General features: G+C 51.6%; 48 protein-coding genes across 48 annotated transcripts in view; 25 read left to right on the forward strand and 23 right to left on the reverse strand.

Annotated features, from left to right (window-relative positions):
* Positions 1-838: 838 nt before the first annotated feature.
* On the reverse strand, positions 839-1,180 carry GT037_011210 (uncharacterized protein; the record flags this gene model as incomplete). The annotated part of the gene is made up of 1 exon (XM_038936257.1): positions 839-1,180. A coding segment is annotated over one exon (342 nt), but the record flags the coding sequence as incomplete, so codon positions are not given.
* An 846-nt stretch (positions 1,181-2,026) lies between these two features.
* Positions 2,027-2,707, forward strand: GT037_011211 (uncharacterized protein; the record flags this gene model as incomplete). Its single annotated transcript, XM_038936258.1, has 1 exon — positions 2,027-2,707. The coding sequence occupies one exon, from the start codon at positions 2,027-2,029 to the stop codon at positions 2,705-2,707; it is 681 nt and encodes a 226-aa protein (XP_038781027.1).
* Positions 2,708-3,673: 966 nt separating this feature from the next.
* Positions 3,674-5,863, forward strand: GT037_011212 (plastidic glucose transporter 4; the record flags this gene model as incomplete). The annotated part of the gene is made up of 5 exons (XM_038936259.1): positions 3,674-4,120; positions 4,176-4,380; positions 4,434-4,731; positions 4,787-5,018; positions 5,078-5,863. The coding sequence occupies 5 exons, from the start codon at positions 3,674-3,676 to the stop codon at positions 5,861-5,863; spliced, it is 1,968 nt and encodes a 655-aa protein (XP_038781028.1).
* A 758-nt stretch (positions 5,864-6,621) lies between these two features.
* GT037_011213 (mfs general substrate transporter) lies at positions 6,622-8,474 on the reverse strand (the record flags this gene model as incomplete). The annotated part of the gene is made up of 2 exons (XM_038936260.1): positions 6,622-8,258; positions 8,315-8,474. 2 exons carry the CDS (start codon positions 8,472-8,474, stop codon positions 6,622-6,624), a joined length of 1,797 nt encoding a protein of 598 aa, XP_038781029.1.
* A 730-nt stretch (positions 8,475-9,204) lies between these two features.
* Positions 9,205-9,975, reverse strand: GT037_011214 (u3 small nucleolar ribonucleoprotein imp3; the record flags this gene model as incomplete). The annotated part of the gene is made up of 3 exons (XM_038936261.1): positions 9,205-9,360; positions 9,414-9,782; positions 9,931-9,975. The coding sequence occupies 3 exons, from the start codon at positions 9,973-9,975 to the stop codon at positions 9,205-9,207; spliced, it is 570 nt and encodes a 189-aa protein (XP_038781030.1).
* Positions 9,976-10,201: 226 nt separating this feature from the next.
* GT037_011215 (imidazole glycerol phosphate synthase) lies at positions 10,202-11,982 on the forward strand (the record flags this gene model as incomplete). Its single annotated transcript, XM_038936262.1, has 3 exons — positions 10,202-10,324; positions 10,391-11,830; positions 11,893-11,982. The coding sequence occupies 3 exons, from the start codon at positions 10,202-10,204 to the stop codon at positions 11,980-11,982; spliced, it is 1,653 nt and encodes a 550-aa protein (XP_038781031.1).
* A 304-nt stretch (positions 11,983-12,286) lies between these two features.
* Positions 12,287-13,511, reverse strand: GT037_011216 (decaprenyl-diphosphate synthase subunit 1; the record flags this gene model as incomplete). Its single annotated transcript, XM_038936263.1, has 2 exons — positions 12,287-12,448; positions 12,516-13,511. 2 exons carry the CDS (start codon positions 13,509-13,511, stop codon positions 12,287-12,289), a joined length of 1,158 nt encoding a protein of 385 aa, XP_038781032.1.
* A 451-nt stretch (positions 13,512-13,962) lies between these two features.
* Positions 13,963-14,781, forward strand: GT037_011217 (uncharacterized protein; the record flags this gene model as incomplete). The annotated part of the gene is made up of 1 exon (XM_038936264.1): positions 13,963-14,781. The coding sequence occupies one exon, from the start codon at positions 13,963-13,965 to the stop codon at positions 14,779-14,781; it is 819 nt and encodes a 272-aa protein (XP_038781033.1).
* A 131-nt stretch (positions 14,782-14,912) lies between these two features.
* GT037_011218 (arm repeat-containing protein) lies at positions 14,913-18,018 on the reverse strand (the record flags this gene model as incomplete). Its single annotated transcript, XM_038936265.1, has 5 exons — positions 14,913-15,574; positions 15,629-15,708; positions 15,759-16,261; positions 16,309-17,553; positions 17,620-18,018. 5 exons carry the CDS (start codon positions 18,016-18,018, stop codon positions 14,913-14,915), a joined length of 2,889 nt encoding a protein of 962 aa, XP_038781034.1.
* A 444-nt stretch (positions 18,019-18,462) lies between these two features.
* GT037_011219 (uncharacterized protein) lies at positions 18,463-20,191 on the forward strand (the record flags this gene model as incomplete). The annotated part of the gene is made up of 4 exons (XM_038936266.1): positions 18,463-18,593; positions 18,643-18,672; positions 18,723-18,797; positions 18,847-20,191. The coding sequence occupies 4 exons, from the start codon at positions 18,463-18,465 to the stop codon at positions 20,189-20,191; spliced, it is 1,581 nt and encodes a 526-aa protein (XP_038781035.1).
* Positions 20,192-20,697: 506 nt separating this feature from the next.
* Positions 20,698-22,884, forward strand: GT037_011220 (uncharacterized protein; the record flags this gene model as incomplete). The annotated part of the gene is made up of 1 exon (XM_038936267.1): positions 20,698-22,884. The coding sequence occupies one exon, from the start codon at positions 20,698-20,700 to the stop codon at positions 22,882-22,884; it is 2,187 nt and encodes a 728-aa protein (XP_038781036.1).
* A 378-nt stretch (positions 22,885-23,262) lies between these two features.
* Positions 23,263-26,503, reverse strand: GT037_011221 (uncharacterized protein; the record flags this gene model as incomplete). Its single annotated transcript, XM_038936268.1, has 4 exons — positions 23,263-23,943; positions 24,002-24,580; positions 24,630-25,141; positions 25,192-26,503. 4 exons carry the CDS (start codon positions 26,501-26,503, stop codon positions 23,263-23,265), a joined length of 3,084 nt encoding a protein of 1,027 aa, XP_038781037.1.
* A 350-nt stretch (positions 26,504-26,853) lies between these two features.
* On the forward strand, positions 26,854-27,777 carry GT037_011222 (uncharacterized protein; the record flags this gene model as incomplete). The annotated part of the gene is made up of 1 exon (XM_038936269.1): positions 26,854-27,777. One exon carries the CDS (start codon positions 26,854-26,856, stop codon positions 27,775-27,777), a length of 924 nt encoding a protein of 307 aa, XP_038781038.1.
* Positions 27,778-28,884: 1,107 nt separating this feature from the next.
* GT037_011223 (uncharacterized protein) lies at positions 28,885-34,554 on the forward strand (the record flags this gene model as incomplete). The annotated part of the gene is made up of 7 exons (XM_038936270.1): positions 28,885-29,126; positions 29,187-29,415; positions 29,595-29,678; positions 29,718-29,945; positions 30,007-30,151; positions 30,215-34,263; positions 34,315-34,554. 7 exons carry the CDS (start codon positions 28,885-28,887, stop codon positions 34,552-34,554), a joined length of 5,217 nt encoding a protein of 1,738 aa, XP_038781039.1.
* Positions 34,555-35,171: 617 nt separating this feature from the next.
* GT037_011224 (dihydroorotase) lies at positions 35,172-36,582 on the forward strand (the record flags this gene model as incomplete). Its single annotated transcript, XM_038936271.1, has 3 exons — positions 35,172-35,306; positions 35,499-35,690; positions 35,791-36,582. The coding sequence occupies 3 exons, from the start codon at positions 35,172-35,174 to the stop codon at positions 36,580-36,582; spliced, it is 1,119 nt and encodes a 372-aa protein (XP_038781040.1).
* A 143-nt stretch (positions 36,583-36,725) lies between these two features.
* Positions 36,726-40,613, reverse strand: GT037_011225 (uncharacterized protein; the record flags this gene model as incomplete). The annotated part of the gene is made up of 1 exon (XM_038936272.1): positions 36,726-40,613. One exon carries the CDS (start codon positions 40,611-40,613, stop codon positions 36,726-36,728), a length of 3,888 nt encoding a protein of 1,295 aa, XP_038781041.1.
* A 993-nt stretch (positions 40,614-41,606) lies between these two features.
* Positions 41,607-44,943, reverse strand: GT037_011226 (mfs general substrate transporter; the record flags this gene model as incomplete). Its single annotated transcript, XM_038936273.1, has 5 exons — positions 41,607-42,455; positions 42,508-43,009; positions 43,310-44,005; positions 44,056-44,580; positions 44,630-44,943. The coding sequence occupies 5 exons, from the start codon at positions 44,941-44,943 to the stop codon at positions 41,607-41,609; spliced, it is 2,886 nt and encodes a 961-aa protein (XP_038781042.1).
* Positions 44,944-45,647: 704 nt separating this feature from the next.
* Positions 45,648-50,353, forward strand: GT037_011227 (glycosyltransferase family 24 protein; the record flags this gene model as incomplete). Its single annotated transcript, XM_038936274.1, has 5 exons — positions 45,648-45,790; positions 45,840-46,193; positions 46,242-47,073; positions 47,123-47,383; positions 47,438-50,353. 5 exons carry the CDS (start codon positions 45,648-45,650, stop codon positions 50,351-50,353), a joined length of 4,506 nt encoding a protein of 1,501 aa, XP_038781043.1.
* A 688-nt stretch (positions 50,354-51,041) lies between these two features.
* Positions 51,042-51,334, forward strand: GT037_011228 (uncharacterized protein; the record flags this gene model as incomplete). The annotated part of the gene is made up of 2 exons (XM_038936275.1): positions 51,042-51,174; positions 51,240-51,334. 2 exons carry the CDS (start codon positions 51,042-51,044, stop codon positions 51,332-51,334), a joined length of 228 nt encoding a protein of 75 aa, XP_038781044.1.
* A 408-nt stretch (positions 51,335-51,742) lies between these two features.
* GT037_011229 (thioredoxin-like protein) lies at positions 51,743-55,588 on the forward strand (the record flags this gene model as incomplete). Its single annotated transcript, XM_038936276.1, has 3 exons — positions 51,743-52,068; positions 52,563-53,822; positions 54,607-55,588. The coding sequence occupies 3 exons, from the start codon at positions 51,743-51,745 to the stop codon at positions 55,586-55,588; spliced, it is 2,568 nt and encodes an 855-aa protein (XP_038781045.1).
* Positions 55,589-56,253: 665 nt separating this feature from the next.
* Positions 56,254-57,624, reverse strand: GT037_011230 (uncharacterized protein; the record flags this gene model as incomplete). Its single annotated transcript, XM_038936277.1, has 3 exons — positions 56,254-57,064; positions 57,128-57,531; positions 57,595-57,624. 3 exons carry the CDS (start codon positions 57,622-57,624, stop codon positions 56,254-56,256), a joined length of 1,245 nt encoding a protein of 414 aa, XP_038781046.1.
* Positions 57,625-58,526: 902 nt separating this feature from the next.
* On the reverse strand, positions 58,527-59,370 carry GT037_011231 (uncharacterized protein; the record flags this gene model as incomplete). Its single annotated transcript, XM_038936278.1, has 3 exons — positions 58,527-58,752; positions 58,810-59,187; positions 59,246-59,370. The coding sequence occupies 3 exons, from the start codon at positions 59,368-59,370 to the stop codon at positions 58,527-58,529; spliced, it is 729 nt and encodes a 242-aa protein (XP_038781047.1).
* Positions 59,371-60,065: 695 nt separating this feature from the next.
* Positions 60,066-61,946, reverse strand: GT037_011232 (decarboxylating 6-phosphogluconate dehydrogenase; the record flags this gene model as incomplete). The annotated part of the gene is made up of 7 exons (XM_038936279.1): positions 60,066-60,935; positions 60,985-61,119; positions 61,167-61,495; positions 61,543-61,574; positions 61,625-61,663; positions 61,717-61,745; positions 61,902-61,946. The coding sequence occupies 7 exons, from the start codon at positions 61,944-61,946 to the stop codon at positions 60,066-60,068; spliced, it is 1,479 nt and encodes a 492-aa protein (XP_038781048.1).
* Positions 61,947-63,339: 1,393 nt separating this feature from the next.
* On the forward strand, positions 63,340-64,332 carry GT037_011233 (rna-binding domain-containing protein; the record flags this gene model as incomplete). The annotated part of the gene is made up of 1 exon (XM_038936280.1): positions 63,340-64,332. The coding sequence occupies one exon, from the start codon at positions 63,340-63,342 to the stop codon at positions 64,330-64,332; it is 993 nt and encodes a 330-aa protein (XP_038781049.1).
* Positions 64,333-66,802: 2,470 nt separating this feature from the next.
* On the forward strand, positions 66,803-69,953 carry GT037_011234 (inositol monophosphatase 1 (inositol-1(or 4)-monophosphatase 1); the record flags this gene model as incomplete). Its single annotated transcript, XM_038936281.1, has 3 exons — positions 66,803-67,815; positions 69,296-69,501; positions 69,691-69,953. The coding sequence occupies 3 exons, from the start codon at positions 66,803-66,805 to the stop codon at positions 69,951-69,953; spliced, it is 1,482 nt and encodes a 493-aa protein (XP_038781050.1).
* Positions 69,954-69,982: 29 nt separating this feature from the next.
* On the forward strand, positions 69,983-70,408 carry GT037_011235 (uncharacterized protein; the record flags this gene model as incomplete). Its single annotated transcript, XM_038936282.1, has 1 exon — positions 69,983-70,408. One exon carries the CDS (start codon positions 69,983-69,985, stop codon positions 70,406-70,408), a length of 426 nt encoding a protein of 141 aa, XP_038781051.1.
* Positions 70,409-71,317: 909 nt separating this feature from the next.
* GT037_011236 (uncharacterized protein) lies at positions 71,318-73,253 on the forward strand (the record flags this gene model as incomplete). Its single annotated transcript, XM_038936283.1, has 3 exons — positions 71,318-72,511; positions 72,561-72,787; positions 72,836-73,253. 3 exons carry the CDS (start codon positions 71,318-71,320, stop codon positions 73,251-73,253), a joined length of 1,839 nt encoding a protein of 612 aa, XP_038781052.1.
* A 426-nt stretch (positions 73,254-73,679) lies between these two features.
* On the forward strand, positions 73,680-76,198 carry GT037_011237 (uncharacterized protein; the record flags this gene model as incomplete). The annotated part of the gene is made up of 3 exons (XM_038936284.1): positions 73,680-74,270; positions 74,340-75,851; positions 75,926-76,198. The coding sequence occupies 3 exons, from the start codon at positions 73,680-73,682 to the stop codon at positions 76,196-76,198; spliced, it is 2,376 nt and encodes a 791-aa protein (XP_038781053.1).
* A 740-nt stretch (positions 76,199-76,938) lies between these two features.
* Positions 76,939-81,006, reverse strand: GT037_011238 (sec23 sec24 family protein; the record flags this gene model as incomplete). Its single annotated transcript, XM_038936285.1, has 6 exons — positions 76,939-77,317; positions 77,384-77,415; positions 77,468-77,508; positions 77,854-77,911; positions 77,965-79,145; positions 79,194-81,006. 6 exons carry the CDS (start codon positions 81,004-81,006, stop codon positions 76,939-76,941), a joined length of 3,504 nt encoding a protein of 1,167 aa, XP_038781054.1.
* A 612-nt stretch (positions 81,007-81,618) lies between these two features.
* On the reverse strand, positions 81,619-82,950 carry GT037_011239 (ap-2 complex subunit sigma; the record flags this gene model as incomplete). The annotated part of the gene is made up of 5 exons (XM_038936286.1): positions 81,619-81,951; positions 82,076-82,105; positions 82,160-82,199; positions 82,256-82,386; positions 82,732-82,950. The coding sequence occupies 5 exons, from the start codon at positions 82,948-82,950 to the stop codon at positions 81,619-81,621; spliced, it is 753 nt and encodes a 250-aa protein (XP_038781055.1).
* Positions 82,951-85,252: 2,302 nt separating this feature from the next.
* GT037_011240 (ammonium transporter) lies at positions 85,253-87,003 on the reverse strand (the record flags this gene model as incomplete). Its single annotated transcript, XM_038936287.1, has 4 exons — positions 85,253-85,821; positions 85,875-86,466; positions 86,517-86,845; positions 86,934-87,003. 4 exons carry the CDS (start codon positions 87,001-87,003, stop codon positions 85,253-85,255), a joined length of 1,560 nt encoding a protein of 519 aa, XP_038781056.1.
* A 2,388-nt stretch (positions 87,004-89,391) lies between these two features.
* GT037_011241 (nad-binding protein) lies at positions 89,392-91,772 on the reverse strand (the record flags this gene model as incomplete). Its single annotated transcript, XM_038936288.1, has 5 exons — positions 89,392-90,060; positions 90,136-90,190; positions 90,460-90,834; positions 90,892-91,601; positions 91,656-91,772. The coding sequence occupies 5 exons, from the start codon at positions 91,770-91,772 to the stop codon at positions 89,392-89,394; spliced, it is 1,926 nt and encodes a 641-aa protein (XP_038781057.1).
* Positions 91,773-92,825: 1,053 nt separating this feature from the next.
* On the forward strand, positions 92,826-94,076 carry GT037_011242 (uncharacterized protein; the record flags this gene model as incomplete). Its single annotated transcript, XM_038936289.1, has 1 exon — positions 92,826-94,076. The coding sequence occupies one exon, from the start codon at positions 92,826-92,828 to the stop codon at positions 94,074-94,076; it is 1,251 nt and encodes a 416-aa protein (XP_038781058.1).
* Positions 94,077-94,686: 610 nt separating this feature from the next.
* GT037_011243 (uncharacterized protein) lies at positions 94,687-96,044 on the forward strand (the record flags this gene model as incomplete). The annotated part of the gene is made up of 2 exons (XM_038936290.1): positions 94,687-94,793; positions 94,847-96,044. 2 exons carry the CDS (start codon positions 94,687-94,689, stop codon positions 96,042-96,044), a joined length of 1,305 nt encoding a protein of 434 aa, XP_038781059.1.
* Positions 96,045-96,553: 509 nt separating this feature from the next.
* On the reverse strand, positions 96,554-96,859 carry GT037_011244 (uncharacterized protein; the record flags this gene model as incomplete). The annotated part of the gene is made up of 2 exons (XM_038936291.1): positions 96,554-96,714; positions 96,766-96,859. The coding sequence occupies 2 exons, from the start codon at positions 96,857-96,859 to the stop codon at positions 96,554-96,556; spliced, it is 255 nt and encodes an 84-aa protein (XP_038781060.1).
* A 1,502-nt stretch (positions 96,860-98,361) lies between these two features.
* Positions 98,362-98,664, reverse strand: GT037_011245 (uncharacterized protein; the record flags this gene model as incomplete). The annotated part of the gene is made up of 2 exons (XM_038936292.1): positions 98,362-98,525; positions 98,574-98,664. 2 exons carry the CDS (start codon positions 98,662-98,664, stop codon positions 98,362-98,364), a joined length of 255 nt encoding a protein of 84 aa, XP_038781061.1.
* Positions 98,665-100,913: 2,249 nt separating this feature from the next.
* Positions 100,914-102,985, reverse strand: GT037_011246 (sh3 domain-containing protein; the record flags this gene model as incomplete). The annotated part of the gene is made up of 2 exons (XM_038936293.1): positions 100,914-101,489; positions 101,540-102,985. The coding sequence occupies 2 exons, from the start codon at positions 102,983-102,985 to the stop codon at positions 100,914-100,916; spliced, it is 2,022 nt and encodes a 673-aa protein (XP_038781062.1).
* Positions 102,986-105,740: 2,755 nt separating this feature from the next.
* Positions 105,741-107,318, forward strand: GT037_011247 (c6 transcription factor-like protein; the record flags this gene model as incomplete). The annotated part of the gene is made up of 1 exon (XM_038936294.1): positions 105,741-107,318. One exon carries the CDS (start codon positions 105,741-105,743, stop codon positions 107,316-107,318), a length of 1,578 nt encoding a protein of 525 aa, XP_038781063.1.
* Positions 107,319-107,990: 672 nt separating this feature from the next.
* Positions 107,991-110,055, forward strand: GT037_011248 (uncharacterized protein; the record flags this gene model as incomplete). Its single annotated transcript, XM_038936295.1, has 3 exons — positions 107,991-108,401; positions 108,463-108,574; positions 108,635-110,055. Coding segments are annotated over 3 exons (1,944 nt in total), but the record flags the coding sequence as incomplete, so codon positions are not given.
* A 373-nt stretch (positions 110,056-110,428) lies between these two features.
* GT037_011249 (uncharacterized protein) lies at positions 110,429-110,704 on the reverse strand (the record flags this gene model as incomplete). Its single annotated transcript, XM_038936296.1, has 2 exons — positions 110,429-110,435; positions 110,490-110,704. The coding sequence occupies 2 exons, from the start codon at positions 110,702-110,704 to the stop codon at positions 110,429-110,431; spliced, it is 222 nt and encodes a 73-aa protein (XP_038781065.1).
* Positions 110,705-111,884: 1,180 nt separating this feature from the next.
* Positions 111,885-114,974, reverse strand: GT037_011250 (uncharacterized protein; the record flags this gene model as incomplete). The annotated part of the gene is made up of 1 exon (XM_038936297.1): positions 111,885-114,974. One exon carries the CDS (start codon positions 114,972-114,974, stop codon positions 111,885-111,887), a length of 3,090 nt encoding a protein of 1,029 aa, XP_038781066.1.
* A 903-nt stretch (positions 114,975-115,877) lies between these two features.
* Positions 115,878-117,371, reverse strand: GT037_011251 (uncharacterized protein; the record flags this gene model as incomplete). Its single annotated transcript, XM_038936298.1, has 1 exon — positions 115,878-117,371. One exon carries the CDS (start codon positions 117,369-117,371, stop codon positions 115,878-115,880), a length of 1,494 nt encoding a protein of 497 aa, XP_038781067.1.
* A 581-nt stretch (positions 117,372-117,952) lies between these two features.
* On the forward strand, positions 117,953-118,324 carry GT037_011252 (acylphosphatase family protein; the record flags this gene model as incomplete). Its single annotated transcript, XM_038936299.1, has 3 exons — positions 117,953-117,967; positions 118,016-118,129; positions 118,178-118,324. 3 exons carry the CDS (start codon positions 117,953-117,955, stop codon positions 118,322-118,324), a joined length of 276 nt encoding a protein of 91 aa, XP_038781068.1.
* Positions 118,325-119,616: 1,292 nt separating this feature from the next.
* On the forward strand, positions 119,617-120,850 carry GT037_011253 (alternative oxidase; the record flags this gene model as incomplete). The annotated part of the gene is made up of 4 exons (XM_038936300.1): positions 119,617-119,866; positions 119,919-120,231; positions 120,287-120,624; positions 120,678-120,850. 4 exons carry the CDS (start codon positions 119,617-119,619, stop codon positions 120,848-120,850), a joined length of 1,074 nt encoding a protein of 357 aa, XP_038781069.1.
* Positions 120,851-122,298: 1,448 nt separating this feature from the next.
* Positions 122,299-122,599, forward strand: GT037_011254 (uncharacterized protein; the record flags this gene model as incomplete). Its single annotated transcript, XM_038936301.1, has 2 exons — positions 122,299-122,441; positions 122,566-122,599. 2 exons carry the CDS (start codon positions 122,299-122,301, stop codon positions 122,597-122,599), a joined length of 177 nt encoding a protein of 58 aa, XP_038781070.1.
* Positions 122,600-122,912: 313 nt separating this feature from the next.
* GT037_011255 (gmc oxidoreductase) lies at positions 122,913-126,747 on the forward strand (the record flags this gene model as incomplete). The annotated part of the gene is made up of 5 exons (XM_038936302.1): positions 122,913-123,209; positions 123,261-124,653; positions 124,704-125,007; positions 125,318-126,088; positions 126,141-126,747. 5 exons carry the CDS (start codon positions 122,913-122,915, stop codon positions 126,745-126,747), a joined length of 3,372 nt encoding a protein of 1,123 aa, XP_038781071.1.
* Positions 126,748-127,260: 513 nt separating this feature from the next.
* GT037_011256 (ariadne ring) lies at positions 127,261-132,486 on the reverse strand (the record flags this gene model as incomplete). Its single annotated transcript, XM_038936303.1, has 6 exons — positions 127,261-127,833; positions 128,417-128,926; positions 128,981-129,052; positions 129,932-130,311; positions 130,556-131,341; positions 131,922-132,486. Coding segments are annotated over 6 exons (2,886 nt in total), but the record flags the coding sequence as incomplete, so codon positions are not given.
* A 527-nt stretch (positions 132,487-133,013) lies between these two features.
* GT037_011257 (uncharacterized protein) overlaps positions 133,014-134,483 on the reverse strand; it is a gene marked incomplete at both ends in the record, with an annotated part of 4,667 nt that continues 3,197 nt past the window's right edge. Inside the window, 5 exons of the mRNA XM_038936304.1 lie at positions 133,014-133,593; positions 133,765-133,874; positions 133,955-134,009; positions 134,059-134,243; positions 134,301-134,441. Of these exons, the coding sequence (XP_038781073.1) occupies positions 133,014-133,593; positions 133,765-133,874; positions 133,955-134,009; positions 134,059-134,243; positions 134,301-134,441 (1,071 nt within the window). The remainder of the gene's footprint in view (positions 133,594-133,764; positions 133,875-133,954; positions 134,010-134,058; positions 134,244-134,300; positions 134,442-134,483) is intronic.

Here is a 134,483-nt window from a genome sequence, read left to right on the forward strand (position 1 = left end):
CAGATTTGCGTCCTTTACGTGAAGGACGGGGAAGCCTTTAAAAGCTTCTTATATTGGCGATCCTGCTGCATCTTGGTCGAACGTAAAGCCGGAGCTAGGCACTTCCCAAGAGGTAATACCTTTCTTGGACTTTGACCCACCAGAGAATAACGATCCCCGCGCGCCGACAAGGGATACATCAAGCGGTATGAGCATAGTGAAGAGGTGATTTACGTCGTTGTACTAAATGTACAGAGCGTACGCTGCTGGCATGTATCGATAAAATTCGCCGAAGTTCGCAGCGGGGCGGAAGCCGTGAGCTGATGATATTAAGCCTGTTCTATTAAGCGTTATAGGCATACACCGCTTTATCTTAGAGAACAGAATACGTTAGCTCTTGATCTATAGTAGCACTACGCCAAAGAGAGAAACTAAATATCTCGCCTAAGCAGAGTACTCCTTCCTACTACAACAAAGCGCATTAGAGCGATAAAGACATACATAGAGAATCTAGAAGCCTACAATACTATAAAATTCTATGATCTCTCTTGTTAGGAGCTATTGTAGGCTACAAAGTAGAGCTTACTATCTCTACCTGTTTGGTTTTTCTCTTGTATAGGGTGGAAGGAAAGCTCTGCGCAGTTGGACACATACATCTGGGTGGCAATGCATTATTGAACGTGCGACCAGGGCAGCAGCAGACTTCCTCGCATCTTCATAGCTCGCTACATCAAGCCTGAACTCTGCATCGTCTCTGCAGGGGGGCGTTGGCGTTGCTGTGCTCTTAAGGAGACGGGATAGGGTTCTTGCGAGCTCAACAACCTTGACCTCGATAGCTTCCGAAGTAACGCGGACGTACGATTCTTCGCTGCAATATCGTGGCATGATAGGGAAAAACGGTATCAATCTTTAGTCGGTAACCTAAGAAGGGGTTGTAATCTTCTTTGTCGCTTAGATATCTTGAATCAATGGGCGCATCGTTAAGTCGTCTTCGTGTCTCGATGTACTTGATGATTCCCCAGCTGTCTGATGTATTCTTGTCTGCTTGTGTCGAGTCTCGCCCATCTAGAACATCAGACTGCTCTGCCTCAACGTCATGATCCATCTCTTGCGCGACTGCGTCCCACGTCAAGTCATCGCCTCCGTAATCAGTGTCTTGGTCGCCTTGGGTGTTGTTGAAGCTGTCGTCTGAGTTTGCCATATTGTGACTAGTTGCGAACGTCGCGCAGCCTTTGAAGAGAATGTCAAAAAACCTCTAGTTGGTGTGTGGATACTAGTGATTTGAGATCCGACAGTAGATGAGAGGCAAACAGAGTAGATGAAGTAAAGAAGAGTGGGTGAAGTAATGAAGAGTGTAAGACGGGCGAGCCACAGGTATACAGAACACGGTGAGGTGAAGGTACAAAAAAAGTGGGCACCAAATCGAGTAGGTGTCATTAGTCCACGTGCTTTGTGTAGTTCTCATGCGCTCACTCTTCTCCTCTCGTTTGCACGTCGGCAGTGTTGCTATAAGGTCAATTCGCTCAACCTAGTCGACATCGCACTCACCGCCCAACGCCGCACTCACCTCTCAACACCGCACCTCTACCTCAACTTGCTCTGCCACCGTCACCGCTATAACCTGCGCTGTACGCGCAGCTTTCGCCGCGAACATCCACCAGTTTAAGCCGCTCCACGCCAGCGTCCTTGCCGTCGACCCACAGAAGCCACGCCAACTCGCAGACCTTACTCCAGTACAGGATCTAGCTGAATGCATGTTCTCTTACTGCTGACATCGTATTCAGGACATGAGCGCCACCAAGGCTCTCGCCGCTGACGACAGACATAACCCCTCCTACTGGGAACCGCGGGCTGGCTACCCTCCACCTTCGACGCTTTTCTACACAGGCGGACCAGTCGGAAATCGAAAGAAACCACACTACACGAAAGGAATATATGTTCAAGGCCTGAATATAACCTGCGGCAAGTACCTTCGCCAGCGGGAGCTTACGGTTAAGGCGATCTGGACATCCTTAACATCACCGACAAAATTGGATTCAAGCACGCAATGGAAAGGCTATACCAATGGCACTACAACCGACTATTTGGCCCCAAGGCCAGTGGTGATCGCAAGAGCGTTCCAGAGTTCTGGCGCGATACCATTCTCCGAGCCTTTGCGGCTAGGCAGCTGCGCTGGACGAGGAAACACCGTCTCCAACTCAACGAGGATGGTACTATCGAGAATCTACCGTTGAAGGCTTCCTGGCGCTGGGGTCCACACCGCGAGGGTCCTGAGTTCAACGGACTTTTTCAACCCCAACATCTTACTTTATCTGTGGTCGTCCCTAGGGACGAAGTGCACATTACAGTACAAAGCATTATCGACAACAATCGCGACAACAGTCCCTACATTCCTACCCCTAAGGATGTCAACCCCGCCCAAATCAGCTACGCGAAACTACAACAAATAATAGCAGCTACCGACAATTCTCCTTACTCTCCATCAACACATGAGCTATCATACCTGCATCCAGATCTAGCAACACACTTCGTGGAGATAACAAACAATGAAACCCTAGTAGACGCATTGCGTCATTGCCAGGAGTACATGAACGAGATGGTCGCAGTCTTTATGATACCTAGAGGGACAGAGAGCAAGACTAAGACGTTTACTACGAGTACTGAGAACATCGCTGTTTTACCAGAGCCTCAGAAGATAGAGAAAAAAAAAAGAGACGATGCTAAATAACGTTCAAAGCTAGTACAGAATTTGTGCAGACTGTGCGGTAAATAGGAAACTGCTTTATGTATCGTGGGATAGCAATACAAGGCTTTCACAACGCGATCAATGATCTGCCGACTACCTAGGTACTCTTTCACCGGTACTTCTCTCTTGCTGCGACTCGTCTGATGGTTACACAAAAAGCGCCGATAGACTCAGGTTGAGTCACCTACACGTGTGCACAGTGCGATCCGTGGATCACTAAACGCAACGCGCTGACAGCCTTCAGTGGAGTTAAGGATGTTGCTTTCGTTGGACACTATTTGCAAAACGCTGACAGCCTCAAGGTCGAGATCGGAACCTGGTGCCGACCGTCGATAAGTCGGGATGCCCATTATGGTAAAGATGCACCCTGCCAAGTGCGGTTTCCGCTTGACGCCAAGGTCTTCTCACGGCGTCGTAATCGTTCATCGCAACGGTGTTTCCTTGACAGTTTGCCGACGAAGTTCCAATTGGTCGGAGTACTCCACAGCCTTTAGGCGAGCAACGACGAGACTTCACGTGCTTTCTTGGCCGCCCCGAAGCCCTTGTTGCGCTCCATTGCCAAGTATGATTCTAGCTTCCGCCGAGAAGCCAATGCCTGCCTGTGCCCACAATGACATAGTCCCAGAGATGTCTTGTTGGGTAAACACACAACTCCATGTCTTGGTACGGCCGCCCCGTGCCTGATCTCGATGTACAGTTACATGCGCCAAACGCGCAGGATGGTGTGGAGAATCCATGGGGATTGTCACCCCAGAGCAAAACCTGACCCGCTCTTTGATGGAGAGAAAAGTGGGTGTGAGCTGTGCCCCCGGGATCCTATATAACGAGACCCTCTTGGTTCGCAGGTGTATGATCGCGTGTCTCTCAACTCATCCACTTTGCGATCGGGTATCTCCACTTGATCCAGGAGTTCCAACCTAGATTCGATTTCTGGTTCTAGCCATCACCATGTCTGGTCGCAAACCCGACATCGAAGCTACAGAGCCTGCCTTCTCATCGTCAGGTAGCAGCAAGTCCGACCTTGGTACTACACAGCACCACGAACATACCGGACCTGGTCAGCACCGACAAGCTTCCGTTGCCGCAAAGCTTCGAAATCCATTGGCAGGTCTTAGCGAAGAACAGGTTATAGCCGATGTAGACGCGTGGTGTGTTGAAAAGGGCCTGCAAGCGGACCAGGACGCGTTTCGCAAGGGCGCGCTCATCGCTCGAGTAGGGCAAAGAGACGATGGCTTCGAATATGTCGATCAACTGTCGACAGAAGAGAAAGATTTACTACGGCATGAGATCAATCATCGATGGTCTCAGCCTAAAATGCTGTACTTCTTGGTTGTACTCTGTGCTGGCTCTGCCATCGTACAGGGTATGGACCAAACAGCCGTCAACGGCGCTCAGGTTCGTCGCGTTATTGCTTCCATGTCATATTCTTATAGTACTGACGATTAATCAGGGATTCTACTTTGAGGAATTCAACATCGGACCGGACCAAGTCTGGCTTCGAGGTCTGCTTAATGGAGCCCCGTATCTCTGCTCTTGTCTCATCGGTTGCTGGTCCAATGCGCCTCTTAACAAGTATTTCGGACGTCGTGGTACCATCTTCATCTCCTGTATCATTTCCTTCATCACCGGTATCTGGATGGCAGCTGCCGATAGCTGTGAGTAACGTTTTCCTAGCTACACCAGAACCCAAGATTGACTTTTGACCTAGGGCCAAATCTCCTCGTGGCGCGCTTCATGCTCGGTTTCGCGGTTGGCGCAAAGTCATCGACAACTCCTGTCTACGCAGCCGAATCTGCGCCCAAGACCATCCGTGGAGCACTTACCATGATGTGGCAGATGTGGACGGCATTCGGAATCATGCTGGGTTTCATCGTTTCCGTTGCATTCCAGAACGTGACGATTATTGGCGGACCAACTTCTCCATGGAGGTGGATGTTAGCCTCCACCAGTATTCCTCCAATGATTGTCTGCATCCAAGTATACTTTTGCCCAGAATCACCGCGCTGGTAAGTCACGGGCCTGTATTCAAACAGCTCGATTGTGAGCTAACGAGAGTCGAAGGTACATGGAGAAGGGCAAGTTCGACAAAGCTTTCCACGCACTTTGCCGACTGCGTAAGCACAAGATACAGGCTGCACGCGATATGTACTACGCGTACAAGCTTCTCGAGATCGAGACCGCTGAGCGGGAAGGTAGGAATGCGTTCAAAGAGTTCTTCACTGTCCGTCGCAATCGTCGCGCCGCACAGAGTGCTTTCTTTGTTATGTTCATGCAACAGTTCTGCGGAGTCAACGTACGTACTATGTGCTGTTTCATTCGATTCTATTCATCATTCGCTGACAGTATTGACAGGTCATCGCCTATTATAGTACCGCGATCTTCGAAGAAGCTGGCTTCACGACATCCGAGGCTTTGCTTACGTCTATGGGTACTGGCATAACGAATTTCCTTTTCGCGATCCCAGCAATCTATACGATTGATACCTTTGGACGAAGGAATCTACTACTCACCACATTCCCACTTATGGGTCTTTGTCTTCTCTGGTGCGGATTATCCTTCTACCTACCGGAGAACCCCGATGGCACACCAACTCAGCAACGTCTTGGTTCAATCGCCGCTGCTATCTACACATTCATGGCTGTCTACTCGCCTGGCGAAGGCCCAGTGCCCTTCACATACTCGGCCGAAGCGTTCCCGCTTCATCTACGCGACGTTGGAATGTCTTTCGCCACTGCAACATGTTGGGGATTCAACTTCATATTGTCCCTCACCTGGCCTGCCCTTAGCGCCGCTTTCACGCCGACTGGTGCGTTCTGTTGGTATGCAGCTTGGAACTTCTTTGGTTTCTTCTACGCCTACTTCTTCCTACCAGAGACCAAGGCTCTTACTCTGGAAGAACTCGATACTGTTTTCGACGTGGGTAACCGCCAGTTCTCGGCCTACTATAGTAAGAAGTTGCCATGGTACTTGAAGAAACACGTTCTACGTCAGGATGTTGCGCCAATGGAGCCGCTTTTTGAGTTCCACGAGACAGGCTCCCGTGCTGACTACGTTAATGAACCTATTGGTGGTGGCGGTGGAGCTGGTGCGGTGGAAGACAAGAACATCGTAGAGAAGGACGAGGTGACCAAGATGTGAACGTCTTCTCGATGCAAGCCTCGAAAACCGACATGCAACCCCTTTGAACATCTTCACAGCTCGATGTAATGGTGTGGTCTGTCGATGTAATCTGATGAGTGATTCTCTCCTCATACTTAGCAAGTTCGTTATACCCTGATCGTTCATGATATCAATCGAAAAATGAAACATCCTTGAATACTCTCCCTGTGCAAACACCCTACTCCCGAGATTCGGCCAAAGGTGTCAACGTAGACATACGCTGGGCGCTTAGATACTATGGGTTCCAGGGTCTTTAGGCACATCATCAAATTTCTGCTTCCTCTTCTTATTCGTGGAGCAACTTCCCGTCGGTCAAACAGCAGCTTCGTTAGCTTCCGGAACCACGATCAGTGCGAGGCATTGAGGTCGGAGTTGTGCGTCAGTGGGCTGGTGAAGTTCGATTGCATTTGTTGCTAAGGTGGCTGTTGGGTGTACCACTGAGCTTTTGGTTGTGCGCGGACATATCCGGGATATCATGTGAATCCTTCCCTTACTATGGTGCCGTAGACGAAGGAAATTTGGTGAGCCTGGAGAAGAAGAAAAATAACGCCATCGATACCCATTAGGGCAGTGGTGCTAAAAGGTGAGTGATTAAACACGACAAACACGTAATAAGCTTTGACCTTTGATACATCAACATATTAGGTAAAGATAACCTGAATGAGACAAAATGTATTGGTGACAATGCATATACAACGTGAGTTTGTGATAGCAAGAACATCGAGAAGCGATTAAACTCATGGACCTCCAGTTTCTGCAATCTTCTTCTCCTGCAAAACCCTTTTATCTTGTTTCTGCACCGCAACAGTCTTGTTGGTGTATTTCCTCTTATCCACGGACGGAATGAAGAACGCGGCCACCACACCCAGTAGTCCAAACGCCAGTGCTACCAGATACGACAAGTGTGCACCCTCAAGATACGCTTGCTTGTTTCCTAAGCTCGCGGCAGCACGAATAGCAGGGGTGATACCAGGAATAGTCGCGTACCCAGCCGCAGTGTTCGCCTTCGCAGCGACAATCAATTTGGTGATGACGTCCGCCGGAAGATCAAACGAAGCGAGATTAGCACGAACGCGTTCAGGTAGAGCATCCGCATATTTGTTATTCGTGACATTCCCGAAGATGGCAGTGGCCACCGCGCCAGCGAGGAGACGAGAAGTTCCTGCCAGACCTGCAGCAGTGCCGATGTCTTCTTGATACACAATACCGAAACCTACCAGGACCATGCCGTTGAGAAGATTGACAGAGGTACATGTCGAAATGATGACTGTCAGGACGATTGACTTGGCGGGATTGTCCATTGTGGAGGTGGACATGGCGCCTACACAGGCTGTTTGTAAAGCGACGGCGAACATGATGACCCAACGCTGATGACCGATAATCTTGCTGAAAGCTACAATGATGCCGCCGATGATGGTTCCTAAAGGTAGGACCTCAGCGTACAGGCCTTTGGAGATTTCGTCGCTAGCGTAGATGAGCTGGGAAAGGCGAGGCCAGAGCGTTGCGTTGGAGTAGTATTGCATTCCGCCTATGGCCATGACGAGCATTGGAACAGTAAAGTGACGGAGGGCTCTGAATAGACGTGGCGGAAACAAGGGCGCGGCTTGGGTATGGTAGGCTTCATAGAATCCCAATCCGATCAACGTCACCAGTCCAATGATGATGGGTGCGAGAACCGTCGCAGAAACCCACGGAGCCATTGTTCCCCCCCAGCTAACGCCAACGATAAATAAGGTACAGCCAGCCAGGAACAGAAACAATCCCAACCAGTCAAACTCTCGCAAAAGCTGTCCAGCCGACTTTCCGTGTTCAGCCCTCTTCTCTTTCCATGACGGCGGATGGTAGAAGAAAACGAGTAGGGCAAGATTGATGGTCTGGAAACCTATCATGACGTAGTAGCAGATGCGCCAATTACCCGTCTGCTTGATGATGACCCAGCTGACTAACGGCATGATTTGTGATATGATCGAAGCAGCGTCGAATAACCCGATGGTAACATGTCGATATTTGCTCGGTACAATCTCTTGGACCGCACCAAATGCCATCTCCAGGAATCCGGAACCGCAGCCGAACAAAGCACCACCGGCGATCATTTGGTTGATGCTTTGTCCCGTTGCCGAAACAATGCTGCCAATGATAAGAATCACAGCTCCCGCAATGAAAAACCATCGTCGACCGAATATATCGGAGAGTCTTCCACCGACGGTGACGAACATGGCGCCGCCGAGGTTCCATGATATCGTAATCCATGTATATCTGGGATCTGGACCAAGTTCGGCATTGATGTACGTAAGGATGGCTGGCGGGATGAGGAGAGTGAATAAATAGGCGTTGTAGCACATAGCCATTGATACAGCGGCCATCAATGTGCGAACTACTCTGTGTTAGATATGATAGGTGGAGAAGGCGTCTGCCAGTCAGGATACGCACAAGTCAAGCCCACATCTTCGCCGGTGGTCTGTAAATGACGGACGATTTGCTCGTTGGCGTCATTGCTGGAGAAGCGGTCGTCTTGATCAGATGTGTTCGTGCTGTCGTCGAGCGCTTCGATATATGCCGCCGAGGACTCGTTCTCCCCCTTTGTGGCCATGGTGAAGTAAGGCAAAGGAAGATCTGGACGATGTTATCTGAAAATCTCTAACGCTGAGCTTGAAGGATCGGCGGCATCCTATATACCACCCTCACCATCCGGTACGTCCGTTGGTTGCTATGGCCCGCTCGCTACCCCAGGATTAACCCCAAATCGCCCCACTGACGCATGGAGATAGCGACATGCCACTTATGCACCAGTAAACGATTCACATTGGGGTATAATTTGGTCCTCTACTACAGAATAAGCGAGAGCACCGTCATTGCCGGTCACGGTAAAGAACAGCATGGTGTGTGGCGTAATCTGGAAGATCTCATTGGTTAGCGCTTCTCCAGTCGGAAAAAGATAGCCAATGCCTGTTTCCAGTCCACTCGAGGATGGCTATCGTTGTCCTGCTATGCAACCATCAAAAAGAGATCGCTCGGGGGCTTTGATGGCTGCCGTTGTTGTAGTGTAATTGATGTCACCGCGCGGTTTTCCCAACATTCCATCTGTGGTGCGAGAGTTTCGCGGTCCATCAGCTTTGCGATGGAATGCTTGGAGCAATTCATCCGCCCTTGTAAAGTGAGTCGTGCATTAGTCTGACTCGATAGTATAAGAGGAACCCGAAAGAACGAACTCGATAGTGAGAAAATAATCAATTTGTGTCATGACCGGATATCGCGAGTATTTCGTAACGCCTTCAAATGCTGCTTTTATTAACGCCACCCAATGAAAGAGATGTCGGAGCTTATAGCGCCTCGAGTTCGAAATCGTCCAGCTTGTCGCGGTACTTCATAATGTTGCGCTTGATCTTGGAGGAATCGACCCAGGTAACAAAATCTTCCATGTTCCTTGTGACAAGGTAGGCTGGATCCGTGACGACGTCCGTACCGACTCTGACGTGCTGTGAATGTGTTAGTACTCGAGTTTGTGATTGAGAGCTGACTGGGATCTTACTCCTTGTTCAACGAGTGTGACAGCAGACTGTACGTGATCTGCCATGCGTAGCCGAGTCATGACAACTGGTAACCTCCTCCGTGCAAATGCCGACACGGTAAGCTTGTGTTCGACGTCTGAGAGTTTTCCACGGCCGCCACCACCGGTACCGAGCAGACCCATGGAGAACAACTTCTCCAAGATCAAGTCCTCCTGCTTGTGACGGAAGGGGTCGGACGGATCGAGAGCGGCTACGCGGTGGGCAAGTTGTCGCAGGGATCCCGCGAGCTGGTTGTATTTTCGGTAATCGTCGCGTCCTTGGATTGCATAGCGGCGCATGACGGCTGCTTCCCGGTGATCATTGTCGCTCTTGTACGTGTTGAAGTCGACCTAAAAGAACATGTCAGTGTCATGGAACTACTATCAAGCATCTTTTCAAGCGTCTGATGCGCTCGACATGTCGCCATTGACAGTGAAGAGAATGGCGTATCCAGACGGCGATGCGCTACAGCCGCGGCGGGTAACGGGCGGTCCGTACCTTCTTCAGGAGCTTCTGCTCATGATGCTTTAGCTTTCGCACCATGTTGGCGTTGCGGGTACAGGGTTTCGGTACGTGATAGAGGTGGTGGTTGTTTCTTCGCGCATCTGTCGCGAGACGATGAAGCCAAAGAATTATTTGACAGGGGTCCGCGGGCACTAGCGGCTAGCGCCATGACTGCCCCTCCAATGACGGCGGGGTGCATCCAAATTTCCTGTGACTGTTCGAGTCCAACACTCTTACACTCATTCCTCTACTCACCTGTCCAGCCATGCCGACTGTTCACCTACTCGACTACGTCGCGGGCAACGTCCGCTCTCTCGTCAATGCCATCGAGAAGGTTGGCTACACCGTCGAATGGGTCAAGACGCCCGCCGACGTCCCCTCCGCCGAGGTACTACAACCTTGCCACGAAGAAACGCGCATCAATTGACAAATGCTGATACAGCATCGCCCGTAGAAACTTATCATTCCCGGCGTCGGCCACTTCGGACACTGTCTCTCCCAGCTGGAGAAAGCTGGCTACGCCGACCCGATTCGCGAACACATCAAGTCAGGGAAACCGTTCATGGGAATATGTGTGGGCATACAGGCCTTGTTTGAGAGCTCAGAGGAAGATTCTCAGGTCAAAGGTCTAGGTGTTATTCCTGGGCGACTACGCAAGTTCAAAGACACAGACAAGAGCGTACCCCACATCGGATGGAACAGCGCAAACACATCGCGCACCGCCCGAGTCACGGATGACTCATTATACGGCCTGCGACCGACTTCCAAGTACTACTATGTTCACACATACGCTGTGCCATACGAGGAGGGCAAGTTGGAGAAGGAAGGCTGGACCGTCGCAACCGCACGATACGGTGACGAGGAATTCGTTGGCGCAGTAGCCAAGGGGAACGTCTTCGCCACGCAGTTTCACCCTGAGAAAAGTGGTGCTGCCGGCCTACGCGTACTGAAGGCCTTCTTAGAAGGAAATATGTGGCAGAAACTCCCAGAGAAGCCGTCGGCGGCTGAGACGAAAGAAGGACTGACAAGACGCGTCATCGCGTGTCTTGACGTACGGACAAACGACCAGGGCGATCTCGTAGTGACAAAAGGTGACCAATACGACGTCCGCGAGAAGGAGGGAGCCGGGAATGCAGTGCGCAACCTGGGTAAACCTGTCGAAATGGCCAAGAAATACTACGAACAAGGCGCCGACGAAGTCACCTTCCTGAACATCACATCCTTCCGCAACTGCCCCGTAGCCGACACGCCTATGCTCGAGATCCTGCGCCGAACCAGTGAGACCGTCTTCGTTCCCCTGACAATTGGCGGAGGCATACGCGATACAGTAGACACAGACGGGACCAAGATCTCCGCCTTGGACATTGCGACCATGTACTTCAAGTCTGGCGCCGACAAAGTAAGCATAGGCTCTGATGCTGTGACCGCAGCCGAGGAATACTACGCACGAGGTAGCAAGCTAGCAGGCACCACTGCCATAGAAGCCATCTCCTCTGCATACGGCAACCAAGCTGTCGTCATCAGCGTGGATCCAAAACGCGTATACGTCTCCTCACCAGACGCCACACCCCACCACACTATCAAGACCTCGACTCCTGGACCTAATGGTGAGGAGTACTGCTGGTACCAATGCACCATCAAGGGCGGACGCGAGGGCCGCGACTTTGACGTCCGACAACTCGTCACTGCAGTAGAAGCCATGGGCGCTGGAGAGATTCTGCTGAACTGCATAGACAAAGATGGAAGTAATAGTGGGTTTGACACTGAGCTCATCAACGATGTCAAGAACGCGATCAAGATTCCGGTCATCGCAAGCAGTGGCGCGGGACACCCAGGCCATTTCGAAGACGTCTTTGCAAAGACAAAGACTGATGCTGCGTTGGGTGCTGGAATGGTGAGTACACCGAAAGAAAAAACACAGCATAGATGTTACCAAGATACTGACGACTTTTCTAGTTCCACCGAGGCGAATACACAGTCAAGCAAGTCAAGGACCACCTCCAAGAAAAGGGACAGGTCGTGCGGCCGTTTGAGAATGACATCTAAACGCTTCCGACGAACTGGGTCGTACTTGTCTAGTATTTCGTAAACATGTATATATACAGAAGTAGAGTTTCTCCGCCAGACATAGCATGGACCAGTGGACATACAAGTACTCATCGTACTGCCGTATCGACACACGAACATGACTTCCTACATGTAGATCCCAAAACCACGCTCCCCGCGTTGTAAATGGTCGTGCCGTACACACCAAATGATATTCGTACAGGTTCTCTGCGAAGATCTAAAAGCGTTGAAATCACTTTTGTGGCCTCATTCCCAATGTGTTGTTTTCGCATCAAAGATTCGCTCATTTCCTCCTCTTCATGACCTTGGTGCACATTTCGATGAGACCGGTTTTCGCCTCGCTCTCGGGGAAGAAGGATATAGCGTCGATGGCTTTGTCGACATAGTCTTGTGCTAGAGCGCGGGTTTGTTCTAACCCTGTGCTTTGGGAAACGATTTCGCGAGCCTGGGTCACGTAAATGTCAGCCTGAACCTACTCTCCCAACATCTCAATTACGATTCTTTTTACTCACCCGTTGAACATCGCCCTGCTGCGAGAACTTCCTTCCAACCAACTTGCCCAAACTCTGGTCATCCTTCCATGCAAACAGCAACGGCGCCGTCGCAAGTCCGAGTTCCAAATCTGCGCCGGCCGGCTTACCCAACTCAGCCTCACTGACAGTGTAATCCAGCATATCGTCCACAAGTTGAAACGCCAGGCCAAGGTTCTTGCCGTACAGATACGCCGCCTCGACGACCTCAGGGGACGAACCTCCCAGGATAGCGGCAGCGCGACAACTCTTGGAAATGAGCGACGCAGATTTGAGGTAGGTCTTTTGCAGGTAGTAAGTGACCGTGTCTTCGGTCCACGAAGGGTTCTTCTCATCCCGCGCCGTGTTCTTGAGCTGCATGAATTCGCCTTCGACCAGGTTTGCGATGACGGTAGCCAAAAGTTCCGTGACCTCTGGATCGCGGAGTCGGGCCAGCGCAACGGACGCTCTTCCGAGCAGGAAGTCGCCTGCTAGAACGGCCATTTTGTTGCCAAACTCAATGTTGGCCGAGGGCGCGGAGCGGCGGGAGACGGAGTGGTCGATGACATCGTCGTGGAGGAGACTGGCTGTGTGGATGAGTTCGGTGATTTCTGCTAAGCGGCGTTGGGACGGGAGGATGTCGCTGTCTTCAGCGGTATACGCCGAGTCGTGTCGTATACTGCTAATGGGACTCTGATCTGGGTTCTCGTCTGCCAGGATCCGGGGGTTGGTTATCGAAATATCGGCGCTCTGGGCCCCGATGCCCATGCCTCCTCTTGAACCCCGCGGCGTAAGTGCCGTGGCTCTGCTCATGAGCAATACCAACATGGGCCGTACATATTTCCCCTCACTTTGTGTGTAGTACTTGGCGACTGTGTCGAGGGTCGGGTGGCCCGAGCCGAGTAATTGTCGAATGTTTCCAGTGAGAAACTTCATTTCGCGAGCAACGGTTTGGAATGGGTCCATCTTGATGGGCGCATCTGGTGGCGGCGAAGACATGACATTTTGCGCTACGTTGACGGCGGCAGCCCATGAGGACTGGTTCCGCCGCCGCGAAGGGTGGTGGAGCGTCGGTGTCGTCGCATTATGGGTGTGTATTGAGCGGTTGGGACATGCGGAGCGGCGCGATAGAGAGAAGGAAGTTTGCTGTCGCGCGACAGAGGTCGCAAGCCGGGGTGTTCGGCTCGTCATCGAAGGGTCCAGCTCAAAATTGTCTCGGCAAAAAGAAAGAGAGGATACAATTGAGGGGCTGTATCAGCGTCTTTGGGGCGGGCAAAGAGGGTGGTGGTGGATATTCGCCCGCAGCTATCGGCTAGATTTGACCAAGTCAAAATATCCATGACGTTCGGAGCGCTAGCTTCCCTGGGTTCCGCATATCCCTGTCGCGTCTGCTCACCCGCGTGCCTGGTGACAAGGTGACAGCGTTTCTTACAACACACGATAATCCAAAATGGTCCTGCTTACGATGACTCCCGGCATCGTCCGGGCAGTCGCAAAAGCCAAACACCTATCTGCCGACGGATACGCAAAACTCCAGCACGCCGACTCGCCTGCGCTGGCAGAACCCAACGTTGGGAATCCCATCTCCCACAGCCAGTTGATCGACCTATCCAAGCTGCTCAAGAGCCATTTCTCCAAGGATGTTCAACACGCGGAAGACGACCAAGAAACCACACCCCTAACTCTCGCCGCCCTCCTCGCCAATACAACAGTCTACATCCCGCCCCCTCCCCCCAAACCCACCCAGACACCCGAATACCTCGCCCTAATGGCCCGTCTCCGCGCCGAGCAAGAAGCCCTCTCTTATGAGCGCATGCTGCATCCCCCGCCAACACGCGAGTCCTTCTCCCAGCGTTTCCCTCGTGCCCCAGAACCCTTTTCACTCGGGGCAACGCAAACCACTAGTGAAGAAGACGACCTCTCCTACGAAGAAGTGCACCGCCAGATCATTTTGATCATAAACATCCTTATCTCGATAGTCTGTGTGGCAGTCTTCATCTGGGTTGCAGCGCGACACTGGAGTGTGGGAAGTAGACTGGGACTGAGCATGGGAGGGTCGTTGGCTATCGCAGTTGCCGAAGTGGCTGTCTACAGTGGTTACGTGAGAAAGGTGCGCGAGGCAAAGAGGGTGGAGAAGAAGAAGCCCGAGATCAAGGAGATTGTCAAAACTTGGGTCTTGGGCGACGAAGACAGGAAAGAGGGTGACACAACGGCATGGAAGGAGAAAGACGGGGATGGGATTAGGTTCAGGAAGGGTAAGCATCGCTGAAGATGGATCAGATTACGCCAGTCATGCTTGGAAAAATGCCCATCATTACTGCTCCAAGACAACGCCCACAATGCAGTTGTGTCCACTTACGCCAACGCATAAATCACAAAGCTAGAAACGACTATCGAGTCTTACTTCTTGTCCTTTCGTCTTCCGGCTACACCCCCAGCAAATCGCCCCAGGTTACTTAGACTGGACCTGGGCTTATGCCCCTGCGCTGGACCTGGCGGCACAGGCGCGGGAGGTGGCCTCATGGCGCCCGCCGGACTACCAGGCCTTAGTCCTGCAGGTTTGGGCGGTATAGCTGGCGTAGGGGCAGTTGGTCCCATCTTCTCCTGCACCTCTTCCTCTTCGCCCATGCTGGCCATCCGCTGACTACGCCTGGCTTTTTCCTGCGTCTGCTTGAATCTCTCCAGCAACTCTGTCCACTTCACGCTGCCACCCGCTTCCGGTCCACCCAGACCGTCTCTGGGTTTCAACCGGCCTGGGCGTTCGAATGTCGAAACACTGGGTCCCCCAGACGACGGAATACCGCTGCTACTACTGCTGTTCGAGCCAACTTCTGAGCTTTTTTGCCGCAAGTGGTTTAAAGTAGGAGAGGAGGAGGAAGGGTGGACATACGTCGAGCTGCTGCGTTGCGGCGCAATGTGCAGGTAGCCGATGGCCGAGACGCTATTGAGGCGGTTCTTAAGCGCTGCAAAAGCCGATGATTGAGGCAATAGCATGAGCAGACCGTACATGCACTTGTAAAGATGCGGGTACCGTTCCGGCTCCAGGAGCTGCATTCGAAGGTCTAGCCCAGTACTGTTAGCGGGAATACTTGGGATTGAAGAGTCGAAGATCTTACATGTGAAGACGGGAGATTCCAAGAGCTGAACGAGCTTGTCGATTTGTATGAGCATGTTGACTGTCATCTCAAGATCCGCACTGGCAGGATTAGCAGACTGTTCCATACGAAATCAAAGAACCAAACATACAAAACCTGAAGCAAATGGTATGCTTGCTCATAAGCTTGGGCAAGAAGACACAGTGAGAAGGTGGCCACAGCGTTGTTGCACCACGCTTTGAACAAAATGACGAAGAAAGATTGTCCGTCCTTATTGTCTAGATTCCTGAGTCGTCTTCGTAAATCGGCGAGCTCTGGTGCAGTGATCAGATTGTTGTTGAGATTCTGGACCATGATGCTAGCAAATTCGACATCCTCATCCTTCGCAAGACAATCAGCCATGGTGCGATATATGCGCTCTGCGCTCAGTGTTATGCAGAGCTGCCTGATGATGAGATTGCCGCGGGTCTCAAGAAGTCGGCGGTCCGTACAGAACAGCTTCAGAAGATTGACCATGAAGGAAGTAAAGTACGTATCGTCGCTGTGCAGGGATATTTGTGACAAAAGCAGTAGGTCACGCGTGACCACAGCATCCGAAGGATCAGAAAGGGTCTTGAGCAGAGCAGGAAAGGTACCGTCGTCCACTGTCAATATCTGCAGAGTGTCAGTAATGACTTTGTTTCCGAAAAGCCTGTACTTACTCTGCCAGGTGCCATCCTGTGCAGCATTATCAGCCAAGCTATGGCCGCAACGCGAGTGGCCTCGTGTTCATTTAGGAACTGCAGGGTTAGAGCACTAACAGCAGCTTGGTAGTCCAGCTCTGGTATCGGACGCGGCGATGTGCCTCTTTCTTCTGCTGGTGTGGGGGAGCGTGTGCCCTTGCCATCGGGCGATTCAGCCTTGTTGGCTTGATCTCGAATGACTGCCTTGAGCAATCGGCCAGATAGATTAGAATCTCGCCGCTGTGTTCCAGTGAGCTCTTTGCCTAGCTCAGATAGGGAAGGAGGTAGCTGAATTTGTCCACCTGCAGCACCGTCGCGGGGGCGGTTGTCATCAGACAATGACAGGATATAGTCCATCAACGAAGCATTAACCTTGACTGCAGCCTTGCGAACGGTGTCGACCTCATGCGACATCCGTGGCAGGACGTGGGACAAGAGACTCGGGACAAACGGCATGATGTCTTCTGGACATATGTCGAAGAAGTTGTCGATCCAGCGGAGTGCTGTCAGCAGTATCTCGGTCTGCTCTTCTTCCGTGTCTGGTGGGGGAACCAAAAAATCAACCAGAATCTCAAGAATCTTGGGATGGTCGACGTGGACATCCTGGCCAGGTATCCAGTTTCCGTCTCCGTTGACAGACCTCCCACTGTCGCCGGACACAGAAGCACTCTCTCCACTTGCATCGCCCTTGTCGTCGATGGAGTTGTCGAGCTCGAGGGGCGTGCTGTCTGTCGCTTCGCTTCCACTATGGATGCTACCCGTAGAGTGCCTGCGTTCTAGTTTCTCGTTGCCTCCTTTGCTGTCGGCTATACCCTTCTTGATGCGTGCAATCTTCTTGATCTCAGCAAGGAATCGGTCTAGCGCCTGCTGGGTCATGGTGTATACATCTTGGTTGCTGTCGCTCAGAAACTTGAAGAGGCCGCCGAGGAAGCGCGGTAGGTGGGCGATGAGCTCGAGGTCGGGTATGGAGTCGAGCAGGGTGATCCATGCCACAAGGAAAGAACGCGTGAAGGGGTTCAGGACGTTGATGCGCTCTTCGAGGAGGGGCAGGAAGCGTTCGAGGTTGAAGGCGAAGGGGTGGGGTTCGTCTTCGGGGTCGTCCTGATCGGGTGTGTCGTGTAGCACAGAGACGTAGCTGGCGGCCGACTCTGAGACGATGTCTTTGATCAGGCGATCCAATAGTTCTGCCCCGTTCTTGACAGAGAGCTCGGAATCTGCAGCCATCTGGACGGTCCGGGCCGTGTTAGCCTGGTCTCACGAGGGGAGCTGGTGCGGTAGCCATGTCCTCACCTTGCAGAGCGCGTCAAAGACGTGGTTGAAGTAGACGAGTATCTCGCCCTTGGCCACCTTTGCGATGTTGTACATGCTCTCGCATGCATAGTACCGGACACGCGCATCTTGGTCGCCGAAGCAGGCCAGGACGGGGGGCACAATCTCCTCGAGATAGCGGGCGACTTCTGGGCCCAGGGCTATCGAGGCAGCCGCGAGTCCGATGAGTCCGCCGTTGCGGGCGTGGGGCTGGTGGACCGCATAGGCGTACTCGTGGCAGAGCTGGTGCACGATGCGGGCTATCCTGTCGTGGTCCTGGGCGGCGAGAGCGTCCCGGATGAGGCCCTCGAGCTCGAGCGCGCCGCTCTTGCGCTTGTCGTAGAGCTTGTCATTGAGGGCTTTGGTGATGTTGACGTCCATGGTGGGGGACAACTCTACATGGTGCAGCAGGCAGCTTGTCGCATCTTGCGCTCTATGCTTTGCTGCGGGGTCAGTCGGTGGTCGCGTATGATGGTGTTTGCTCGCTCACGATACAGCCAGCAGCAGCCGAGCGAACCATGCAGGCGAGCCGGGCCCGCACGTCATCGTACACCTACACACAAGCGCCCCCATCCCTGCCCACTAGAACCCGCCGATAGACGAGACATGTCCCAAAACAAACTCCCCACGCCTATCCCAACATGTCTCGACGACTACCATCTGCCCTTCCTCACGACCACAGCTGTCATGAAGATTGGCAGCTCCCCTTGCCGCTAGGCGCTTAGTCTTATAAGTCACTCGCTCGCTCTGGCCAACGCCCTTGCCCGTCGCCGCCTCACCTCACTCGCAGTTCACCTGCACCTGTCAGGTGCCACAAGCTGGTCCATGGACAGGCTTAAGAATAAGTTCTTGAAGCCTCACCGTCGCTCCCAGCGAGAGGAAGACATGGAAAAACTAAGGGAACCCAAAGTCTCGCCCATCGCGACTGGCGGCTTCAAGCACTGGGCTGTGGCTTTGTAAGTCCTGCATGTCTCTGCCCTGAGTGGCAAGTGCTTACGGCAGCAGTATCGTCTGCAACTTCAATGTCGATATCGGGTAGGTAATTGCTAGTGCCATATCTATGAGAAATGTATTGAGTTTGGTAGTCCAGAAATCGAGATACTGTACCCACCAGATGTGCCCTTTACGACGGCCGACTTGAGTGCTATATGCTTCAACAGGTACCTGAATCAGCCAGTCCTGTTTCGTGCCAATCTAAGACGCGTCTAGCTTTCCTGAGCAACAGAACACAGAGACAGCCGAGGATCTCTCTTACGACTTCGCCATTACCAACAATTCGCCTGACATCAAACTAAGTTCGCCAAATGCCCCTCATGGCAGCGCTGACACCTTTTACGGCTCGTGTATCTTCCGCCAAGAGTTCGACGATACCATGAAGAGAAGCTTCAACCAAAGGACTCTCGTCTTGATCTCGCACCACAACTTCACTTCCTTCCATCATCGCATCTTGCAAAAGATGACAGAGTCGGGACATCTCAGCGATCCGACAACTCTGGAATCTGCACACTCACAGATGAACACATGGGAGCCTCCAGCTCTGGGACGTCACCATCTCCCATTCATGGGCACTACACTGACTTTGGACATTGCACCACATCGTGCCTTCCCCCTGCAAGGACTCCCAGGGCCCACGCCGCTGATCTCAGATATACCCTTGTCCATCTACGCCTATGAACCTATTGGCTCCTGGGACAACATCATGCACTATATGCCCTGCATCACCGACCTTTACGTACTGTTCGAGAAGCTCATACTCTGTGAAAGTGTCATCGTTATCGCAAAGTCACCGCAACTGGCAAGCGAAGCTGTCTCTTCGCTGGTCGATCTCATTTGCCCCGTGCCGTACGCAGGTGTGGTCAAACCCTACATGACCATGCAAGCCAACTTCAAAAGCATCGGCATCGACGGCGGAACCCCAACCTCATTTGTGATCGGCATCACCAACCCTTTTCTGTTGAAACGCATCGTCGCAGCAGCAGAAGCCAGCCACAAAGCCCGACCACACATCCTCTATCTCCAGAACTTTGACGGCCCAGTTCCAACACGTCGCCATCACTCGCTTCACCACAAATCAAGTCGCAACGCACTTCTAGACCTCCCCGGCGGCGGTATCGAAGTCCACACTCCCTCTAAACGCTTCCTCAAATCAGACCCGACTGTCGTATCACAGATCGAAGCTCTGCTCAAACTCGGCGATCAAACCCGCGAACTCGGTCCTATCATCCGTCGTCATTTCGCAGACCTTACTGCACAGTTCATTTCGCCCATCAACCGATACCTCGCAACGTCCAACATAGTGACGCCAGGCGGCAACAACAGATATGCCAGCTTCCATGTACCAGATCTCATGAGCAGCGTAAGCAAACACGGTACGAGTGTCAAGTTCCGCGGCTCAGGGCCTCTTCAACGCCATCGCGCCAGAGATGGGCTGTACGAGACGTTTTGCAAGAGTCCGAACTTTTACTCTTGGCTGGAGATGAAGATCAGTCTGGAGAACGAGGCGAGTGCAGGCTTGTTAAATGCGCCTGTTGCGACGAGTGCTGCTGTTACTTGACTTGAGCTGAGTTATAGAAATGGGTTGGATTTGGTTGTTATGCATGGAGACAGCGAGTTGGAAGCAGCAATGACGTGTAATTTGCAATGAGATACCACCACCACGACATAGAGAGTGTGCTAGCGCAAATCGGTTCCATAATATGAGTCGTACTTTTCAAGATTGAAATTGCACTCAGAAGTTGACCGGCTCATGTCAATCGATAGAGGATGCTATTGGCACCTTGCTGCCGAATCGCAAGCGGTTGTACTTCAACGGCTATTGGTGGGTGGCTGTGCATATTCCGGTCAGCACCTCGACAGCAACTGGGAACCTTTCGTCCAATGTCCACTGCTGTGCATCAGCTGTGCCGCTATGGTCGCTGCATTGGCCAATATAGTATGCAGGCAGTGCAGCGCTTCCCCTCTGTATAATGATGCTCCACCTCACACACCAGTATCCATTCCCCAGTCCGACGTCGAAGCCACAAACACATCGAAAGCCAGGATCATCAGGAATCCTTCAAGATGGACCATTACATTGGAAACCACAAGTATCTACCTTTGAGAAGAGGTATGCGATGCTTATACAGGAGCGATGGATCGCTCCCTCCAAAAGATGCACCTGACCATGTTCTATTCCTCACCGATAAAACTGCGAACTCTTACATGGCAACGACTGGCGATATTCGAATCCTCGAACTTCTCCCTGGGTCATTCGCCGATCCTCTACAATGCCGATTGCGTGTTGCGGCAATCGAAAACAACCCAGCGTACGATGCACTTTCGTACATGTGGGGTGATCCATCATTACCCAAGACTAGTATTTACCTCGACGATGAAATTTTCCCTGTGACTCAATCACTCGAAAACGCTTTGAGGCACATGCGCCTGCAGGACAGCATACGCTATCTTTGGGCAGATGCTGTGTGCATCAACCAACGAGACAAAAAGGAGCGCGGGAATCAGGTTTATCTGATGAAATATATCTACTCTGGAGCCGATACTGTGAGAGTCTGGATTGATGTAGAGCTTTCTCCTAAGGATGCCGTTGTTCAAAAGCTCTTCACTCTTGAAGTGCAGGGACCCGTCAATCAGTTGGGCGATGATCCCGAGTTCTGGAAAACGCTTCTCCCGCTTCTTCAGAATGAGTACTGGGACAGGCTCTGGATACAACAGGAACTTGTCTTCGCACCGAAATTGGTGTTCTACTGCCGAGGGGTGGCTATCCCCGGGGACTGCTTGATGGCATTTCAACATCAGATCTCCCGAAAATTGACTGGTAGGGGACCATTTGATACCGATAATTCATGGAGCTTTTTCAGACCGTTGGAATCGACCGTCAAGGCTCCTTCGCGGAATCTAGCCTATTGGCGAGCGATGATGGATAGCAAGGTGCCGGTTGATCCACTCACTCTCGAACCGAATCTTACTCTTTCCATGCCAAAGACGGTATGGCAACTTGATCCCAAAAAATGGGGCTCGCACCTCAGTACGAGCCCGATTTACTTATTCGGTATGTTGCGGCAGTCACAGGCCTTGAAGTTAACGGATCCAAGAGACCGGGTGAGAGCCGTCCTAAACCTAGTCATCGACTATCAAGACGCTGGTGAAGAAGTGGGTTACGAAGAAGATCTTGCCAAAGCCTACCTTCGCCCTACTCGACTACTGCCATGGAAATGTAACGGCCTTCAATTTTTGGCCATGGCGAAAACTTGTACCAGTCCTGATGCTGAAATCAAAGGCTTACCTTCGTGGGCCCCGAACTGGAATTCGCCGGGAAAGGCGGAATATTTCTTGAGTTCTTTCCATGCCGCGGGAGACTTGCCCACATACAATATGCCCTTTCTTCCGCACAAAAGGTATGATGATATTCTACACGTCAGGGGATTTCAGTATGCTAAGGTTGACCAAACGCTTTCAACTACCGAGAACGCCTCAATTCCCTTCTTGGTATTGTCAAACCTATTCATTGCAGTTGTAAACTCCCCCGTATGCCACTATGGCGATATCAAAAAGCTTGCATTCACTCTCACTGGTCCAGCTATGGCTGAGCTCCGCATAGCCCGCGACTACTTTAGCGAAAGCGAAGCTGTTCTCTACACGGGCGTCTTGCTTGATTACTCTTTCGTCACTCCCGGACTTCGCATTGTCGATCTGCTTCCGTATGCAACAAATTTATACGAAGATCCACAGAGGGAATTGAGATACGCACTACTAGCTTTGCGAAAGTTTCGTCCTCTTCGTCCCTCATGTCTTCATTGGCTCGACCTTGAAAAGGAATCCGCTGCAGTTGAGAAGATCGTAGACCAAACTGAGCACTTCGGGCATTTCATTCAGCTGGTGCATAAGACTTTATCCTCAGGATGCTTGGCATCTTTATCTCCTATCGCTACTCCTAAAATCACGCCTACCATCACTCTTGCTATCACGGAAGGAAAGGCCTTGGTGAAACCTGGTGATGAGATATGGATACTGTTCGGCTGTCCAACGCCTATGGTGCTTCGACGAGCCAAGCCATACTTTCTTGTTGCCTCCCCCGCCTACGTCTTTGATATCATGAATGGAGAAACGATGGATGGGGTGAAAACTCCCGATGACAAATTCGGGGACTGGCCTATGACGCGGAAAGCAAGAGAGATGAAGCCCGCTTCTAGAATGCCATACGTTTCAGGAAAATACAACTGGAAGGTGGAAGTAATTTGCCTGCGATGAATGCTTGTCAGCAAAGACATCACGATGAGAAGTCGAAAGACTGGCGGTTGGTGAGGTAATCCCTGATGTAAGAAAGGAACTTAAGGTACACACTAAGTGAATAAACTTTTCAGAAGTTGTCCGTGACGTCTCCTATGGTTATGTTGTTTGCCATTTCAACCTATTGCGATACGAAATTGTGATCGTTGTATGAATGGTGATACGTTTGTTGTGCATCAGCTGTGCCACTATGGTCGCTACATTGGCCAATATAGTAGGCAGGCAGTGCAGCGCTTCGCACTATTGCTGTTTCAGCTATCTCTTGTGCTTCGTGATCTTAATAAGATCCGGATTTTTCTTACATAAATACATCTTTGAAGACTAAAGATAGAGTAGCTTTTAAGACCTGAAAACTAATTTCCTTCTAGTAATCAGTTTGTTCGCCACGGTCACGATAATCTCACGTTTAGTATCCTTGTCCTTACCCTCCCCTTCTCTTGGTGCTGTTTCGAAAGTATTCCAAACCTCAATATACTTATGATCGCTGTCCGCGGTGGTATAGATTGCATGGAACGCTTCTGCCATGCGATCACGCGTTTTCATAGCTTGGAAATCTTCCATCGTAACGCCCTTGCCTTGCTGGTTCGTCGCATTGCGATGATAGACCGAGAACTGTACGCAATATAGTACCAAAGAAGCCAAACCTGCCGCCAATGCTGTCGCGACGCTCGAGCCGCTGACTAGGCTGCACTTCTCGAATGGCACATTGCCAGGCCGGTCTTTGATGACCCGGTCGCCAGGGAAGATGAAGTCGACATGAGAGGCCCGAGTCCAGCGCCAGGCGGTGCCCCATGCTGTCGCGGCACCGATCTTGAAGCGTGTTGGGTTGGCGGCTGGATGGCTCCCACTGGCGTCGGTAGCCTGGTCGTTGGCAGAGCAGAAGAGAAGGATGTTCTTCTTAGCCGCTTCGTCCAGAGAAATTTCGAGCTTCCTGATGTCGGCTTCGTTGTCAACCGTCTTCTCGATTGTCCACGACATAGAGATGATGTCTACACCTCGGTCGATAGCTGCGCGCACGGCCTTTGACCGGGGTTAGTCAATCGGTGCAATGCAATATGCTCACGGGCGTTGAACGTACCTTTTCGGCGCTCTTAGCCGTAATTTGCCGTTTCCCTTGCTCTTTGCCACTATACTCATCGAGCCGAAGAACGTAAAGCTGGACCATGGGACAAACCCTACAGATCAGGCTCGCCATGACGGTGCCATGAAAGCCACTAGTTGCCCAGTATGGCGCGTTAAGATTGTTTTGGTTGCGGAAGCTGCGGCCTCCAATCACTTTGTCGACTACAGATTGTTCGTTGATGTCTAATCCATCGTCGATGAGAGCTACCACGATTGGCCTCGGCTCAACCCCATTCAAGCGCGAAGTATCCAGATCGACGTTCTGAATGAAGGTTGCGAACTCATCCATGCACGTTAGCCACTTATGTTGATCCTTTTGTTGCTCTTGTGCGGCCGTTAGTCCCTCCCCGAGTTCCGTCTTCTTCAAAGGAGATGCATCTCGCTGGACTTTGATTGTTGGTGGGAGTTGTTCTTGATTCTTGCAATCGTTGGATTGCTTGCTTTCGATGCTTTCGATGAGCAGGCTTCTGTTGTACTTCAGTCTTGCGCAAAATGCATCCAAGTTTCGTTTCTCTCTCGCTCGTGTCTCCAAACCCTGTATCCTAGTCAGTGTTTGAACCTTTCTAGACTCGGAACTTGCGCACCTGAGTCGCATACAGCACGACTGTGTCGAGCTTTTTCAGTTGGTTGAGGCCCTCTGACTCACTCCAGCTGCGCAGGACAGCATTGTTTCCACCCCAGTAGAGGTTGACTTGACTGACATTCGGGGCAGCTTTTGCTATGACCTCGGAGCTGAGATCCGTTCTCTGCCAATCCCAAACCTTGAGCACCTCAATTCCCTGGAGAGCTTTTTCAATGGTCTCATCACTGTGGGACGGCTGTTCACTATCGTCGATGTATAAATTGAAGATTCGCTTTACGCCCTTGTTACGAAGCCACTCAAAAATAACCGTGTAGTCATCTCGACCTTTGCCTGTATCCTTTGCAGTAGACCTTGAGAGAAATTTGGAAACCGCAGCTGGAGGTTTGTCTATCCGGATGTTGGGAAGCAACACGTATTTGAGAGTGTCTTCGAAGTTGACGTAACTCATCTTCTGCAGCCTCTGCAATGAAATGTTGGGAGGCCCATCGGCCAAGGACCAGTACAACTCCTTTTCTGTCGCGCCTTTAGTCTCACTCAATGCTCTCTGCTGTTGATCGACTTACCTTGAACTGGCCCGTAGAGAAACGAAACAATACTTTCGTGATCTTCTTGGGTTCCCATGTAATACAGCTTCAAGAAGTCTCGAATTGCATTTGCCGTCGTCTCTGTGACCACTTCTTTATGTTTCGATGTCTTGTTAGTACCCGAGGCTGGTGCCTTGGACACGGCAGGCGACATCGCCACAGATAATTTCCCACCTGGCTTAGATTCATCCACATGGGCAATTATGGCAGCGGTCGTATCGAGCCGTGAAGGCTGGCGCTGAATCCCTTTCATTGGAAGATCCTGCTGCTCCGCCGCTGAATCCTTGTGTCTGCTCTGTGGCTGTTCCTTGGAGCGATTGAGCTGATGCGTTGGGACTGGACGGGCCTGATCTGGGGCTTTTGGCACCTGTTGTCCTCCTGGTACACTTTTAGAACCTTCCTTTGCGTTTCGGCTGCTGGGCACTGTCTTGTCGCTCGATCTGTTACCGCTGCGCTCTTCTCTTGTGTCTTTAGCCCCAGCTTCAGCCTTCTTCGCTGCTTGTCTCGTCTTCTCGTGGTATCGATACACTGATAGCCGACACGGCTCGATGTCGGTGCCTACATTAACGTTCAGAGCAGCGTCGCAAGCCTTTACTAGTGCGCGCACGACGTCCATTTGCGATTCTGTGCAGCGCTCCCACTCGACGGCAATGTGAAGCGGGGTTTTGAATTCGTTATTCTGGGCTTCCAGCGTCTTGGTATTGCGTACTCGTTTGATGAGCTTGAGGGCGATTCTGCGCGCATATTTGTGCTTGCTGAGCATGGCTTTGTGAAGGCAGTTGTTATTCTTTGAGTCCACAAGCGCCAGAACGACATCAATATTCCCCTTGGCATTATAGGCATCGCACATATACTCCACAAGTTTAGTGATGCCGCCTATGATGGCCGCCTGCAGCGGTGTGGTACCAGCACTGTCCGTTTCTTTCATGAGGTGACAATGCTGCTTGATTACATGTTCCACGAGCGGCTTCAGCGCACTCGCGCTGTCCTTTCCTGCCTCTACAATCATGTGCAGAAGATTCCTCGGATTATGGTCGTTTGTCCTTTGGTCAAGGTAGTTATATTCGTCCTGGTTGCTGGCGATGGTTTTGATGTGCAGCTTGCCCTCCCTGAAGCCGGCGATGATGTGCTCGAATTGGACTTTGATGTCTTGTTCGTGCTCCTCTTCATCCTCACTTCCCGACTCACTGGAGTCCCCCTCCTTGTCGGTCTCACTTTCGGCAGCCTTATCAGTATCATGTCCATTCGCTGTCTCCAAATCATCAGATTCTTGTAGGCGTGTGCTTTCCATGACGGGCAGGATACAGTCTGGTATGAACGAAGTTTTGTTGTCCTACCGGAAAGCAGATAGATGAGCTGGAAAATCAGCGCATGCACACATTTGATGGCGCACTGCAGAGCTTGGCCCGATGCAGGCAGCAGGCAAAGCGGCTGCCATAATTGTGTTTACGCTTTAGCGGCGGGGCAATCCTTGAAATGGGGGATGATTGGTGTGGTAGTGCTCGTGACTAAGAAATGGCCCCCACACAGCACAGCTTCCTTTCCAAGTATAGTTTTATTGTAATTCATGGGTGCGCCTGAGAAACGATATGTATTCCTTCCCAAGGCAGCCTTAGTCTCCATAAGCATCTTGACGCGACTATGGCAGAAGTTTCCAACAACGACCTCGTGCAAACAGAAGAGGAGTACGAGAATGACGACGACGACGATGACGTTTTTGATATTATGCTGAATCCTGGCGGCGACGAAGGCAGCTCATTTCGCACCAGAAACGATCCGTCGGCGCCTTACCAACGTACCAATGTTACCGAGCGTAAAGGGGCACTGGACATCCGTTGCACCTGTCTGGACGTGATTCACGGCCTCGTGAGCCCCGAAGCCGAAGAGTTTGCGACAATTATTGTTCTCAACTTCAGGTTCGACAGCCGCAAGACAGCAAGGCGCATTTTGGCGGTAAACATCACCCTCCAGTTTGCACCTGAGCAACCCGGTGGCCCCGAGCCCGAAGTGTTTCAGATCGCACCCTACGATAGTATGGTCATGGTTCAGACGACACAGATGGAAGAGAAGACAACCATCGCGGGCGTCAGTTTGGGGGCACCTCCGCTTGCTGGTGTAGAGTTGGGGGCAGAATTGGGCTGGGAACGCAGCGTCAACCGAGAAACTACCGATGCGACAAAAGTGGTTGGTTCGATTGATCTTTTAGGAAGGACTTATGGGAACGCGGATAGCGCATCGTGGTCACTTATTGAGAATAGTACCACCAAGACTGGCGTACCATCAACGATGCGTACGGCAATCTTGTTGAAAAGGCAAGACGAGGAGCCGTTTCGCTGCAATTTTAAGATAGAAGCCAAGGTTGATCCTAAAAGTTCTATGGAGAAGAGCTTTCAAAGGCTGTTTGGGGGACGACCCAAAGATGATCCTCTGCTCTTTGACCCACAGCTGCCTCCTACCAACAAATTGCAGACGTACGATCTCACCGCACTTGGATCTGTGGACCTGGGCAGCCTCTCGGGTGTGACTTTCCAAACCGTGCTTGACTCTGCAGTAAAGCATATCTAAGATAGTTTGACTCGCAGATTCAATGTGAATACTAAATATGACTTCACCAAAGTTTGAAGGTTGCAAAGATATGTTGGCCGTATCAAATGATTCTTTCTCAATCCTGTGCATACATGAGTGGCATCGTTTGGGTTTCTTACCTCTAATATTATCGCGCACAACTGGATTGTAGCTTGGGTTATGATTCGGGTTATGATTTGGGTAATGAGCATATCTGACATAATCCTTACCTTTTTTCTTTCTCATCTTTGATAGCACTGGGATAGCTACATACAACACTTGCAGCCGCGGCGGTTCCCATGTACCACTCATGTGATTTAGCGGTGACCGTGGAGATTCGGAGATGAACATTCAAGCTCTGAGCAATTGAAAGCAGGCCAGCAATCCTGAATCGGTGTATAGAGCATATATCGTACTGAAAGTGGGGATGTTGCCAGCAGCCACAGCTTGGGGCGTCAGCAGTAACCAGGCTGAGATGTGCCCGCAGGTGCAGAATTCTTTGTGTCACCCACTAAATGATAACTCCATGCCCCCTTTACGCGTTTAAAGTGGGGGCGGATGCTGAGTTACATATTAATCGCTTACGCGACCACTTTCTCGCACGATTTCGAATCCAAGGTCACTGCCTACACTATACATTCTCGCAGCACAATTACAAGGGTACGAACAGGTATTTCAGCCGTCGACCGAATTTGAAGGACCTGAGGGTGCTGTAGGTCCAGCTAGATTCGGCATAGGCATCACATGTCACATGACTAGCCTTGGCAGGCCAAGCCTACAAATGGCGTGCCCCGGTCATCATGCACGTCAGCATCTAGCATAGATTGCGATACACACGACACACCTACCGAAACGCTCACATCACACGCTGACGAGTTTCCGCCCCCAACGGCCCCCGCTTAGGTATGACTAGACATAGACAGGGTTCCGCTGGTGTGAATGCCGTTGTGCTGCCCGCTGCACGCATGACTGCTACCATGTGATGAAAGTTGAGCTTGAAGGCGCACATCAGCCCCTCGCTTCGCGCTTTGCTGTTGCGATTTCCAGCACGACCACGCCTGTTGGATCGACTCCCATTCTGCGCGCGGGATTTGGATCGGGGAGAAAATGTCCAGCATCGCATCAGACCATGATGACCATTCTTCGGCTACATCATCATCATCGACAAGCGACGAGCACGACACGTCTCCTGCTGAAGATGTTGACCCCGCGCCAGGCACCAATGCCAGCGGGTGGTGGCCCAGAGTTGCAGTTGTGATTGATCCGGTTGTCGCAGAGGAGGAGGAAGGAAGCAGCGGCGACTATGGGCTTCAGGGCAAGGAAAATTATCCGTTTGCGAACGAATTCGAGTAGGTCAATCTGGCGAGACTTGTGCATCATTGGTGCATATCCATGTTCTGACCAAGCAGCGTTGTCACCATCCACGGTCTTCACGGCCACCGTGAGACAACTTGGCAAGCGCGGGATGAATCCAAACGAGAGACAGTCCGCGGACTGAAGGAATACGAGTACGACCTGGACTTCCGTTTGATGAATTATGGTTACGATGCTTTCAAGACGCTCTCGAAAGAGGGCATCAATAAGGAGGCATCAAAGTTACTGCGTACGGTTGCAGAGGCAAGGAATGCAAAAGACAAGGTATATACCTTTTGTGGGAAGGGAAGTGTGAGAGACGCAGGCGCGCACTTATTGATCATCTCCTTGTAGGATTGGTTCCGCCCGATTGTCTTCGTTTGCCATGATATCGGAGGCACGATTGTCAAACAAGTAACAAATGCCCTTCACATGGAAAGTGTCAGCCAAATGACTGCTTCTAGGCTTTGTATCAATCCGTCATGAATCCAGGATATGCCGACATCGCCGAGTCCACCAAATGGATTGTATTCAATCCCTTGAGGTCAGTCAGTCTTATGGTACTTGGCTAACGAACCGCGACTTAGATATTCATCGGCTATCCACACAGATGGCATAGCGTCTTCGATATGGAAGAGAAGATTGCACGGCTTCTCTTCTCGGGTCCAAAATTACCCAAGGGAAATTCGCTGCTTCAGATCAAAAGCCTCGCAAGGGCCGTCATCGATTGCAATCTCGCTTTCGTGGAGTCCAAGATTCTTCTAAAGACGGAGATCCTCAGTGTCCGATCTACCCTCACAGACCTAAATCAATGCGTAAGATGCAGTACACATGGCATGTCTGAACAATGTTGAGTTAACTCTTTGCATTTTCCAGATTTTCAATGAATTTGACACGACGCTTGCGACTGGATTTGTATATGGATACGAATTTCCTCAGCCTCATGCGGCTTTGGCCAGCGCAGAGCAGATTTCGGAGTTGAAATCGATGTTTGAAGAATTCAGAGATCAGCTCAAGCTAGGTAGGGTGAATCAAAGCTGTTGAGGGAGAAGATGATAGCAATGATTGAACTAACATTAATTAGATCAGGGAGCGGTGAAATTAGCAGAGGTATCATCATATATGAACGCACTCGTGGCACAGGCGCCTCCGGTCCGACCAATCCTATCCAAGCGATATCAGAGAAACCCTCTGGTTAACAACCAACAATACATCAACTGGCGGGAGAGCACTGATTCCAATGTCTTGATTATCCATAGGCAAAGCCCGAAGCCTTGGCTTTCTGGATTCGTCTTCGAAGATATAGTGAAGAATTCCTCAGGTGATGGAATTCGGAGCTACTTCTCATTTGATGGGGGCGATGACCGCTACAAGGATACACGTGCATTCCTTTCAACCATGGCCGCACAGTGGGTAAGGACGAAAAAGGTTCTCAAATCCGGCTTTGACTTTGAAAACGACATGTCTCGCTTTCTAGCACAGCGCACTCTTACTGAGGACGACTTGCTTCTGTTATTGAGCAGAGTTCGACACTTCTACAGTAAGGGAGAGATGGTGTTTGTGCTTGACAACCTGGATGAATGCTCGGACAAGCTCTCTTCGTTCTGGCGTTTGGCAGCCGAAATGTCAGAAACACGGGAGAAGCAATGGCAATTCCTGATCATGACCAAGTCGATAGACTCGCTCGATGAGTGGCTGAAGGGCTCGCCGACAATTGTACTCGAGGATGAATTCTCACTGGAAGATGTCGATCCCTGCGTCAGGGATGAGATTGACTACGCGTTGCATCAGCTTGATGCCAGATACGTATCAACACTATCAATCGGTAGATACCGAGACGATCTGTTGAGGAAATGCGGTAATGATGTTGGCCTGGCCCGGCTCCTCGTTCAAGATATCCAGAACAGCCCCTCTTTAGATGCTCTCACAAATGCCCTGGAAATGCTTCCAGAAGTGAATTTGGAAGTTTTCTTCCGGAACACTATGCGCGCCGTGCCGGAAGCCAAGCGCACTCTCGTGGCCAGGGCCATTACCTGGCTCGTATTTGCCTTTCGGCCCCTTAGTATTGGCGAACTGCGCTCGGTACTTGGCATATCTGAATCGACCCAAGATGCAGATGGTATGGGGGCAGTGAATGCGCTGACTGGCATCCCAATCTTTGATTTCTCCAACCCGCATGAGGTGCGCTTCCAACATGCAGAGCTAAAGAGTCTGATTCTTCATTGTGACAAGGAGGAGTGGTATCATGTCCAGGCGACTGCCCACGAAATGATGGCAGAAGCCTGCCTTGCATTCTTGGGCACCACTAGTGCCCATGATGCTTTGAACACGGTGTGCGAGGTTCGGCATGGTGTTCTGTCAACACCATGTGTCCGGCGCCGGGTAGATGTACCCACTTATGCTGTGTGCTACTGGGATCAGCACTATCGACTTGCGTCCAACAAGAGTCGTTTGACAACGCAAGTAGTGGAGTTTTTCAAGAGCAAGGCAGCGTTCCGGGGTTGGCAGATGGCACATTGGTTCGTGTCGAATCCGTTCTCTCGGGTGGATCGTACCTACGTTTGTCCGCTACCGCTCGTGGCTTCCATGGGCCTGGACGATGTATATGAGCGATGGATACAAGACAACGGCATGTCCGAAACCGAGCAAAAGCTGTGGCTTCCGTATGCTGTGGCCGAGGCGGCAAGAAACAGACATGGCAGTTTGGTGCTTCACTTGTTACGGTCAGTGGAGCTGGACAGGGCAACGGCCGAGTATGTGCTCGAAGCAGCTTGCTCGGGGGGAGACGAGGACGTGCTTGTGGATGTCATGTCGCACATTCGCAAGACGGCAGTGCCACCATTCAAATGGCCGGCCTTTGTCGTCCGCCGGGCGGCATGGAATGGCCATGCCAAGGTTGTGCAGGCGCTGATGGACGAGGGTGCCGACATCAGTGGCAGCGAGGGAGCGCAGTTTGGGCAATGCTCTCTGTATGTAGCAGCACGCAACGGCCACATCGAAGTGGTCAAGCTGGTGGCCATGCACGATGAAAGCCTTGTGACGGCGCGCGACGAGTATAACAATTCGGTGCTGGATGCGGCGGCCCTGTGGGGAAATGCCAACATGGTCAGACTGCTACTCGAGAAGGGCGCTCCCCCCAACGCAGACGACGGCGGAGCCATTAGCAGTGCATGTAGCGTAGGCGCGCATGCCGCCTTACGCGTGTTCCTCGAACACGGGGTGCAGACAGAAACGAAGGGCGATGGCGACACGTGGCCGCCGCTGCACACGGCTATCCAAAAAGGCGCGTGGCAGTGTGTTCAAGAGCTGCTTCGGTTTAAGAGCGACGCGAACCATGAATGCCCAGGCGGCACGCCGCTGGTATTTGCCGTCGAAGCAAAGCGGCTTGACATGGTGCAGCTGCTGGTGGAGCATGGGGCGGATGTGAACAAGCGGCATGACGAGCACATGGCGACGGCTCTGCAGACGGCTGTAAGCCAGGAGGGCGGGCTGGCCATGATGGAGTGGCTGGTGAACAAGGGTGCCGACGTCAACCTTCGCACGCCCGAGAGCTCTCCGCTGTTTGACGCGTGCCTGAAAGGTGACGTCGACATGGTACGGCTACTGCTCGACAAAGGCGCCAAGGTGAACGACGTGTGCAGCCAGTGGACGCCGCTGCATGGCGCATACAGGAGCGCCGACGTGACACGACTGTTGCTCGAGGCCGGCGCATCCGTTGATGAAGTCGTGGCCGGAAGCGAGCGCTCGCCGCTGTTCCTCGCGGCCGAATGGGGCCAGACGGACGTGGTGACGGTGTTGGTTGAGCACCATGCCGACGTCAACCTGCCCTATCGCCCTGCCGACGTAGATACGCTGTCCGGCTTCACGCCGCTGCTCGCTGCCCTCAAGGCCGGTCATGGCGACACGGCGCGCGTGCTGCTCGAGGCCGGCGCCGATACCAGCATCAAGCCAGCAAGCGGCATCCATCCCGTCTTGTACATGGGCACGACGGACCTGCTGCGCATGGTGCTTGAGTTCCAGCCTGACCTTGGCCTGGCCGACCGCGACGGCGACACGGCCCTCAACGCTGCCCTGGAACGCGACACCGTTCAGCTGGCCGACATGAAGCTGCTCGTCCATGCCGGCAGCAACGTCGACACCACCAACACGGCCGGCTCGACGCCACTGCACAAGGCCATTGACAAGGACAAGCTGGACATTGCGCGCTTCTTGCTCAATCGCGGCGCCAATGCCAATGCCCTCGCCCTCAACACCGGCGCCCCGTTGCACCTGGCCTGCTCCAAAGCCTCTCCAGCTGCCGTCCGCCTCTTGGTTGACGCCGGCGCCAATGTTAACCTCATCGCCTCCTACCATGGCTCACCAGCCCAGGCCGTCTGCGGCCGCTCGTTGGCTGTCGGTGTGGATGAGGAGAACGACGACGTAGAGCGCACGATACTTGAGGTCCTGCAATGCCTTGATTCCGACACCGCCACAATGAACGTCAACGCCACCGGCGGGCTCTACGGGTCGGCCCTAGCCGCCTGTAGCTACCGCGCCACGGCTCCAGTCCTGCAATTCCTACTCCGTCTCGGCGCGACGACGGACACGTGTGACCAGGCCGGCCGCTACCCCATTCACCTCGCCACCGTTAGACCTACCACGGCCAACTTTGCCGTCCTGCGTGACGCGAACGCCAATCTCTACGTACGTGACAACGCCGGTCGCACGCTGGTGCATTTCGCCATTGTGAGTGGGAATCTGGATCTGCTCCGTTGTGTGCTGCAGGCCACCAATGGCCTACTCCATGCACCCGATGCCGACGGCTGGACTCCGCTGCACTACGCCGCCAGAGGCACCTACTACCGCCACTCTGACCTAGTTGATCAGGACATGCGTGAACAGCGTAAGCATGAATTTGTCGTCTTCCTCATTGACCAGGGCGCCGATATCTGCGCTCTCACCGTTGGGCCTGATGGCAAGCAGTCATCGCCGCTCAAGCTGGCCAATTACCATGGTGCCAAGCAAAAGACTTTACACCTGTTGACGCCCCATAACAATGTCAACAACGACGCCATGGTATGGGATCAAATCTCTCACCAATCAAAAAAGGCCTTTGATGCATGGCCGACTATTTACTGCGATGGTTGTCTCTACGTAAGTCCAATCCTTTTTTTCTTTGTTTCTAACAAAGATACTCATGCCTAGTCACAGAAAGTCAGCGGCTTCCGCTACAAGTGCAGAGATTGCTGGGATTTCGATTTTTGCTACAAGTGCTATGCCAACAGACTTCTGCTGCACCCACATCACGAATGGAATACCATGGGCCAGGAGTTTGAAGACGAGCCAGATGCTCAATCCGAAGCCGCTAACCAAGACTCCGACAGCGATGACGACGACACAGACTCGGATAGTGATGATAGCTCTAGTAAGAAGTCCTCTACATAGAGAAAACAAAGAATGAATAAATGTCCTAGAACAACAAGTAGCATATCAAGATCACCAGTGGCTGCGATGAGGACGAATGCATAGCAAGAGTGGTCGTAGGCGAGATTTGTCAAGTTGCAGGAGATCTTTCAGCGGCCCAGGTAGCACTTCATGGATATAACGAAGTGCTTGGTGCCTATCATAGGCAAACTCTCAAAACGAGCTAGGAGCTCGGACGGTTATATCTGGCCTAAGGAAAGATTACTCAGGCTGAATGTGCATGCGCCTGAGCCGATCATAGTTTCGACGAGACAAAGAAAGATAGATGCCTGTCAGCAGAGATATCTCAGTTTAGAGTGATAAAACTAGTAGGTTAAAAAACAGCTTCCTGATGCAAACGATAGATTAGATTCATGTGTTGTATAGAAGTAACGTTTAGAACTTATTTCTTATTAGTATTATAAGTGTGTCGTTTGCGATTTGCATCTTCTATGGTACGATACTGTGATCGTTGTGCAGACGGTAGTGCATCCCGCTTCCGGACTAGTGCGGCTCCGCGCCCCGATCTCGCCAAAAAGCGGGCAATTTTCTAGCAGTAGTAACAACAACCCCACAAGCAGAGTTCCCTAAAGCCAAACATGGACTTCACCAAGTTGACCGAGATTGAGCTGCCAGCGGCTTTTGATGCCCACGTGCATCTCCGCGATGGCGAGATGTCGCAGCTCGTCACACCTACGATTCGCAAGGGTGGTGTGAATCAGGTGTATGTCATGGTAAGCTAGCGTCTTTTGCACAAACAATCTTTATACTCAAGTCAAGTCTCGATTCACGTCTTGGCCTACCTGTCTTGATCTATCTACTGCTTACCTCCTTGCGACATCTATTCTTGTTCTTATCTCTGGATTTCTCTTTCTTCACGAAATGCTTGTAGTGCTTCTCCAACTTTCACATGCTTACTACTATAGCCTAACCTCGTCCCACCCATCACGTCCGTGCAGCAATGTCTTGAGTACCGCGACCGTCTCCGGGCAATTGAACCGAATGTGGATTATCTGATGTCCTTGTATCTCCACGAAGACATTACACCTGAGGTGATTCGTGAAGCGAAGAAAGCGGGGATCACAGGTGTAAAGTCCTACCCAGCAGGTGTTACAACCGTACGTGCAACTCCCATCATCTATTTCCGACCAACGTAGCTATCAAATGCAAAACGATAGACACTGCACATGCGTGCATCGACCTAACCCATCGCCACAGAACTCTTCCTCCGGCGTCCTCGACTACGAGACCTTCTACCCTGTCTTCGAGGAAATGGAAAAACAAAACATGGTCCTCAACCTCCACGGCGAAGTCCCATCCACACCAGCCGGCACCCACGTCTCATCAACCAAAGACACAAAGACAGGCGCCATTACTATCCTCAACGCCGAACCCGCCTTCCTACCTACTTTCATCTCCCTGCACAAGCGCTTCCCCAAACTCCGCATCATCCTCGAGCACTGCAGCACCGCCGCCGCTCTAGATGCAGTCCGTTCCTGTGGCCCCTCGGTGTCTGGTACTATTACCGCGCACCACCTTAGTCTCATCATTGATGATTGGGCGGGCGACCCATTCTGTTTCTGCAAGCCTGTTGCTAAGACGCCCGAGGATCGTGACGCGTTACTCCGCGCTGTTGTGCAGAGCAATGGGAAATTTTACCTAGGGACGGATTCGGCGCCGCATCCACGGGGCAAGAAGAGGGGTGAGGATAAGGTTGCTGCGGGTGTGTTCACCCAACCGTATGCGCTGGGATACGTATTGGATGCGCTTCAGACGGGGATTGAGAGGGGAGTCATCAAGGAGAGTGAAGTGACCAAGGAGGTTCTTGAGGGTTTCTTTGGGGTGTGGGGAAGGAAGTTTTACCAGGTTGAGGAAAAGAGGGGAGAGAAGGTCGTTTTGAGGAAGGGTGGGGAGAAGGTCTTGGACGTGTTGAAGAAGGAGGGTGGCGGAGATGTAGAGGTTGTGCCTTTCAGGAAGGGTGAAATGACCTGGAGTGTTGAGTGGAAGTGAGCGTCTGCCCCAACATCGACATCTCGAAAATTCATATCTACAGAGGTCTATGTCAAGCCTGTAATTTAGTTCTCGAATACAAGACGTGGTAACGAAGCGTATCGCCTGGCTGAGCCATAACTAACAAAAGTCCCTCACGTGTGTCAGACTCTTCCATCCCCCCTCTTATGTGTCTCTGACTCTGGTTTCTTGTTCCACTTGTTTGGGACAAATTCCACGGACAATCCTGAATGACGAGTTTGACGAGTTTTTGATGAGCTAGTCGAACTTCCTCTGCTATGCCGATGTGAGAATACATGATTTCTACTACTATTCTCTGCCTCACTAGCAGTGGAATTGTCCAACGATGGCGTTTCCCTGACACGCAGCTGTTTCCGGGGTCGCTCCTCGCACAGATGGCTCTCGCTTTCCGTGGTGCTGTCTTCTATGCCATCTTCTCGATTGCGCTTGATTGACGTTGGTATCATAGCCGGTCCAGAAGATGCCATGGTTGACAACGATAGTCTACCGATGCTGGAAGTCAGACTTTTGGAAAGACGGGAAAAGAAGCCAGTACTCTGTTGATCGCAGCTACTAGGCTGTGAGACCGTATGGGCTTGTATAAACTCATGTGCGGGTCCATCTGATAGATTTGCGTCCTCCTCGGACGGTGTCAAACTGCTCTTATTATCTTGCATGGTCTCGACGATTTGCGGTTTTCTAGGCATCATGACTACCCGTTTAGTACTCTCGTTGCGCTGTTCCTTCGGAAGTGGTGGTCCTTTGGGTACGATGGGTTGGGAATCGGCCTTGAAACTGATACCCTGATCTGGCTTGACCGCGGTATCGCTGGGAAAATCGATCATCTCCTTAGAGGTTTGTGTTGTCCCGTTCGCCGTGAATCCTGAGTCGTTCTTCTGAACAGCTCGAAGTAAAGCTAATCCAATTGCGAAAGCAACCTTACGGTCTACTCCATTCCCAATGATCTTATATTGCTCGATAAGACTGCCGATGATCGGCTCTTGATCCATATAACCTTGCGTACGACGAGCTTCTAACACAGTAATTGATCGATGTTGGTCCCAATGTAATAATGCGCCGGCGCGAGAATTATTAACAGCAAGACCCGTCGTGAGACATGGTACCAGACCCTTCGCTTTGATCCTCCTGTAGGCCCTTCCGGCCTCGGTCCGTAGATCCTTTAATAGCGTCGGAATGAGGCCGCTTTGATCGGCTTCTCTGTAACCACAGCCCGGTGGTTGTGTCGGAATGCATTTAACAAGTGCTCGTTGTTTGCGTGTGGGGATTCTCGGCACTCTATGGTCTGGAAACGGAATGCAGGTCTGAATGACGCCGGTTCCAATATTAGGCAACTCATCACTCACAGTCGATGCAGGTACATATGTAAAGGGTGTAGGGTAGTACTCTCGTTCACCAAATCGCTCCCCATTGGGTAGACGACCAAGGCTTTTCCCAGCAGTTTCCTCTAATGGTCGAGCATGAGTGTGCCACGGCTGCGCTATCGGTTCGAGGCCTGGTGCTGCTATAGTAAGGATCAACCGTGAGCGTTGTTGCGCACTACCATAGCTCCATGCATCCATAATGTACTGGTTGCACTGGTAGCCCATTGAAACAAGACAAGCAACCACCTGTGATAACACATTCTGATCTTCGTATCCAACACGCGTTGATGCCATATTGACCACGTTCTCGAGGACACCGTACAACGGCCGATATAGATCGACGTACGAACAAAACGTAGTGATGTGCGATGCGTTACGCAGTGACTGCTCACCGAAAGGATCCCGCTGAAGAAGTGAGAACCCAGGACATGGGGATCCGGCCGCGATGAAGTCGACTTCTCCAATTTGAGGTACGACTTTCGGTTTATTACCCTTCAGAGCTGCATTGAAGTGATCGTCGACGTAACCACAAAACAAATACATCGCCTCTGGGTTTTTCGAGTTCGCTCGTTGAGTATGGATGGCATATTTGCTGAGGTCAACAGCAGAGTTGAAGACGACTGCACCACCTTCTTCAAGACCTCGATCGAGAGAGCCTCCTCCACTGAATATGCTCATACCTCGCAAGGGTTGAGAGCAAGTCATATCGGGGCCTTCGTGGAAACTGCTTGGCAGACTGCGCAGGAAGACGAGGCTCTTCCCCTGCCCCTTAGCGATTATTCCCATAGCTAGAAACCAAAGATCACCTGCACCACTACGATTGTATGTGAATGGCAGGAAACCATTTACAACGTCGGACTTGGAAACAAACTTGATGTGGCAGCGCCTCTGGATACGAGATATGGCCACCACCTCATATTCGTCGGTAAGCACGAGCTCATTTGGGGTGAGATCGACTCGCCCAGCCTTTATTGCCAGCTCTTCGCAGTCACGCTTTAGTCTTAGTAGTTTGCGTATCGTGATCATTTTGTTCGCGTGGTTGATATGCTGAACGACGACGGGATCCAGGATTTCAGTGTTGTGCAATGACCTTGCCATGTATACCGTGTCGCCGCGGTGGAGGGTCTCTTCAGGCGTAGGTCTTAGACATGCACAAGTCATATGTGCAGAGTGAAGGGTTACAAAGGCGCTGTCCTGAGTAACGTACGTCTGGCGGATGAAGAAGTGGTTGGTGTCAATCGTAGTTGGCGACCAGTCTACGTCGTACCTTCCCTTAATGTCAGTAGACAATAATTCTCCCTCGGTACAGTTGCAGTTGTCGGATAAGAAGACCTCGTTCTCATAAGGATACCTGGCTATGGAGATGTTGGTCTCCTGACATCGATAGATCCATAGCACGAATAACTTCTGAACTCCGTTTTTTAGAAGCTCCGTTGCCTGGACGTAGGCAAGCCAGTCCCAGTTTGTATTACGCCAGACCCTAGAGTCTGTCTCATCCGGAGTTAGTGCAACAACGTCGCCTACCCTTACTGGTGAGTTGCCGTACGGTTCACAGACGTTTGGCCGTGTTGTAGTCGTCTGTTGTACTGATCTACGTTTGGCGAAACTAAGTTTGCGCTTCCTATGCTCCTGTTCGATGGCGATATTCTCTCTCGGCCGATGCTTTCGTAGTTGCCTACCGAAATACATATCTTTGAAGCAACTAAACACTTCAGGCGTAGCGATGGTATGCTTGATAACCTCCTCTTGGGGTTCGATAGCTGTCAAATCTTTTGCTATACATTCGCTCCATAGTGGATGCGCTAGCAGCTGTTTCGAGTTTGGGAGGTTAAAAGCCTGATTGTAAAAGTACTCGATATATGCGTTGACGCCAACGCGAAAGTCAGTCTGGTGTCTGAAGGCACGGTGCCATCGTTCGAAGTCTGAGCATTGTGCGAATCGTTGCGTCATCATCCACTTATGGAAATCCTCGCGAAAGTGGTGGAGTCCCACACTGCCCGCCGACTCCAGGTAGTCTATCACATGCTTTCCCAATTGCGCAACCCAAAGGAATGATTTATGGAATTCCCTGTAACCTAGGGCGGCTTTGTTGAGTCTGTACCAGATGTCATACACCGTATCTTTTGCTGCGAGAGTTGATTGTATGTAAGTTGTGACGCTGGCAGTCTCTGAGTCTCCGTAACCCTCAATAGAAGTGTCCTCAATGGGCACAGCGTGCACAAAATGCTTAGTGGTGCCTAAGCATATGAAGCCGTCAAAACAAAGCTTCTTAGTGAGAGGAATCTCGAGGTAGTGGAGGCTGATCAATTCATATGCCCTCTTATCACTGTCTGGTGTTCGGTATATCTCGAAATCTTGTAGATCCACGATAAGAAGCTTCTTCACTGGATCGCGCTCATCTTGGACAGGCTGTCGGGAGTGTCGGTTCCACTCAGTCTTCAGTTCTCGTAGGGCCTCAGCCTCAAGCGTTACGGGTACTGGTGGTGACCAATTGGCCACATGCGATCGTGCGAAGTCGCTAGTCGTCGTCGACGGGCGGATAGTTGGATGGCTTCGACGTGTTTTGTTCTCGCTCTGTGCGCCTTGCCGCCGCATTGAAGAGTCTGGTGTCGATATAATGATGCTGTCTTTGGTAAGGGCAGGTGGCATTATCTTTGCGGACTTGGTGTGTAGGCAATCCAGGCGCGCTCTACAGCGGTGAAGGATGGCTGAACGCTGGAAAGGACGTGTTGAGCTCCGAATTAGGCCGCAGCCATATTTTTTCAGTCAAGGTGAAAGCGCGGGTGACGGTTGAACGGTGAAATCCAGCTCTTGCAACGATTGAGTGTGCAACCAACAAAGGACTCAGGACGCCTCACAGTCAAACTGTAGACAAAGACGATATAACACCAGATCAAACTCACGGTGTGAGACGAAATTCAAGCATTTTCTCAGTGGATCAGAACAAGTGGCGAGTGTCGTATTCAGGATGTGGTAGCGACATCTGGAGGTAGCAGGCAGCGGTGCCTCACCAAGGCAAGCGCACCAGCCACCTGCTCACGAAGAGGCAGGAGGGACGTGATCATCGCATTAGGGAATTTATCATCGATCGGTGATTACGGTCGTTCTCGAATAGCTTGCACCGAGATTCCGAGATACACGGTTTCTTGCGATGGAGATGGGTTGATGGATATAGGTGAGCTGGAGCAATGGTTACCCTAGCACGTGCACGTCCACAGGTGATTGCAGCCTGCAGCGTCCCCCAAAAGCCGACGAACAGTGGGGGCTTTACCTTTACTATGTGTATGTAAATAGCACATGTCAACGACTAGAGGAATATCACAGGTAAAGCTATTGTTCTTACTAGCGACTATCACATGATGAGCGTGATGCTCGTTCACAAGTACAACGATGGCTTTTACCTGCTATTTCAGATCAATATACGACAAACAATCGCATGACAAGCGTGCTAGATCTATCCGAAAGAACAACACGATGCTAAACATTGTGAAGATAGAGATTCTAATGCTAGTATTTCATGCCCGGCACAAGCTCCCCAGGTTCATACATACGCCCCACTCGAAACGCCTCTCCATGAACGCCTTTACCACCATGTATTGTAGAACTGTGATATCAGAAATTTTCCCTCCAACGATAATCAGGCTAATCATGTTTTGGCGCATAATCCCAAATATGACTCGAATCCCAAGATTCCGTCTCCTCTTTCCTCGCCTTGGGATCTTCACCCCTCTTCTTCGCGTCCTCTCTCAGGGTATCCAATTCGCGGTCCTGCGCCGAGACCTCAGTCCTAAGCGCAGTAATCTTCGCAATCTCCTCTTGGGTAAACGCGGGATCCTCGCCATTCTTCTTCGCCTCTTCCTCCCTTTTGTTGAACTTGTCCAGTTCTGTAAACTTTTCATTTCGCGCGTCCTGTTTCTTGAAGTAATCGTTGAATTTGTCCTGGCCGCCGAAACAGATGCCGTAGCCGTCGCAGTAACACGTGTTCATGGCCGGACAATGCACTTCATGGCCTGTGAAGATGTAATGCCATATATACTCGAAGATGCGGCCGGAAAACTGGTCGTCCATGCCCGTTGTGAGGAGCCACTTGCGGTAGTGAATAAAGCGCTCAATGGGCACTTCCTGTATGCGCTGCCGCGACACGGCGAATTGCGCGCAGCAGATGCCGGAAATGGAAGGCGGGATGGGAGCACCAGGGTGGATCTCCTCCCAGATGTTGCGCCGCCAGTAGATCTCCTCGGGCTTGTGGAAGAAGTCAAAGTCGCCGCCGGGGCGGTCCATGTGGATCCAGTCCGGGCAGCCCGGGTCGTGGTGGCAGCGGACGTTCATGTAGCCCATGCGTGCAACGCGCTCGTGGTTGAGGCGCTTGATCATCTGCGCGGCGTCGAGGCCCAAGAGCATGTTGTTGTGCCAGGCGTGGCGGTGGGCGTGCATGAAGATGGAGGTATCGGGGAGGTCGTCATAGTGGTCGATGATGTAGGAGAGGTAGACCTGGTGGGTGGGTTAGAATGTGGCCGTCTATGTGCCAGAGATGCAAACGTACCATGGCCTCGCGGCCCTTGTTCTTGGGGATCTTGTGCTCGGCATTGGGGTTGTCGACTTCGTAGACGACAAGCGGTGCATCGGGTATCTCAGCGGCCATCCAGCTAATGTCCTCCTTCTGTGTCTTGGGCACGACAATCTTGAATGTGTAGTTGCTGCCGGGCGGCTTCTTCTCGCCGTCGCTGAAGCGCAGCGGCAGGCCAAAGTCGAGTGGGTCGCCGCGCAATGAGGGCCGGTGTTGGTTTGTGGAGGCGCCAGATTTCCATGTTGGAATCGACGAGCCTGCGCCGGGCACCGTGTGGAGATACCACCAGACGAGGCAGACGGCGACGAAGAGGGAGACGAGTGGAATGATCCTCGGTGGTCCGCTGAGCATCTTGACGGGTACACGGCAGCCTTTCACCGCATTGATGGTTGTGGAGAGGTGTTCGAGACCGTGGTGAGGATCATTGCGCGGGAAGCAAGCGGCGCCGGGGTCGTCAACGTCGTCAGCTCTGCCTCGACTTACGGTGGAGCATCCCGTACTCAGTTGCGCGTCACTGGCGAGCCCGAAACCCGCATCCTTGCATTAAACTCTCACTAGCCCTGGACCACAGCCTGGAACCAAGCCTTTTCACCACCACCGTCCCGTGCAGTGCAACACTTGGCAGGGGAACTCCAACTTCAATTACTACAACTCAGCTACCATTTCCCTACTCTGTCCTCTGCATCATGTTTACTCCCTCTTCATCCCCACCCGCCCAATTCCCCTCAGCCCCCATCCCAACAGCAGCCCCGTGGCACAGCTCAATGCAAACAGATACCAGAACGCCGCCCGGAACCCCTCCATGAGCGCTGCAGGGCTCTCTTTCTCAACGTAGACCGAGTGCTCGGTAACACTAGACGCAATGACAGCACTGGTCGCTAGGCCTACGCTTTTCCCAATCTGCGCTACTGTGTTGAAAACTCCGCCCGCAAGGCCCTGCGTCCGGGCCGGAAACACTGATGTAATGACGAGGTTAGAAACTGTGAATAGAGCGTCCGCGCCGATGGGGTTGAAGAAGACAGAAAGGAAGGCACAGCTCCAGTAAGACCACTCCGGCTGTATGATGCACATAAGCAGTCCGCCAAGAGTAGTACAGAACAGCCCCACGGCTACCGCCCAGTCAGCGCGCACCCGGTGCGCGATCAGGCCCATTGCGACATTGGCGAGAGCTCCAGCTACAGGTCCGGGCAGGAACCGGATCGACGTCTGGATCGCGGATAGCTTTTGGACGTTCTGGAAGAAGAGAGTGTGATATGATTCCACAGCATTGAAAGTCCCCCACGTGATGAAAACACCGATACAGATGATGCTGAAGATTCGGTTGCGCCAAAGCGAATTGGGGATGATGGCGGGCCGGCCCAGTCGCTCCTGCCGGCCGACCCAGAAGATGAAAGCAGGAATGAGAGTGATTGCAGTGATCAGCAGACCAAGCGTGGTAGGCTCTTGAATCTTGGCAGTCTCTTCGGAGATCAGACTGGATATGTTAGTTTCCAGTTTCAGTTTCAGAGGCAAGACACCACTTACGCGAAGCAATATGAGAGCAGCGCCAATGACGCACTTCCGAACAGAATGCCTACCCAGTCTATGTCGCTCTTCAGGCGGGACCAGACATGCGGCAGCTTGTTGTCGACTTTTGGCAAGCCAAACAAGCCAAGGACGAAGACAATGGTGTTGGCGATGGCACTGATGTGGAAACCCCATCGCCATCCGATGGTATCAGCGAAGATACCTCCAAGTACAAGTCCAAAAGAAAAACCTATGGGTTGACCACCGCCCATGGACGCAAATGCAATGTTTCTGCTCTTGCCTTCAGGAAAAGTACTGGTGATGATACTGACTGCTGAGGGAAGGCAGAAGGAAATCGCGATGCCTGCAAAGGCGCGAAAGACAATGAGCTGTGTCCCTGTCTGTGCCAATCCACATGCCAGTGTAAACGCAGACTGCAAGAGACAACCTGTCAGGTACATGGGCCGTGAACCAACGACATCGGCAACCGATCCGAGAAGGAGAAGAGTACAACCACATGTCAAGGCGTAGATAGAGATCGGCCTGGTGTGCGTCAGCATGTGCGTACGGGACAGCACGTAATCGTAGGTACCATAAGAGCACACTGGGTGCCAGCTCCAGCTCACGTGCAACTGTGGGTAGAGTAACAGTCATAACACCAGAAAGCATGGAGCTGACGAGTGTAACACACACGACCGTTACCAATACGATGGCTGTTGTTCCTTTGCCTGGACCATCCCGCTGTTCGGCAGCGAAGGTTTCAGGAGATTCATGGATAGGTCGTAGATCATCAGCGATGGACGGCGTGTCTTTGATCTTTGTGGCGCCAAGTGGTTTGGCTGCGAGGGCTGGGGTGGTTGTCTCATGGTAGTCCACAAGTTCAATTGACGTTGCTGTTTGCGACATGTTGAAAAGGGTAGGTGCAATACTCAGACAGAGACGTTTAGAGCACCGCGAACATCTATACTATTTATCTTACTGGCGAGTCCCTACTAGTCGGAGATACTAGTTAACATAGAGCATGACGCTGTTGACATGGGCTACGCCCTACGCCCACGTATTACCCTTTGCCGGGTGTGAGATGACTGATTGGTCCAAGAAGTCACTAGTTCAACAAAGTCTACTACGTTTCTAGAAAACGGCAAAGGTCCGGTGGCATCCATGCTGTAAAAAGGTCCTTGGCTTGTAAACCGACCTGATGACTGTTCTTCCGTTGGCGTAGGATCGCGCTTGGACGCGGAAGCTTTCCGTCGCAAAGAGGTTAGGTGGAAAGATAAGATAGCCGCACCTTATCGGGCAAGCGCCATCCATTGCTGCAGGGATCTGGTACCTGACACTTGGAGATGTCGAAGAGCACCAGGTAGAGGAGCAATCGTTCTGCTGCCTGTACGGGACATTCTCTTGTACATTCACTGTGGACATCTGATGCGCTGAGTTGGTCATATCATACAATTGGCCGCAGGCTTTATTCCCTTACCAACACCGTCTGGGCGTTATGCTACACGTTGCAACTTCTTGAGATCGGAAGTTGAACTTTCGAAACACCATCATCTTTCGTTACAGCTACGCGTAACCACCAAGTCTCCAGAGCTTGGAGCTTACACCACATGATGCGAGCTTCGGCCTCTATACTGAGTGCGAAAGCTCTCTTAGTGCTCAGCGCGTTCAGGCACAGTGGCGCACATGCGGGCCCAAGTGTCAATGTCGCTCTTCGAGCTTCCTTCAACCCTGCGCCGTATCTAGTAGAGTTACTGTAAGCTTCAAGTATGCACAGATGGAGAGTTACATCTAACAACCACCAGTGAAACCGCTGCAGAGGAAAACGCGACAGCATACTACCCCATACTCGACCGCATTTCCGAAGGCTACTTCGACGAAAAGGACACACAGCAGGAGCTGTACACGGCCTTTCGAGACCTGCTCCAGAGCGATGGACACATCACCGACCCCACAGCTCTTGCCTCTTTCGAATTTGCCCTGTCAATCCAGTCGGCTGCGCCACGGATAGAAGCACATTACCAATTCTACAAGACTTCGGTGGAGCCATCGCTGGAAGCCACACAGACCAAGGCTTGCGACATCTGGACATCGTTCCATGGAAAGCAATACTGCGATGTACATCTGGAGGAATCCTTCGGGGGCATCGAGAGCGAACGGTACGTACTGGGGATGTACTCGATTGGCAGGTGCTAAGTACTGGACAGGACATATCAACTACCTTTCGACCGCATACTTGGCAACAGCTCGGCTCTGCCTGCCATCCTTTACGCCGATATAACTGCTCCTCGATTCAAGAAGTGGCACAAGACATTGAGCAAGACGGCCAAGGAAGGAAAGACGTCGTACCGTGTCCGGCATAAGCCTTCATCCAACGCGCCGACAGTACCATTGATAGTCAACGGATACGGTGTCGAGTTGCAGTTGAAGCGGACAGACTACATCGTCATAGATGACAGGCAGGCTGAGCAGGGACAGAAGAGTGATGCTCAGAAGCCGATAGGCACTGGCTTGGACGACGATGAAGATGTTGCGGACCTTAAGCCCTTGTCCAAGGACGAGGTATCCGAACTAGCATTGAAAGCTGCCGACTTTGTGACTCAAAGCGAACAGCCAATGGACACCCTCATGAAGCTTGTGCAGGACTTTCCAAAGTACTCATCCATTATTGCAGCTCATAACGCGTCGGATGAGTTTGTTGAGGAACACTTGGCGAATCGCAACCAACTTCTTCCTGCTGGTTACAACGTCATATGGATCAACGGCGTACAGATCCCGGCTCGCGATGTGAATCCGTACTCGCTGTTGGCGCATTTGCGACGCGAGCGGAAATTGATCAATGGAATACGCAGTCAGGGTTTGACCGGTTCCGAGGTTGTATCTTTGCTATCACATGCTTCCATTGCGGAGAGCCAGACGGAGGACGAGCCTCAACGTTATGACTTTAGGGATACTACTGAAGGGGGCAACATCATCTTATGGCTTAACGACATCGAAAACGACCCTATGTACGAGGGATGGCCAAGTGAGCTCAGAGCTGTCAGTACAACTATCAACTACATTGATTTCGGACTAATTGTGATTGCAGCTGCTGCAAAGAACTTACCCTGGCCAGCTCCCGTCTTGTCGAAGGGACATTCACAACGCCATCGTCTCCGTTGACTTTACCTCTACTGAAGATGTTTCGCTCGCTCTGGATACTATAATGAGTCTGATCAGACGTGGCATACCCCTACGCTGGGGTCTCGTTCCTCAGACTGCCACATCGGAGGCTATAGACCAGACTAAGCTAGTCTATCATCTGCAGGATGCATACGGATTACCTGCTGTGATAGAATACCTACAAGTTGTGAGTGTTGGTCTGTCTGGGTATGCACGTATTTTGCGCTGACATCACGAGTAGTCTGCGGCGAAACCCGACAAAGCTGTCTTTGACACAACGGTCAAAAGAACTACACTTATCGAAGGGAAGGAAGCGTTGGTATTCGATGATGTACTCAAGTCCGAAGCCCTGAATCAACGTATCTCAGGTGCCAAACAGTACCTGAAGCGTCTGGCAGCAGAGGGCCCGAAAGCTCCCATCTTTGTCAACGGTGTTCCCATTCCAGCGACCGATGAATGGCTCCAAACACTCAGCCAAAGGATCGGCATGGATCTGCGTCAGATCCAAAAGGGTGTCTTCAACGGCGTCTTCAATGACGATAGTTGGGTTCCGCAATACTTCTTGTTCCAGGCCGCTGCTAAACGCAACCCTTTGATCATCCCAGAGAATGAGAAAAACATCACGCTCATAAACATGGCGGAATTTGAAGAAGTACATGGCGAAGCCTACAGTAAGATGCCGCGACTTCATGCGTCAGAGTCTGCTAGCAAGAGTGACTGGATTCATATCACGCTGGTAGCGGACTTTGACTCTGAGGCTGGGTTTGCGCTTCTCAAAGCTCTAGCAGATTTTCGCGAGGCCAACCCGAATGTCGAGGCCGTCCTTATACATAATCCGAAAGCAGGTGCGGAGCAATCCAACGCCTCCGAAGACCTATTGGAAACATACATCAAATCCGGTCGCAAGCTCACCAGCGAAGCCCTGTCTGAACTCCTGGGCAAAGAGGCCAATTATGGACCCACTCCCGCCAATTCAACCTTGTTCTGGAAGGTTTCTGAGCCGATATACGACGCTGTCGGTCTGAAGCCAGGACAAAATGGCTTACTTGTCAATGGCCGCTATGTTGGTCCTATCCCAGAGGACTACACGTTTTCACAAGATGACATGGAGACTTTTGTCACCTATGAGACTACCAAGCGCATTGAGCCTTTGAACAAGGCGCTTGCTGATCTTCAACTCATGGACAAGGTCGCGTCTCCTCTAGACGTTGCAAAGATACAATCGCTTGTTGCGCTGTCCACTGTGTCAGATGTTCCAGAAGGCATATTCGAAACTGCATCCACTTTGAGGATGAGCACATACAACGACTGGAAGTCCAAGTACACCGCTATCGTCAGGGGCGACGAAGATAAAGCTGTTTTCCAGATTGTGGCTTCCATCGATCCGGCTACTGAACAGGCACAAAAGTGGGTACCTATCCTCAAGGTACTTAGTGACATGGATGGCGTACACCTTAAACTTTTCTTGAACCCCAAGGGGATGCTGCAGGAACTTCCTGTCAAGCGTTTCTATAGATACGTTCTCGAAGCCCGTCCACAGTTCACTCATGATGGATCTGTTGGCCGTCTGGGAGCTCACTTTGGTGGCATCCCCAAGGAAGCCCTGCTGAACCTCGGCATGGATGTGCCACCATCATGGCTCGTCGCTCCTGAAGAGTCTATCCATGACCTCGACAATATCAAGCTTAGCACGACCCCTGCTGGTACCAACATCGACGCTATATATGGATTGGAGAGCATTCTTATCGAGGGTCACTCCCGCGACACTACAAATGGTGGGCAGCCGCCACGTGGTGCTGAGGTTGTTCTTGCCACTGAGCGTGACCCTCACTTTGCCGATACCATCATCATGGCCAACCTGGGCTACTTCCAGTTCAAAGCCAACCCTGGATTCTACAACATCAAGCTCAAAAGTGGCCGCTCTCAAGAAGTCTTCAACCTTGACAGTGCAGGTCCGATCAGCTGGGCCCCTCAGCCTGGTGACGAAACCACCGAGATCGCACTTATGAGCTTCCAGGGCGCAACAATCTTTCCCCGACTTTCACGCAAACCGGGCCAGGAAGACACCGATGTACTCGCTCCTGAGGAATCGCTCGCCTCTGAGCTGGTCGGCAAGAGCGCACAGAAGGTCAACAAGTTTCTCGGCAAGATGGGACTCAACTTCGACTCTGAAAAAGTCTTGCAAAAGGGCGCCGACTTGTTCTCTGGAGGCAAGATAGCGAAGAAGGGTACTCAAGCAGACATTAACATCTTCTCCGTCGCTTCAGGCCACTTGTACGAGCGCATGCTCAATATCATGATGGTGTCTGTTATGAAGCATACAAACCACACTGTCAAATTCTGGTTCATTGAGCAGTTCCTGTCCCCCAGCTTCAAGTCCTTCCTCCCGCACATTGCTGCTGAGTACGGATTCGAATACGAGATGGTCACATACAAGTGGCCTCACTGGCTCCGTGGTCAAACCGAGAAGCAACGCGAAATTTGGGGTTACAAGATCCTCTTTCTGGATGTCTTGTTCCCCCTAGATCTTGAAAAGGTCATTTTCGTTGATGCCGATCAGATCGTAAGGACCGACATGTTCGAACTAGTACAGCACGACCTCGAAGGCGCACCTTACGGCTTCACACCCATGGGCGACTCACGTACTGAGATGGAAGGCTTCCGCTTCTGGAAGACGGGCTACTGGGCGAACTTCTTGCGTGGTCGGCCATATCACATCTCCGCACTTTATGTTGTAGATCTCAACCGCTTCCGCCAGCTGGCCGCCGGTGACAGACTGCGTCAGCAATACCACTCCCTCTCCGCCGACCCCAACTCGCTTTCCAACTTAGACCAGGACTTGCCAAATAATATGCAGTTCAATCTGCCCATCCACAGTTTGCCTCAAGAGTGGCTGTGGTGCGAGACATGGTGCAGCGACGAAGATCTTGCCAAAGCAAAGACTATTGATCTATGCAACAACCCACAGACCAAGGAGCCCAAATTGGATCGGGCAAGACGGCAGGTTCCAGAGTGGAACGTGTATGATGAGGAGATTGCAGCATTGGCAAGGAGGGTTAAAGGGGAGGAGATGAAAGAGGTTGTGGATGTGCAAGAGGAAGAGCAGAGGAGGGAGAAGAAGGAGAAGGATGCTGAGATTGAGCACAGTGAGTTGTAACATAGATGATATACGTAGTGCATGGAAGCGCAGCTTGATATCAGTAGTGAAGGGTTGTCACAATATTGAAAGCGTCGCAATTTCGCAGAAGCACGCCTATCTTGCTCTTGGCTTGTCTTGACAGCGGTACAAAACTCGTCTTTCAAATCATTTCGACGTTGGTGTTTCGCTGACCAGTCTAGTTGTCATTCGTCAGACCCTCGATATCAAAAGGGCCGATCGAGCCGTCTTTCCCGACCACCACTACGATGATCGACCACACCACATGCGGTCATAACGTTCAGGAGGCTTGCACGCGGAGCGAACAATCCACAACCGGTTTCTGCAAATTCCTGAATCTACGCGTGCCCTGATGCGATGAGACAATAAACCACACACGCTCGGGTCTCGGCTCCTCTAGCGCGTACTGGTCCCCGTGCCGGTGCCGACTGTACCTGGGACTCGGTGGAGCAGGTAGCTTCATGCCAAGACAAGTATGACATCGGTGCTCAAGCGTCATAGTCGCAAAAGACGTAATGTGGAGGTGCCATGAGGCACTGGGCTGGATGTGTAGGACGTAGGTATATAAAGCTGGCATTGACTTGTATTGTACAACATCACCATACACTCATCAAGCGAATCTATACCATTAATCTCAACTTCTTCACCACCCCAAACAAACCAAAGTACACATCACTTCCGCATCAACATGTCTGGACAAGGAGTCTCTCACCAGGGCATCACCGCCCCCGGTCTCAGCGAGGCGGATCAGAACATCAACAACACCACCGAGGACATTAGCAACAAGGCTTCGGGACACAAGGCCAACTTGAGCAACCCCAGTATGTTTCTTCTTGGTTATATATGATGGCATCACTATAGAAAAAGAAAACTAACGTGTGGCTAGACACTAGTGAGGAGTCCAAGAAGAAGTCTGCGGAGGCGCTCAAGGCGCTCGGTGGTGAGGATGCTTTCTACGGAAAGCAGGGTAAGGGCGAGTAAGGGGTGAAGATGCTCAAACAAGGAGGAATGCATTTATGATACCATATGAGATGAATATAATGTCTTTCAACACTTATTTACTGCCTCTGGGCAAATGCTCTACAAGTGCCGTGTCAGTGGAATCAGTATAGCCACGTCGTTCCGTTCGTATGTGACTTCCCATGAAGACTCTACTGAGATTTCGTTGAGATGCAAGAAGACCTTAAGCAATGATCGCGTTGACGATGCATCTGGCATGGTGTTCTTGTGGCTCCAAGCGATGACGTCATCAACCCTGTTGTTTCGTTCCCCACACCTCCACCCCAGCCATCCAATCTCCCCCGACTTCGAAGTACGATTACAAAGAGAAGCAACCACGATCTCGTCGCCCATCGATATCCTGCAAAGCCACACATCATCACTATCACCATGTCCTCAGATCACCCAGAGATACCCACCCTCCACTCCAAAGCCGAGTATCTCCGCGCCGTAATGTACGAAGGCGTCACAATCCTCGAAGGCACAGCAACTTGGTGCAAAAACTGCCACATCATTGCGCCTGAAGTCGCTAAGATGGTGACTGAGTACCCAAATGTCAAGTTCTACACGTATGATGTTGAAGAGTGTGAGGATATTGCGCAGGAGTTGGGGGTGAGGTCTATGCCGACGTTTAGTGTGTTCAAGGATGGGGATATCATGCAGGGGGTTACGGGCGCGAAGCCGAAGGAGATTAGGAAGGCGATTGAAGGGTGTTTGTAGGTGTGGAGGAGGATTTGGAGAAGAGGGAGACTTGGTGAGAGTAAGAGCAGCAATAATTTGAGAGTAGCTAACGAACCTACTCGTTTTGTTGTTGGACTCATGGCGGCAGCAGCTTAAGTTACGAGAGCTTTTGATTTGTTGATAGCTGCTCTCTTCGTTATTGAGTTGTGTGCGTCAAAAAGCGGTGGAGTTGCGGCCACCTCTCGCGGAGGTGAAAGCGACTTAGAGAAGCGAGGAGAGCGTTTGCACGTAGATTCTCGCACACTGAGCGGCCATCTCTAGATTATTTTTACTTGAGCTTTTTACGCCAATGCCCTCCCGGAGTCTCGCTTACCATCGTATTTCATCGTTTCCACGTACGCCGATAGATCGTCGCGGTTACTTGGAAACAAAAACTCACATCATAATATCCCTGCACAAAGATCGTTGGCATTCACAGCAGTATGGCGGGACCTGGAAGGAACGGACCGCTCATAGATATAAGATCCAGAATCAAGAGGCAGATGACCAAACTTGCGGTATACGAACAGATAATCGCGCGACCAAGCAACACGATCGAAAATAAGTGTACGTCAATCATCAAAGCCAAACAGCAGATCTTGCAGGCAACGCTCAAGGCCAATCAAAAACGATACACGAACATGGTGGTGATGTCTCCCATGAAACATCTACCCATATACTATCACGTACCGGCAATCTCAATCTCAGAACTATCACGATTCACGTCCACTGAAGTAAAAGCCTTTGAGAATGTTACCACTATCCATCTCTCACTCTTCCAACTCACTGTCAATCGCGCTGTCTTAGAGCAAGAGATTCGAAACATCAGATCGAAGGAACGAAGGCAAACCGAGCCTGTCAAGTTCATAGATGCTGTGAAAGATGCCGAAGAGATACAGGACATCAAGAGCATCATCAAGGAGTGTGGAGACACAATGCGGGAGCATGAGTCCTGGATCATGTCCCTTCATTTGAAAGTGTGGGCAGCGACAAACGCGGCGAACCGTGCGGCTAAGAGTGACGTCGAGATGCCTAGGATCAGTACACGGTCTCTTTCACCTGCAGCCACAGCCATCGCTGCTACCCCTTTGTCTGCACCCACTCCAGCCACTACTGCGTGTGGCATAGCTACCGTCGAGCCCATCAAAATCGCCTCTGTTCAGGTTGCGGTCGCAGATAGACCGCCTGAAGTTAAAGCCGCCGCGAAGGATATCAAAGCCCGTAAGGCTTCAAATGTCGTAGCAACTGTCCCAAAAAGCACGACTGCTATCACCAAAGGGGACAAAACGCTCTCGAGTATTACGCTGTGCGCGACAAGAAAGCAATTCGCCAACGTGAAGAACGTAGAGCGAACAAAATTTGTTGTTGGCGACATCGGCTGGTTTCCCATTCTACGCCCCTCTGTATCTAAATCTTCATTCGACATCTATACCGAGTTCGGCTACATCTGCGCTAAATCATACCCACTCATCATCGTGGAAACGTTGGAGGATTGCATGCTAGGTCTTGTCATCTCCACATCAAACGGAAATGGCTTGCGCCTGAAGTGCGATGCTGTGAAAAGCCGAAGTGCTCTCCTCGTCAATGAAACATCACGGAACCCTACCTTTTCTGACTGGGGCCAAGAATTATTTCCTAGAAAGATGCTTCGGGTCAAGGGTTCCAGCGAATATAGCCCGGCCGCGGGCGCTTACGTTGACATGCTGAATGTAATCATGATACCCTATGACACAAGGTTCCAGAAGAAAGGGTATCTGATTATGGAAGACGTTCTTTTTCTTCAAAGGATGAGACTCTCAGCGATGCTCGCAGCATCCGGAGCTGGAAAACTGGGAAGTATACCCAACTTTTGGCAGTGGCTAGGACGATGGTATCAAAAATGGTGCAAGGCAGCCTAGATGGTGGCGTAAGCATGAGAAGAACCATACAAACTAGAGCAAATGTACATGAAGACATCAGGTAATGGATGATATGAATCAATCTGAGTGGACACGTACGAACTTCACACGTTGCATCGAGACCAACGGGGTGCCTCTCAGTATGCGATTCGCAAATGTCAGTGTACGCTGTACCTGAGCATCGACGTTTCCAGTACTGTCTACCTAGTGTGATTAAGTCTGATGATGTCCCCCCAAGTGGGCCTCGTGTTCAAATGTCAGTCAGTCATTCAATAGCCTTCACGCTCACTCCAATCTCACGTGAGACTGTCGGAGCAAGCATGCAAGAGATACTTAACAAGGCTCACCTGGGTAATCAAGTATCATTAATACACGTTCATTGTCTTGTTTTTGTATATAACGCACGTTCTATGTTCGTGAAGCGGTCAAGGTGCGGCTCACATCGTTCACCACTCATCGCCCAGGCAACGCTGCGTTTGCACTCTGCGCGACTGAAAATCTATTTTATACCATTTTCCAGACTTTCTAATGACAGTCACAACAGCAAAACTCTCCCGTTACTTGTCGCTGAAAAGTGTCTCTGCCTTATACATCGTTTTCTCGTTTCACCTTTACTACACCAACCCACATAGTCAGCATGGACTTCCTCGGCGACACCTCGCATCATGATTACAAGCCTATATCGCCAATATGGCCTGCTGTAGTCTCCGAAAATATGAAACACCTTCGGGGCATGATTGCGAACGAGGCTCTCGCGATCGAGCTCGAGCAAGAACGGATGAGGTCACTGTTCCCACAGTACAGCAAGATGAGGTGGGATGGAGCGACGTCCAAAGATCTAGCAGATAAAGAGGCGGAGCTGGAGGGAATCTCGGCAAAGCTCAAGAGATGCGTTCAGAATTTCGAAACATATGTGGTAGAATGGAACAAAGCGATAGAGCATGCCGAGGTAGGAGTGAAGAGGAAGAGGACTGCTCAGGAGGGAGTGGATAATGAGGGATCGCCACCGCCCGCCAGCAAGGCGAAGACCTCGGAGACGGATACCGCATCTGATCTGCCTCGATTCGAAGAATCGCCTTCTACCATTCCACGTCCTATCGTACAGAATCGGTATAAGTCTGTTCGCAACGTCGACCCCAAGACCATCAGTGTCGGCGATATCGGCTGGGCGCCGCTACCACGCATGGCCCTAAGCAATTCGATCAACAAGACCATACCATCCGAGTATGGCAAGGTGAGCATCAAGGTCTATCCGTTTATCATTGTCAAGAAGCTGGATGACTGCATGCTCGGGCTCGTCATCTCAACTGCCAGAGGCCATGGTCTCAAGAACAAGGAAGCCTCCGTACGCCAGCGAAGCTGCTACGTCACTGGACCCAATTTCAAGGGCTTCGACGATCCACCTTTCGGTTGGGCCATGAGCCCTCGATGTCAGAACTTAGTGGTTGCGGGAACAGGCTATGAACCTGCAACAGGCGCTTTTGTTGATATGCTGGACAGTCACAAGATCTACTACAATTCCAGGTTTGAGAAGAGTGGGTGCCTTACAATTCAGAGTAGGGTTGATCTGGGACGAATGAGGCTGTCGGCACTACTTTGGGGTGCGAGTGAGGGCTGATACTTGGTGACAGTAATGGTCTATGATGAGGTCTGTGACGAGATCTGTGACGTAGTTTAGTGTACATTCAGTTATCACGATGTGCTAGATGGCAATTACTCCCAACCACGTAGGCATTTCCATTTTTCTTTCCTACATCTTTACGCATGTCTGAGTTCACTTATAGGACTAACAATAACTCATAATGCCAGCAAATGTCCACCAGAATCGACTATTGGAGTGAAGGATTACATGACTACACATATCTCACGTATGTTGTCCAAGTACTACTTTAGCTCAACTCAATCATCTTTTCATACAGAGTACTCGTCTCGGTCCATAATTATTTAGGGATTCCAGTGCCTCCTACGCTGTTCCTAACTTGGCGTACCCAACTTTTCTCAACAACCGTGCGCATACTTGTAGTTCCTTAAACGTCCTGCAATCTGCCAGAATGCTCCAGGGAACTTCTGGATATTCTTCCCGAATGATCTCTTCTATGCGTCGTTGTCGTTGTGTCGATGATAACCCAACAAGACGAAGATCAGAACAAGCCGAGAAGTCTAGGATAGCATCTACATGCTTGCCTGTGATATTATCTAGTTCAACGGCATCAACCATGATCAGCCCATCCTTGGTCAGGCTGAACTTTCGTGATCTTAATGAGCTCGGTGTTGCCAACCAAGCTACACTATGAAGTATGGTCTGCCATTGTCAGAACTGTTGCAATGATGTAGATTCCTGGCGCTTGCCTTGATCTCTAGTGCATCCCCTTTAAGATAGTAAGAGTAATGTTCCTGATCACTATCACATCCGGAGTTCCTGCTGGCTTTGATCTGCAGGGGTACGTTTAAGCGGTACCGCATTTCGACTCTTCTACGATCGACTGTGCCAGTTCTTTGTACGTTAGTTTTATAGTTATCACCCAAATATCGCCACTCATCCAATTTCCGTAATACGACGACATCATCTCTACGTTTGAGGCTCAGCTCCTCGGGGCTTTGAGCAGTGTAGTCTTCCAAGCTGCAAGCTACGGCTTTCCCAACACGGAGATAGCGGATCGCGCTTGTGAACGAACCACGCAAAGGAGCAAATCTAGGGGTCCCGGCTATCAGAGCAAAATTTGGATCTTCCTTAGTAATTGGCGAGTCTATAGTACAATCTGAATCATCGTTGTACATAGTCATGCCATCGTCAGCGACGGTGTTCATATCGTCGGGTTCGATACTTGCTGTCTGTTCCATAGTGTTGTTCAGTGCCTTCGAATACACCTTCGATCTTAGGACCTCGGATTCGAAAAGACTTCCGGAATGATGGTCACTGATATCAGTACGGATCGGGAGCTTGCTGAAGATACTGCTCGAGTCATCGGTACCCAATATGGATTCCGCCGCTTCTATCGAATGAGCTTCTCGCATGCGTTGAGTGTCATTCGCAATTCTTTGAAGCATTTTGCCATGCTTTTGGATAAGCTTCTTCATCTCGGTCAATGAATCCCTACGACGATTAGCCACCCGTTCGTGATCTTTTACGCTGTATTGCAACATGGTCTTCACTCACATTTGTAGTAGCCCAATCAGTGCGCTGATGGCAGTATGCTGTTCATGCAGCTGCCTTTGGAGCTCTTTGACTTCATCATCATTCCAAAGGGTCTTGAACTTTGCTTTCCAATTTAGCCTGGATGTATCAAGGACACCTTTTGTGATCTTCAGCATGTACTTCTCAAGCCATGTTGAAAGCACTAGACAGCTTGTCAGAGTCGTGTCCAACGTCTCGATCAATGTCGGCTTCTCCTGCAGGACATCTGTGTCACTCAGAAGTAGCGACTGGATCTGCGACAGCGAGGCACCCGTGAGTTTAAGCTGCGAACAGAGTGAGGACACAGTAACGGGCGCACGTTTCCACGCGGTACGAATTTCGTTGAGCTCTTTGGCAGCTACAACGCAGGTCGTCGTGATCCGAAGCTAAGGGTCTCGTCAGCTAGGCACTGCTGCTTTGATGGAGACCTTCCACTTCGCAACACTTACCACAGCTGTCGTGATATTCAAGGGATCCATATGAAAGCCGGTAAAGCACAAAGGCTGGTCTGGTATGCACAGGCGAGCTTGGCTTCGCAGCCCGTCAATGACCGGGAGTAACTAGTCTTCCCTACTGCAATCTACAACAGTACATTCTAGAATAATACTAGATATTCTAAGTCAATATAGCCTTTAGACCTCAACTTCTACACAAATAATAATTACATTAGTGCTGTTTTAGGCTGTAGAGCAGTAGAAAGCTTTAGCGTACTTCTTCAATTTCTCCCTTGTATGCGGTGGGGTGATTGATGAGCTATCTTCTGTGATTCATAGGGCAAATACACAACAAGACAAGTTCCCATTCGTGAGGTGTAAGGAAGACTATCCCAAGCGCCATGAGGATGTGGCCCTTCAGGCTGATAAAGAGGCGTTGAGATACAGCCTCCTATTCGTGCACCGCCCCGATCCACAACGTGACGCGCGGGGTAAGCCTCATCGCATACACAGCCTCAACTTGAGGCTTCTCAGCGCAACTCGCGCGACGAATGGTGAGACGTAACAAACATATTGATGGAACTAAGAAGTGAACGGGCATTCGAAGAGTCGGGCCGGTAGCACGCTTAGAGTGCCCCTTCTATAACTCGTCCCAGATTACGTCACACGGCACAACATCAGCCATGGCTTTTGGACGTTTCGTGAAATTGTGATATGCCTACTACATGGTTACGCTGCTGAGCTTGCTGCATGAAATACAATGCTGTATAGTATGCCCATGGTTAAGCGTGTCCCGTAAAGTGCATGACTGCGACCATCATTGCATACGTCTCTCGTGAGCGACATGTCTATGCCCAACAAGACCAAGGTCCCAACCAGTGACATGGCCTCTGCATGTGAGGTCTACACTAATCCGCTCCTAACGCAAGACCTGAGTTGACTGAGGTTTAACCTCCCTTTCTAGGGGCGTTAGGCACAGCAACTGGCGCGCGAGCCGCTCCTCCCGATGCCGCACCCTTCTTACGCTGGTAGAAGCGTTCGACAACCTTACGGACGTGGTTTTCCGCCTGCTGCTTATCGCTGGGTGCCTTGATGTTGTCGAGCGTGTACGGGGCTTGAATAAGAACGGAGTCGCTAACGACGATCTGTGTGTCTGCCCATCGGGTCGGTAGACTGTTTTACGCGCGTCAGTTCAGATGCCTTGTGCCTGTATGTTCTGCTACGACTCACGTTCTTGATATAGCATCGAACAGCTCCTGTGCTTCGGGACTAACTCCCTTGCCCTTCTGCATGTCCTTCTTCTTCATCTCGCGGATAGTCTGGTCTTCGCGGGCTTGTAGCGCGGCTAGATCTACCTTGGAGATGCTGGGGAGCGCTCCATCAAAACCCGGTGCGGACTCAGATGCCCGCTCTCCTGTGCCAATGATCTCGAAAGATTCAATGTGTGCGAATGGGATGATGTGGTAGTCGCCAGGCTGGCTGAAGATGGAGGCGGAGGGGTTCGGCGGGGCAGGGGCGGTGTTGATGGCTATGGCGTGGGTGAGGTTGCAAGCTGTGAAGAGAGTGCCCTCGAGGACGTTCTTGCCAGGGGCACATGTTACTTTGATGCTGGGGTGCGTCAGCTGATGCTCCAATACCAAGATATCTCAAAGTGAGCAAAACGTACCGTGACCCAACAGCCTTGTATAGGTCGGAGTCTGCGCCAATGACATCTTTGCCCGAGCTCGTGCCGGCTTTGAGGTTCGGCGTCGCGACCTTACCCGCAACGCTGTTGCGCTTGTTGTCCGCCATGGTAATCCTGCTCTTGTATCTCCCGTCTCTCGTCTAGGCGACTGTATATTACGGGCAGCGGAGGCTGGCTCGTTGCTCCGCTACAGATGTTTCGTCAGCACCCAAATATTGCCCAGATGTACTCTCGAGGACCTAACGCCAGAGACTCATACAAGCAGTGAATATACAATCCAAAGGAATGAAAGAAATGAAAACGCGACAACACACGCGCAACCGGGTGGGAGGGCAGCGCGAGTGTGGCGGAGCTATCGTAGCTCGGGGCGGATGGGTTGATGTTGTCGTGATGCGCTGCAACTTTCCGTGGTCGCGATGCCAAGCCTTGACGCAGGGCGCTTGCTGTTGGACCAATTATACTGTGTATGCCTCTGGACACGCTTTCCGTCCCGACTGTTTTCTAATCGCTGGAAAGCCGATGCGCGTGCGACCTCGTAACAATGTTCACTTCATAGTGGGGTGGATACTCAAGGGTCTACCCAGAGTTACCCGATGATCAATACCGGAATAGGCTAGCCGACTCGAGTAACAACACAGCGGTCAAGCCAAGCTTCAAACATTCACCAGATGTCTGCAAACATTGGACATGCGAATCATTATATTCATTCTAGATTTGAGGTATCACACTCCTCATGCTCAATATCAAACATGAACACGGGGCGACCTTCTGTTCCCCTCCAACAAACAATGGATATCCCTTTTTAAGCATTGTAGGTAGAAGCGGAGATGTTTCCACCCCTTCCGGTCCAGTTGACGTGGATGTCCTGGCCCTCCTTGTAGGTCTCGTTGGCGAACTCGGGCTTGATCCTGAAGGTGTGGGCACCGAAGTAGTCACGCTGCGCCTGCAACAGGTTGGCGGGGAGGTCCTTGGCGCGGTATCCGTCGTAGAAGCTCAGAGCGGTGCTGAAAGCAGGGGTGGGAATACCCCAGAGGGCACCCTTGGAGACGGTGTCTCTCCATCCGGCCTGAGCCTTGTGAATAGCCTTGCTGAAGAAGTCGTCGAATAGCAAGTTCTCGAGCTCGGGGTTCTGGCGGTAAGCCTTGGTGATCTCCTTCAAGAAAACGGAGCGGATAATGCATCCACCGCGCCACATGAGGGCAATCTCTGGCTTGTTCAGCTTCCACTTGTACTCCTTGGCGGCGTTCTGGATCAGCATGAAACCCTGAGCGTAGGAGATGATCTTGGATGCGTAAAGAGCCTGCTCCAGGTTGTCGATGAAGGCCTTGCGGTCACCAGAGAAGCTGGGGGTAGGGCCGTCCAAAAGACCGGAAGCACGGCCACGCTCCTGCTTGAGCGAACTCAGGCAACGGGCGAAGACAGCCTCTCCGATCAGGGTAACGGGCATACCAAGGTCGAGCGCGTTGATGGCGGTCCACTTTCCGGTACCCTTTTGACCAGCAGAGTCCATGATCTTCTCAACAATGGCAACACCATCGTCGTCGTTCTTGTACATGATGTCGCGGGTAATCTCGATCAGGAATGAGTCGAGAACGCCCTTGTTCCACTCTGTGAAAACGTCGCCGATCTCCTTGTTGCTCATACCGAGACCGCGCTTCATGATGTCGTAGGCCTGATTTTGTCAGTCGTGTTCCTTTCTCGGTACAACCAGCTCGTCTCACCTCGCAGATCAACTGCATGTCACCGTACTCAATACCGTTGTGAACCATCTTGACGTAGTGACCGGCACCCTCGTCACCGACCCATTGGCAGCAGGCCTCGCCGTCGGACTTTGCGGAGATGGACTGGAGGACGTCCTGAAGAATTGTCAGATATGCCCTATACGCGTTTCGTGGATTCGTACCTTGATGTATGGCCAGGCCTCCTCGTTACCACCGGGCATGATGGAGGGACCGTAACGGGCACCCTCCTCTCCTCCAGAGACACCAGTTCCGACGAATCGGATACCCTTGGACTTGAGGTAGTTTGTGCGGCGGTTGGTGTCGGGGTAGTGGGAGTTACCACCGTCGATGATGATGTCGCCCTCCTCGGCGCCTCCCTCGAGGAGGAGCTCGATGAAGTCGTCGACGGGCTTACCAGCCATGACGAGCATCATCATGCGGCGGGGCTTCTTGAGCTTGGAGACGAACTCCTTGATGGAGTGGGCGCCAACGATGGACTTGCCCTTGGCCTCTGTTATTTGTTAGAGATGTCCGTAGCGATTCACGGATGAGCCTTACCATCGTTCAAGAAACGGTCGACCTTGGCAACGCTATCTGCCTGTCAGTGTATGTTCCTGGCGCGGTGTATCGAAGCGCTTACGTTCGGTTGAAGGCGACAACGGTGAAGCCGTGATCAGCACTGCCTTTTGTTAGTACTAGTCTGATGTGATTTTGATGTGGGTCGTGACTTACGCGTTGAGGATCAAGTTCTGGCCCATGACCTACGTACATGGTCAGCATGGCTTCTTTCTCAATGAGTTGGAGGTGAATGTCTCCGGATAATTTGGGCCATTCCTCCAATGGCCGACAAGAAGACGTGAAGACATGCACTTGATACCGCATCGTTCGTGAACGCGACCGGATTAGGGATTACTTACGGCCAAGCCGATGAGGCCGAAATCTCCGACAGGCTCAGAAGACATGATTGCTGTTCTCGTGTGGGTATAGGTGTTTGGATGAGAAAGTTGTGGCGGGGTAGAGTTGCAGCGACCGGGCGTGCAACACGAGAGGGCAATTGAGGCTTATAAAGCTGGTGATGGTCAAGAGAAGAGAGAAGAAGACTGGTGGGGGTCTTGTCGAGATAATGTAGTCGCCGGCAGACTTTGGAAACAAGCGGGGCACACTACTATTGCATCAGTTGGCTGCACGTCCCACACATCCCAGCATCACTCAGTTGACGGAGAATAGCTTCGGCCGCGGCGGTAAGGCTATTGTGACACAAGCCACTGTTGCCAATTCCGTCTTGTAAAACGTTTGCTGTGCTCCGGACATGATTGCTGAACATTGCATGATTAGAAAGCCGCCTTGTTAGGCGCGGCCTGGACACGGGTGGGTTTGCGCATGTGGTAGGCAATGCCAATGGCTGCAAACACGACTGCAGTTACCACAGCCCGAGAAACGTGGCTCACGGCTTGCGGACTAGGGATGCACGCAAAACCTCCAACGGTGTCGCGGTCAAATGCGGCTGCTTGTGAAGCTCCCGAATTCTCAAGTGCACCAGCCCCTCCATCCTCAGCCTTAACACAGCATTACGGATGGAGGGGCAGCGTGCAGGGATCATCGGACTAGGGCCGGGATGTGGTGGCCGGAGAAGTCTGGCGATGCTTACCTGATAGTCGTGATTAGTGAGGCGACGTCAAAGGCACGTCCGGCGATGAGTTTTTCTGATATTGCTGAAGCTTCATGGTTGTAGACAAGGTCGTGCCTTGCGTGGACTCATGTTGTGCAGCGGCTGCCGAGATGCCGGCAACACGTGATTCGGGGCCGGAGGAGCCAAGCGGCTCACTTTCTGCGACATGATTCAACAAATAACACCAACGTCAACGCCCCATCTGACGCATCCCCACGGTAATTCAATTTGCACACCGGCCCGCCATCCCACTCTGCCCCTTTCAAACGCCGATCCGGTCGTCGCCCTCCTGCATCATCGCTTGCTAGACACTTCGGGAAAGTCTCGCCTGTGTTCCTTGACGTGTAGTCAGCATCAGTCTCAGTGAATCACCTGCGCAATACTGCCTGGGCGGTATTATTCCCTCACACGAACGCGTTCCTCCAAGAGGCATTTTCCACACAGCCAAAAGGAAACACTGCGCCTCACTCACCGGTATCACCGCCACCTTCCGCGCCCGCGCTCCCGATATTCACCCTTTCGAAATCTGCGAGCCCTAGATTGCGACGCAACCTTAGTCATCCGACCGTCCTATCACCAGTCTATCCAGTCCAGCTCGCGATAGTAGAGCGCATCCCAACCAGTAGCTGGTTAAGTCATCACCTCGCTAAGGTTAACCTGGACTGACGCGCAGTTCCTACTTCACCATGCAGCCCCATCACTCTCTTCCGGCGCGACCGCCGCCTAGCACATATTCGGCACCGCCTTCGAGATCAAACAATGCTGGCGCGCGCCCCCAAGGCAACTCGCCTATGTCTGCTGGTTTTACACCGCGCTCTGTGGCAGCTCATGCTCCTCCACAGGCGTTTGCTGCGCCAGCAAACTATGCGCAAGCCCCAGTGAGCGCCCCCTACCAAGCACCCGCTTACCCGACCAGCAATGCTTACAACAACTACTCGTACCCAGCCTATGCAACGGGTGCTCCTACTACGACCTCATATACAGCTGCGCCGACCGTGAACCGTGGGTTTGCTGGCACCTATGATCCCGAAGAAGAGGCTCGGATCGCCGAATGGAACAGCGCATACAATGCCGGCGATGCGAACGCGAAGAAGAGCGGCAGCGCAACTGTAGGCGCTCGACCGGAAGGATCAGCCCCTCAGGATGCCGAAGCAACGGGACCGACAGCTGATGGCAAGCGCAAGACCGTCGTCCGCGAGGGAGGTGGAAAGCAGTGGGAGGACGAGACTCTACTTGAGTGGAATCCGCTGCATCCACGACTGTTCATCGGTAACCTCGCGGGTGAAGTCACCGATGACTCGCTCCTCAAAGCATTTGCAAAGTACCCCTCCTTATCCAAAGCCCGCGTCGTGCGAGACAAGAAGTCCACCAAGAGTCGCAGTTACGGCTTCGTCAGCTTCTCAGATACCGATGATTACTTCCGCGCTGCCAAGGAGATGAACGGCAAGTACATTGGCAGCCACCCAGTCCTCATCAAGCGCGCCACATCGGAGGTCAAGGCTGTCACAAAGAAGGACGACAGACACAAGCAAGGAAAGAACAAGAACAACAAGGATAACAAGAACAAGTCTGGCAACGGCAACAACAGTACTCCCGCGGTAGTAGCATCTCCCGCCATGTTCATTCCCCGCGGCGTCCAGAAGAAGGGCAAATCGAACGGTCCAAGGGTGTTGGGTTGAAACCTAGTGTGGTTAGTGACGACATCAACACGGCAACTCGATGGATTATCCAGATATGTGCAATGGCCCTCCGCCACAGAGTACTTCGAACGCGTTCAAGGTTAGTCTTGCGATCAGTCTTTATCGTTTTATGTTTCAAGAATACATTCCCATCTTTTAGAGTTTGAGCCTCTGTTGTTTATTGTCTAGCGTTAAATGTAGTTCAGCAATGCCAAGCACGAGCAATATGAGGATGGCTTCCGTCGTTGAGGCAGAACGCAGATTTGCGCATTGATACGTATATGAGCAGTTGATAGCGTGAGGAAGAAGACATTTAATGTACTTGTACGTCCAACTCGAAGGGGGGAAATCGTGGCAGAAGAAGATGAACCAGACAGAAAGCAATAGATCATATGAACCCACGAAGATTGCAAGTCTCCGGCGAGATGCCAATCACATTTCCCAATGTCCTTCGTGCCAATGTACTAAATTCCCACTTGACTACTCACACAACGTCTTCACCTTCTCGACCACCCCGTCCCTATCGCCCTCAACACCCAAACAATCCAAAAAATCATAACTCATATACTCTCTCCTCGGCACCCTCGCCCTCCAACACAGCCTCGTAGTATGATATCTCATCTTCTCCTTCCAGACCGCATCTTCACTCGTCCCCCACCTCGCCTGCCCACTCCCCATCCACGTATACTTCAGGCCATATCTATCATCAATCTCTAAAATTGACCCGTCCTCCTTCTGTAACCCCAACGCCCTACATGCCTCAATTTGATCCTCTAACCCAGGCCAATCGGGCAATAAATCCTCCCTCGTTTCAAACTCAAGATTGACCTCCTGGCAACTACTCGGCAGAACCAAGCTCGCCATGGTCTCTGCGAGTCGTTGTCGTTCCTTCAGTTCGGCGAGTAAAGGCGGAAGGAGGTAGGCGCATATCGTCCAAGTAATCCTCCTCCAGCGTAGATGGCCTAAGAGGAACTTATTGAAGTTGGACGCTTTTAGCGCAACGAGGTTATCGTGGAGATGGTACAGTTCTGCGCCTCGCTGCTTAGTTATGTGGTGGAGCCAGATGTCTCCGTTGTACAACCATGATGTACTGCCTAAGTACCGGAAATGGTGCGTGGAACTGCGCAGGGGGATTTGGTGGGCTTCGACATAGATGAGGCGGCATGTTAGGAGCAGAGCTGAGTCAATTTTGGTGCGGTGAGTGTGTCGAGGGCGGTATAGTGGTGAGATGGAATGGGTGTCGATAGGGCGGGTGGGATCATGTTGTTGAGACAGCACGTGTTGGTAGATTGTGAAACGGATTTCTGCTGGCAGTACGGCGAAGAATAGAGATTGGAGCTGAAGGTGAGACGTTGATGGTGTCAGGGCGGCAAGGTCTCGACGGGTTGCTCGCGCGGCGCGTTGCCGGACGTAGCGGTCTTTGGGTAGAGATTTTGGCTGTGGCATCTTTTGGTCGTTGTTGTCTTGGTGTACGTTGATGTACGTTATTGGCTATGACGTCGTCCGGTAGGCCAATGATGGTTACACGTGACAGAACTTATCTTTACCATGTGAATCTTATGTAAGCGCCCTTGTCATGCCAAAATCTATCTCTTTCTATGTTTATGGCCAACGTCTTGGCGCGTTAGAAGCAAGATTGCTGCGTATCTGTCTGGCCGCAGATCTCCCGGTGCAGATGAGGTTCCGCTGAGGGACGTGCGCCAGCTATCGAGCTTCTCTCAAACTTGACTTTCACTACCCCACTCCATCGTTCACCGCATACGTAGTGGTCTACGACGATTCCACCCAAAGGACAGAGAAAGGTACCCGCACTTCACTTACAGCAATGGCTTCGGAGTCGAGCCTTACCAGAGCTCTGAGCACAACGGAACAAATCGGCTGAGACACGGGCCTCGGGTGTCTATAAGACTATCTAATCTTAGCGGGCATTGTGAACTGTCTCTGCTCGGACCTACTCGGAGACATGATAAAAAGACGTAGGCCCACTAGGCTAAGTCTAGGGAAACAGTCATATGTACAGAAACTGTTACCTACAAACGTCTACCCCATGACTTTCTTACCGGAAACAAATGGCTTGTGGCCATCGACGCCAGCTTGCTTTGTGAAATAATGACTTGTTCACAGTGTACAACTTCGCCAAAGGTTTGACTCGATGTCGCCTATAACACTATCGCGGCAGGCAACAATCTCGAAACCTTTCACCTTGCGAACTATTTTCACACAAGGTCGCTGGCAGTTCGGACTGGGTATATACAAAAAGAAATTACAGGTAAAGTCACAACACAGAGTGACTCGTGGATCGGTATCAAGGCAACACAACGCAAATGCTGGTCTGCCTATAACTACAGGCCTTATAAGTTCTTCCGGACTAAACAACGACTCTCGACTCAACTCCCACCCACTACTTGCAAACTCTTCGAGCAAGTCCATCAGTAGATTCCGCACTCAAAATCTTACTCGAACTACCACAATGGCTCCTCAGAACAAACGACCAGTGCTGACAAGCACACTATCTGCCTTGTTATCAACGGCTACACGCTCTCGTGCTACCTCAAGGCCGGCTCTACCCACTGATTTCAACGCCGTCCTAGTCAAGTACGGCCTCACCCACCAGGACCTCAAGGAGATCGAAAGTGTGCTCATCGACGTTGCCACGGAAGCAGGTAACATCATGGTGGCTGCGGAGTACTCCCTCATCATGACACCCCAAACCAAAAACAACACGTCTGACCTCGTCACCGTGTTCGACAAGCAGATTGAGGATATGGCCGAGAAGCGCCTTCAAGAGGCCTACCCCTCCTTCTTCTTCCTCGGAGAAGAGACATTCAAGGCTGGGACCAAGCTGGCCGACGCACCAACATTTGTGGTCGACCCGATCGACGGCACCCTGAACTTCACACAGGGTGTTCCCAACTGCGCAATCTCTCTGGCATTAACGCTCGACAAGAAGCCTGTCGTCGGTGTCGTGTTCAATCCCTTTCGTGGGGATATGTACCACGCAGTCAAAGGACAGGGCGCATTCTTGACAAGGCCTACCACAGGAAACACGATTAAGCTTCCTGTCCAGCAGAACCCGAAGCCAATGCCGTCACTCAACTCCTGCTTGGTGGCTGTCGAGTGGGGTAACCAGCGCAAGGGCCCTAACTGGGCACTACGCACTTCCATTCATAACGCCCTTCTGACGTCCAAAGATGAAGGCGGCGCGATGTGCAAGTCGGTACGATCTAATGGCTCCGCAGCATTAGACTTCTGCTATGTTGCACACGGAATGCTCGATGCATTCTGGGAAGGTGGAGTTTGGTCTTGGGACGTGGCCGCTGGGTGGTGTATCCTAGAAGAGGCTGGCGGAATCGTCGCGAGTGCTAACCCTGGTGATTGGGATCCAACGCTCGAGGGTCGTCTGTACTTCGCTGTGCGCAATGCTAAGCCCGAGGAGCAGAAGGCTGTGGTGGAGGAGCTTTGGGGATTAATGGGTGATCGCAGGTTTGTTTTTTGAATGTAGTTCTTAGAGTCTTCACAGTAGATCAGGTTTTTCATACTGGAAATTATACTCAGAAATCTTGTACAAAACGCTGTTCAATGTCAAAGTGTATAAGTGTCAAACCATACAATGAACGACGATATCCTCCAGGGTAAAGCAACGGAAATCTTAAAAACTTGTCCTCTGCTTTATGCCCCTAATCCAAGAGCAATATAGTGTGGACTTTCCGGAATTCACAATGAACTCTCTCCAGTGAAGCCTTCGGCCATCGCTGCTTTTAGTTGGCGGCGTAGTGGTTTGGCTGTTCGGACATTTGTGTACCTGTTTATCGCACCTTCTGCGTCAGTACAACGCTCATTCTATATGGCCTGGAAACCGCCAGTACCCATGTCCTAATACGTACAATTAGAGCCTACAAGCGTAACTGCGCACCTCAGTCGTAAGGTAGCTACGACAGGCACTTCCTTTCTTGTTCAGCCTGAGACTAAAACTAACATCCCCATCACATTCCCATCACAACATACCTTTACACACAATCACCAAGCCTCAACGAAGCATCATTTGGTATCACAGCGTTACTCCGTAACATATTCTCATTGCCGCTGCGGGACACTACTCATTGGAACCACACACACCACCTCAACTGCACCGCCCTAGAATTCGACATCAGTGCATTTGTACGGTGTGCAGCCTCTGCAGACAACCCTCACCACACATCACCTTTATCATTTCGTACCCTACAACTACATCACCACCCTTTTAGACCATAACTACGATCTATGCATCACTGCACTGATTGGGTACATGCCATTTGACGTTCGACCTTACAACAACCCAACTCGACCCAGGCGCCGCACTCACTCATACCGGCCAAGTGTCATCCACAAACGCCGCACCATCTTCGACCAAGGCCACAACCCCAGAACACACTCGTACTCTGGCAGGCCACTCACTTCGCACGAAAGACTGCACGTTGCTCGTCAGCGGCTCCGCAAGTTCGAGAAGACACATTCTCGAAAGGCGCAAAGGAAGACTTGGGCCCGTAACGGAATCTCATCTTCTCCAAGCACGTTAGACAAACTTCACCTCAAGGTGAAGAGAATCTTGAGCGGCAGATTCTGAGAATCGACACGCCTAGATCAGAAGACTAGAGTGTGTTTATGAGCACGACTGCTACTTCTGTAACAAGTGCTGTGCCTTGTGCTGCACTCCCAGCTCCAACCCAAGGACAGGGCCGAACACTCTCGAGCTACCGACCGGCACTTGTCAACCCACTTGAACCCCGCGAAAGACGAAGAATCATCGAAGAGCGAAGACAACGCAAGCTCAGGCGCCTTGAAATCAAGGCTGAGAAGAAAGCAAGCCGGAAGTTGAAGAAAGGGCTACGCGCTAAGTTAGCCGGTCTTTTGAGCATCCTCCGTCTGTGGTAGACAACACCACTTTTTCCATGTCCTGTTCCGCATCCACAACCTGTGGGGCTAGTTCTTGTGCGACATCTGCGCCTGTACTATCTGGTTTCGGACAGAACCATCCAGCTCCCAAGCTCACTGAAGAGCAAAAAGAGGCGCTGAAAAAGAAGCAAGAGGCGCGCGAAGAAAAGAAGCGACAGGAAAGGGAAACCCGATACAAGGCTTGGGCCGACACCAAGGCCAAACTCTCCGACGCGACTAGCAAGAAGGCCAAACTTCGTCTATACGCAACCTTGCTGAAGCTAAGACTTCACCTCTAGGCCTGAAGTTAGTTCATGGCAGACTTTGGTAGCTATAGCGCCGGCGATTGTGGCGGCAGCAGCTCATTTGGAGACTCAGGTACTTCTCATTGTTACGCCTCTCATCACGCAGGAGACGGAGGCACATCGCATACTTCCCACCACGCAGGAGACAGCGGCAGCTACTACGTAACAGGAGACTCGGGGACAGCCACCATCCCGCAATCTTCTGTCAACAATCACAATTTGACTCCTGAGGAGATAGCGGAACGTGAGCGCAAGGAGAAAGAACGACAGGAGAAGAAACAACAGCGAAGAGAAGCCCGAGCCGAGATCGCTAAAACAGTCAAAGCAAAACGTAACGAAGCCACCAAGAAGAGGGAGAAGATCCGGTTGGCCGTGACGTGGCTCACGCTCAAGCTTCATCTTTGAGCTCCGCTACTGTATCTTCCAGGCTCTGAATGGATTCTTTCTCGGTATCCGCAGATTGTGGAACGACATCTTCAGGCGATTGCGGCACGACATCGACGGCAGACTGTGGGACTTCATCAGGAGGGGATCACAGAACGACATCTGGAGACTGTCGAACTGACTCGGGAGGCGAAACTGGAGGCGACTGTGGTGCCAATTCGGGGCAGGATCACTCAACAGAACGTGACTTTACGTATACTGACTTTGCCGCCGGACCCCAAGCGGCCGCTGCAGGTTCTTCAAGTCCTTCAGGTCCTCAAGCACAGCCAAATACTCGCACACCAGAAGAGATCCAGGCGCAAGAGCAGCAAGCAGAAGCTAGAGCGCAGAAGAAGAGAGAGAGGAAAGAAAAAGCAAGGAGAGTCTTCAACAGCGTCAAAGCCGTGTCAGAAAACATTGTCAAGGGCAAGTTCTGAGGCACCAGCCGATCTCTTGTGCTGCGTCCTGATTCGCATACCCACCAGCAGGTTTAACCTAAGATCTCCTGAAGGTTGCACGTATGGGGGCAAGTGCTCGCAGTAGTCGTAGCGTGCGGTTCTCTCACGATACAAGCCATCACTCTGAGGCCGACTTCAGCCTTTGGCCGGGAGTGTATGTCCATCCTGGGCAATTCAGGCACGCCTCCGATAAGGCTAGCGAAGAGGAGGCGTGGCAAAGGTGTCGCACTCGTCTGAAGAGATTGAAGGCTCGTTTGCGCAAGAAGACAGATAGACAAAGCCAGTCGCATGGCAAACGTCGATAGTTCCGACGTTCCTCGCCCTAACGAGGCTGAGCACACCTTCTTTCAGAATGTGACCTGCTACGTCCACATATACGCGCCAACGACTTTACATGCAAGCACCGGAAGTGCAGCGACGGAGACGCGTGCCGCTGTTAGAAATTCATATCAGTCGGATTCTCCCCAATCGGTGAATGAGAATCCATTCACAGTCGCATCTAACCTCTACCTTATCAATCTTGAGAGAGCTAAGCGAAGAAGGCCGGGGAAGAGGCAAGCTCTTCTTGAGTGGTCAATTAGAAAGCTCCAGAAGTTACTTGACAAAGTAATCTAGAGCTAGCATCAATCGGTCGTCGTAAATGCGGTGCCGCAGAGGCCATAATGGCAGACCTCGTCGACCTCGACGGCCTTTCGGTCGGCGTCGAAATATTCTCGACTGGAACAAACGGCGCGAGAGATTCTGGCGCTGGAGGAGAATTCATGTCCTGGCGTTGAAGTACTGGGTTGATGATGTCGCTCGTCGCTGACCCACGGCCACTCGGAAGTGAGCACAGACCGTCCGCAACAGTGCAGGGCATCGGAACTGCTGCTCGCCATACTCCACGCCATGTTCGCCCGCACTACCCGCAATACCCTTGCGACAGCCTCGAAACAGCCGTACATATGTCACTCATGTCTGCGCCGAGTCAGGCAGTCTCAATTGGGTGCTCTACACCTGCCAACGCGTCACACGACACGATCTCTCCAGACTGAGACGCAGCCACCACCGCCTCAAGATGGCACCGCCTTTCGCAAGCTGCTGAAAGACGCCGCAAAGCAACAAAAGAAAGACAAAAGCGCCTCTGCTGGCTCATCGAAGTCTTCGAAAAAGGGCAAAGATGCACGGCTAGAGAAGTGGGAGCTGACGGTCGGAATTGAAGTCCATGCCGAACTCAACACCGCGAGGAAGCTTTTCTCCAGTGCTGCGACCTCGATTAGCGAATTACCAAACACTCATGTCTCTCTATTTGATGTCGCATTTCCTGGTACACAGCCTCACTTCCAGAAGGAAACCCTCCTCCCCGCCCTGCGCGCCGCTATAGCCTTCGATTGCGAGATTCAGCACAAGAGCAGTTTCGACCGCAAGCACTACTTCTACCAAGATCAGCCCGCTGGATACCAGATCACACAGTACTACGAGCCTTTCGCGAAGAATGGAAAAATCACCCTCTACCCCCATGACTTTCCGCCTGGTGCTGCCCCGCAGCCAGAGCCCTTCGACATCGGCATCAAGCAGATCCAGATGGAGCAAGATACCGCAAAGACTGTGCAGCAGCCTCCTTCGACCCACCTACTCGACTTCAACCGTGTCTCGCATCCTCTGATCGAAATCATTACCCTCCCTCAGATCCACGATCCCACAGTTGCAGCCGTCGTCGTTCGCAAGATACAAAACACGCTCAAGGCTGTCAATGCCTGTACAACAGGCATGGAGTTGGGTGGGCTGCGTGCCGACGTCAACGTATCCATCCGTCAACGTGGAGGGGAGTCTTCCGAAGCTAGCCACTCATACTCTGGTGTCACTGGGTTGGGCCAGCGGACGGAGATCAAGAACTTGTCAAGCACGAAGGCTGTCGAAGATGCCATCATTGCTGAACGTGATCGACAGATTGACCTGCTTGAGAGTGGCGGTGTTGTTGAGGGCGAAACACGTGGATGGACTCTTGGAAGCAAAACTACCAAACGTCTTCGAGGCAAAGAAGGCGAGATTGACTACCGCTACATGCCGGATCCTGATATTGCTCCTGTCTTTATCGGACAAGTAAGTTTTGCCTGCAACATGAATGTGAATGTTCTGTTAATCATTCCAGGACCTTGTTGAACACCTCCGAAACACCCTACCAAAGCTCCCCGATGTGACTGTTGATCTGCTCGCAAACACCTACGGGCTCACCACGAAAGACGCCATCACATTCCTCTCTCTCGACGACGGTGAACGCTTGGAATATTTCGCGGACGTTGTTCGCTGCCAAGTAGAAAGTGAGCAGATCGAGAAGGATGTTTCGTTGGCATCATTGGGAAAAATCACCGGGAACTGGTAAGTTCGTCAACTGTGATGTCATAATTCACGCTGACTTCTCTCAAGGGTGCTGATGGAGCTTGGCTCTCTCTTTCAAGATGAACCTTGGGATCCCGATCGAGTTCCAGCCGACTATCTTGCTAGTGTCATTTCACACGTACGTCGTAGAGAAGTCACATCGCCGTCCGCAAAACGTCTGCTTGCCATCAAGTTTGAGGGCGACCCACGCAGTGCGACAGAAGTCGTACATCAAGAGAACCTTCTACTGCAACCACTAAGCCAAGAAGAGTACTCGAAGTTAGCGCAGACGCTGCTAGAAGGAAAACCAGACATGGTGAGAGACATCACCGAGAAGGGTCAGGTGAAGAAGGTAGGATGGTTCGTAGGACAGATGGTGATTAGAGCTCCGGACGGCAGTGTTGAACCAGACAAGGCAAAAGAGGTACTATTAAACTTGCTAGGTCTGGGAGAAAAGCCAGAGTAGTGTTGTGGATATCCTAATGAAACACATCCTCATGATCGGTGCGCACCGCATATGTGGCTTATGTGACTGATGGCTGTAAGGGTCTAATGTGCGGGTAAGAATTTTAGAGCCCACTGATGCTTTGTGTTTCGAGGAAACTAACCAGCCAACTAGCACACGAGCAGTAGGATGCCCTCTCTCGGTTCCGAACTACAGAGGCCACAGTGTACAGTAGTAGCCGAATAATCAGACAATCGGACCCACTCCTGGAGCAGGAGTCGCAAACGCGACACATTTCTTGCTGATCTACGACCTGAGTAGACAAGAAGACGTCGTGCCATCATCTCAGATTCAACGTCCGCAGTTCTGCACATTTGAAAGGTCGATGGAGAAGGCGTTCGAGCGACGGCCTCCGCAGTCCTTTTCACAGGCCCCTCTTCTCCCACGATGTCTCCTCAGCCAACAGCTCTCTACCTCGCCCGCATCCGTGACCGCATCGTCGCTATCCGCGAGAACACAAACACAAACGCGACCTCCCTCAAGGCCATAATCACCAATACCGCGCGCCGGGACAATCTAGGTCGCCGTGGGGAAGCCGCTCGCCAGACACTTGCTGCATCCTTAGGTGAGTACTATGACGGATCACAGGAGCCAGAAGACGACCTGAGGGATCTGAGTCCAGTGGAGGGACAGTGGAATGGCTGGGACGAAGAAGAAGGAGAGCAAGACTGGGACGTGAGGTCCGATAGTATGGAGCCCCTGAGAGATAGAGAGGAAGAAGAAAACGAAGACGGCGATGACGAATACGAAGAAGAAAGAGAAGACTGGGAACTTGATATGGACAGAGAGCATGAACGGTATATGGAGCTTGACCGCAGTTTGAGCTTCGAGAGCCTTATCGCAGAAGAGAGGTTCACGAATGGAGAGGTGGAGAGCGAAATGTATGTCGCCTATCATAGTATGAATAGTAGGGCGATGAGGAAGATGAGGTTGCATGAGGTGGAGAGGATGTATCAGAGTGGGGAGACGTATTCTACGGTACGTTATTAATTCGTGAACATGTCAGAGGGTGGTGGTACAGCGACTGGTACTAACTGGGATATGTAGGTCAATAAGACGAAAAGAAGCGAGATACAAGACATGCTCCAAAAGTACAGCGAGGAAGTGCCGAATTCCAGAAAACAAAATGACGAGGACGACGTTGTTTCAACCCCCTACCCGGAAGATGACGACCTCATACCACTTACCTACCAACCGAACCACGGATCACTTCCAACCCCCAACGACACGAACACATTAAATATAAACTCCTCATCCGAACTATCGATATTGACAAACCTTTACCCCGAAGACGCTCCAACCAGCCAACCCCAACCCCCTCCACCCACACAATCCCCACACTCCATCAATCGCGACACCACGCCTTCTACGAACCGGACATATTTCCCTATATACCCTTCAGACCGTACAATATCGCCCATCACACCGTTCGTCGCATCGCGCCACATCCCATTCCCCGTCTCCTCCTCATCAACAAGAAGTCACGTACAGTTCCCCATTGAATCGAGCGCCTACGCACACAACGATATAGAAGCGAGAAGATATGCTCCATCTCATCCTTACTACGATATGAACCAACAAGAGGTCCAGGAATACTGGCATGACCTGCGAGGTTATAACACGGAGAGTGAGCGGCATCTGAGGCGAGGGGAAGCATCTACGAACCGCAGACGACGCTCTGCATCCTCGCCCGTTCAACACCGTGATGAGCGTACTATTGGATTCGTAGGAGGGAAATATGAACACCATGTAGGAGATGAACTGGAGGGCGAGCAAGGGGGACAGTCTGGCGAGAAAAAGGTGAATATAGTAGGACGATTGTTAAGCACTCTAACATGTCGGCCTGGCGCCGTTTCGCCTGATGATGCTGCTGTCCCTGTCAAACATGACCAAACTGTCGGAATGGTGTCTATTGTACCAAGAAAGTATGCAATGGCCTTTCTGTCCAGGAAGACAGGTCAGACGCAAAGGAAAGAAGAACAAGAAGCGAGACTTGGGGAAAGACTTCTCGGGTTGCAAATACCTCCGCCTGACGAAAATACGAAGCGGAATACTGGAAATACGAGTATTGTTAGAGAAGAGACTCAACGGATTTCAAAAACCAAGAGAGTAAATGAGGACAAAGGGTCAAGACCGAAAATTCGAGTCGTCAATGTGGGAAGTCAAACGCAGGGTGTTATTGGTCCGCCCGTTGACCTCTCGAAGATGATACAGCGTGCACCCGAGAGCATCAGAACGCCATCACCGCTGCCCGGATCAGATGCCGGGCCTTCGGAAATGAGGAGCAACATCGAGCGTGTACCTAGACAAGCACGTTCGGACTCAAGCTCAAGTCTAAGTGACCGTTTACGGAAGACGAAGCTTGAAGATTTACCTCTCCGCTTTGGAGCAGCCGAGGAGATACGCAATCTGATGCTTACTCTCGAAAGTGATCAGAAGGGGCCAACTAACACCCCGGTTCAACGTGAGGATACATTGTCAGATGGTTTTGATACAAACACAACACCACCCACTGGACAGGCAAACGAACTACCCGGTGGTTTCTCACGCCCACAAAACGTAAGTCAGAATCTCACACAACCCATCCTTTTGTTCCTCGTCATTTCCTTTCCTAAACTAACAACGCCCATTAGTCAACCATACGCCACAAATCCAGCTTCTCACCTTCCCCTCGAGAAACCCTACAACGACACTTTAATACACAGCGCCAAGCCAACAAGCAATATGCTCAGCGTGTCCGAGCAGCCAAATCACATTTGAGCAATCTCACGTTACCACCAAATTTCCGCGCACCGGAGATGCATGCTAGTTCACTGTCTAGTGCTGAAGATATGGGTGGCAGGAATTTGGTGGAGGAAGACGATGATATTGAAGACGACGTTGGCATGGATGATAGTGCTGAGTAGCACTCCGATGATAACGAGGATAGTTATCCGATATAAGACGCTAGTATTGACGACAGGGCAAGCATTAGGAATCCACGATATGAGGTGACGACTAAAGCCATGCGAAGTTTTAATGGAGAAATGACACTTAGAATCGAGTGAAATGCTGAGTATGTGATTGAGTGTTATCTGTGTTGCCTACTGTAGCGTATTATCCAGCACATCCAAACAATCGTGTGCAATCATTGACATGAAATGATCGACAGCACGATTGCTATGGATATGCGTCGCAAAGTCGTGATCAAAGTGATTTGCGTTCGCAAGCCGTCACCGTGAATCGGCGCGGATAGAAACAAGCGCGAACGCGCTGTCCACGAGATCAACGAGTAGGTCTAGAAATGGTCAGGAATGGTCAGGAGTACTAGGCTTGTGGTGGTTAGCACATCATCCAAGTTTTCACATCACAGCACACAGTGCAACATCACAACATCACCATAGTACGCGATGGCCGAACGATAGCGCCACCATCCAAGCACCGCATAGTCCGGACATCGCATGAGCGAAAAAGCCACCAAAGGCCAAAGGTTGATTCAGGAATGGTCATATTGTCTATGAAACATTCCTCAGCCACCACGCTGAACGCAAGTCTACGCAGACCTGTAGGGTATACTGCGGACTTGAAGATCCATCCCAATCATTGCCGTTATCCTTTTGTATGATTCCGAGACGCCTTATCATGCACAATCGTATCGTGGCGCTATTTATGCGACGAGCTGAACGACACCACCGGCCTCCTTGATCTTCTTCTCAGCCTCAGCGCTGACGTAGCGGGCGCGGACGACGATGGGGACCTCGGGGAGACGGCCCTTTCCTAGGAGCTTGGAATAGCCGTAGTCGAGGAGGTTCAGGACGGGAGCGTTGCCACCCTTCTTGGCGAGGTACTCCTCGCGCTTCTCAACGGGGATGAGAGACCAAAGCTTGTCGAGGTTGATGACGGGCTTCCAGAACAGGTTCTGCTGCTTGTGGAAGTACCTCATACCAATCTTTCCGAAGTAACCGGGATGGTACTTGTCGATGTTGGTGCGGTGGTGGTGCTGACCACCGGCCATACCACGACCACCGGGATGCTTGCGGTGCTTGCTGTTCCGTTGTTAGCATTTGTCGCATCGCGCAAATTCGAGCCTAAATCTCGCAGGTGTGAATTACCCGACACGTCCGTGACCGGCGGAGACGTGACCCTGTATATTGTATTAGCAATTGATATAGTTGTAGGACGAGTACGTGACATACGCGGTGCTTGCGGGTCTTGGTAAGGCGAGTAGGCATGTTGACTTGACTGTTGGGTTAGTTACGTTCGAGCGGAAGCTGAAAGTTCAAGGCGCTGTTTTGTCTAGGTGGGTTGAAAATCGCAAGCGAGGCGCGCTAACATCGGTATAACCTTTCGCCGATGGTCACATGAATGGCACCGTCTCCCAACCACCTGCAATGCTAGAAGTAGGAACATCAAAACCGACGCCAGAGAGAACGTTGAACTGAACAATTTTGTTTGGTGCTTCGAATATGCGTTTGTCATTTCTTTGTAACAATGTTCACCAAATTCTCGCTTTCGCTATGCAATGCACACTCATTCATCGACGCCAATTTGCTTCTTTAACCCCAGTATGGTGTCCGCAGACCCACAAACGTCGAACCAACACCGTCGCCTGAATCTTCCTTCTTGCGTTGTCCTGCGAGCTGTTCAAGCATTAGCAAGATTGTTTCGCAGTCTTGAACTTAGATCAAATTACCTCTAGTTGTATATGCCTGTGGACATGCACAAGCCAGTCAACATAGCTCTGCGCCTCATTGTTTCGGTCCTCATACAACAACCTCGCAAACTCATATTCCGCGCCGTCAAGACCTTGCCGCGCGAGTTGTATTGTGAGCGCCTTGGAGGCTCTTGTACCTTCTAGGTATTGCAGGATATTCCGTACTTGAGCATTGAGGTGCGTCTCGAGAACAGGGAGAGTGGATTGGAAGGGATCGAGCGCTTTCAAGCTATTGTTGCCTTCGCCGAAGAGGTCTTCTAGCAGGTTGGGTGAGACTTGCGTGTGTAGCCATAGTAGGCATATTTGGCCGTTGTCTACAATGTATGCGCCGCCTTCTTCAACCTTGGAGAACGATGCGCGTATGCTTTCTGGCATGACAAGATGGCCCTTTTCGTTTGCGAAGCCATCACGCGCATCGAGGTTATGAATTGCAATAATTCGAGGGTAGAGATATAATGACATCTCCAGCGGTCCCATTGACTTGATCATCCGCATGTCATGGACTCTCCGGTCGGTGGGCTCCTTGCCACCCTTGAAGGCTCTCGATTTGATCAGTCCGAGTATATACATGCCGAACTCTTTCAGGTTCTCCGGTAGCACAAGCTGGCCAGGTGGATTGTTGCCAGTGAAGTTCTTCCTGTAGCCTGCAAGAATGTCGACAGTCTTTTCCGTAAGCGCTCCCCGGATCTCCTTAAGATTCTTTTCGGTCATGCGAGCAGCAGCTTCCTTGGCGATGATGTTCACCACAGCATCTTGGTCGACAAACTTCATGCATTCGCCAGTGTTCGGGCTGACACTAGCCACGATGTTGGTGCATCGTACTCGTCGCTCACCGTTCGCAGCCGTATATAAGAGCGCGCTCTGGAAGTGTGCGTCAAGCTTGGGATCCAGTTTGCCATCGTAGCTGAACATAACGCCGATAGCCTTGTCAGCGTCGATGACTCCAAATTCTAGATCGGCGCCAAAAGTGTGGTGATAGAAGTTTCCGTGATAGGCAGAGACCTGCAGGCCATTCGAGCAGCGAACCTTCATCAGCGCTTGATATCCGGTTTCTCGTGTGACTGTGTGCTGAATCTCCTTGGATAGCTTGAGCGTATCCCTTGGTGAATGGAAGTTGGGGTAGTAGAACACCTCTCCACCTGTTGCAGCGGAAACGTGACCTAGCATGTGTTAGCAGGCAGCACCTATCAGAGGAATTCCTGGCTTACCAATTGTTGCAATGTCAAGGTAGCCTCCGCTTGGTGCTGCAAGGAAGAAATCCACACCAATGCCGTTTTGCACCATCTTCTCGGCAACCTTCTTGAAACCAGGATGTTCCGTCTGGAGAAGTTTCTTCTCGGCATCGGTGTTTGATGCGTTGCCGTCATCACGCAGCATCAGTCGACCAGGACCCCAAGTAGGAAGTGCAGCTAAAGAGCACACTATCTTTCCACCTGTGGCTGACAAGGCTGCTACGGCAGAGTTTAGAGTGGGGAGCAGGGCTGGTTCAGGATTCTTGACTTCGGAGAACATGTTGGGTAATTGTGCGAGAAGTGATGTAATGACAGTCTTGGACTCCACAGGATCGACGAACAAGCCTTCGCTGAACGGTAAGAAGGGATCCTCGAGATCGGACATGACCAGCATTTGAGCACTCGCCAAATTGGCATTGAGGTTGTAGAAGTGCATCTCCTTATCGAACGTCACGATGCCGACCTTGGCGCCCTTTGGTATGCGAGTCGCGGTTTCGCTTTCCTCCCCTTCAGCTCCTGATTCGCCATAAAGTGCTTTCATGATGCCCTCACAGAACCCATGAAGGAAGCCACGGTTTACAGCCTCCGCAGTCACGTCGACCAGGAACAACCACCGTAACCCGACGGGCTCCTTCGACCAGTATTCCTTGGGCACTAGGAAGTCGACAGTGCCTAGAGTGAGCTCTGGACGCTGTAGTCTGTCTATCCGGACGCCAGATTGATCTGTAGGCGCAAAATATTCACCAGGAACGTCTCCCGGGTAGGTACACAAGTTACACACGACCTTGTTTCCACCAGCCTTGAACTGCATGAAGGGATTGATGTATGCTCGACATCTTGCACACCTTGGTGGCCCCGTCTCACCAAAGTCCAGTACGGGTATGGGTTGCTCTCCTTCTTGTTGAGGAGCCAGCGGTTGCAGAATCATGCCAAGCGGCAACGAGGTCGCAGAGAGGGCTTGCGCAGTAAGTGGAATGTTGTTCATCGTCAATCGGGCAAACTTAGGTGAAGAATTGCCCTGGTCAAAGGCGACGAAGGGAACCGTAGCGGGAGGGGGCAGGTGGTGCTCCATGGTTGGGTAAACATTTTCTAGGTAGTATCTTGCTGGCGCATCTCGCGACTTCGGTATGCTAGGTATCTGCTCGGGGTCTACACGTCCTTGAGCTGATCCGACCGCCGCTCCTCCAGTCTGGTGTGGTGGTGCTGGCGTTCTCGCAGCATATTGCATGGGCGAAGCTTGCGCTCCAGGAGAGAAGATGGGGTTCACGGGCGCGGGAAATTGGCTCATAGCGGGGGTAATCTGGGGCTCCATCCATTGCGCTCCTCCAACTTGCGGCGAGTTATGGTTTAGGAACTGTGACGGCGTACCATTTTGGGGCGAGCCAGCAAATGGTTGTGAATTCCCTCCAGGCCCCTCGAGATTATGATATGCATGTCTGTTCTTCTTCTTATTCTTAGGCTGTGCTGCTTGATCCACGCCCAATCCAACTGCCCCCATCTGCCCCGCGAGGTTGTTCACATCTTGGTCGCCCTGATACTGCTGTTGGCCCTGCAGAGCCGCCTGGTCTGGAAAGTAACTTTCCTGCTGGACTGGCGTGCCGTATTGCGCTGGCGTGCCGGCGTACTGATTCGGGGGTGGAGCCATTGCTGGGCTTCCCGTCTGTTGGTAGCCAGCAGGGCTCGCAGCGACTGGTGGGCGCCACGTGTTGGGCTCGTCTTGCCTGCCGTTTGCATTCGGAGGATTTGGAGAGCCAGTGCCCATGGCGTGGTACCCGGCGTAGTCGGACATGGTCGCGGCGCGGGGATGTTACGGAGGATTCGATGGACGGGACGATTCGACGCGGGTCAGGCGTGTGGCGGAGGAACAACGGGGCACGGAGTGGTACTATAGATGACCATATCACGGGGCGGGCATGCTGGGGTGAATGTGTGCACAGGCGAAGGGACAGATCTCGAGGAACCAAGGTTGATGATCTGTCTATTTTCTAGACCTCTACTTCCATCGAAAGAGCGCGTCCGTGCGCGCTTCCACATGCAAGAACGAGACAGGGTCCATTCACTCACGTGTCACCAGCAGACTCGGAATGTTTCCGTCGAGGAACGGTGTGGTCTGTATTATCGAGGGCGACAGTATATACAGATGATCCCCTCTGTTCATCCAATGGCACAAAACCTTCGTACCAATAAACATCCAAGTATACCAAAAGTGACCCGTCGGGAATCACTTGGCACTTCAATTGCCCGTGCAATACCTCGTGGCGGGACCATGTAAACAATGTCCCTGTGTTATCCCTTGGCAGCCCATGGGTACGAATACCGCGCGCCCTTGGGGTGCCGGTCGAAGTGGCCCAGACTATGAGCTGCGGCCGTTTACCATATTCATGTTTGAACTCTCCGTGCCTTATTCCAGCTTATCCAGGTGTGCCAACCGCGTCAACACAACCTGTTTGCTCGTCTCTTCGATCTCGCCTGCCAGGAACACTTCGTCGAGGATCGCATACACCTTGTAGAAGTTGAACACCAGATCCAGCTCACACACATTGCCAAAGAATGCATCTAACACCTCCACAAAGAAGTGGATAGCTTCTAGATATGCCAGTTCGTTATCATTTGTGTCGACGCATGCGCAGAAGAAGAGGCCAGCGTATCGGCGGTATATGATCTTGGACATGTTGCGGAACTCGACGAAGTTGGATTGATGTTTCTGGTCGCGGGGTGCGATAAGGCGGTGTACCTGTAACGAGTCTTAGTCTTATTTGGAATATCGATATGTCGAGGTTGGAGGATGGCTGCTCGGAGGAGTGGTAGAGGGAGAGAACCGCTGTGGATACATGTTTATGTAGGAAGGTGTCGCATACCTCGCCCTTTAGCTTGATCTTCTCCTCATCCTACACAGCGATTAGCAACTTCATCTGCCAATGGACTTTGACGTCTCGACTTACACTGTACGGCGCATACCACTTCGCCAGCCGCGTCTTCCCTCTACACGGCGCAACACATTAGTCTCCGGCCCCTTCCAAACCAACATACGGACTTACTGCCTGTTCTGAATCAGAATAAACGAAAGCACCATCTTCGCAGTGTGCCTCGTGGAATCAGGCTCGGCGCGCTGTAGGAAGAAAGAGAGAGAGAGCGCAGGTGTGACAATGACGGCAAGCCGCGTGCTTCCCTGCAGCGTTCAGGGCTCACTTCCTGTGAAAGGAGCTGGCTCGTGCGCGGGACAGGCACAGGTCCATCCCTGCAGGAACGTGGGCGGACGGAAGTCCACTTTTTAGCCGCAACACATCGTAATGGGGTTCTCTTTTGTCATGACAATGCAGCATTTTGCAATTTGCATACTCTTATTTGTCTGGCACATATGGTACTCTTATGGGTCGTTGACCTGCAAAGGCCCGAACAAGTGAACGGAGGCTATGTTTCACACTGGATAAGACTGATAGCCCACCCCTCTACTTTGCACACGATGCAACGGGGCAAAACCTTCTACCAACATGTCTGATTCGTTGAGACTGACCTGGTCCTCCAATTCCGTTGTCACGTGTCTCGGCACCATAGGCTTTTGTCCAACACAGTTCTTGTCAGTCGTACTGTGCACTTTGGAGCGCGACTTGACGCGTCGATATCGTCTTCTGCTAACCAAGGCTCTGAGAGAGCCTACAGTTGACGTGTCAGAATGAGTTGATAGAGGTGTGTCACCTGGGCAATCAAGAAGAGCTGGGTCGATGGTTTCCATGGCTACATCGCCATCGCTGTCTTTCTCATCTGAAGTGTTACCGCCCTGTTCCTGTGTCTTATTCTTCTCCGTGGTATTGGAAAGCTGACTGGCACCGCGTTCACCAGCACTTTTCCGGCGCTCCGCGCTTGCTAGGAGTGTGCCTCAAAAGTCGGTCTTGTCCGCTTGCCTCGGTGTGTGTATATTACCACAGCTATGGCGCGTGAGTGTGCTTCGGGGCATGAAATTGACAGGAGCAGTTAGTGACGGCATGGAGTTGACTTCGATACTAGGGAAAGACGTTTCGACAGGTGTGTGGATACCGAATCGCTTACCCCAACGACACTCGGACGGGTAGTCACACGTGTTCCAACAATCTTGCTGCCTTGGGAGTTTGTTCTGGCTATCTGCCTGTGAACCTGTATATGCTATGGCCTTGCATTTTGAGCCACCTCGTCGCCATCGACCCACAGTCTTCCAACCGGAGTAATCAAACTCACTGGCGCAGGCGCGATGTTTTCGGGATTTACGTGGGCTGCTGGACTTTTTTACAAATTTGACGGCGGTAGCGCCGCTGCAAAAATGGTGCCCATCTTCGAGACAGCGTCGTGTCACGCCTAGGCGGTAGCTGTGACGGCATTGGTGGCACTTCCACATCCATGACAAGGGACTTGTTGGCGCCTCGATAGGAGGTTTTGGATAAACTACAACGCTTTGTTGATTCGCCTTCTCATCTCGTTGTCGGTTTGGAAGAACAGGTGTAAGAGGCGTGCGCGGTGAAAACGGCGAAGGTGGTATGGAGAGAAATGAAGGTTTGAAAGGTGCTGCAGAAATGCGGAGAGGATATCGCAACTGATGGTAAGGCATCTCAGACGTTTTTGGGGTCGAATGGGCTCTTCACTAAAAGTGATGGCTGACCAAGGTATCTACAAACAACAGTTGTTCGTTTCAAAAAATCTTACAGTGGTTGTTGCAAGTTGATCGTTCGTGCAAACTTGATAGAAACATGAACTTTACTAGCTTCCACCATCGAGCAAAATCTGTCTTTTCTACAGACATCCCTAATGTCAGGTGCTCTCGCAGCCTGAGCTGCGCTACTTCTTTGAAACATGGGCGAAGAGTTGTGATGGGCGTCGACAAAGCTGTGTTCGACAGTGGCCTTTGTTATCGCAACCCGGTTTTACGCTATGGTGGTCTTGTGCAAACCACGCGGCGGTTCCTTTGTCTGATATTCTCGCCTCGAGGATCTGTTGCTAACGTCACAGCCATGTGTTCGCTTTGTTCGCTTGAGCATGCGGACAGCATACCTAGGTAGCATCGCCTTGTTAGCGTGTTCCATCCCTTTACTTACTTGAAGCCTATGACTGCATGTCTCAATTCTAATTCTGGATCACACCACCAAATGCCAGATCAGCTCTTAGCCGGTGGTGGAGTTGTGCGGAATCCACGTATATGGCAGGCATCTCAATCTCCACACAAGGCACAGCCTCCCCCACACCCACCCGCCCCTGCGGGTACCTATGCTTACCCAGAGATAAGGTCGCAAACGACGCGATTTTCAGATCGGCGAGGTATGGTAGTTCCCGTGCTTTAACATTTGGTGTTGGGATCGAGACCAGTGAACGTCGGGAGACGAAGCCAACAAGCTTGGCATGAAATGGCTGCGGTAGCTGGACCAGTGAACTTCCGTATGTGGATAATGAAGGTGATATGGAGGGTATGCAATCTGCCCAAATGTTCCTTGATGTCGAGATAAGAAAGGGTTGGCATATTAGCGACATCGTGACGGGCGGTGAGCATCAGCGATTCCTACGACGAGAGTCTGCATCGACCTACATCCTGCATCTGTCATGATTAGCTTCGGTGGTAGCGCGGTGCTCTGACATCATCTTACTAGACAATCCGGGGTTCAATAAACATTGTCGATCGCCGTCCTGGAGGAGCGGGAAAAGATAAGGAAACATGGAGAGTTGGCTTGGCATAATTGCATGGTAAACGCCTTGCGACAAAAGAAGTAAGTCGATCAGGCTTAGATTGATAAGGAAGCTGGGCGCTGCGTCCAATAATGTTCCGAGTGCTTAACATCCTTTGAATAGTCTTGTAGGGATTTGGAATAAGCAAGTGAATATGTTGACATAGTAAGGTGTTCAGTGTATCCATTCTCGAATTATGTACAATACATGGGTAAAGAAAAACTAGTCGAAGGTCTAAAGTATATGTCAAAAAGCACAGCTCAAAGACGGGAGCACAAGTGGTATCTCGAAACAATTTTGACTCAAAAAGGTCGCAAGCAACAAATCCAAATCTGCAATGCAACAAAAGCTTAGGTTTGAACCTGCTTCTCGTGCTCAGAGCCCATGGCCATAGCATGTCTGTCGCCTGCAATGCCAGTGTGCTCGTGGCCTGAGCTGTGTTCCGAAGGTGCCTTGCCCTCAAGCATCTGGCTGTGCTGGGGAATACCGTGACGCTCGCCTTGGGGTACAGAGTGCTCGCCGTCGATTGGCTCGCCCTTGGCAGGTGTCCAGGCGAGGTAGTCACGGCGGACCTCAACGTAGTCGTAGGCGAATTCACCGAGCTGGTCGTCGTCCATACCGAGGAGCTCAGCCTCCTCAGATGCGCGAAGCTTGAGGCCGGGAATCTTGTCGATAACGAAAGCGAGGATGGCAGAGACGACGAAGGAGTAGGCGGTGACGGCGACGATGTAAGCAATCTGCTTGTAGACTGCGGCTCCCTCACCGGTGATAGCACCAGCGGCAAGTCCGTTGTTGACACCGTCAAGACCGATGATGTAGTCGGCACCGAAGATTCCGTTGAAGAAAAGGCCCCACATTCCAGCGACACCGTGCTCAGCGAACACATCGAGGGAATCGTCGATCTTGATCCAGAACTTGACTAAAATTCAGTTAGCGAGCAGTACGCGAGGGGACTTTTCTAAGAATACGTACTCTTGGTGGCAAAGTTAGCAACAATACCAGTAGTGATACCGAGGATAACACTGGCCCATGGAGGCAGGAAACCAGAGGCGGGAGTGGCAGCGACAAGTCCGGAGATGACACCTGAGCACCATCCGACCATGGACCACTTGCGAGCTAGGCGCCAATCGAGGAGAACCCAAGTCATGGCGGCGAACATGGCGGTAAGGTTGCTGTTCCAGCACGCCATGACAGCGCGAAGGTTGGCACCGAAAGCGGAACCACCGTTGAAGCCCAACCAGCCGAACCATAGGAAGACAGTGCCAAGGGTGATCAGGGAGACGTTGTGAGGGCGGAAGTTGAGCATCATCTTCTCCTGGCGACGTCCGAGGATCATGGAGTAGGCCAAAGCTGTGCAACCGGAAACGATCTCGACGGGACCACCACCAGCGTAATCAAGTCCACCCCATACGAAGAACCAGCCGTTCGAGTTCCAAGCCCAGTATGCGACGGGGCAGTATACGATCGTGGCCCAGAGCCAGATGAAAACCATCATAGGGATCAAGCGACCGCGCTCAGCAACGCAACCGACGACAATGGCAGCAGTGACAGCGCAGAATTGCATCTAGAGACGTGTTAGTGCATAAGATCACAATATGATAACGTTTGCCATACCTGGTAGAAAGAGTACAGTAGCTCAGGAATCAGAGGACTACCTGGGCTGGGAGCACCAAGGACACCTTTGAGACCGAACTTGTCAAGGTTTCCGATGAAACCGTTTGTCGAGGGGCCGAAGGCGAGCGAGTATCCCCAAAAGTACCATTGGAAAGTTATGACGGACGCGGAGAACATGCAAGCCCAAATGAGGGAGAGGGCGGACTTTCTTCGAGCAAGACCGGAGTAGAGGAATGCGAGACCAGGAATCATGATCAACACCATGGCCGAGGCCACGAGAATGTAGGCCTGGTCACCCGCGGCGTACCATTGGTTAAGGTTCTCGGTGACTGAGGTTTACAGGTTAGTGTTCTGGTTGTGCAAGATACGTGTTGCGCTCGGCACGTGCGCAAGTAGCATATGGGAACTTGTACTCACGAGAATCACCACCAGTGATATCATCGGTGCCATTGAATTGGGCCGGAGGGCCGATCCACGAGTACGACATGGTGGGCGTGTCCTAAGGAATCGACGGGGTACTAAGGATATACGGGGTCCTTGAGTACTATGGGGAAGGAGACGATTCCACGGTAGGGCCTGTGGAAGGGAAGAGAAGGGGATTAAAAGCTGGATCGGTGCCAGTAATATACGGCTGCTACAGGGAGAAGTCGGAAGCCCTACTGTAGATTACGGTAGATGCGCCGGGACCTTTATGGGTGGAACTTGCTGTACTACTCTTATCTATCCTGGTCCACGGGCCAACACTTGAGGCAAAATAGACGAGGGTACATCACCCACAGCCGCGACCGTCGTGGGGTTCGCGTTAGATCCAGCCATGGAGCTTTGTTCTTTTTCTGCCGCGATTGATCGCACCGCTGCGTCATTGCTGCTCCTAACGATCTAACGCCTTATCTCGCCGCGCGCGCAACATGCAAACATGTGACGGAGAGGCGTAGCAGATAACAAGCAACACCCACACCGGCGGCCACGTCGCTTCTGTCTGTAGGGACAGGCCTCGCAGCGGCGCCTCTCTGGCATGGGCTCAACATGAATTCGCATATGCTATTGCAGGCAACTCCAGTTTCATCCGGGGCGGAAGGCTTGGCGAGTGGGTGGTCAATGTTGCGTGGTGTCAATTGCATTTCTGGCCAAAGATAAGAAGTCGTTGTCGCCCAATCAGCGCCCACCTCGGATGCTGCGCACGCTAGCTGCTTTGGGTGCCGCATCTTCGCCGGCCGCCCTGCGACGCGTTCTCACTAGACACCAGCGAACGCCACCCCGTCCCTGACGATTTGTTTATGCGATTCACGTACGTTGTGTGCGATAAGACGACCACGGCGGTTTGCTCGCCATGCTCCTCGCGTCTAGTGCTCCTCACCCCAGAGTCTCGCGACATCGATCCACGACACGACAGTCGGGCGAACATCGGGCGCCCAACCAACTTTGAGAAACCCAATCTTTGGGTTTTCTGGTCTTGCCGTTGCGACACGGCGCTACTTACGCACGCCCTGCAGAAAGACCGCGGCGTGCAAAATCCGGCTATGGTTGAGCAGATCGAGACACCCGTCCGACCGGCCTGCATCTGTGGTTCTTCGACTGACCGCGGCCACTGTGGTACCAGCCAGTAACAGGTACCCACACGGTCAGCAGTCTAACCTCGTCAAACGCCCAAATTGGGACTATTTTCAGACTATTCTCTCAGTTATTTCCAGTGAGCCGGGCTACTTGCCGGAGAGTAAAGACTATCAGACCCTGTTTCCCGATGGCCATGTCCTCGAGCGTCCCAAAGGTGACCTGGATACGCCTGTCAACAACGTGGACCGCCATTAGAGAAGCAATGCAATCAATGCCCTTTGTCTCTGTGTCTCCACGGCTGACACGAAACAACGTCAAAGTGGCATAAGCAGCTGAAGCCGTTGTGTTCTTTTGCACCACGAGCCGTGGGGCGTGGCAGGAGTAGGGCTCAGCTGCATGTCAGCCTCCCGTACCCGCCCGGCGACCCTTGGCGGCAAACTGTCGCGAAAGCATGTGAGTCTGCTCCCCAGAAGCGAGGCGGTGGGGCTCGTGGCCGCCGTGGTGGGCTCGTGGAGAGGTCGATACTGTAGTACATCCTTCTGGCGTGGGGAAACTGGAATTGGACACAACAGCATCGTTGGCTCTCACGCGACTGTCCACTTTCCACAATATTTCACACCCTTGATTGACATTCCGCGCCAGCATTATTGACGTGTGGGATTGCACTTGTTTATCTTGAATGTATCGCAGGTTGTGCAATTCCAGCACGTTTCCAAGGATGCGAAAACGCGCCGGGCCAATGACGGCGCTCCGAAGCCGGAGCCCTGACTACGCGTCTGAAGTAACCTTGGATCGGATCATTGGTGCATCGTGCCCTATCAATTCTCCGACCGGTCCTGTTTCGCTGACGCCGGAGTATATGTCTTATACTGATAGCTTGGTGTAAGAGCGCGTCAGCTTGGCTGCTCCTTTTGCTCTTTCATTGACGTGTGCCCTTTTACTATCGTGCTGGGCAATATTGTTGGCGACAACGAAAGTTCAGTAGAGACGCCGACCTAAAGATACTACGCAGCCAGTTCGCCATCGATCGCCGTTCATTCCAGTGTCACGAATCGGCTAACTAGCTGGGAAGAATCTCGAGTTTTACATTTCCACAATTATACACAATGCACACCTTACGCCCCACCCAGGTCGTTTCTCGAGGCGCCTGTGCAACGCGAGTAAGTCTGCGGTCGCATGCAGTTCTCCGTCGGATGACGAACAGCAAACATGCCGAAAATGTACAGATTCCACAATCAGCACTTCGCAAGAGTCGACCTAGACAAACACTCCGTACCAGATGGTCCAACAACCCTCTTCTCTCGCTAGTCGCGTCGCGTAGCTAGACCGACGAACCGCCATCTATCGAGATGTTCTGCCCAGTGATACTTCTACTCAGCGCCAGCACTCTGACCTGATCCGCACAATCTTCCACTGTAGCCAGCCTCTTCAACTTGGTGTTGTTGATCGCAGCATTACGCTTCGCTTCTGGAAATTTGAGCCCCCATTCTGTGAGTAGCATACCCGGACTGATGCTGTTCACACGAATCTTCGGTGCCAGAATGACAGCAAGACTCTTTGCAAGATGAATTTGCGCTGCTTTGGTAACAGCATAAGGAACGCTGCTTCCACTAGGCTTCACACCCGCCACACTCGCTGTCGAAATAAAACATCCTTCGTTTTCGGCCAAGGCATCTTTCGCGGCATATGCCAGCCACATGTGCGTTTTTACGTTCATGGTGAAACACTTGTCCCAGTCGTCGTCGTTGACTTGCTGCTCAATATCGGTAAAGGTCGTCATGCGCGTCCAGCCTGCGTTAGAAACGACGACGTCCAATCGGCCCATCTTTTCGATTGTTTCTTTTACAAGATTTTGGACTGACGGTTTTGAGGACATGTCTGCTTGAACCAAGTGGAAGCGTGGATTTGCTTCTGAGGATGGGCCTGGTATGGATGATAGTTCCTTCATGAGAGATTGTGCCCGATCCGAGTTTGATGAATAGTTGATTACCTAGGTGATGTTAGCTACCACTCTCAGTCTTCAAACATGGGGGGGGATATGTGATTCGAGGCGTTTTAGACATACCACACGGAAGTCTGGCGCAAATACTCGTGCTATCTGTGCCCCCAATCCTGCCGAGCTAGCTGTGATCAATGCTACTTTTGTGGTCGCCATAACGAGTTATTGATGATACAGGGAACAAAGATAATGAAGCGAGGTCTTTTGTTATACATTGGAGAGCAAACGGTCTATATGTATCACCGCGGGGTGGACGCGCGGGGTTAGCGTTCCGTCATGTGGATGCAGCTGCGGAACCATTCCGTAGACACTTGGATATCTCAACAAGACCTTTCCGTTTCCCGAACATAATCCTGTGTTAATGCGACTCATCGTCCAGAGAAAACACACCCCATTCTTCGCGCTCTTAGCTCTTCTCTCGTTTCACTCATCTCAGTGTCACCCTTTCCTACGAGCTCTGATGGACCGAGCTCATGAATCCTGTATCCATCTGGATGGTACTTCTCATCTCCTGGAACGGCGCCCCCAATAAGTCGCAGTAACAACGCCTTCGGACCCCATCTCGTGATGAATTTTGGCTTTATATACCATGGGTGAGCAATGTATTGGCCGAAGTGAGCACGTCCAGTCTTTCCATCGAGTTCTGTGAACCATTCCTTACGTAGGAAGTGCGGTCGAGGGAGAAAGAAGTTTCGCAATGCGAATTTCCGAATCTCGACGACAGCTTCAAGGATCTGTGTGTATACGGCTGGTGGTTGTGGCAGCCTGGGGCATGGTCAGTATGGTATACACATTATGCGAAAGGGCTTTTTTTTTACTCACTTCATCGCCTTCTGTAAACGTGGCTCGAGCAACGAAGAAGCTGTGGTGAACCCATACGGTTTGAGAATGGAAGGCACATTGAACAAGGCAATGTCGAACGTGCCGCGAGCGAGTGTTGCATTCGTATCGGCGGGCACCATATTCTGATTTTCGTACCCCAGGCTCCACGCCTCCAATTCTTCGAGCCAGTGTAACCCGTCTCGCCACCCTTGGTCCGCAGAGGGTAGAGTATCGTACGATATCTTCATCGCCTCACCCAGATCTTTCCAGTAGACGCCCATGGCACATCTCTCAAAGTCCGTTACACCACGCCACTCGTATTTGGCCGTCCATCTGATTGGCTCGAGCACGAAAAGACTAAGGGTGTATAACATATCGTCATTCGATATCTTCCCAGCCTTGATGTATCGACCATGAAGGTAATTCATAAGTGCTATGCCACTAATCGCTCTTTCAGAGTCCGGTTTGTTTAACACTACCTCGGTGATCACGACACCAGTATCCGCGGCCCGTTTGGATGCAGTTTCAGAAGCTGACAACTGTCCTGTTGCGACCAGCAGCTTAGAAATGCTGGGGATGCCATAGGTCTTGAAGAGAGCGAAGAACACGGAAACAGAAAACACGGTTGGGAACTCTAATTCGGCAAGAGTGAGCTGCATGGAATGCGCATCTTGAAGTGTCATACGGCTCCACGACGAGCGATCAGGGTACTGAATAGTCTGTCAGAGTCTTGGTTCCATCAGTGTTGGCCATACTTTGCTTACATTGAGGCGACGAGAAACGCTATCACGACGTCTATAACGAAGAACGCGAACAAGAAGCCAGTAGGCACCGAGAGCGGTACATATCCAGATTTTAGATGTGGAAAAGGGGAGAAGCATAGCTATGGCGTAAGCTGACAGTTTGAACTCTGTCGCCTCGGCTGCGTTGGCTCTCGTTCTCGTAGCCTACCTCAGTGGGATGAAGGTCTAGGTACGCTGAGCATGAATCGGTCGATACTGACGAAGCTGGAAATTGACGCAATTGTACGCGGTATGAGACTTCTTGTACTTTCCTTCCGAAAATATCTGACGTCGATTTAGGTAATGAAGTATGGATGGCGTGAAGGCGCGTAAAGATGGAGGTGGCTACACAAGGCTCAGATAGGCTAATACAATCTAGGGAAAGTGCTCCTTCCGTCTGCCCCACACACCAGGCTGGAAGCGCGGAACAGTCTGAGATATCGAACTGTGCCACACAGTTGAGGGGAACATGAACATCCAACCGAGCCGTCTCTGGCTATTTTCCCCATTAACTTACTGGCGTAGATTGCAGTACATCGGCTTTGAAGTAGGTTTCTAGCTCAATTGTAGGTATCACGGGATTTGCGAACTCCTCGGAGTGTGAACCTAGGTATGCGTGTAGTTTACTCCCACGATTGATAAGTGGATGACAGATCCCTCTTCCAAACCTTTCTAATCGATGTATGGCACATCCAGCAGAGCTAATAATATCTAGGCAGCACCAATGACCGGCCTTCGCGACCCCTATGTCCACCTTTTTGGCCCCATTCCAACTCGCTGGGACGGGTCGTTGCAGCCATGGGCGCCTGTCGCTTATAAGATCTCGCTTTGCCAGTTCGATGATTGGAGAATCACCACACACATCTTATCCCTCCGGCTACACGACATCGATTCCAGTCACAAATGTGTCTCAGCCTTGCGCCCCCGCGGGTTGCGTTCAACCTTCTATGATGCATCACCGTCTGCAACGCGCTGAGGCGCTCTTCTGGCATAAGTCCAGTTACCCTCCAGCTTGAAATCTTATGTGCTCGACCATGTTGAACTGTCGTGGTGCTGATTCTACTCTCGCTCAGCTCTTCTCCGGCGCGTCACAGCTCATCGGAAGCGATAGAACATCGATATCCCCTCCTGTGAGCCTTGTACATTGGATCCATGTCTAACAGCACAATCACCACACTCATGTCCCGCCGAGGCTGGGTGGGCGGACCAGACGAGAGAGGTACGCTTGATATCGTCTGGAGTTGCGTATCAACTCTGTTCATCTGCCTTTGGAGTATGCTACACCTAAATATACCCTCCCCAAAAGACACTTTCTGGACTATCTTCTGGCGCAAGGCGCGTTGGCTCTTACTTGGTGTCCTAGCACCTGAAGTGCCCATGCTCTTCGCCGCTGGTCAATGGGCCTCCGCGAAAAGGTCCGTCAAGGCTATGCGAGATATGGGTTTCGACGAAGAGGAATGGTCGCTTGAGCATGCCTATTACGCAGACAGCGGTGGGTTCGAGTTACGGACTGTTGACCGCGAGGCAGTTCCCATCACCGCCAAACAGGTCCACTATCTGATCGAACATGACATAATTACCCTACCAAGAGTCACTAAGAAAGAGATATGGGACAAGAGCAATGCAGACAAGGTCGCCAAATTTCTTGCCTGTTTCCAAACCGCATGGTTGACAACACAAACAATTGCGCGTGCGATACAACATCTCGCTATCACACCGTTGGAGTTATCAAGCATCGCGCTGGCGTTGACGTCTCTGACGACACTATGGTACTGGTTGCAAAAGCCTTTGGATGTTGAGACACCTACGCTCGTTTATGTGGAGAAAAGCATGAAGGAAATAGTTAGTACTTGCGACGGTGGTGGCGCAGATCCGTATACGAACACTCCGCTGGACTTCATCGAACCAAATGCGTATATCGCGCGCAAATGGAATCCGCTCCTCTTCAAATGGATACTCAGTCGCAAACTTCAGACCAAACCGATCGAGCGCATTCCGAATGATCGAGATCCGCAGCTCTCCAACGTTTACCAACATCTGTCGCTGGCTGTGGCCACCGCCTCTTTCGCCAGTATCCATCTTGCAGGTTGGAACTTCAGTTTCGAAACCGACTGGGAAGCATGGCTTTGGCGTGGCAATTGCTTAGTGATGTGGGGTCTTCTAGCTACATATGGGACGACAGAAGTTGTGGCCTGCTGCAACGAAAGATTCCAAAAGCTAGGCATGGATACAATGGGAGGTTACAAGATGCGATGGCCTGCATGCCTCTGGTTTATCATACCCGCGTCGCTGTATGCAATGGCTAGACTTGCGTTGTTGTTTGAAGTGCTGTATAGCATGCGCAGTCTTCCGTCCGATGCTTTCGTTGAGGTGAAGTGGTCTTCCTTCATCCCTCATATATGAAATTAAACTGGGTCATGGCAGTTACACATGCCAAGTGACATACCACGGGTCCTGATCGGTAACATCAAGATTGCAGAGAGAAGTACGGGATATTAGCGCTCTATCTTTGTACTCTGTACTGTCCCGTATTTCCGCACTACTCTGTGCCACCCCGCTTCAGTCAAAGTCTTGAGGGTCTTATGAGTGCATTAACAGCAAACTTGCACAGTGTGCAATACAGGTTGAAGCCTACGAATATTACGTCGCCCGTAAATCCATCGGGTAGAAGTGCATAGTCGGGGATTTACCAGCGCTTGTGAGTCTACGCCCGATCTCACCGGTATTGCTGAGCTCAGCGATCGCGCATCCTTTATTGGGCGCACCATTCGCGGGGTGCAGTGAAGGACGAAGTGGCTGACCAACAAGATCACCGCACCTACAAGGCTGAGAATGCACTCGAATTGACAACTCATGAGTGCATACAAGACCCCGCGTCTTGCAATGAGTGACAGCGCACATAATTTGAGCCTCATTTTTGAAGTGATGGCTGATGTGGATAAAGGGAGGTATTTCCAAGGTTGGTCCGGCTTTCCTCTAAGTACCAACGACCGCCATCTAGTGTCTTTGCAACATGTCTGTGAGCGACAACTCCACCTTGGATGTATCGCATGAGAGCGACGGTATGGGCGGGTACGCGTATGGAACGGGGGACATGGCCGTCAGCTCCGAAGAGAAATCGTAAGTTACATACCACCAAACATCTGCAGAGAGGTACTGATGCTTTCAAATAGCCCATATGCGACCACACAGATAGTCGCACTGGACGTCGGACCAGAACCGACCCGGTTTCTTGTACACGATAGCGTCTTGAGCCGGAGCAAGGTTCTTGCGGCGAAGTCTTTTCCAGTGGCTTTCGTCCAACAACCAGTACTTCTTCCGGAGCTGGACCAGAACACAGCACATACTTTGATCCACTTCTTGTACACTGGCAAATTCCAAAGCCTCAGTATCTTGGCGTCTTCCGACAAGATAATCCCCGAGTTGTACAAACTGGGTACCAGTGTATATTGCGCTGCTGCTCGTTATAAGTTACCAGGCCTTGCCGAGTTAGCCCAGAATAAGATGAAGTCTCTCGACGAAGAAATGAGCATCTTCGATATCCTTTCTGTAGCGAGAGATGTTGCATTCCCTCTTCTACCAGAGGATGATGTGTGGTATCCAAGCTATGTCGAAGATTCACTCAACAACGCCATGGCAGATGATCCAGAACCATTCCGAAAACCAGATTTTATCACATCAGTGGGATCTGACAGCAAGCTCTTGCAACTTGTCTGGAAGACTGTGATGAACAACTACGCTCGAGCGCCAGCGACACCAGCAGCCAACAATGAGGAAACCAGCACTCCAACAGCTGAACTTGTGCCGGAGCTACAGGAATCGACCGGTGATGAAAATGATGTCTCTGCAGTTGTGCCACAAAAGACCGACGAGGCAGATGAATCCGCAGTAACAGCAGTTTCCGTGCCTGCTCCAAGAGACGACGTTACTGAGGCGCCCGTTGTAGAAGACATCATTGTTCCAAAGCCCAGCAAGGATGTTGTTCTGAAGACAGAAGACGCTCAACCCACAGAGGAAAGGCCAGCAACGCTTGAGCCCTTCACAGACGAGCTAGACTTCAAGTCCTCAAAGACCTACCAACAGATGGGTAACAAGAAGCCAGAGCAAGTCAAGGCTGGCGATATCTCCTCAGGAGAGAACAAAGCACCTGTTCACGTACGCTCAGATTCCGTGGTACAGGTCGAGCAGCCTTTGATGACTCCTGTTGACGGACAAACGAAGGCTGATGGTGGTGCGCTAGTAGTAGATGAACCCGAGCAGGTAGTGAAGACCGAACAAGGGGACTCAAACAAGTTGGAGGATGCTGTCCCGCTAAGCAAGAAGGACAAGAAGAAGAAAAAGAAGGCGGCGAAGGCAGCTGCCACCGAGTAGGATCGCAATATGTGAAGATTCGTTGAAGCAAAGCATATACAATCTAAATACAATAAGCTTGATGATCTGTCGCAGAATGTTCAAGGTATTTTGAGCTTGTTGTAACTGACATTGACTCGGGTTCCATATCTATGATGTGTTATAATGTTGATACATTGCGAAGCTGTAGGAAAATAGGATGAGGGGCGCAGTGGCCATGTGATTGTGGCTCATCTGTATTGTTTTGCTCGCCGCCTCTAGGCCGCATTCCACTACAAATGCCCATGGTGGGTACTTGAGTGAAGTTGTGCGTTGATGATGTGGCCAACGAGGCACTTCGAATTACGTACCTAGGTAGCCACAACACATGTTCGTACGCTAAAATGACCCCACCATCCCCATACTTCCAATCCACACGTAAGGTTCTTCCAGCCACAGCCACAGTATGTTGGGCGGCGAAGCCTGTACGGACGCTCCTGTCACTATCACCACCTCGGACAGCTTCCAAAGGTCACCACCGCCGCCCGTCACTACCGCCCACCAGTCGTTCGACTCGAAGTGCTAGATACCCTGGGTCCACGCCTCTTCCGAGAGTCCGATGTATATGTTTTTTGCTGATATCGGCGAACATCCGCGATATCCACCCAGTTAGTCGTGTTCGATCTGGTACGGACGATCACGAGCTCTTGGTCTGTAAAGTATCAGCCTTGTCCTATGGGAAAGATGCTCACGCCAAACGTGCCGTTCGTGGGTATTCTCCCCCATTTGTGCCTCCAGAAGTCCGATCCCTTCATACGGCTCTTGCAAACCATACCCATGCCCAACAGTAGCAACATAACAAACAATAAAACTATAGCGAAAATAGCCTTTTTGGACCAAGACTGGTTCGTTTCGATGGTGGCAGCGGGACTTGTCACTGAGAGAAGTCAGCATACGCGTAGGTGCAGAGTCTGTATCACAGTAGATCCAACAAGAAGTTCACCCCAGAGTGTGCGTAACAAACACTAGGTAACTATATCGAACTGCGACGACGTACAATTTGTAGACATGGCTGTGTGGCGTGGTAACCTTGGAAACAATCTCGGTCTATGTACTGCTGCGGTTATAGAAGAGGATGTCGACTTAATTCGGTGAGCACTTGAACTGTGCATAGGTGGTGTACAGAACAGAACACAGCAAAGATGTGTGAGGTTTAGTGTTTAAAAGGAAGCGTGACGATGACGGCGGGCTGTATGTACAGTTGCTCGGACTATGGTGTGTGATGTAGGATTATGCTGCTCTGTTTATGACCTACCAGTAAGATTGAAGCATTTCCTGTGCTAACGAAATTCTAACGCCTTCCGTATGTTCCGAAGCATCACGTCTGACCTAATCTGACTAGCATCCGTTTAGTGTCGTATTAGCTCTTCCCCTTGTTTTTCATTCGTGGTCGGGCAGCTGCGAAATGGTGTTCCATTACCTTTCACGCTCATTACTTTCCAGCCTCATCACCTTCCACGCTGATTACCTTCCAGCCTCATCACCTTCCACGCTCATCACCTTCCAGCCTCATTTCGAGCGTTCCCCGTCACGTGCCATCCCCAGCTCACAACGACTTCGAGTCCTCAATCACTTTTCCTGCAGGTTGATTTTCTGTGTCCTAAGGTTGAAAAATTAGTCAGTCATAAACAATTGCATTTGTTGATGAAAGTCAACGGCTCTGGGATTAATTTCTCAGTGCAAGGGCACTCTTGTCGTCTTTGAGAAGGAGAATCAGATCAAGCGATGTGAAGTCAAACCCGAAACCAGGGCAGTATCGATCAGATCTGGAGGATCAGCCAATGCGCTATCTGTGAGGAAGGGTAGACAATGTAGATTCAGAGTTTTGAGTAGAGAGCAAGAAATGCGAAGGCAGAGAACTTACCGACAAGATGCGTAGAAGGGCGGCGCGTCAAGACAAAAAGGGGTGACCAGTCATGGACCATCGCACACTATCACTTTTACCTAATTCATGAAATGATTTTCCATGCACGTTTCTCGGCTGAGAATCCTTACCTACGTACTGCGATGCCTGCTAGCATGATGCGACAAACCACACGAGGTCTTCAGCCTTCCAAGGGTGCTCCTATGACACACTGCAAGACAGTAAGGCGTATGTATCACGGATACGATAAGTAAAGCTGCAACCTATAACCTCGTATATAGAATCTCTACTTGATTTACATTTCTTCTTCTGTGATACACCATTGTGAAGGCATGATTGAAAAACGAGGCTGCGCGTTTCTGTTCTGTCACTGGAAGACTGAATTCAGTCCGGGACTACTCTTTGCAAACCACTTCCCTCGATCCTTCTGAATCATCACTGACGCCCATCATTCATTCGGCTCGAAGATCGCAATAGCCTGGGCCCGCGCCTCAATCGAAGCATCGATGTGTATGTATCCTGCTGATATCTACGAACGTCAGCAATACCTACCCAGCCACGGTTTGTTGATCTGAGGCGGTCCGTCGCAAGCTCCTCATCTACACCCCATCAGCCATGCTAGTGTTAGAGTGCTTCTGTAAGCATACCATCCATCCTCCACCATCTATACCGCATCCGAAAGTTTGATGTCTTCATCAGGCTCTTGCATGCTATGCCCATACTAGACAGTAGCACCATGATGAATAATGTGACTAGGGCGAGAATGGACTCTCTAGACCAACGGCGATCTCCTTCGGCAGCAGCGTTGGAATGTGTTACTGGAAGAGGTCAGCGTACTTATCGAGTGCCGGGTCTGGAATAACGCCAGATTCCATAGAGCCGAATACCACTTGGTACTTTCGAAATATAAACGGAACATGGAGCGGAAACCTACTGTTTGTAGCCATGAGTCCAAGCAGAACATAGACCCACGAAGTATCGTTGGAGTAGAGAGGGCTTGTATGTTCGTTGGGATGTAAAATGCGATGCAAGCTCGCTGAGTGTCAACAACTGCTAGGAGTCGCGAAAGGCTACCTAGGTACAGACTTGATCACGGAAACTCGAACGACAAGAACGAACAAAGTTGTACAAGGCTCCACAACGTGTAGTCAACAGTGAAACAAATATGTTAGTTTGTGGACATCGAAGACGAAATTTGGACTCAGTTGTATACCTCGCTGGAGCAGCACGGGCCCTCACCCGGGGATGGTGTAGAGCCACAAGAGGCAGGCTATGCTGGATGCTGAGGAGCGAGCTCACGGCGATTCGTCCACTTCGGAGGCTAGTGGCGTTGGACGTGCGCTACATGCACAACTGACGTGTTAGAGCAGATCGGGCATTGGAGGAGCAATGATTCCGCTCCTAGAGCCTGACTAACCCTCAAGACTGGCAGCCTGCTCGTGAGACCATCCGAACTCAGTCGGGCTCCCAGGTTTCCGTGTTTCGTGCCTGGAACAGATCATGGCCCACATTCACGTTTATCGCATGCGTCGAATGCTGCGGCTGTTCGCCAATCAGCTCACGGCCGAGGCTGGGGTCTATAATGCGTAAGCACCCATCCACATACTCGATACACTACTACTGTGAACATCGCGCAAGTAAGAATGGTGTTTGTAGTGGAGTCAGCCGAAGGGACTAGGGTTAGAAGCCAGAACATAGTTGCAAGACGGACAGAGAATATCGCTCTCGCATGCAGCCAAGAAGTTGCTGGGATGCGCTGAAGCGAGCACGAGGGCTTGAAGCATGGGACCGCCCGAGTACTATGTACCGGGTCGTACATCTATGGCATGTGGCGGGTGCGGCGCAGGCGACGATACTCTGTAGCGAACCAGCACATGTACCGTCAGCTTTATGACTATAAGAATGCGACTGGTCAATCAACAAATAATGCAAAAAGTCGGCTAATAGCGGTCGCTCTCCTTTGCAAGGCATTTTGATTTGTAGAATCCTGTTCCTGTCGTTGCTGTAAACGCCTGTTTCCTCTGCCTGCCCTATGAAGGTCGATAGTAGTGATCAATGTGACAAGCGATACTCCTCTCTCGACGCCTTTCAAGGAGACAGGACAGTAAATTGAGAGGTACGAAACAGTTCTAAGTAGGGATGCAAACGCAAGGAAAAGCGAGGATACGTGAGGATCCGCAGGACGATGGGCTTCGCAACAAGATACTAACTTATGCGCGATTGGCAGAGGAAAAACATGTTGCACAACTACCAGTCATATGGACAGACGCGGAAAGAACAGTGATATTCAAATTTCTGGCCCAGCGATTGGAAAGTCATACACAAACATTGTGTCAGCCAAACTACTTGTCAAGCTGTAGCCTCAACTGTCGTGCTGAAGTTTCGCACGACGGACTGCGAGGACGGAATTAAATGCGAAAGACGCAAAGCGGCAGTTTGTGTACTTATTTCATTCCCTACCCAGAACTATTCATTCTCGAAGAATATCATACCGATCCTACCCTCAGCGACCCGGCACTTACAGTAGTTACATATGCACCAGGCGCTCAAGGTCATGGAAACAAGGTATATACATGAGCAATCCAGCCCATCCGAAACCCTCCCAGCGGACAGGTAATAGCAAAACTAGTAAATATCCTCAAGACATTATCGACTAAAGTATCTCGCCTCGCCTGCTCCAAGACCGACCACATAGACATGACGGGGGATGGTTTATTGCGAGGCTTCGGGGTATCAGCATCGAAAAGCAAAGAGGTCTGATAGCGACTGGACTTCCACTGCACACCTTATCACAGAGCAAGTGCCTATGCAGAGCATGCAGTGGAAACAGCGGCTACTGAGAATCGAAGCTAAGCGAAGGGAACGCGGTAACAGATTCGCAAGGAAACCAAAACCGCAAGTTGTAAGGAAACGCAAGGAGAACAATAATAATAAGAAACCGCTCAAAACGTTCCTCATAAAAGCACCAGTCTTAGATCAACCCTGTTTTACATGGCCATACCAGGGACCGGCTTTCGACTCGGCATAGGAAGAGGACCGTTGGGGGAAATAGCGTTGGAGTTCATGGGACTAGGCCCAGGAGCTGGACCTCGTCGCGGGTTACCGGCCTGGCTCGCGGAGTTGGATCGAGGACGGCCACCCATTTGAGGTGGGGGAGCCATCTGCGGTCCGCCGCCGTATGGGCCAGGAGACATGGAGCGTGGTGGACCGGCGTAGGGCGCATTGCTGTTAGAACGACCACGGGGGGCACCTTGCTGAGGAGCGTTGCTGTTGGATCGCATGCGAGGGCCTTGCGTTTGCTGAGGCGACATCTGGCGAGGGGACATTTGACGAGGACCGGGGCTACCTTGAGGCATGCCAGGGGAGTTCATACCACTGGCTGGAGACTGAGGACGGGGCTGAGGACCACCGGGACCCATCTGTGGGCGGACAGGAGGGCCGCGCATGTTGCCTTGTGGAGGGCCTTGACGAGGCGGGCCATTACGAGGCTTGACTGGGTGCTTGGAGAGACATGTGCGGGGAACAACACCTTGCTGCGAACGGTCCATACGAATGCAGAGGGCCTGTAAAGAGTTAGTGATGTTGTTTGGTCAGAATAAAAATGCAAACTTACCCAGCCGTCATCGTACTCGTGGAGCATGCGAACGAGTTGGCCAGCGTGAAGATCAAGTTCATCTTGCATGGAAGGCTTGAAGTCAAGTTGAACACGATGTACATTGTTAGGACCAGGACCGGGAGCAGGGCTTTGGGGACGAGCACCAGCCATTGCGCCAGCGACAGGAGGGGGACCGGTAGGGGCTGGGCCAGGAGAAGCAGGAATGTCCTCGGTCCATGCTGGGCTTGCCGGAACGCTGGCATTGTTGGCGACGACTGGTGGTGGAGGGGGAAGTTCAGATTTAGGAGGTGGGCTCGAGGTCGCGACTCCTGCCAGCGCAACCGCGTTCACATCAGCTACAGCGATAGCCGGAGCTGGGTTGGCAAAGTCGGTACTGGGCTGAGTGGAGTGCATAGCGGAAGCCATTGGAGAAGCATCGGGAGGCGAGTCGGGAATTGAAGCTTGCTGGGTATCGACCGCGGCATTGTTCCCGAAGGGGTTGGCTGAAGGAGGGCCGGATTGAGTCTCAGGGTCTTTGAAGGGGTCAGCAGCTGGGGCATTCGCAGCACCACGTCGTTCCCAGGCGCTTGTTGGACGCTCAGCAGAGGCAGAAGGTGAGAGGTTACGGTTCTGGGATGAAGCAGCGGCACCACCGGCAGCAGCAGCAACATTGAGCAAGTTTCCTCCGCTCTTTCGCTGCTCGTTGAAAGCTGGGTCAAATTGGGTAACTGGTCGCAAGCTGAGACGAGGTGCGGTCGAAGCAGTGCGAGCAGAACGGATGCTAGCAGCGGGAGCGGCACCAGCCATAACCTGAGGAGGTGGTGGGTGAGGTGCGTTGTACATCTCGGTCTTCTCATTCTCCTGTGCGGCTGCTGCAGCCATTTGCTTCTTCTTGCGACGGTACAGAAGCAAGATACCAGTGAGTACGGCACATGCGGCAAGGAGTAAACCCAACGCAAGACCCGCCTTCGCACCGGTGGACATGCCCTCCTCAGAGTCTGCTGCGGCGGCCGACGAAGAAGAAGAAGCGGTAGCTGAAATGGTGGCCGCCGTAGCAGATGCGAGACCTGCGATTGATGAACCGGCGCTCGGTGTAGGAGACTTGGTTGCTACCATAAGGGTCGAGGCAACCTTGAGCGAGCTCTTGGTTGTGCCGGTCTCCTCCACGATAAGATCATCGTCAGAATCCTGGGTCGAAGACGGCTTCCTTGCGGTTGTGGTAGGCTTTGTGGGCTTGGCAGTCTCCTCCGGCTCTTCCTCTTCCTCTGTAGTGGTGGTCTCACGAGCACGTGTAGCAGGCGCGGGCAATGCAATTCCTGGCTTCTCGGTTGGTTCTGGCGCGTCGTCTCCTTCAGTCATTACCATGACCTGCGTCACGACCACGACCGGACCGTCATCGTCGTCCCCACCACGTTGCCGGCGCATAAGATGCGCTCCGGCGTGTTGGTGCGCCATGGCGTGCATTATGGCGTATCAACAAGGTAAAGTTGATGTGATTATATCTTATGTTGTTTGTTTGTATGGCTCTCAAGTAATTCCGCCGTAAACTTTACTATGACTAGCTCTTGCGTTGGGGGGTTCCGTGTAGTACGTGATTGGGTATTACGCGCAAGAATGTCTCGAGTGAAGTCGGCTTGTTGTAAGGAATGTGGTGCTCGAAAGGCGCACAGATTTGGATGTCGTATGTTGGGTGAACTAGGCACTATACAGAAAAGAGTGTGTAAGTATGGGTATGTTTGGTAAAGAGTGAAATGCAGCAGGCCGCGCTTGATGAAAGAAGGACAAGACGACAACCTGGCCGCAGGAGTACGTGATGTCGTGAGAGGAATTAGAGAGGCGGCGTGGAGGTGAAAGAGGGTCGGCGCAGGACGCGGCAGAGAGACAGGGAAACAAACGGCAGAGCGCCAACCAAGCTCGAAACGCCCGCGTGCCTGACGAGGCCGAACGATGAGAGCTGATCCGTGCAGCCGTACATCTTGCCGTGATGCGCATTAGCCTGAAGTTAGGGCCAGGTACGCGTCAATCGTGATTGGACCTCTCATCTAATTTCCTGGGGGCATTTGGCGCTCGAGCTATTTTCTGCCTCAGCCTCGCGTTGGTGTGCGAATGGCGGTGCAGACCCCCTTATCGAGGGTGATTATCGGCGCGTTTGAGATGGCGACATGGCTTGAGCCGTGTTGAAGAGATCCTTCATGTCATCATAGTTGATTGAGGTGGTCGATGCGCCTTGTCTATATGTGCCACAGGTGTCCTCGTGGCGCAATATTGCTTTGACTAGCATCGCCCACTGATTTGCCCATTGTGGGTGAGTAGGTCGAAAGAGCAGTGATGTGGCGGCCCAAGGTATATCCTGCGCGACCGGTAATTACCTGCAGATGACAGATGCATGTCTGGGTGCCTCGTGCATGGAGTCGCTTTCCTCGGCCGGTTCCCGTCGAGTCGTAATTTCGCTCGCCATCAAAGCTGCATAAAGACACGGCAGAGCCCGGGCGATGGCAGCATGAACGCGGTAGGCGGTTGCATGTTTGCGATAATGGCTCCCAGCGGTCGCGTGCTTACATCGCGTCTGCGCAGTCCGCGATGTCCTGGGGCATAAGGCAGAGGAGGTGCTGAAAAGAACAGTGACTGACAACCGGAGATTTCCAGCGGTGGTATTAGCAAGAAGCAATGGCAGACCTCCGTCGCGCAAAATCGGTTCTCGAGGTCATTGGCAACGAAGTTTTGTTCTACATCCAGATTGCGCAATCATGCGCGAGTGTGAAGAGTGCAGATGCGGCTACATCGTCACACAAAGCCGTAACTGGACACTCCACAACTCCTGTACAGCCCGATTGCCCTTCAATCCCAGTTGTACTTTCTGGACGACAAATTTTTTCAAACTATATATTATGCTCGAATCGATTAGTCATCATCGAAGCAACTTCAGCCTTCCTAGCTCAGTGGTAGAGCGCGTCACTAGTAATGACGAGGTCGTCAGTTCAATTCTGGCGGAAGGCATTGTTTTTGCGCAACGCTCTCTAATGGTGCACTAAGAAACCAACTGTCGAACTCATTCAGGCTATGTAATGCGCAAAATGGCTCTTGTTTTTGCTTCACCATCAAAAGTAGCGGCGCACTATTTCGTTCACGTGTTGTTTTTCTTCGTGTGCTCATCTAAGCAATCTCCCGTCATCAATGCTGCAAGAAAACCTTACGCTGGTGTTCAATCATCGATCGAGGATATCACATTAGATCATTTAACAAGTCGCTCCGGTTCTATCCAGTCCTTTCTCATTTACCTGTCTTGTATTTTTCTAGTACGTGTGTCCATAAGATTAGATTGTACCGAAGCTCGCAAAGATGCGATCTCGCGACAGGGTACACACGCGGTAAGTAGAGCATGTCGCGAGAAGAGCGACCCCATCACAGTTGCTGAAGATGCGCTCCCGAGTGCTGGGCATCAGATTCGCCAAGTTTGGGAAACGAGGTGGCACACATAATCCCCAGCGGAAGAGGTAGACACAGCAAAGCGTCGCTTTGCGAAGAACTGGGAGACGCGCGCAACCCTTCAAAAGATATTCTGAGTAGTGAGGGAGGAGTTCTTGCATGTGAAGCTTGCCTGCAGCTGGCCTGCAGCTGGCGGGGAAAGAGGCGCCGAAAAGCTGGAGCTTGGGTGCAGAATAAGTGGGGAGGTCTGGATAGTCGATGCGCTACCGGCGTCCAGTCACCGATTCACATAGCTTTCTTGCATCCCATCTTTTTGGACTTCCTCATCATGCATCGAAGCCAATTAGCGACACTCTGAAGCAAGCTAGGATCTTCATCGGAATTGCCGCTTCCGCGTTGGATCATTGTGAATCCAAGATCAACTGCAGTGTCGCACATCCATCTCGGTCCGCCATCAAACTGCCACTCAGGGTCAGAGCTCCATTTGATGGCCAGCGCTGCTCCCATTCAGAACAGGCCATACCGCTCACACAAAGTACCGGCCTGTACACGATGTCGCTCACGCAAAATCCGATGTCATATCGACATTCCCGGGGAACCATGTCTATCATGTCGAGAAAGACGACTCAAGTGTCAATATGTCGAAAGTTCAACAACCAGTTCGCCTACAGATGATGGCTCTGACCGGCGGCCTTCCAAACGACGGCGACATAGCGAGCCTGAAGATGGCCCTTCTCGACCTCGCTCAGCCCCCATCCTGCACAAAACCAACAACAACCCTTCTGCCTCCATCATGCTTGCGCCGCATTTCGCTGAAGACATTGACATCTTCAATCGGCACATCTCCCAGCATCGGAAAGCAGAGGGCGAAGTGGAATCTTCGAACTACCAGACGCTTCTACATGATGCGAAAGACCCAGTTGTGTACTTGACTGTCCCAAGGTTTCGCACAGGTCTACCACCCAACAGTGGTTGTGGAAGAGAGCAATTGGAGATTGTTGAACAGATCATGGGACCTTTCAAGCGCGAAGTGGTGGAGCTATATTTCAACCACATTCATTATCATTTCCCCATCCTGGATGAGGAGATGTGTGAGACGCTGCGCACGGGTCAATATGGCAAAGTACCAAACAACTTGATGTGTGTGATCTACGCACTTGCGTCGCCACACTGGAGTAAATCGGACACGTTAAAGATGCACCCCAAACCGAACTCATACTACGTCTGGAATAAGGGTATCTCGGCGACACTGGAAGACTTTCTTAGTCCTGGGATGTCTACGATACAAGCCGCTGTACTCGATCAGGTTGGGCGGCCTTCTGTTTCCATTATCGGCAATATCACTCTCTGCGGTCGGACGGTTTCTTTGGCTCAGACATTCGGATTGCACAGGGATCCATCGAAGTGGAACATTACGGAGAATGAAAAGTCTGTTCGAATGCGACTCTGGTGGTGTGTCCTCATCACCGATCAGTGGTCTAGTGTCGCATATGGCGCACCGCCATATGTATCGAAAGGCTACTACGACGTCCCCCGGCCGACTGTGACGTCGCTCATTGGAAGTAAGGCGACCTCTCAGCAGAAACAAACTACTACCTGCTTTATATATCTATGCTCTCTGACGGAGCTGCTTGCGGAAATTTTGCCTTTCGTCTACCAGATCAACCCAGATCGAATACAGCTTGCACGGGAAACCGATCGTTTCAAGCAGGAACTGAATGAATTGGAAAGGCAGCTTCCTGAATGGCTACCTCTTCCGAATCGCCCAGGAACGCCTATGCTATGGCTCTCGTTCCTCTCAATCAGGCTGGTACTTGCCCGCGTCATCTTCCGTGCAGCAGTCCTCGACGGAGACGGTAGCATAGGACGGAACAGGATGGATCAGTTACGCATTGCTTCATCGGAAGTTCTTGACTTCATATTGACCATGGGCGAAACGCAATTCCTGGACTTTTGGTTGCCTTATGCGACTCATCTCTTGGTACATGCCATCACCGTCTCGCTTCGTTGCACCGTCGAAACTCAAGACCCCGAAATACGGAACACGTCTGTCGCGCGCCTCCAACGTGTAATCGCGCACATCCAGCATGCGCGAGATAACTATGACTGGGATCTTGCAAATTATGTCTTGGAAAGGTGCGCTGATCCGGTGTCGAAGATTGCATCTTTGAACGCGCGAGAGGTGCCGCAGCCGTCGGAAACGGAGCCCACCAGCATTGTTGCTAATGGAAATGGGAGCGAAGTACCGGTAATGCCCAACTTTGACGACGCGAGCTTCTTATTGTCGGACATATTGGACCCGAACGCTTTTGATTTTTCTTGGGATGCGTTATGGGACACACCATCTGGAATGACAAATTTCTCTCTCTGAGAGCCGTATCAGCGGCGTGTCATCTAGTCATGTACGATCTTGAGTCGTTGGCGTCGGAGTATAAACAAGTACTTTTCATCGCACGTGTGGCCAACACAGGCCGTTTTTCTTGGCACATTCATCCTGCTGCCCCAAGCGGAAAGGAAGGGATGAACTTACCCCGCACTAGCGTTATACTCTCCTGCCATCCTTCAGTGAAGAATTGTACTGCCACCACATCTGCTGAAAAGCATTCCATTGTACGTATATGTTGGTCACAGGCCGTGACCTCAAACTCACTCGATAATGCTCTCAAGAGCAAACGCCCGCGCAGCAACTCGCGATGTCCGTGCAGAGACAACTTTCGAAGCGTCGCGATTAACTCTGGGGCCATGCGAAATTTGCAATCGCATCTTCGCAATTGTTAGCGCTCCTGTCCAAGAATCTACAGAAGAAATATTGGGAGACCTACAGAATCTCCTTCGAGGGGAGTGTACGCATGTTGCTTTATTCGAGAGCGTTAGAAAAGCTTGGCCACAGCTGAAGCACCCTAAATATCGGGTTCAAGTTCCCTCCATTTTAAATATCAAGGCGAGAAAATGGATGACAAACATCTCCTTCGAACCAATACTTCCATCCCGTAAAACGCGCCCTGACGATCAATTACGAAGCTGTTGGGAACTGGTATGTAGAGAAGATGTTTCCGGCCATCCTGGGACCTCTTTGTACGTCAACGAACAATGGATTAATCTCGATGTTCTCCGGCGTCGCATTTCGCTTTGCGATGTGAATCATGGTGAAAGATGTGGAAGAGGTCGCTTGTCCAGAAAAGAAGACATGATTAGACCACGATATCTTGTTGATACCTACCGTGCTTGCCTTGTACATGGAGAGGCGGTCCAGTCAGAATATGTTGCACTGAGCTACCAGTGGGGTCAAATCGACAGCCTTCGAAACAACATCCAGCTCTGCAAAGATCTCTTAGTTCCAGGCTCACTCGCGACGGAAGGGGTTGCCTCAAGGATCCCGCAAACGATTAAAGATGCGTTTGAAATGGTGAAACTTCTACGCTACCGCTATCTATGGGTAGACTCGCTTTGTATTGTGAGTGCGCGACTCTCTGAACCTAAGCTACCCATGACACTGATCGCTTCTTGCGCGATAGGTTCAAGACGACCATCAGCAACTACGGTCTGAGCTGTCGCAAATGCATCGAATTTACAACAGCGCTACTTTTACCATCATCGCGAAAGACGGACTTGATGCAAATTATGGGCGTAAGCGCCACTATGCAACTGTATGCAAATTACAAACTGACTTTATATGAAAACCTTTAGTGCGTGGTCTCAAAGACATTACTGCACCCCGGCGCCACAAGCGGACATATGCCAGGTTATCAAACTCGGAGATCCTTGTTCAGACAAACTCTATGTCGACCCATGACAACCGTATTCCTAGCAAGTATCAGGAAAGAGCATGGACATTTCAAGAGCAGCTTATGTCCAGGCGTGCGATTCACTTTGCATCAGGAGCCATTGAATGGCAGTGTAACCACGGGAGCCAAGCAGAGTACGATCTCTTGCTGCCTGATCACTTGTACAAGCGGAGTGACTTTCAGTTCCAATCGATCACAAGAAATATGCCAACACCAATGGGGCTCAATACAGCAATAGGACTTTATAACCAACGCGAGTTGAGTTTTCCAGAGGACGCATTCGCTGCATTCGCTGGAGTACAATCTATGCTGGAACGCAACCATGCGGACAGGTTCCTCTACGGAGTGCCAGAATTCTGGTTTGACATAGCCTTAAACTGGACGCCATCATCACATGAAGGAATCGTAAGACGTGTGCCTTCGGAGCAGCATCGATCGTTCCGACAGCCCTATCAGCTACCTAGTTGGTCATGGCTTGGTTGGGCAGGTCAGGTTGCATTTCCAGCGGACGCAGGACTCAGGATGAACGACCGCTATCCCAACCCTTGCTTCACAGTACCTGTTACGACGTGGTATACGACGCCTATCCCATCATCCGCTGACAAAAGAACAATCGGCTCGGGATGGTACAAGCACAGACTATTAGTGCGTGATACTTCAGACATACTTCCAACCGGGTGGAAGCGCATTTGGATGGACGATGAAGATCTGAAAAAGCTTGCATTAGGGAAAAGCGTTGTACCAGACTGTTTATTGGAGCAGAAATACTACTTCAAGCACGATAAAGCGGAACTCAAGTACCGGTATCCGTTTCCCACCTCCTTGCCTTATCGAGGCGAACAAGAAGCACCGTCGTTACAAACAGCGTATCTCTTTGCCAGGACCGAGCGTGCTTACATGTGCGGCCAGATCATATCGCCTACGCGCGTACGGTACAAGCGTGATGGATACAGTTTTTCCATGTGGCTCACACGATCAAATGGTCAACATGTTGGCTACATACAGCTCCACAACAGCAATGACATGGAAGCATTTGGACCATCCGAAAGCCCGCACTCAATGGAGCTTGTAGCAACTTGCAAAGGATACACCGCAAATGTATCAGTAGTCGGAGAAGACTGGAACGTGTTTCCAAGCGAAGAAGGAGGTAATGAACAACGTCGTATCGGAAGGCATCTTTTCAGAACGCCCAGGGCATGCTACTTCGTACTGTGGATCGAATGGATCGATGGTGTTGCCTACCGAAAGGCAAGCGGCGCGGTTGCTGCAGAGGCTTGGGAGCAGGATAGGGAGAAAGAGCTTGTGGATCTTATCCTGGGGTGATAAACGTATCCCGCCACTACATTAAGGAAAGATACTAAACATCTCCTAGGGTAGAGTACTTCTGCCTACTACAATAAAGCGTGTTAGATCTATATAAATATAGATAAGAAACCTAGAAGACTATAATCGTGTAAATTTTTAGAAGTTTTCCTATCAAAAGATCATATAAACTATAACATATACCTTATTATTTCTGTATTTGTCTAAGTTTTGTCTTTGTCTAAGGTGCCGCTGCATGCTGTCGAATTAGGTACCTTGCATTGTTAATCGCATCTCGTTGGAAAATGTCGCGACTGGCACAACTGTGTAGTAAGACAGATAGATGCATAACTCATTATAGCTGCTCTATGTTTTCATATCCAAGACCCCCATCTCACACACTATGCCTCCTCCTCCCTTTTCCACCCGTTCCAGTCGCGAAAATAGGTGCATACCCTAGCCTCGCCATCTCCAAACCCCCAGCATCAAGCCAAGCTACGATAGCAACATGGACGTCACCCAAGAAAGTCCAGTCATCGCTACCTTGAATCCCGCTGTTGATTTTGTCGTTCTCAAGAGGACTATCGTTGCTGTAAACCGAGCTAGGACTGGGTGGATAGATGCTCGTATGTGGCTCCTCCTTCTCCTCATCGTCACCCTTCGACGACATGTCGGGAGCAATATCCATCTTATTGAATGCGTCGTCTATTTTCGCATACGCCGGGGTTGCCTCGGCACAAATAAGTTCCAGTATGGAGGATGTACTGGCACTATCCCCCGGCGACGAAGAAGATGAAGAGGATAGCATTACATCCCCTTCCCCAGTAGACGCATTATCTTCCTTTTGAGATGGGGATGCGGCATCAGCGTGGATTCTCTCAAACTCACAGAATCTACAGTTTGCTGCACAGTTTAGTGGCATGTTTCGTGGAGGGAATAACAATGGTTGTTGTGGATTGAGTATTCAATGTACGTCAAGGTGTAGTAGGATTGACTTATGTAGATGCGAATCTGGACAGTGCTGTTCATGTGGGGGAACAGAGTCAGTACATTGTAGTTTTTATGTGTTGAGCATAGCTTGAGAAAGGTCATGTCTCCGATATCAAGGTCAGCCGGACGATTCAAGGGCAGTTGTCTTGCGTATGGTCTCGCACCTTGGACTCTGCATTCAATGGGTGAGACACGTAAATGAGACTGTCACTGCAGGAAAGGCGTTGGTTTACTATGGTATCAATTCTATCTCTCGTTTAGTCACTATCTAACGCACTCGCTCGAACATAGAACCAGTCTGCTCCACCATCCATCCTCCACCCCCCGATTCCGCAGTCCAACTATACACACCAATCTAGTCCATATCAACCAAAAATCACGCCTCGATGCATGCTCGCAAGATATCCCTCATGCTGCAAGCGCTTAGCACACACGCCCAACGCTTACTCTCGCTCCATTCGCCGTACGCTCGCTCGGGTATGTGGAACAGGATATATCTCAATAAAACTCCGGGGTATAGGATACTTTCTCCCAACCGCTAAAACGCCAGACAAAAAGCACAAAAAGTGATGAAGGATCCAGAGGTGAGATCGATACTCGATGATACATCGGGGAAAGAAGGTTTTCCTCGAAAACAACAAGGGTTTAGGGTTTGGGGTCTTGGTACTACAAATCGATATTAAAGAACGGGGTTAGGACCAAGCCAGGATCCAGGAGTGAATTGAAGGTGATTGGGGAAAAGCAGGCACAAGTTTCGCTGACGTTGATGGCGTGAGGTTGCTGTTGTTCGCTGGAAGAGACAAAGTCGTTGTTCAGGCGTGTTCAGGTGTACCGAGAAGAGATGTCCGCTGTGCGAGAGCCTATCTCCACACAGGTCGATCTCCCTGGCTCGATTGACGACCGCTAACACGGCTGGAAGTACGGCTTTCAGCCAAGCTATCAAGCCTGCTGCTGGTACGCTTAGGAGGGGTTGTCTCTATGACCTTGGAAGCAGATGTAGTACGCGACTTAGGTGTAGGAAGTAGGCTGCTGCGACGGCTCGCTGTAACACTCGGAGGTCGTGATGCGCGACGGGCTGCGGGGCTTTCTTCCTTGGCAGGGCTCCTGCTATCCTCCGCTACTGTTGAGACGCGACGACTAGATGCTGGCGTGCTTGCTTTCACCTGAGGTGAAGAAAGGGGTGTAGAACGTATCGGCAGCTTGCCCTTTGCGGGAGTAACAGGGGAGCTAGTTGAGCTCGCCAATGATCGAGTGAGGCGCTGCTGTCCTGGAGTAGTAGATGCAGAACGACTAGATGTGGGCGGCGCTGTCGTTGACGAGCGGCTCAACGGGCTTCTCAGAGGTATGGAAGAACGGCTCGCTGAGCCTTTCCGAGATCCATCCGGTGAGTCTGTGTCTTTCCGGAAAGGTGAGGGAGTCGTCAAAGACGATGGCTTGAAGTTGTGCCCAACGACAGTGTCACGCATGTGGTAAAAGTCGGAGGTCCAGCGAGGTTTGGCAGCAGGTCTTTCAGTCGGGGTCTTTGCGCGTGCCTGACTAGCTGCAGTACCAGACATGGCACGTGAGGGTGTAAAGTCTAAGCGTGCTGACGATGTAGATTTGCGGGAAGCGACACTTTCGCCGCCTAGGGGTATGCTCGAGTATCGCCGGTTAGAAGGTGCTGACAATTTCGAGCTCGCGACACTTGACTGACGAGGTTTCTTGTTGGCGGGAGTAACAGCAGGCCCATGCCCACTACTCTTACGGCTCATGACGACACTCGAAGCAGGAGAAGTACCTGGTGTGTCGAGATTCGAGTGTGGAAGTGAGGCTTCTGTTAGTACTGTGGATACTGAGTCACGGAGTTTGCGTGATCTGGTAAAATCGTCCAAGATGGCGTCCATATTTCCAGTCACTTCCTCCAAGTCCTCCACCTTTGCGCGGACGTCTTGTTGTATACGCAGGATCTCACCGTTGACGGTGGACCTATGTTTCATCTCAATGTCGATCAGCTCAAGTACACGCCTCATTGACGGAGGGTAGTGGTCCCTCTTGTCTTTGTAGGTGGCAATACGTGTAGTCAGCTTCTCCTCGTCGCTGTCGTCGATGGCTTGCTGCAGTCTCTGGATGCTCTTCATGCACGACTCGTACATGGCGACAGCCTTGCTACCCGCTTGACGGAAGCTGTGCACCCATTTGTCCTCACCCAGCTCTTCTCTCAGCGCGTTTGCTTCGGCTTCGAGCTTCTCCTCTGATGCCTCCAGCTGTTCCTTTCTTCGTACGAGTTCGTCACACGCGGACGGGAAGATTGTGCTTGCGCGCATCTGGAAGGCGTTCAGTCGCATAGGGAGGAAATCAAGGGAAGCACGGAGTGGCTGCAGCTTTGCGAAAAGGGCTAGTAGGCGTGAGTTCTCCTGTTCGATTTGCGGAATGGGTGAAGTGGGCGAGACGATGGAGAGGGCAGGCGGCATACTAAGCCGCTTGCTGTTCAGTATAGCCTGCTTCCGGGGGATCTCTTTAACAACGGTCTCGAGCTCGGAAATGTCGAATTTCTCTGGGGCTTCAGCGACCGAGTCGGAGATGACGCGATGTCTGCGCTCCTCCATCTCAAACACTAGACGACTGAGGTTCTCGACCTCAACGCCAATTTCGCCGAGTACGTTGTTCCACAGCTCTTCCCACTCCATGGCCACTTCGACCTGGTTCTTGATGCCCTTGAGCGTCTGCTTGATCTCACCCCAGTCCATCACGATGTCTTCCATTTGGCTCACAAGCGTGGTCTGGTCTTTGGTGGGTAGGAGCGCAATGTCGGGACGCGACTGCAGATCTTCGATGGCGCTGATGTAGACGTTGACGAGCCCCTCGAACTTGCCGATGGCGGCATCCACCTCCTCCAGTCCTTCCCTTCCGGCAGCTGCAGCCCATTCTACGTCGTCCTCTGCGTCGAGGCCGCTCAGGACATCTTTCGTCTTGGAGACCCACAGTCGGATGTCGTTGGCCGCCTTGTGCAGTGCGCGTCCGGCCTGGACGGACGTGGGGAGGGCGGTGATTTCGGACGCGATGGTCGTGGGCGGAAGCTTCATGGAGGTCAACTGCTGGATCTGATTGGTGAAGCTGACTTTGGAGAGGGTGTAGATGGAGCCAGCGCGCGGGTAGTGGCGCTTCTGGAAGTAGGACTCGATGTCGATGCCATTGTTGTCGTCTAGCACAGAGGGCTCCTCTTCGGCGACTGGGGCGGGTGGTGAGGGAAGGGGTGGCGTGTCTTTGGGTGGGGGCGTGGGTGCGGCGGGCTCTGTTTCGACAGGCGCGATGGGCTCTGGTTCTATCTGGGGGGGTGCGGGCGGTGGTGTGGGCTCGGGCTCAGCAGCGGTGATGGTACCGCTGAGGGCCTTTTCTGGCTTGGTGACATCGGGCAGGCGGTACTTTTGCATGTCAAGCTCGATCTCGGCCTCGGACTCGGACGGGAGGACTTTGTCGCTGGTGGAGACGACGCTGCTGTGGTCGCTGTCGAAGTCGGGCTCCATGACCAGCGTCGGGACGCTCTCGCCGGTTGACTGGGGCACGAGCGGCGTTTGTGCTGCAGCTACAGCACCTGGTGGACCCTGCCCAGCTTGCTTTCCACTCCAGGCGGTGCCGCGGCGCTCAATCTCGAGGCTGCGGGCTTTGCGGAACTCGTCCAGGCGGCGCAGGCGGTCTTCCTCGATGCGGCCGACGTCGACAGCACTCTTGTTGTTGTTGTCGTTGATCTGGTTGAGAAATTTCATGCGTGCCAGGAGGCCTGGGGATACATTTCTCGCGAGCTTGGTAGTGCTTTCAATGTGGGCAGGAATGTGCCTAAGCGGTTTGGGCGACGAGGGTGATGACGAGGTGGTCGTCGGTGGTGGGTTCGGCGGTGTCTTCGCTGGCAAGTCAACGGCAGTCGCGGCGGGGCTGCTGTCGAGAACTGAAGGCGGCGTGGCCGTGTCGCTCATTGAGCATGTCTGTGTGGACCTCGAGGAAACCTCCAGGTCGCGTTCAGACAAAAGAGGAGGCTGCGCAAGACTGGATACGCTGCATGCACGGATGCCAGATCAATCGGGAGATGAATCGACGTTCTTTGGGATGGCGCCGAAATCGCGTTAGCCTAGTTCGTTCACGCGTTGCTTCTGTTTACCACAATAACGGTGTGGCGCAACAACAAAGAGTCGGTCTCTAGAGCATGTGCGAGTGGGATGTGTCCTGTAGATGGTCCTGGGGGAGACGTTCCCACACCTCTCAAGACACCCGTTCACAAAACGTCCCGCTTGTGTCTCACCGGGTACCGCTGTACCCAATTTCCGCCAGCTCCCCCCTGCTATCAGTGCTTCCATTCCCACTCTCATCTCCATTCATTGGCACTCAAGCTGCGACGCCACCGTCTGTGCCATCCTTTCTAGAAGCGCTCGGTCGATCTTATCATTTGTGTTATACATGTTCACTATCAATGCTATGCACGACATGCGGGACCTGCCCTTCTGGTCGCTCTCGTCTCCTCATGTTCCAAGGGCAGGGACATTGACGGGGCCATGGATGTCTGGTGACTCTTGTTACAATATATATATATATATATGTAGACATTATTTACATTCGACTTGTCTGTATCTAACACTATAGGACTGCAAGTCGTTCATGCAAAAGGGGTATCTATCTCAAGTCGCCACCTGTCGGCGCACTCTGAGCGGAATGGTAAAAGAGCCCTGTTTCCAACCAGGGAATACTCTTCAAGAAATTCTGTGGTGTGGAGTTGAGATTCGGGGGGCATAAGCTTCGTGCAAATTAGATAAAGGTGATGTGTCAAAACATGGACATGAAATGAAATAGGTTGAGATCCATAGTTGTTTGCCGCAATGGCCACTTCACAGCGCCTCGTAGTTCGGGTCGATCTGTAGTGTAGGGGTTCTCGTTTGGTTCTTCTGCTTTTGCCATTCCGACGTGATTTCCTCACGAACGCCCTGGCTCCATTGCAGAATAGCAGCGTCGAACTTCTTCCACGCTTCTGCGTCCTCGCCGTGGACCACGCCCATGACATCAACGTCGAGCTTGATGTCCCAGCGCAGTTCCGCGGCTTTGACCCAGTAGCGCAGGTTGTCGGCGCAGCGGTATGGCTTGGCAGTGTCGGTGTGGTACGTCTTGATCTCTTCAAAGTGCCGTTTTGACCTTCGAACGAGAGTGTTGTGGAGATGAACTAGTCGCAGGCCGTTTTGCAATTCAGTAAGGAAGGGCGTCGGGAGCTTAGCGTCAGCAGCGCTGGTCCATTCGGGAAGCGCGTCGAGACTGCTGTCGAACGACTTGAGGAAGAGGAGTTCCCTCTCGCGTTCTTTGCCCGTCCAGTCACCCTCGCGCCACGACCAGTTTTCTCTCTCTTCTTGTTCCACGCGCTCCTTCTCCTCTTCGGTATCGAGCAGTGTGCTAATGTCGACCACCCACTGCCTTAGTTGGGTGACTTCGTAGGGCTGCACGCCATTTCCAAAGTTGCGAATAGCGAGGCGCTTCAGAACCTCGAGAGTATCGTAAAGTTCCTTTCGTATTGTCCGTTCTGGTTTGATGGCATAGAGTCGTTGTGGTTCTTCGTGTGCAGTGTAGTAGTTCTTTGCGGCGCGGATCGCTAGGGTGGTGACATCCAACAGGTTGATGCCTTGAACCTCGTGCCAGCCCGAAGCCTCTTCCCCGCCATTTTTCGCCGTCTTTCCGTCTGGCTGGACATCGGAAAAGCCCTTCTCCAGCTCGTCGAGATGCTTCGTAGACTCAGCAAGCGACTCGCGAAGTTCGCGGCGAAGGACGGTCATGTCAGGTGGCGGTGGGACGTAGACGGGGTTGTTCTTGTAGGTGCTGACGGTGGGCGGGAGCATCATGGGCTCGGGGTCTTCCCATGCCATCGAGGCCGTTTCGTCGAGCGGCGACTCAACGAAGCCCTCTCCAAATTGATGTTCAGACATGCCGTCCGGGGATGCAAGGGACAGCGACGAGAAGTCGGCATCGAGGCCAGGCGAGAGTGGTTCGTTGCCGCTCGCTGTCCGCGAGCCAGGCTTGCGGCCTTTGGCGACGCGTCCAGTGGCCGTGTCGAGCAGGCCGGTCCTCGCAAAGTAGTACTGCAGATGTGCGATGGTGCCCAGGTTCATGACGCTCTCTCTGTTCTTGGCCGACGTGGAGAACTCTGTGCCCTCCGGCCGCATGTATCCACGTCGAGTGCCGCCAGCGGACAGACGCGAGCTCACTGAGCGCGCCGACGAGACGGACGAGGCTGTTGAGACGGAACGGTCCAGGGGCGGAATTGCGCCGATGGCCAGAGATGGCGTCGCCCATGGGTCGGGCGAGGTTGAGCGTGCGGGTGGGGAGTTGGGCGTGTCCATGGTGGTTGACAGGGGTGGTAGGTGCAAAGCCGTCGCAGTCGTTAGACTCCTTATCAGCAGTGAGATTCGGTGTTTTCGAATCCTAGGCATTTACGGAGCAGTGGTGGGTTATCAAGCACTTGTCTTGTTTGTGGAGCCACCTGGGCAATGTGCGGTTGTTGCTATGTGAGTCGGAGTTTCGAAAGGGGCGTTTGATTACAGACGCGAGATTGTATCCGAAACGCGTGACTAGCGCCCTGAGCTCCCTCACCGACGCAATTTCCGTATAGCCGTGAACGCATAGTCGTTGCGACCATCGTCCAAAGTGCTTATGTGTCCAAAAGGAAATTCTCCTTTGCGGCTCTCGATGCCTCCCGGCCGACTAAGCGCTTGCTTCTGGCCCCGCACTCCAGGTGAAAGCCTCGCCAGGGTGCCTTCCCGAAGTAGCGTGTACTTTTCGCAACTGCGATGACGTCGCACGCCTGCAGGAGCATGAACTCGTTATATGACGCCCAGGCATTTGCATGAACGTGGTCTAACTAGACACAACCTCCCGTAACACTCTCACCTGTATGAGGCGCTTCTTTACAGCCACTGCCAGAATGTCCACCAAGCGAGTGCGTTGTCCGCCCAACCTGCTAGTGGCAAAACTGATCTAGGCACAGATTCAGTACAAGGTCGAAGGCCAGGTGCAGGGCGTCAACTTCCGCTCCTTCACGCAGAAGCAAGCCAAGAGCATCGGTGTCACTGGCTTCGTCACCAATGCATCGGATGGAAGTGTGCGTACTCGCATCCTACTTGACCCGATGGCTGCTCACACACAACAGGTCCAGGGCGAGGCTCAGGGCAGTGACGACAAAATCAACGAGTTCATCCAGCATCTGAACAAAGGACCATCGGCAGCATCAGTCTCAAAAGTTGACCATTCGGAGATCTCCAGTAGGGATGGCGAGAGCAGCTTCAACGTCCAATAGCCTGTACACATCCCCCGAAAGGGTTGGAGTGGGCGTAAGCGTGGCGACGTCCATGTGAGCGTAAATATTTGTCACTTCATCTCTCTATACGTAAGCGTAGCCCAGAGAGACACTATGATGAGGCACGACATGTAATGGGAGACATGATAAACACGCACTGGGCAGTATTGAATACAAACTTGGTCTTGAACTTCATGCTATTCAAACATCGAGCCCAAGCTCTAGCAAAGCAATACACGCCGTACACTGGCGAAGGTACTTGCTCAAAACACCTCCTGATGGCTTGTCGTGAAGACCCTTGGAAGTCCCTTGCCGATGGAACGGCAGACCGTGCGGGCTCTCTTGATCTGTCATTGGTGTGATGCTAGCAATTCTTCATCCTAGGTGAAGCAAGAACCCGTCACTAGTCTGACGATGAAGCCTAGACGTCTTCGGGGTTTGGTGAGAGTCGTGATCGAAGACTGGAAACACAATGTCTCTTCTTGCATGGTACTATTTCACCCTCGTTGGAAGCGCAGCCACAAAGCGGTGCCTTGTCCTGGGGTGACCGTACATCTGAACACGAAAATCAGCCTGAAGGTACATACGAAAGAATTCCATCATGTTGCAGGCTTTCCGATGTTGCGCTATCAGCCCTACAGTAGCAGAGTGGGTCTGACGGCGAACAACGAAACGACGAGACCCCGAGTTCTGTGAGACTCCGACGAGCATCTCCCGGAACCAGCAGCCACATGCCCCAACCACATAATATTGCCTTTTCGTACCACTACCAACAAAACATACAGAGTCTCCGCATGATGTGTCTAATGAATGCGCACTTCTTTTTTCTGTGTCGCGAAAGCCTTCTTTGAGCTTCTGACAGGGGTAGGTTGAATGTCTTGGCGGAGCTATCCCGATTCCTCCCGTGAGCTGAATCACCATGTCGCTCAGCCGTCGCAAACTCGTCTTTGCACGCGACCGTATACGCCCGCTCTCGACAACTTGCTGACATGCTCGGCCTCTCATAGGAAGCCTGATTGCTCGCCGAGCCTGCCGGACGACGGGTATGGCGCCGTGTAGCGGCGGCATCTCTGTACATTCCTATTCCACCCTGATGACTGAGCGCGCCGGACAGGCACGAGTACCGCGTGGATGTCTTTTTTTAGTTGTCAGCGTCATGTCTTGTTTGATATAAAGGACGAAGTGTGCCTCAGTCTTGCCTCATGCTAACCATCAGCACTTACCATTATAGTTGACAACACCCTTTACACCAAGCACCACCATAAGATAAATACGCGCCTTTATAACCGCAGATGATCTCCACCAGAGTAGCGACACGGGGACCAACAACCTCAAAGCGGGCTACAGCTCAGCTCATCAAATCCTTCAAGAGCTACAATGCCGGCTATCGGCCCACCTTCGTCGCGGCACAGCACTTCCAATCGCAAGTTGGCCAGAGGCACTTTACTTCTTCACCCAACGGTGGAGCAAAAATCAAAGAATTCTTCGAGAAGCACCCGACAGAGAAGGTTCGCAAGACGCACGCAGCATGGCCTCACCCAGGTATGTACCCGCCGAAAATGTAATATATTCATGTCTAGCTAATACCAGTCAGTATACACCGAAGAGCAGATGAATCAAGTCACAATTGCCCACCGCGAAGCGAAGACCATGTCTGACAAGGTCGCCCTCATCGCCGTCAAGATCCTACGCTGGGGTCTCGATAAAGCAACTGGATACAAGCATCAGAAAGCTGTGGACGTGGATGCTAAAGATCCACTGGCCAAGCGAAAGGCTTTTGCCATGAACGAAGAAAAATATCTAATCCGGAACGTCTTTTTGGAGAGTGTTGCTGGCGTGCCTGGCATGGTAGCTGGCATGCTTCGACATTTGCACTCAATGAGACGAATGAAGCGCGACAACGGATGGTATGTGTTCTCGCTTATTAGTACAATAATATGTCACTGACACACTGTTTGCCAGGATCGAGTCCCTACTCGAAGAGAGCTACAATGAACGAATGCATCTTCTCGTCTTCCTGAAGATGCAGCGGCCAGGACGCTTCATGCGCCTAATGGTATTGGGTGCCCAGGGAGTTTGGTGCAATGCCTTGTTCTTCGCCTACCTCTTGAGCCCCCGTACTGTCCACCGATTTGTAGGATACCTTGAAGAGGAAGCCGTTATTACATACACCCGCCAGATCGAGGATCTTGACGCAGGCCGCCTGCCAAAGTGGGAGAAGATGGAGGCACCCGAGATCGCGGTAGACTACTGGCAGATGCCTGAAGGCCACCGCACAATGCGAGATCTGCTCCTCTATAGTGCGTATATCCCTGAACCTTTCATGCAGCACCTCCCACTAACACAATCCTAGTTCGCGCAGACGAGTCCAAGCATCGAGAAGTTAATCACACATTCGGTAACCTCGATCAAAAGGAAGACCCTAACCCATATGTGAGCGAGTACCGAAACCCAGAGGAGCCTCATCCGACAAAGGACCTTGCGCATATGAAGCCTACTGGCTGGGAGAGGCACGAGATCATCTGAGTGTTTCCGCTTTGATCCGCTTGTCAGCGACATGTTCGGCATGCACGGCGTCTTCGGTCTCCATTCTCCCCTCTTCTAAAATTGTATTATCGGCGTTACGGGACATATTGGACTTTGGAAAAACGATACCCAGACCACGATGGGTATCATGAGGAGTAGACGCATCATGTATCCCTAGACTTTCGGACCTTCTACAGATCACTTTCAATTTCAGCTTTAAGCGGTGTAGAGTTCATCGGATCCGCATTTCGATATACAATAGTCCAGGACAATAACCGGTGGTGTTGCCAGGTACAGCAGTAATTCGATATTGCTGAGAACCTCAGTCGACGATATCCGATGCAAAGTCAACTGGTGGATCGAGACAGAGCCGGAGATCGGGTAACTTCGAAGAAGGACCGCGCGGATCCGCCAGGGCGAAGCTGACGCTGACTGGCGGGCTTTTCCACCGAAGCCAAGCACGACAAGAGTGCAACGTGGACATGAGCCTCTTCTTTGGCATGCAAAATGTCGCTTTAGGAAAGCGGAAACCATCCGGTCAATGTCTTCCATGGGAACCTCCACACAAGCTTCAGCTCATGCATTCATGACGAGTCAGTCACACGGTGGCGCGTCGCGCGCAGCCTCGTACAGCCTCAAAAGGAACCTGCGCAATAGTCTGCTGATCTGGACAAATTCTAAGACCGCCAAATGTCTGAGCTTTCCTAATGAAGCTACTGCTGAGTATGATTCAGTAGTACACGTTCATCTCGCTGTTCATTTTCCGATCTGGAGTGCGATCGCTGAGCTTTACAGTTTACTGAATTTAGTGATCCTCGGGAATAAAGTAACATCGTGGTGGTATTGAGGGTCCCTTTTAGTTTGCGGCTCGCAGCCACCACACTGTCGATATAGTCTATTTCAACTAACAGGAAGTGTTTAGCAGGAAGCCATTCCAATCCCGCGCTTGACCGTTGTAACGACTGGTCTACCGTTCTTCCGTGGTTCGAGGCGGAGCTAACCCCGCACTTGCTGCCACTAGCCTCAATGCCAAGTTCTGACCTCCTCTCAACGTGAGGCACAGCGACTACTGCACCCCACATCCGCATTCTTCCACGAGAGACGTGCTATAGGCAGGACGTCAGCGCCGCACAACCCCCGCAGAGAAATGCAGCTAGTACAGCTTGCCGCAGCTACATGGGCTGCCACAGTTATCATCCTTGGGGGTACTTTGAGCTCTGGCAAGCACGGCATAGAGTGCTTGGATCTGTCTCGCGACTGAGTAGTATGCGTCGAGGTATTGCGTTCAATGGTTTCTCTATACATCTCTTCGACACTGGCTTCCATTTCGATTGCTTCTCATTCGCTGACAACTCACGTCAAACGCCTCGTTCATTTCTGTCAATACGTGATACGCTGGAGCTCAACGCCTGAGGACGCTATACCGGTCTCTGAGCTTCGGGTCCGCAATGCTCACCCCCGTGAGTGGGCCTGCATACGCAACCGAGCATGATTCCTTACTGGACGTGAGGTTTCTCCGCACCCAACTAGCAAACATGCGACAACCGCAGCGTCTACCCCAGTCCGGCCTTTATCCAGTCCCGTCGGGACGGTAGGTACCCTTGCGCGAATTCGTAGACCAATCACCACGTGCGAACCTACCCTGTGGAAGTCTGGCAGAGACGCAACCTACCTTGCGGATCCGCAAGTCTAACATGATGCTCTGCGTCGAATGGCTCTGACGGCGACCCTTGCGGTCTTATGATGTAGGGTCTTAGCCAGCAGCTAAGCCTTTCTAGCTCGAAAGGCTGGCCAAATGGTACATGTCCCCTCCTCTATGCATGCATTGTGCTGCTATCGGAATTGACGGCTGATGGAAAGCGCATAGTGCCACAGCCTGGATGGCGGTCTCTCCTTGAAGCCGAAGATCCTGGAGATGCGGGGTCTGAACAGTTTAAATAGATGTCGTGTCTCCAACTGAGAAGAGCATCATGCCCAGTTGACTTGCTCTCCTGCGGTCAACGAATCAACAGCAACACAGCACCGTTCCAATTATATCTTTATCTCACAACAACAATTCAAGATGACGATCCCAGATGAGGTCGACATCATCGTGTGTGGAGGTGGTTCGTGTGGTTGTGTTGTGGCTGGACGTCTCGCCAATCTCGACCACAACCTCCAGGTCCTCTTGATTGAGGCTGGAGAGAACAACCTCAACAACCCATGGGTTTTCCGTCCCGGTATTTACCCGAGGAACATGAAGCTGGACAGCAAGACTGCCACCTTCTACTACTCTCGTCCCTCGGAGTGGCTCGATGGCCGCCGAGCTGTTGTGCCTGTTGCGCACATCCTCGGAGGTGGATCTTCCATCAACTTCATGGTAATTCACTCTATCCAGGGCTACAGATGAATGATACTGACTGTGCTTTAGATGTACACCCGTGCGTCAGCTTCCGACTACGACGACTTCCAAGCCAAGGGATGGACCACTAAGGAGCTCATTCCCTTGATGAAGAAGCATGAGACTTACCAGCGCGCCTGCAACAACCGCGACATTCACGGATTCGAGGGACCCATCAAGGTTTCCTTCGGTAACTACACCTACCCGATCAAGGAGGACTTCCTCCGTGCCACCGAATCCCAGGGCATCCCGACCACCGACGATCTTCAGGACTTGACCACTGGTCACGGTGCCGAGCACTGGCTCAAGTGGATCAACCGCGATACTGGACGTCGATCTGACTCGGCTCACGGCTACATTCACAGCACCCGCGCCGTTCACCAGAACTTGCACCTGCTCACCAGCAACAAGGTTGAGAAGGTCATTCTGGAGGGCGACCGCGCTGTTGGCGTCAAGGTTGTCCCAACTAAGCCTCTCCACCCTGAGCAACAAATGTCCAGGACTATCAAGGCTCGCAAGCAGATCATCGTTTCTGGTGGTACTCTCAGCTCTCCTCTCATCCTTCAGCGCTCTGGTATCGGTGACCCAGAGAAGCTCCGCAAGGCCGGCGTCAAGCCTCTTGTCGATCTTCCTGGTGTTGGTCTCAACTTCCAGGATCATTACTTGACGTTTGCCACCTACCGCGCGAAGCCTCACGTTGAGTCATTCGATGACTTCGTCCGTGGTGACCCCAAGGTTCAGGAGCAGGTCTTCAATCAATGGAACATCAACGGCACTGGTCCGCTCGCCACCAACGGCATCGAGGCTGGTGTCAAGATCCGACCCACCGAGGAAGAACTCAAGATGATGGACAGCTGGCCTTGCAAGGAATTCCGCTCCGGCTGGGACTCCTACTTCAAGAACAAGCCCGACAAGCCAGTTATGCACTACTCAGTCATTGCTGGTTGGTTTGGTGACCACATGGTTATGCCACCAGGCAAGTTCTTTACCATGTTCCACTTCCTCGAGTACCCATTCTCGCGTGGTTCTACGCACATTGTCTCGCCCAACCCATATGAGGCGCCTGACTTTGACGCTGGTTTCATGAACGACAAGCGCGACATGGCTCCTATGGTCTGGGGTTACATCAAGTCTCGTGAGACTGCCCGCCGCATGGACGCTTACGCCGGTGAGGTGCAGGCTATGCACCCCTTCTATGCCTACGACAGTCCCGCCCGTGCCAACGACCTCGATCTTGCCACCACTAACCAGTACGCACTCCCCGGTAACATCACAGCTGGCATTCAGCACGGATCCTGGACTTCTCCTGTCAAGAAGGGCCGCGCTCCCGAGCCCAACTTCTTGAGCTCGAACTGCCAGGAGGTCATGGAGGATCTCCATTACTCAAACGAGGATATCAAGCACATCGAGGACTGGACCAAGCGTATGTTTTACCTTTCGATGAATTTTCATTCGCTTACTAACGTACCATAGGCCACGTTGAAACCACCTGGCACTCTCTCGGTACATGTTCCATGGCTCCCAAGAACGGCAACTCCATCGTCAAGCATGGTGTCCTCGACGAGCGCCTTAACGTCCACGGCGTCAAGGGTCTCAAGGTCGCCGATCTGTCCATCTGCCCCGACAACGTCGGTTGCAACACATACTCGACTGCACTCCTCATTGGAGAGAAGTGTGCAGTGCTTACGGGTGAGGATTTGGGCTACAGCGGCAGTGCATTGGACATGAAGGTCCCCAACTACCACGCTCCAAGGGAGATTGCTGGTTTGTCGCGCTTGTAAGATTCTGATGGGCTAGGATGTCTGTTGTATAGTTTCATGATTCAAATGATTTAATGCAAAGTTGTGTACATAAGATGTTGCTGCCCTTTCCATCCGAGATGATGTGCTGTGGCTGCTGACTTACTCTTTGGACGATGTCGTGATCGCGCTAGTAATATCTTCACCTCGCTCATTGGCCGTCCATCAGTCACTAGTCTGCGACCCACATGGCATAAAATGTTTAGTCGGGGGTATCGGAGACACCACACGCTTCATTGTATCGGTCCTCTGTCTGTCTCTACATCCACTTTTCCTTTACTTTCTTAGCCATCGCGGACTGTCGCCGAAAGTTGATACCATGTCCGCGCTAGCTCGGAACCGCGGACCACAGATGGCGGCCACATATTCCAAGATCACGCGACCAGCATTTCAACACTCTGTTCGCAGTCTTGCTACAGTAGCACCAGTGCAAACTGCAACACGCAATCACAAAATCGTCGTTATTGGTGGCGGCTCGGCAGGCATATCTCTCTCTCATCAACTGCTCCGAAAAGGAAACTTCTCACAAGACGACATTGCTATTGTCGATCCTGCGCAATGGCACCATTATCAGCCTGGATGGACGCTCGTCGGAGGTGGTTTGAAGAAGAAGGAAGATCTACGCCGTCCGTTGAAGGATCTCATGGACCCTAAATTCAAGTTCTACAAGACCTCCGTGGGAAGCTTTACACCCGAGGAAAACTACATTACCACCGGTACCGGAGAGAAGATTGCATACGAACAGTTGGTCGTTGTGCCTGGTATTACGCTCGACTATGGTAGTGTGAAGGGCTTGAAAGAGGCGTTGAACGAGAAGGATGCCATGGTGAGCACTATCTACGACTACGAGTATTGCGATAAGGCGTATGAGAATGTGAAGAAATTCAAGAAGGGTGATGCAGTCTTTACTCAACCGGCTGGTGTGGTAAAGTGTGCTGGAGCACCGCAGAAGATCATGTGGCTTGCGTTGGACTACTGGAAGAATGCTGGACTCTACCCGTCGGATATCAACATCAACTTTGCTACCGGTCTACCTTCCATGTTCGGTGTGCCAAAATAGTAGGTTCCCTACCTCCATGTAATGTGGAAGATACATACTAATCCTCTTCAGCGCAGCAGCTTTGGAAAAACTCCGCGTAGAACGCGGCGTGGACGGCCTCTTCCAACACGACTTAGCCTCCATCTCCGGAAACACAGCAACATTCAACGTTGCAAACTCTGAACCTATTAAGAAGCACTTTGACTTCCTCCACGTTGCACCTAAGAACGTGCCTTGGTCTTTTGTCAAATCCAGCCCCTTGGCCAACGAGGCAGGCTACGTCTCCGTTTCTGATTCTACCACTCAACATACCAAGTACTCCAACGTCTGGTCCATCGGCGACGCATCCTCTTTGCCTACTTCCAAGACCGTCGCTGCCATCACCGCCGAAGCGCCAGTCTTGGTGTCTAACTTGCTTTCTACGATGGCCAACAAGCCGCTAGAAGCCAGCTACGATGGTTACACATCTTGCCCGTTGCTTACTGGGCAGAAGGAAGTCATGCTTGCTGAGTTCAAGTATGGTGGTGTGCCCAAGGAGACCTTTAACAGTTTACTAGGTATTGACCAGGGCGTTCCGAGGAAGGCTTTCTATTGGTTAAAGAAGGACTTTTTCCCATGGGTGTATGGAAAGTATCACGTCAAGGGTGAGTGGGCAGGACCAAAGGGACTGTCTAGATGAGAGGTTACTTGATGATAAGGATGATTGGAGATCTGTACTTGTGTTTTGTTCAAGCGCCGCAGATGTTGTTGAATTATCCCGACTTTGAGGATTGAGACACTTCGTCTTGAAATGACACATTTAGCGCTTTTGTTCTTCGAGCTATGTCCGAGACTCAGCTATGTTCATAGCATAAAAGCCGACGAAGACATCTCTTTGTCATCTCCATAAATTTTCACGCATATAATAGCGATATCACGACGAGATGATCATACAGCAATGATGCCAGCAACTGGGGTATATTAATTACTCAAGAGATGCCCACACTACATACTCCCATGGAACAAGAAATGGCGCGCATACCGTATCTCACACTACATTCACTTCCATATCCTGGTCCACATTGGGCGGCCAGCACGTCCAAGGATCTCGATGATGGAGCTCGACCTGTATGTGAAAGCCTTCTTCATCCTTGTGCAAACAGCACAGCCTCTTGACCAAATCATCATTTTGAGCTTGTTTCAAGATCTTACCAATTGGTCGCCCGACTTTGCATCGTTTCTTGTTGGGGTCGGCGGTGGGTGCCACAGAAAAATCAGCCATACTGTCTAGTTGGTCTACATACCCCAGAAGCCACATTAGTCCTTCATCGTTGAGTAGCTGAAGGAACCCATCGTAAGAGAGAGGGTCTGGTTTTGTGGTAGGTGGAAACTTTCCTAGAGCCTGTTGAGCTGCTGTTACCAATTGAACGCCCTGCTCTCCCGGCCAAATATCGGTCTGGCGGCAGGTCAATTGGGCGTAGTTGAACTTCTGGAGAGCAGCTATTAGACCCACCGTGGCCTCTGGAATCATTTGATAAGGCTCTGGTGTTTCCTGTTGAGCCGACTTGGCATTTTGATGCTGCTCAACGGGTGTACCACCAAGCTCATATGGGTCCTGCGGATTCAAGGCAATGAAGGTATGCGATGATCGACGGCCTTTACCTTGCTGAACTCTATTCAACCAGTTGGATCCAGACGAGCTCTCCTGTATACTTGGAGCGTTTTTGGGGACGCTGGGTTCGTAGAACTCATGATGGATTGAATGTGGCATGGCGTAGACGACGACCTATTTTTATGACTCTGTGACTGTCTGTATCTGGCCGACAAAGTAAAGGAAAGAGAGGAGCTTTATATATCCAGGTGATTAAGTTTCATCGGAATGGCTGATGATAGTCATCGTTGGCATTTGTACATGTACCATACTAACAAGGATGCTTGACTGTCTCAACATGAGCCATGACAGCTGTTGACGTAGCTTCCAACGTGTCGGATATCTTGGTCAGAAACGATGATTGTACTATGTAAGAGTAGAGAAACGATATTTCATGCGATACAGATTCATCGCGTGTATTTCGAGGTGCTCTGGTGGTCAGCAACAAGCGGGAAGCGCAAGATCGGCCACGTAAACACTGAGTCGTCCATAACAATAGCAACCATACCGCCACGTCCCGAGCAGCTGTAGGCCGACTCAGATATCGCGATGTCATGAGGATAACCCAAACCGGTTGTCAAGCATAAGATAAAGGCAGTATCTCGGATAAAACTTGAATGGGTCAGAGACTCATCACAAGTGTGACCACTATGCCGTTGATACCAGGCTGACCACTCGCACCGTCATCCAGAACTTGTGAACATATCTGAAAACCAACCTTCTCGTAAAAAGCTCTTGCACTCGTATTCGACTGCACCATGTCAAGATGTACTCCCACAGCACCTGAGCTCTTCGCAGTGTCCAAAAAGCTGGTTATAAGAGCTGATCCCCATCCTTTTCTCTGATACTCTGGCAGAATATCGATATGTAAATGCGCTGGGTAACGTTCCAACATCTGTGGCCATGGTTGCAGCATGCTGCAGTCTGCCTCATACACGGCCTTTCGGAAATGCTTCACATCCTGTCTCTCCATCTGTGGGTCGCCGGTCTGAACATTCGGATGTGGTACGAGCTTTGGGTCTATGGTCGCAGTGAACACGTCGCGCCAGCGCTGCGCGAAAGACGTTGTATCTACTGCGCCGATACAGTAACCCACCACACGTCCGTCACCGTCGTCTAGTACGTGACATGTTTCTGGGGTCACATCGGCGTAGACTTTGTACCAGAGGTGTGAGCCTACAGTTCGCGCTGGTTCCCAGTCGAGGCCAGGGTCTATAGTTGTCAGGAACTATAGTTTCTGTCAGAATGACGGTCGTCTAGGAGATGACAACACAACACATACTACGTGAAGACCATTCTGGTAATCAGTTGATGGGTCGTATACTCGAACAAAGGGTGTTTTGGTCGCCATTGTCTACTAGAACGCGTAGGGAATATAGGATAGGTGGGCACTTGAGAATGCTGACGCGCAAACTCTATGATGGCGCTTGCACTCTTCCTGATTATAGACCAGTGAACTGCTAGGGGAATGTATGAATTGATATATATATATATATCAAGCAACGTAATTACGAGGTATTGTTCAGGTCCAGTCAAGCAACATTTATTGTGCAAAAGAAGGCGCACGGCGGTGATGAGGGGTTCAGCTTGCGCCCGCCCGGTGATTGGCCGCGCAGCGCCGCATCGCATAAATGACATGCTGGAATACGAGAGTCCAAGAGGCTCTCTAATATCGTCCCGCTTCGTATGCGGATCAATCGTCGCGTCAGGAGAAAGGTAAGACGCGTGAACACGGTGACCCATATGATGACAGTCCCTTACGCTAAGCCACTTTTGGAACACCAGCTCAGTCAGTGATGTCACTTCCAGCACCATGTCCTTCACGCGCACCTAAATGAATCAACAACGTCCGTACCAGCTACATTGTCACCAGCCAGCAGAGAATTGACTTAACCATACTCACACAACCAGCGAATTTGATTTATGGGCGGTATTTGAAGCTTAAGCAGCTGGAACGCACCGCATCGCGCCTGAGTCTGGCTTACAGTCTGCGCAACTCATATCTTCTACACTGCCATTATTAGGGTCATCACCATACATACTGAAGGAGCGTATCACCCGGTTACGATTGCATGTTTACTCATAGCAGATACGAGATCGCAAACAACGCGCAATATGGAACTCGACGAACAAAATATTGGATTTTCGTCATAACCTATGGAGCGAGGCTTCATATGGAAGTCAATATCGAAGGAGCGGAAATTTCAGCGTAGAGAGTGAAGTGTCATCTGACGGAAACGGCCTCCGACGAGTCAAATCCATTATCAGATGCGGTTGCGACGACAATCTTCGCAGACATTGACATAGCAATAGCGACATCGCAGGATGTACTTATGATGGCGCGCGTCACACATCTCGCATTGGAAGCCTCTTCTGGGCGCTCCATAAAAGACGCGCTCAAAGCGCCGAGAATGCTCGCATTCATGCCTGTCTTGTAACTCGGCGAAGACTCTGTCAATACGCTGGCGCCTTTCTTGGGGAAGTAAGTTCGGGGCGTCTCGATCCACGATCTCTTCGGCGCGTTCTTCAATGCGATGAAGATCTGCGTTGGCGCAAGTACACTCCTTCCAACGAACACCACAGATATAACAGAACTCAGCGCCACATCGACATCTGCGACGAATTAATATCATTCACACCTGCGAAGCGACGTGGACTTACGTAATGTGATTGCAGCCGCTACGCAAGTCTACTTCTCGATGGCAGGCATTGCAGGTTTGCCAGCCCATCTCGCGAGCCAATTCTCGCGTCTGTCGTAGCAAGGGATCATCTGGGCAGTCAGACCCTGCATGGAACTCGTGGTTGCAGATTGCACAAGTTTCTGCACTGCATTTCGGACACACTGCTCGATTCGTACCAGGTTCGATACGATCCGGGACGATAAAAGTGGCACAGTCGGGATTGTTACAGTACGTCTTCTTTTGGGTGGCATATTCCACAACCGCAAGTTCGAAGGTGGCCAGTTCGTTTGGCTCCATGTGCCTTGCAATTAGATCAAGCGGAATCTTCTGCTTGCAACATCTAGGAGGGTAAAGGCTCTCATCTTTTGTCGACCGCATGAACAGACCCTTCATGCAACCAACACAGTAGCGGTCGCCACATTTTGCTGTTACCATAGAGGCACGAGGGAATTGGTCGTAACAAGTACAACATTTGAACTCTGTAGAGAGTTTCTTAATGGTATCGGCCTGACGCTCCACGTAGGACATGGCCGGTCCAGCTTCTGTCTCGTCGTCTGAGAATTCGACGACCGAAGCAGCAGCAATATTACCGGACACTGCGGACATCCAGTCGTGGACTTCACCTTGAAGATGGTCGTGCACGGCCAAGGGCGGGGCCTCAATCTCAGGGTCGTTGTTGCTCAGCTCCAAAGCGAAACGACGATCCTCGCGAGCCTGAACGTCTTGGGAAGTGAGATCCTCAATCACGACGCTATCGGAGTGCACAGCCGCACCAATGCTCTGGGCAAGCTTCTGGTCCGCAAGGAAGTCCTCATAAGCTTGCAATTCGATCTGAAATCTGCTGTAGGCAACGTCGATGTCTGGTGGCTGATCAATAGGATGCTTTCCTTTCTTAGCCTCCGAGTAAACACCAAGCTCCTCCAACTGCAGCGTAAGAGCAGCTAACTCGTCATCTATACCGCCTGCATGAGACGTCTGAGGGACGATAACGGACATGGTTACTAGTATTAAGATGTGGAAGTCTGAAAGAATTTCCGTATAGTGTAACACGAGAGAATGAGGGCGAGTAGAGGTCAAGTGAGGTCAAGGAAAATGGGGTTTCCACGTTTGAAGGATCCTGCGCAAATGCGGGGTTATTGCTACAACGTATGGTAGGCTACCAAACTGCGGAAAGACCCTACCGTGAAGCAGAAAGATCCGATTAGCTACGGGAAGATGAAGCTTTGGTTGAGGGACTGACCAAGGCCGAGTTTCTCAATTTGTGGTTAGATCGTAGATATGTTATCAATACCCCAATGACGGAAACACACGCACACATCACATCACAACACATGATTACCCATCTGTCGTTGACATACTTTGAACTATGCGTCTCATACACGAAAAATAATTAGATAGATACGAAAATAACAACGTGTATCTTACAGTCTACATTATCTTCTAATAAGAAAACTTATAAAGGTAAATAGCATTGTAGTCTTCTAGGCTTTCTATCTATATCTGTATAGACCTGATACGCTTTGTTGTAGTAGGAAGAATTACTCTGCCCTAAAGCGGTGTTTTGGGGTACGAGAAGATTGCGATTGAGTCGTTCACTCAAGTCCTCGAGTGTCCAGAGGTTCTCGAGGACAAGCTCCAGGATCCAGTAGTGCAGAGTTGCGGTATTTCTAACATCCTTGAAGCGGGAATTCATGATTCTCTCCTGTATCGTCTCTGAAATCCCCAACTCTTGCATAGTGGTGCGTGGGTCTTCAGTGATGTCGTGGCAGAAGTATTCGATGTGCGCTTCGAGAACTTCTTGGAAGCTAAGCTCATCTTCAGAGGTCCACCTCTTCAGAAACTTCTCCGATGTTTCTTTTGTAAAGCCTATGAACTCAAAGGCCTGAACAGAGTAGAGGTTTAGCGGAACTTCCAGGTCAGGGTGGGCGGATGGTAGTTCAGTCGCAGAAGAGGAAGTAGTACTCGAGGCCACGACAGTGTCAGGAGGGGAGAAGAGTTGTCCGGAAATTCTCCGTGTACCGTTCTTTGGATCTCCGACAAGATTGCGATCGAACTTCTTGATGTCGTTGAGTACCCGACCTTTGAGGATATCATTCGGGAGACCCATGGTGGGTGGGGATGGGAGTTTTGAACTCGAAGACATGAGTGACAGAAGGAGGTTTTTGAAACTCCAAAGTGCGTGTGATAAAGAAGAGAGAAGTAAAGAGAAAAGCAGCCAGATCTATATGCTTGTGGGGAGAAAATCTGGTAGCGTCACAACACATGGATGTGCAATGCCAAACCTTGGGTGCCTTCCATCCCCCAAAAGTGGATGACAACCAAAGTATGGAATCGCCCTCACATGCTAAGTCGATATCCGCCATTTTCTCCAAAGATTATACCACTGGTACCAAAGATTTCGCTATGCGCTTTCATGTCGCTTCTCTTCCTCTGGCTATTGTCTGAAAACCACGGTACTTCAACCATGGTATTGCGATAACTCATGACTACCAATCTGTCATTGACATACTTTGAATCATATGCTGGGTGGGAACAGCTACATATCAAGACTACGCACACTTGTCCCACCCAAGCTTAAACTCGCTATCATTTCATGGTACTAACAAGCCCAAAGTCCCCTTCAACAAACGAACCATGAGGACTAAGCGCGTACACCTGCGGTATATCCGCCCTAGTCACCTCCTCAAAATTCCTCCCATCAAGTCCCATAAGAATACTATGCGTCCCTTCCTTATTCATCGTAATTGTAATCACAATCCCATCATCCTCCTCCGTCGCCCCGGGCCACTGAATAAAGATAGGCTCTGTAGGACAACTCTCGCCATGTTGTGGAACCCCAGACTTGAACGTGCCTGTCTGCCAATCCGACTTGAAGAGGTGTCCGTAGAAAGAGGCGTGGGCGATTCCTCTTCCTCCGTTGGATACGCCGTTTCCGGGACGGTCAATGGGGACTTGGGTGCCCGGTGCGGACACGCCGTTGCCGGATACACCGTAGACATAGCGGTAGTTTGGATTCATCGACGCGGGTTTCGAGATACGGGGTAGCTCAGCCATCATGTCTGGGATGGCGGCTATGACTGTGCCGCGGGCGATGACGGCGGGGTCTTTGATGTCTACGGCAGCGAGTTCGTAGCGGACGAGACGGCCGACTTGGTATGGTTTTAGCGGGTTGATGACGTTGGAGATGGCGTGTTCGTTGTAGGGTAGTGGTCGGCTTTGTAGCTAGCTATGTCGACGTGGACGTTGGTGTGACCGGTTTTGGGGTCGACGTAATCGTATGCGTTTGCTGTTTAGAAGAAGTAGAAGTTGGGAACTTCACAGGATGCGACGCTGATGGGGTTGAGTTGGGGAGTTCGAAGTCGTACGTTGAGATTGAGGTACTTACAGTTTGCCATCTACCTTGTTCAACACGTAGAAGTAATCGAGAGAGTCATGCTCGCACTTCATCGCTTCGATGATAGTTTTTGTTGGATCGCTAGTATCCATGGTAACGGGCTGTTTATATATCAGCAAGAGAATCTCATTATTCTAGATTCTTCGAAACAACACTTACGTTCCTGACAAACACGACGTACTTGTCGGTGATGGCGAGAGCATGCGTGTAGCATGGTTTGCAGGGGGAGCGGATTTCTACAAGAGACGCGCCGGGTTCGACGCAGCGTCGAGCGCGAGAACATACATGATGCCAGCTGCGGCAATCAGGTAGTTGAAGGTTTGACCTCGCCTGCGATCATGAACAGGGTGAGCGTAGCAACCAGCTCCAGCGAGCTCGGAATAAATGGTCGCATGGGTAAGCAACCGCTTTGGTTCGAGAGTCTTCGCGTCACAGATTTGCATAGCATCCCAGTCAGTGTGGACTAGAATCTGTATTCAAACATGAGCTGAATCGGGTTCATTCGCGGTCTGACAAGTGTTGTTTACCTCCTGAGTGGCGGGGTCATCCGCCTGAAAACCTCTCAAATTGGGATCCTTATCCTTTGGAAGGTGCATACCGTGGCGTGGCTGCACATGGATGTTGAAGTCATCCGGCGCTGAGAAATCGTTAGGAAGATATACGGTTTGCTGCGCTAGAATTAGGCTACAATCGTTTCAATCATGATTTCC

Source organism: Alternaria burnsii (assembly GCF_013036055.1).
Source record: "Alternaria burnsii strain CBS107.38 chromosome Unknown 710, whole genome shotgun sequence".
In the NCBI taxonomy this organism is placed as follows: domain Eukaryota; kingdom Fungi; phylum Ascomycota; class Dothideomycetes; order Pleosporales; family Pleosporaceae; genus Alternaria; species Alternaria burnsii.